Raw genomic sequence first — 144179 nt, 5'->3', positions numbered from 1 at the left:
TCAAAATGGTTCTCAAGCCCCTCAATCCACTTCATGACCACTTTTGGGTCCATTTTACCACTGAATGCCACTATGATAGGGAGGTAGTGCAAGTGGGTTGCCCAATAGGCTTGTAATGTTATTAAGTGATAGGTCCTTTACTAGTTTCAAGGTTTTGTTACTTAAATCAGAGTGCAAAAGGTTTATAGACAACCTAGCAACTCTCCTTGTTCCACCTCCCTAACACAAAAACTTCTTGGTTTCTCAAGGGCTTCAACTCCATAGTTGTTGGCTTAGTAATCTAACACCTTACTCACTAAATTGGGATTCATTCCCTCTATCCTTGATCTATTCTTTGACTGCACAAGGTCTCCTTTTATTTGATTGCAAGTTTGAGTCAAGTTATACCCCCATGGGTGTCTTTGGCCTTCTACGTTTTGGAGTGTAGTGATCCTTCTCAAGTGCTACAAACCAACTTATGGAGTCTACCTCACCAAATATGTTCAATGTACACAAGAACAACTTATCTCAATTGGATTTGATGGGTTTTAGGCTTTACATCCTCCATTTGTGTACCTGATTTGACAAAAACCCAAGTTTTAGGCCTAAAACGGCCTACTAGGAATTAGCCCTCCTTTTGGGGTTTTGTGCTCACCCTGCTCCAACGATGAACTTCCAGACTAAAAGAATCTCATATACGGATACCCTTTTGGGAGTTCTTGAAGATTATCTAAGTTTTGGGGTCCATTAGGCCTTCTCCATGACTGTCCCAAAAATGGGTGCAAAAAGGAGGGTTTGTAAGGGTTTTGGTGGCAAACATTGACTAACAAGTTACAGACCTTAAATGGAAACCATAAAAACTTGGTTCTACCATGTTACATGCAAATTAGGCCATGAAAAGACAATTTTTACACCTTCCAAGAGTTAGAGAAGAAGGTTTACAAAACTTGCTCATAAGGAATATGCAACGTTGACAACGTTTCCTTTCTTGCTTTCTACAAACACATCTTTAGTATGAAAACCAATTACATTCTAGAACATGAGAACATGTCTATCATTAGAGACACAAGAGAATCACATTAGCCCTGCACAAAAAGGCATTAGGCAATTATAAAACAATAAGTTGTTCACTGTCAAGTTAATTATGACTACATTTTGCCTTCTCACTGCTTTTTCACTTTGGACCTGCACTTTACACTATCAAAAATCTTTCCCAAAGGTCTGTTTTGTGCTCTTTAACAATTCTTTGTCTTTAGTTGCTTGTTGACCTTCATACCTTCCATTTTGAAGAGGAAAATCTCATATACAACTTCAACAAAAATGAAAAAATCAGTCATAGTTGACTGTGGCAGCTAGCTGGGCATTACAATTTTGCCTCAAGGATCATTAATTGATCTTTGCAACCTCAAACCCATGGACAAGACCAAAAAACCACTCCTTGTTCTTGTTTTCAAGCAATTAGAGGGAGGTACAAGGCTTTACCAACTCCAATAAATGGTGGAGAGTAAGCAAGTGAATGGAAATCAACTCCAAAACAATGACTCACTATTTTTTACATCATTTTCACAAATTGAAAGTGCAATCATCCTCATTATAGCTTAGAAAGACTCTTTACCCTTACATTCAACCTTAAGGATAAAAATAGGTCTAATTATCTAAAGAATGCATTTTCTATAGAAGAGCAAAGCATCAAACTTCCTCAAAGACCCTAGCCAAATGGCACACTTGCCTAGGGCTCCATGGCCACAAAACTTCTTGCACCTGCATTTTGGAAATAAAAACATGTATATACATATCTTACAAGTTGACCAACTAGTTCTTGAGAAGCCATGAATATTTAGGGCTTCAAGAAGCCAAGCTGGTCAAGCATCCTTGCCAATTTCCTAGACAAGGCAGTGAAACTATCAAAACTAGATAATTTTGCACAAAACTCAAAACTTAATGAAATTCAATGCCACCAAAGGGAAAAGCTTTAGGAAACATAAGAGAATTGAAAAATGCAAATACAGTATGGCCATGTATAGCAGGTGTATGGACTGCTACTCACATGGAGTCAAAACATAAGGAAAACAAGGTAAAAAGTAGTGCAAACTTGCAAAATGCTTGTTATACCCGAATGATCAACCCTTACAATGGTTCAAACAAGAGAATAAATACCACTACATGTCATTTATCCTCCTGTACAGATAGGTACATGTCCAAGAGCACTCAAATTTGACACTTTCATGTCTAAAATGACAACTTTCAATGCCTAGATGATGCAAGGTTGATCTCAAAGACAACAAATCACCTAAAAACACTATTCACACCTAAAAACCAACCACAAAACATGTCTAAGAACTTGTCACAACAAAAACACACTGAAAACTCACTTTTGACAACATTTTGCCAACCAAATTGGCAACTTTGAGCAAAAAGATGAAAACAGAAAACATGGCCACACAATGAGTTCAAAACTCATCCAAACAACTTAAGAACAACACAAAAACAACTTAGACAGTCTTTCCAACTCAAAACTAATAAAAATCAAATTTGCTCTGAAACTTGTGATGAAAGTGAGGCCTAGGTGCTCCTGCACCAAGATGTTCTATTCATTTCAAGGAATCCGAAGTCTAGGAAACCCTTCCCACATCATTCCTTCCACTCAATCTTATGCCAAGGTAGGTTTACACAAATTATTATGGTTAAATGTTTTAAATAAATAGAACTGATTTAAGGAATAAAATAAATGTTGTCCTGTCTTGAAATGGCCCAATTTTAATCTTCGCCCTCCTTTTATAGTTTTAATTTTGAATGATATGATTTATCTAAGCTTGGAAGTGTCAGGTTGTTTGTTTATTTTTGCATTCCAATTTAAATATCTTTTCAAAGAGAATAGAAATACATTGCAAAATAAAAATGAGTTTGAATAGAAATAAGAGACTTTAAATTTAGATTTCAATCCCAGTTATAATTCTTGTCTGATGTCAATGTAGTCAATCCCCCACCCCCAATCAAACCAATAGCCCAAATGTCATGGAGCTCTTGATGATGTGTTTTCCTCTAAGTAAGGAGCTCTCAATACTAATTTTGGAATCACCAAAACCATGAAACCACGAAACCAGAACCAAGAACAAATGATTCACTAGAAAATGAGATAAGCCAAACAACTCAAGATGTATTAAGTTCCTTCCCCTCTATCCATCAAAAGTATATTCATTTGATCAATTGGAATGACAACATATTCTTTGACTTGATCGACTACCTTTAGATAGTAGGGGGTTAAACTGATACCACTTAAACTCAATAGGTTCTTCTTATTGCTTTGCTAAGTAATATGTCGGGTCTTTCATGAGTGGAACAACAGGATCTGGATATAAACCCAATTGAAGAAGGAATGTCGCAAACTCTTTCACTATTGGTAGGAGTGCTTTGCGAGGTTATTCTTCAATGGTTTATGGTTCAATGGATGGAACTAGGTCTTCAACTAACTTTAGGAGGGTTTCTTCTTCTAAAGTGCTCCTTCATATATTTATAAAGAAGGATTCAACTAAAAACTATGAATCGTAAACATGGGAAAAAATCTCTAATTTATGGCTATGTATATGGTTCTACCAGGTAAACTCAACCTCTTTCTCTAGGTTATTAGATGCAACATCACAACTTCCCCTTACTCCCCTTACTACTACCTACTGATATACCTTGGCTTTGGTCGATGCGGGTATCCATAGAGACTACAGCAAAGCACATAATATCGTGTATGAGGCTTTAAAAGGTCTGATGTTGATGTTGGAAACTAATCTATAGAGAATGGGATTCCTAAACCAATCCTATTTGGTTTGGCCCCCTGAAGCTCATGTAGAGGGACCTTGGGCCTTTTTGCTATAAGTTCCTAGTGGTAGTTTCATGTGTTTTGATTGCTTGGTCCCTGCATACTTTATTTTGAGTGTCAGGTTGGTCAGTATAAGTCAATTTGTCTACCTTAAACCTTTCAAATACTAGGGGTAGGGGTGGCTTTGGTTTTGAGAGCCCAAAAATTGATGGAATTTCATGGTTGATAAGTGTCTGTCCTAGTGTTACTACTTGTTTCCCTGCCTATCTATGTAGTCCACTCCTAGTGCAAGGTATACCTATTGATGAGGATGTCTAACCCAGTGTAATTTTTTTGATGTTGCATTACTGATCCGGATAGATCGATGAAGATGGAGCTAGACTGGTCTCCATGCATTGATTTGTTCCTTTTACTTAGTGAGTTTACTTGGTTCTAGAGGCAGTCTTATCAAAAGGTAACCGCTACTACTTTCACACTTTCTCACTTCACTGCCTTACATGAGCCTTCTATATTTACACCTCTATTACTAGGCTCTGATTTTAATTAGGAATCGTGCAAAGAAATCATGTTGGTCACAATGTCTTTAGAGTCTGTATGCACCAAAAGTGTTCATTCAACCTAGCATAACTTATTTCAATTTCACCACCATCAGGAGCACTACTAGAAGTAGATGAACCAAAACCAAGTGACCACCAAACAAAAGAGTAGGATCCATAGCTAGTTGATTCAATTGATTCAATTGCCCAAGTTGCAGTTCTAAATCCACCAGCCATTGAATTATCATAGACAAGAGAAATGGGAAAGCCAACAAGATCCCTTCACCCAATTCCAAATCCAATCGATGATCTGGTCAAATAAGAACCTCACCCAGCACCTATTATTAGTTTTAGTTCCATAGCCTATTTAAGATCAAGACCCATGAACAAGAAACACTAAGAGAAAATGTATAAAAGGTAGAGCCTGCTTACTAAGTAGCAGATCCTGCAATTTGATAGTTAATAGGTAGATACACTTATGAAACTAGGACTAGATCATCTATAGGCAAAACCAGAGCTAGATTTGGAATTTATTCTAAGATGATATCAACTAATTATTCAACTGAATCAATTGGATCCTAGTTTGTTGACCTTGAACCAGAAGCAGTTTAAGAACCATTTATGTTTATCTAGATTGAGAGCCATGCCTTAGTGTTTAAGATCCTCCAGATACACCTTGATCAAAGGTAGGAGAGGCAGAGCTAGTTATTTCATCATTTATGCTTAGATATGCTTCTGCTAGGATCCAATATAGTGGGAGCAATGGTTTCCATGTGAGCTATAGCCGTGGGTAATGCTTTTTGCAGTTTATGATTGAGCAGTCTTGGCTTCACCTATCTCAGTGTCAGATTTAGCCATTTTGGCCTTAGTCATTGTTCTTTCCTTTACCCTTGCCCCTACTTCCTAAGGTGATGGCTTTTGGGTCAAAAAGAGGTTGAACCCCGCCCGAAGCATCCTACTAAGAGAATCTACCCATTAGAATTATTAGGGGTATGTGTTATGATCCATCAAGAATCAAGGTCCAACATATGTAAAATGATCTTTGGACTCATTTTTTCCATCCATTTCTTTTTGTAGCTAGAATTGGATCTACTAGTCACATTGAAAGCTCTAGGTCACTTGCATCTCCCCTACTATTCTATAGGCCAAGGGAGGAGGGAATTTATCGTACAGTGGTAGAGAAAAGACACACAGTGGAAGACACACCATTGGTAAGAGAATACATAGGGGCAAAGACACCTTAAGCAACAACATGAAGCACATTACTGGCTCTACTACTTCAACTTAGTAAACTGGAACTAGTTGATTCTTTAGTTAGTTTTGCTGTTGATGGAATTGTATACAAAACCTATCCCCTTTAGAATAGTATGGATTTTGTCAGTGGTTTAGTAGATTGAGTCTATTGAGTGTTTCAATAGAAGGAGCATCAATACTTAATTGGAGGGGAGGGGATTGGAGAAGCAGCAATTGATTATACAGTTGGCTCAGTTGGTCTAGTACCAGGAACCCCACTAGTAGTGGCTATTCCAGATTAGGACCCAAACCCTTCTCACTTTAGTTGTAGGAGAAGCGAGGCTAGAGTAGTGGATCCAATTGAAGGATTAGCAAGCCCTACAATTCTATGGGCAACACTAGTTACAAGAGAGGCATAGAAAGAGGTAATTATGAAATATCTAGGTTGTCAAGAGACCAACCCCAACTAGAATAGTAAGCCTATTGATTTAGATGTTTCAATAGATATTTTGTATGAAGAGCGAGGCCCTACTATGGCAAAGGGGATTCAGTTGTTTCAGCCAATGATGATGTCATTACCCAATTCAATAGGTTCTCTGCAACTACTATTCGTTAATCCCAAAACGCTCAAAACCATCCTGACTTGAGATAGAAAGGGACTCCTCCTATGAAAGGAATGTTCCAACGATAGGTGGGATGGGAAGAGAAAGGTAGATTATTGTGTTGGCATGTTACATATAGAATCTAATTAACACCATCCCAACCAAAGGATGAAGGGTGGATGGATGTCTAACGGGTATGGCCTAATCAGATAGATCATGATTGATAAAATATGGCATAAATGACACAAAAGCGAAAGAGTACCACCTACCAAATGATGAGGAACCCATTCCGATAGCTGTATCCTACACTGAGTGATTCGCATGCTGAATTATCTTGCCATACCCTTCGTGAATGCATAACTCAATATGTAGTTCATCCTAGTTTGCAAGATTTTGAAACCAGTGGCTATCAGGCTTGGAATGGAAAAATATTGTTGTCAGGAGCCCATGTGGTGAGCATGGTCTCCTCTCTCCTACACAAAAGGATGGGAACTTGAACAAGATAATACAATCTCCTGCCTGCCCTTGTCGGGGTTCAAGATTTTACCCATTCCTACTAAAAATACCCACTCCACCATAAATTATAGTGCTTGTGGAGGGAAGGTACAACTAACAATTGGATAAGATACCCCAGGCATGGACACCAGAAGGATGATAGCCCATAACTATCCTTTCAATGTGTTGGATATTAATGCTGCTAGGATATGTTGTTGTCAACATTTTTCTGAGTTACAGAGATTTGTTTGGTGTTCCAGTGATTTAATTGAGTTGATATGGATGGTTTATCTATCTGGGATGCTAGAATACTTTATTCTTTATTGGTTTCAATGATCTCGGAGATTGCATGATCATATTATTTGATCCGGTTTCTAGTTCAGTTTTTTTGTGCAGTGGTTGGAAGAGTTTGGTATTTGATCCAATGAGATCCGGTATGATCATGTCTTTGGATGCAGATTTGGGAGAATGTTTTTGATGTTCATGTGTATCTTTAGTTCAGATGGTTCTTGATTTGGTGCTCTGCAAGTTGTATTTCTAGTCCAAATTGTTGTTGTTGAGTATTCCTGTGAGTTAGCATGTTGATCGATGAAGATTTGCATAAGTGGTGTTGGTGTAGCTATTGCAGATGGTTCTAATGTTCTTTTTAGTGTTTATTGGTCATTTCCTATTTATCTTGGTGGTCTGCATTGACTCTTTTGTACATTCTTGGTGATTTTGTTGATCTGATTATATTCTTTGTGCTATGCGGTATTCTTGGTGGTGTAGTGTGTTGTGGTTGATCTTGGCAAGGATTTCAATGGTGATGCATGTTTGGAGAATTGATTTAGGTCCATGTTATGCCATGTATATCATTATATTGGTCAGGTGTTTCACATATGTATCATATGATGTAATTTTGTAATTGAAAGTTGAGAGTTTGGTCGACCTTGTAGTCAAGGTTGATGATTTGTATAAATAGGTGGTATAGTCATGTAATTTGGGTATCAATGTTGGGTCTACATTATCAAAGAGTGGTGTATGTGGTTCTTAAGAGAATTTATCCTTTGGTGTGGTGTATTGAGAAGAGATTATTGCAGGGCAGACAAATGTTCTTAACTAGAACTGTCATCAAGCATAAGGAGATGTTATATTTGCAGTTCATGTAATCCGAATTGTAAGTCTAATCTTATTGTAAGGTAGTGAGCCTTCCCTAAGGGTTTATCCTTCTGGGCCATCTTATTTTGAGTAGTGAGCTCTAGATAGTGTTCCTGAATGCATGTGCATTCCCCATTGTAATATTTACACATACTACTACAGAGTATCATCTTATTGTGGGAAGATTCCCACCGTGGTTTTTCCCTTAACCGGATTTTCCATGTCAAAATATTGGTGTCATGTATATTGGTGATATTAAGTTTATCTTTACTCTTGTTGCAATTTTTTAGATCTGAGATTGTGCTTAAATTGTTTAATCTGGTGAAAATTGATTCCCCCCCCCCTCTCTCAATTTTCCTTCTTGGTTGTTCTAACAATTGGTATCAAAGCTAGATCCTTCGAAAGAAGCTTGACCACTGGAGGAGATCCAAGATGATAACTTATGTGTTCAAGAAGGAGAGTCTTAGATTTGATAGAAGCAATTATACTATTTGGAAGGACAGGATGGAAGTTCACTTGAAATTTCTTGGAGATGAGTATTGGAAGATCACAAAGAATGTTTATAATGTTCCTTAGAATGGACATGGTAAATCTGAAACTGCATTCAAAGCCTCTATATCTAGGAAGCAGAAGTATGATCCAGGTGAAAGTTATTGTTGGGTATCCAAATTTGAAAGAGATAAGAGAGAGATGGAAGAGCAAGAAAGAGAACTGGATGAGCTTGAAGCACTTATTGCTTGGAGATTGCCTAAAGGTGCTAGTAAGTATGATGAAAAGTTACCTTTGAAATGTTCTCTTGTAATAAGATAGGACATTTTGCTTCTAGGTGCCTTGATAGATTGTCTAGATATGATAAGCATGATAAATTTGAAAGGCATGATAGATCTGATAAGAATGATAGATTTGATAGGCCTATCGGTGCTGCAATAAGAGACGGAAGAATATAGTTGAGTGCAAATGTGAAGGTAGATGAATGTATTGGAAAGTATATTAGAGCATGTAGTTATGATCTTGATGATGAAGATGTTCCTAAGCCTATGCAGACAAAGATCTTGAAGTAGATTGATCTGATGGAGACAAGTAATCCAGATATTCCTGTTGTCAGTGAAGAAGTGCAAGAGCTTGAAAATCAGAACAATCAGAAGACTCTAAGGTATGTGAGATTGAATCATTCAGAAAATTAAATTATTGGTGATAAGAATAAAGGTGTGATGACTAGGAGAAGGATTGTTGCTAAAGAGATATGCTTGATTTCAAATATTGAATCTAAGGATGTTGCAAAAGCATGTAAAAATGAAAATTGGTTAAAAGCAATGGAAGAAGAGCTGAATCAGATTGAAAAAAACAACACTTGGGAGCTTGTTCTGAGACCTAAAGACAAGAATGTGATTGGTACTAAATGGGTGTTCCAGAATAAACTAAATGAAGTCGGTGAAGTTGTTAGAAATAAAGCAAGATTGGTATGTAAATGATGTTCTCATATGGAAGGTATTGAATATGAAGAAACTTTTGTCCCTGTAGCTAGAATTGAATTTGTTAGATTGTTGCTTACAAAAATTTTAAGGTATATCAGATGGATGTCAAGTCAGCATTTTTGAATGGTGATTTGGAAGAGGAAGTTTACATTGAGAAACCAGATGGATTTTCTTTATCTGATGAAGGAGATATGGTATGCAAATTGAAAAATTATTTGTATGGACTAAAGCAAGTCCCTAGAGCCTAGTATGCAAGACTGGATAAGTATTTGTTGAAGTTGGGATTCTATAAAGGTACTGCTGATAGTAATTTATATTTCAAAGTTGAGAATGATAACATTTTGATTGTTGAAGCCTTTGTTGATGATATCATTTTTGGTGGTGATGATGATTTGAGTATGAATTTTGCTGATGATATGAAAAAGGAATTTGAGATCTCTATGATAGGTGAAATGAAATTCTTCTTAGGATTGCAAATTACTCAAACCAGTAAAGGTATTTTAATTTCTCAATTTAAGTATGTGAAAGAATTGTTGAAGAAATTTGGATTAACTAATTCTAAGCCTGTTGGAACTCCTATTGTGACTGGATGCAAATTATCTAAGAAAGATGAATCTTAGAAAGTTAATCAGACCCTGTATAGATCTATGGTTGGTGGATTATTGTACTTAACTCAGACTAGACCAGATATTATGCATGGTGTTTGTCGTTGTGCTAGATTTCAATCAAATCCTAAAGAGACTCATGTTACTGTTGTGAATAGGATTTTTAGATACTTGAAGGGGACTGTTGACTATGGTTTGTGGTATCTGAAGAATGATGATTTCATGTTGTGTGCCTATACTGATGTTGATTGGGCAGGTGATGTTGATGACTAGAAGAGAACTACCGATGGAGCATTCTTTTTGGGAAAGAAATTGATTTCATGGTCCAGTAAGAAACAAGATATTGTATCTTTATCTATTGTTGAAGCTGAATACATTGTTGCTGCTAGTAACTGTACTTAGGTAGTTTGGATGAAGCAGATGTTAAAGGGTATTAGGGTAATTTATGATGAGCCTATTGTTATATATTTTGACAATTCAAGTTCTATCAATATTTCAAAGAATCTAGTGTTGCATTCTAAAACAAAGCATGTGTCCATAAAGTATCATTTCTTGAGGGAGAAGGTCAGTGATGAAGAAGTCATATTGGAATATGTATCTACAAAGGATCAGATTGAAGATATTTTCACTAAGAATTTGCTTGCAGATACATTTGCTTATTTGAGAGACAAGTTAGGGATCTTTGCCCCTCCTATTGACAACTAGATGCATGGCGTTTCATTAATCCACTGAATGTCAGAGCATTATCTTTTTATTCAAGTTGATGAGTTGGTGCTGCTACTTAGCCAGATTAGTTAGTGTGTGGTTCAGATTTTTAGTTGTCAGTTTATCCTCAGGGGGAGATTATCCTTCTTAGAGGATGAATTTTGGGGGAGAGAGCATAATTTGTAATCTGTCTTTGGAATTGTTGTCAAAAGGGGAGAGTGTCATGTGAAAAACTGCTTTATTTTTTAGCTTTGTGTGTATGGTCTTAGGGGGAGTTTGTTGCAAATTGCTGATGATTTATTTCCTTTGCATTGATTGTTTTTCACATTCATATGTTGCCATCAATGACAAAGGGGGAGATTGTTGGATATTATTGTTGCTAGGATATGTTGTTGTCAATGATGTCAACATTGATATCATTGGAGAGATCTATTTGGTGTTCTAGTGATTGCATTGAGCTGATATGGATGGTTTATCTATTTGGAAAGTTGCAATACTTTATTCTTTATCAGTTTCAGGGGAGATTGCATGATCATATTATTTGATCTAGTTTGTAGTTTAGTTTTTCTGTGCAGTGGTTGGTAGAGTTTGGTATTTGATCCAGTGAACTTCGGTATGATCATATCTTTGGATGCAGATTTGGGAGAATTTTTTTGATGTTCATGTGTATCTTTAGTTCATATGGTTCATGATTTGGTGCTTCGTAAGTTGTCTTTCTAGTTTGAATTGTTGTTGTTGAGTATTCCTGTGAGTTAACATGTTGATTAATGAAGATTTGCATAAGTGGTGTTGGTGCAGCTATTGCAGATGGTTCTAATGTGCTTGATGGTGTTTCTTGGTCATGTCCTATTTGTATTGGTGGTATGCATTGAATCTTGTGTGCATTCTTGGTGATTTTTTTGATCCGATGATATTCTTCATGTTATGTGGTATTCTTGGTGGTGTAGTGTGTTGTGGACATTGATCTTGGAGAGGTTTCCGATGGTGCTGCATGTTTGGAGATTTGATTTAGGTCCATGTTATTTCATGTATATCATTATATTGGTCTGGTGGTTCACATATGCATTGTGTGATTTAATTTTGTAATTGAAAGTTGAGGGTTTGGTTGACCTTGTAGTCAAGGTTGATGATTTGTATAGATAGGTGGTATAGTCATGTAATTTGGGTATCAATGTTGTGTCTACATTATCAGAGAGTGGTGTATGTGGTTATAAAGAAAATTTATCCTTTGGTGTGGTGTATTGAGCATAGATTGTTGTAGGGCAGATAAATGTGCTTAACTAGAAATGTCATGAGGCATAAGGAGATGTTATATTTGTAGTTCATGTTATCCAGATTGTAATCTTAATCTTATTGTAAGGTAGTGAGCCTTCCCTGAGGGTTGCAGCCTTCTGGGCCATCTTATTTTGAGCAGTGAGCTCTAGGCAGTGTGCCTGAATGCATGTGCATTCCCCATTGTAATATTTACACATACTACTACAGAGTATCATATTATTGTGGGTAGGTTCCCACCATGGTTTTTTCCTTAATCGTGTTTTCCACATCAAAATCTTGGTGTCATGTGTGTTGGTGCTATTAAGTTTATCTTTATTCTTGTTGTAGTTGTTTAGATCTGATATTGTGCTTAAATTGTTTAATCCAGTGAAAACGTATTCACCCCCCCCCCTCTTAGTTTTCCTTCTTGGTTGCTGAGCTAATTCCTGACCACTCATAATGTCTTCATAGCATGGGTTGTGGGTTTAGTTGGAGTCCTAGTATTCCTACATCCTTAAAGCATTATGGTGTCAAGATTCAATACTCTAAATATAGGTGAACCCTACCAATAAATAGAGAGGGATGGGCCAATTTTATGATTAGAGGTGAATGCCAACCCTTCCCACCCTAACGAATTGATGGGACGGGAGAGGAAAAATTCCCTGCTCAGATGTTTTGAGGTATGAAGCTTTAACTACAATTTGACTTTGAAACAAGTTACTAACCTACCACATTGATCTGCAATCACCAACGATCAAATCAAGAGACACATTCTAGCAATTATGAGAGAAAAGATGTTGTTGAGTTGAGAGAGCGTGGTAGGTTGGGGAGCTTGGAAGATACAATCCATTTCACAATATTAGTATTTCCCCTCTCCAATTTTAATAGGTTGGTCCAATAGCAGTATGAGGGGGTGAGTTCAACCTTTCCCTTGTACTACTAGGTTGCCATCTATCTGGAGTTCTATTATAGTGGATGGGTGGAGATGGTACTAGCTCTACTTCTCTAGTTGTTCGAGGAAGTAGACTCTTCGGGGAGTAGTGAATCAAGTGAATAGAGAAAGTAGTAGGGGTGGATGGGTTCGAGTTGGAACATATATGGGGAGAGAGCTATCTTTTTAGCTATAGGTTTGATTGTTCAATCTGACTATTTCTTCGAGGAGATATCTCTTTGAGATCATGCCGGATACAACACTATATCATTGGGGAACCTAATCTATTCAAGATGCACAAATCAATTCACGTGGCATACAAAGATATTCTAAAGTACATACTATTTATTTGCAGTCTTTAGTTTGAATCCTTGCCACAGATAATCATGATCTACAAACATCTTCTTTCCAGATCAGAGCATAAACCCTCATGCCCTACGTTCCTTCCTCCTACACAATTTTGCATATTATCTATGTACCCTAATTCATGTCTTTTTGTCTAATATCTCTTCCCTTCCCATAGTTACAACTCTTCACATTCATTTACACAACCTTTTTTCCTCTTGTAATGTGCGCAAATACTTTGTCGCTTCCCCCAACTATATTATGTGTTTTCCTCCTTGTTTGGTGTTGGGATGAACTTACCCACATTTTGTGAGGACTAGGAATTCATTCATAACAACATGGTCTCTTCACCTATGTCCTCACTACTTGCATTGGATGGGGATTTTGAAACATTATTGTTGCAATAGCCTTGGTAGAGTTGTACGCAAAAATGTGGATGTATAGACTAGGCACGTGAACTATTTAACGTGGGCTTTCAAAAATAATTTTAATAAAATGTAATGGATAGGTTTCCCCAAAATTTCCATCGCAGGCTATGCAAAAGATAGATTTATTTAAAAGGCTAGGAAATTTTCAAACAAATTCAATTGATGATTATTAATGTTGATTCCACAACCTTTTACCTACATCCTCTATGCATTCTTGGTGACAACATTTTATGGTTTCTCCTCAATCATGGTTTGGGTCTTCCACACCAATTGTACCATCCACTTACCAATTTTTTTTACTCTAGAGATGGTTGTCATGCCATCCTTATGGAAAAAATGTATATTCATGTTGTTATACCTTTTTCTTTTGCACACCTACAACATACCATCTTACCTAAACAACCACTCCTCCATATGCAGGTCATTCATATTAACTTCAGATGTCTCATTTTGCCTACTTCCATGTTTGATAGTCCTTTTAGTGTGCTTTATTTTATTTATTTAAGACCCCATTAAATGGGATTGACCTAGAGATGTGATAGAGTGCAAAAGGAATCATTAGTATGACCACCTTGAACCATAAATAGAGGCTTGTTAAGAGGTTGAGAAGTTTCATGATAACTAGCACCTTGAACCACAAAAAGAGGTTTATTGGGTGTTTGAAAATTATGTTCATAGGTAGTCACATTTATCATATTAGTCAATCTCTTGGATTTTTTTAGACTAATTGAAGAAGTTTTAGTAGAAATGAAATCATAAAGAGAATCATCAAGCATAGCATAGTCATGACTACTAAATGGTTGATTATGGGATTGAATGGGAGGTAAATCATTATAAAGAGGATTGTCATACACCACCATGTTACTAGGTTTGGAGGATGACTTGATAGGGATGACTTCATGAGGAGAGTCATCCAACTTATCTACCTCATCAACACAAAATGGCATAGTAGCTATGTTGATGAGTTTTTGGCAAAATGTTTTTTTAGAAGGATTAGGATAAAGAAACCCATCAAGAGCCTCAACAAGTTCTTCCTTACTAAAAGTGTAATTGTCATAAGCAAATGAATTATCATATTTGAATGAGAATATTTCAAATAAATATTTGATATGATTGGAAAACTAACTTTTGAAATGAAAAGTGCATACAAAACTTAAAGACATACAATGCATTCAACAATATTTTATATATTTTTATGTTTTTGATATAAAAGAAACATGCAACAACAATATCTAGTCAGAAAATGCAATGCAAGAAGGTCAGGTTCACCAAAATGTTTAGGGTGAAAATGGAATTGGGTAACTTATTAGGACCTAACTCCACTTTCATCAAACATTGGAATATGAAAGCACCTAGAGGAGTGATCCTTCTTGACTAACTCTTGTGAAAGAGATTCAAGGGATACTTCTAGGGTTTCTATTCCTTTTCTAATATGAAAGGGAATGTGTAAAATATAAAGGTGATGTAAAGCTACAATGAGAATGTAAACAAATTTGACTAAACAACAATAATAAACAACTGAATGATAATAGAATGGAGACAACAAGTATAGATCTTAAAATGGAATTCTGGTGTGCACTTGTAAGAAAAAAATTAGGTTGCTCTGAAAGGACCATGGCATTGTATGCCTTGGTCTCAGAAATAGTGAAGAGGTGCAAACTAGAAACTTAAATTTTGAGATTGTTTGAGAAATGCCAATGAAGCCTGAAGCAAAACCAAGAGGACTAGGGCATGAAGCACCCTGGTCCTAGAGGACTAGGGCATGAGGCACCTTGGTCATTGATATCTAGGATGAATTATTAATACAAAACTTGTGCTTGTTTGTTGAGACTTCCCTAAAATTTCCCACTGCAATGAAAACCTATAACTGTACATATAATCTGAAAAATGGTTTGTTTGTGGCTATATAGGGTTTTTCTTTAGTCAAAACTCTTGTTTTGGTGATTTCCACCTCCACAAATAGCTAATAATGTAACTAAAAATGTGTGTGCACTCTTGAATCTTATGTGTTTGTAAGATTGCTTCAAGTTAAATGAAAACTAGAGTTCTACCCTTTGGTTTTTAGCAAACCCTAAATGCATATAATGAAAATGCTTTAAATCACAATTCTAATGTAAAACTAAAAATTAATATGATGTAGATTTGAAGCTCAACATAGAGACATGAAAACAACATGAAATCATACCAAATCCCAAGGAAGAGGTGCAAGCTTCCATAATTGATGAATATGTTGATGAAGACTTAATTAATGGATGAATTTGCAGATCTGAGATTTCACACAAAGCAATCATTTCACTTCACAATATTCTCTTTCAAAACACTAGATTAGGGATCCTCAAATGAGGGAAATAAACGCCATACATATAAAACCCTAAATTTAAATTTGATAAAAGGCCAATTTAGAATTAATAAATTTGACACATAGTGCGATTTGAATAGGGTAAGACCACCAAATTAAGCTCCCAAAATTTGGGGAAATGTTTTTGGGACCAAGTAGTATACTACCTGGTCCGACCAAATTTTTTCTAATTTTCTAGGGATGCGAGCTAGCATGATTCTAATGCTAAATATACCTTGATGGCTCAAACCAAGATGTGTAGATGTGTGAAGTATATCTTGAAGATTGAAATTAAGGTAAGATTAGGAAATTATGATTAAATACAAAGGGGTGCACCTAGTATCAAGAGCCCAATTTTATGATATGTAAATTGATGAGAGATGACTTAAGTTTTGTAAGGAAGTTAAGTAGAGGAACAACTTCCTACACTATCCTTGAGAGGAGAATAATGCAAAAACTTTTACAGATTTTACAACCATTATAAAAACTTAATAGAAATAAATATAATAACATTCATACCACAACACAATGATTTACACAGGGAAAACCCTTTTGGGAGAAAAACCCCACACTCCAAAAGTAGCTCAATATATTATTCAATAATAAATAATATATTACAATATACTTGTAGAGAAAGCTCCTCATAGGAATACCACTAATTAGAGATTCAAAGGTAACTCAATAGCCATAAGACTCTCTTACACACAACCTCTATCTCATGCTCCTCATATATAGGAGATACAATACAAGAAACTATCAAACGATATTACAAAACCATGGACTAAAACCACCCAATAAAGTATAGCCAACCTTATCTCCAATCTATATGCTCTATGACGTGTCAAAAAACACATCAACACATTTCCCTCCCTTTTTATTGCTCATTTAAATATGTTCAATGCTTTTTATATTTCCTATTTCAAGAGTCCAAACTTTTGGAGGCCATAACTTATGAATTGTGTGTCCAATTGACGAACCGTTTGTAGCAGCAAAAAGCTCACGAAGTGCTCTATCACCTTGTAAATCTCTATACCATTTACACCCACTTTTTAGGGAATTTTGGAGGGTCTAAAGTACTCAAAATTAAATTTAAAACTTTCATTGCACCCCTCCAAAATAAAAAAACTTTAATATCTTTAAAACTAATTGTGATCTTGTGATGAAACTTTACCAGTATGCTTATCTAGCCAACCAGAAGCTTTGAGTAAAATTTCACACCATTTTATGCTCAAATAAAAATTTACTGTTGTATAAGGTGAAAATATGATGATGAAAACCTATTGTAAAACCATAAAGATCCAACCACAAACAATCTAAATCATACAATGAAACATCCACCATACACCAATAGAGATACCTAAGATCATGCAAATGCACAAAATATAGCAATATTACCATTCACATGTCAAGTAGGGTTTCAATCTCCATTAATCGCGTTTGATATATTTGCTCTCAGATTTTATATGTGCACAAGAGCTCAACAAAGAACAGATTGTGGTTGATAGCTTGATCGCAAGAAGGCTTGATTGCATAAGATTGATTAGGATTAGAAAAGTAAGGGGTAGGTAGAGAAAATAATAAAATAATGAGAGGGTAGGTGGTGTAGGAATTAAGAGATGAATGACATGTGTCGTGGGTAGAAAAGGCTAATGAATTAATTAAATAAATAAAGATCCATTTAATTAGTAGGAGAAGTGGGACCAATTAAATAAATAAAAATATTTATTTAATTTAGGAAAAATATTATTTAAATAAATAAAAGTATTTATTTAAATTAGAAAAGGGCTAGAAGAGGCTAAATGAATTAATTAAAGAAATAAAGATTTATTTAATTAACATAAGACTTAGGGTAAAATAATTAAATAAATAAATATTTAATTAATTAAGGACAATTTTAGGTGTCTACATTTTGCCCCTCTTTGAGACAATGCAGCTTGTCGCATTGGCTCAAAGAAGAAAAACTAATACATGCCCCAAGATGGGAAGGATATGCCCCCTCGAGAGATTGGATAAAAATAGTGAAAAGGGGTTGCAGACAATCTCTTGATAAGAGAGAAAGGATAGAAAGAACAAATAGGATACAGACTGACATGAGAAAAGAAAGACAATGAGGAGAAACTAGTGCGAAGCAGCCTATATGTACAGGCCACAAGGAAAACATCCTCATTGCATCCACACACTTAAGAGATCAGAGGACTAGAGAGCTTAGAGAGGAGTCAACAGAGAAGGAGAGATGGTAGATAGGCTACATAGGTTTGATAGCATTCTCTAGTTCTAGAGGCCAAATAACATGGGTGAGCCGATAAGTACCTCAAACTCATCCTGTAAGATTTTGCATTTATTGTTGCATTTAATGAATTTTAAGCTAGTTTTGCAAAAATGCGGAAGCGATAGCTAGGGTAGAAATGCATTTGTGTTAGGTTTGCACGTGTTTGTGTAAGACAAGTGTGTCTAGGTAGGTTTAGGTCGCATCTAGGAATGTAATTGCATCTAGGTATAGAAATGGGCACGTCTGTGATGAGCAGGTGCATTTCCATCGGCAAACTGCGTATAGGTAGAGCAGTCTCGCGTTTGTGGTGAACAGGTGCATCTAGGTTGAAAAAGTGTGTTTAAGGTAGCTAAAACCGCTTCTGCATAGCCAAAATGTGTCTATGTCTGATTAGGAAAGAATCAACAATTCTGTGATGAACATACGTTGTCGATTGGATAAGCTTCCGAGAGGATACACTCAAATAGGTGCCCCAGGGAAACAAACTGAAAGATAGACTAAAATTGATAATTATTTGATAAACATACATTGCCAATTGGATAAGTTTTTGAGAGGATTCACTCAACAAGTACCCTAAAATAGGTAGGTTTACTAAGTTGAGTATAGGATAAGCCATCAAATTGATAAAATCTAGCGAGTTCTCTAGAAAATCAAGGATCAAGTACAATGTGATAAACATATACACTAGGATAGGATGCAAAACCATGTGATAAACATTAGCACTAGGATAGGAGTAGCACTATGTGATAAACATGAGTACCACTAGGATTGAAACGATTGATTTGATTGGATGTAGGAGTATTTACCCTAGATTGAGTCTAGAGAGTGATTCCCTGTGGCTCAAAGATTGCACATAGAGTTGACCTTTGAGGAGCGTGTTGCTATTGAGGGTATGGGTTCGAGACACATCCTATACATGCCAAAGATTAGGACGAACATTGGATTGCTGACTACTCTTGCAGAGAGATGGCACTCTAAGGCGTGCACATTTCATTTGTTGATTGGTGAGATGTCAGTCACATTAGAGGATGCATACAAGATACTGTGGGTTCTGATCCATGGGGATCTTGTAGTTTATGATAGAGAGGGAGATAGGGATGCACTGTGATGAGCCTTTGCAGACCTAGAGTTGGAGCTGATACCAGGACACTTGAGATGGGATTTTATGCATTCTAGCAGACAGAGGTTAGCAGTTGTGGTAGGTGGGATGATTAACGAGTTTCTATGTCTTGACAAGGCCACATGAGGGTTGGCTATTGGCTGGGGTAGGACTTTGGAGATCCTCATGATTGAGCACCGAAGATTCACATGGGGGCCATGCATTTTGTCACACTTATACCATGAGTTGCACCAATTTGTTTACCTCGGTGGCTGTAGATTGGGGTGTGGAGTTACACTACTATAGGTATGGGCATATGAGCATATTTTTGTGACTAGGCCTATTCACTTCACGTTTAGAGGGCACGAGAACTCTTATGCACATGTATATAGCATGTTTACTTCCCAGCCACAGATTGGGAAGGTAAATTACTAGCAGCGGGTTATTGATGACATTGGCAGTGTTATATGGAGGTCATACTTAGACTGCGAGGCCTGGGAGGAGGATGCAATAGAGCTTCCATTTCGCTTCAAGAGCAGATATATGATTGGGTGGACTTCCTATATTTTAAAAAGACATCTTATTGACAAAGTATGTAGGCAATTTGGCTATCAACAGAGGATGTCATGAGGCTCTGGTGAGTTTGCATAGATGGTTAGAGAGTAGAGCCATTGGGGACCCATTTTGTCATATGATGCGATAGTGTCACAGTTTGAGAAAATGGTACCTATGTCATGGGATATTTTTCCAGATGTTATTGATGCAAGTATGGATGATGAGTATGTGGCCTATTTTGCAGCTCATCCTTTCCCTAGATTAATATCCAACAGAGCCCATTCCTACAAAAGAGGAGGATGATGATGAGGATGGGGGTTGAGGTTGACGAAGGAGGTGGAGACGGGGAGCTAAGAGAATGGTGAGAGGTAGAGGTGGAACTAGGGATGGAGGGAGGGAAAAGGGTGTTTAGGGAGGTGGAGAGGTAGGGCATGAAGGCAGACCATCGAGACCATACATGGGCAAAGGGGGACAGGTGGTACATGTACCAACCCAAATATAGGTATAGGAATAGAGGCAGGTATAGGGATAGGTACTACCCTAGGTATAGGGACAATAGAGTATACAGGAGGAGGGTTCATAGGGAGGGGATGAGGAGGAGGATGAACTATTCATGCTTCAGGATCTCAGAGTAGGATAGGCCGATGAGATCAAGGATCTCGAGAGAGACATCATTCGATTGAGGTGACAACTAGCTGATATGTAGTGAGAGAGAGACGAGGCCATACAAAGATATACAGTCATGGAGAAGACCATACGGGTTGTGAGGGCTACAACTGAAGGTGATACTGCATCAGGTTTTTCTTTTTCCCTCCAAGAAGGTGATGAGATAGCCTACTGGAGGAACCTCTACTATGTAGTAGTACAACTAGAGATGCGAGCAGGGAGCTATAGGAGAGATTCATGCTCTACGACTATAGGGAGAGATAGGAGAGAAAAATCTTGTGGCGAGGTCAAGGGTCCACCCACACCAATAGGAGGAGGAGGGGCTAGACAAGGAGATCCAAGGGCTGGATCTTCTGGAGCTCAGATTCCTTCAAGGCTTGTTGGCTCCAAGGGAGGGTCTTTATCATAGCTCTCTTGGATCCATTTTGTATCATTTTTTGTATGATGATATAGACACCTACGCGTGATTTTGTAGCCATATAATATTTTTGATATCATTGTATCATGACACTTTATTATTTTGATATATATATGAGATGACTCATTCCTTGCAACAACTATATGCATGTGTTCCTATGTGATCAACGTGATGTTCTTACATGGTGTATATAACTATTATGATGATGCAATCTTATGTATGCATGTGTTATTATGATGCTTATGAAGATTATGATGTGTAGATGGATATATGTACATGACGAGATGGATTATTATTTTTGTTATTTTTTATGTTTTTTATATGAGAATGTAGATGTTAATGTGAATGTATGAAATGCAGATGGATGTATGATAATGATATGCTATGATTATTTATAGAAGGAGATGCATGATGTCTATATTTTTGTCATTTTTAATGTTTCTAAATGAGAATGTAAATTCTTATGTGATATGCTAACGAGTGGTGTGTGTAGGATGTGATTTCATTAGGATTTCTATATGTTTGCATGAAATGAGATGTGCTAACATGTTATGATGCAGAAATGCAGATCTTTTTGGTGCATCATTATACTCAGTCATGTAATAGCGGGCTACACAGACTCAAGAAAGGACGATAGAGGAAAATCAAGAAAGGGGGATGGAAGGTAGGAGATATGGAAGTGAAAGAGCTTCTTGTGCTTTATCATCATTGAGATTTATTATGGAAAATAGGTTATGACAATCTTGGTATATGTTTGACCTAGAAAGTCATTGTAACCATTTGCATGGAGATCAAACAGTCATGAACAAGGAATGCCCTAGTTCATACTAGACTCACAACGTCCTCATATGCTTGGAAAAGCCTAAGCATTACTAAGAGACAATCCATAGACAATAAAATAGGTGAACATATCCCATCCTTGCCTTTATAGTCAAAGACATCCTGGAGATAGAATCTCTAGTTAGAGACATCCCAGAAAAGATAAAAGACATGTCACAAAAAAGATAAGATCAAAAGAAAACCAAGACTTTACACCAACACATTATGAAATCCTCAAGTTATTTGTGTTTCTTGCCACATAGTTTAACATGTTTGATTTGGTCACAATATTGTTATCATGATAAAGGATAGATTATGCTAAAAACCATGTTGTTGTTAAAGTCTCCTGAAAGATTTGAATTGTTGAATCCCATTGCTACTTGTGTCTCATCTGAAACTAACTGAATCCATGAAACTAATACTTTATTATGAAGAAGAACGAGACTTTATTGTGGATTGGTGATGCAAGTGATATTTTATTGCAAATTGTGTGCGAAAAGAGGGAGGAATGAAAAGATGATGCTCCTCAAAACATGTGATGCTCAGTGTACCACGTCCATCACTAGATTTAGGATTTTTCCCCAAATGTAGATTGGACCTGATTTATTATGGAAGGAAAGGGTGAAAAGGGAGGTTTATTATGAATGGCTAACCAATCTTAGTTAGATCAATAACAAGCCATGATGGGAATGGGTAAATTTATTATGGATGGATAGGCTATGAGTGTGTGCAAGGTGAAAGGATGAGAATGAATCCTAAAGGAGGAAGGAGCAAATGTCTCTACACATGGCGTCGGTAACCCGATTTTCACCATGGCACTTGCCCAAGGCGCCACTGAAGTGGTTTTTACCATTGGATGGATTTATTTCTCTTTACTTTTTTTGATTTTTTAGTTTTTTTGTGTCACAAGGAACCTATTTGTCAGGTTTTCACCAAGTAACGATTTTTTTATTTTTATGTTTTTTTTGTATTTTTGATAATGGGATATTCTAAAAAACTATGTGTAAAACCTACAAGGGTTCATGTTGTTAAATGGATCTTCCAAAGGAACCATCTAGTGTTGAGAGCTAATATGCACCTAATCCATAAACTACTGTGATGACATAAGGACCAAGCCAATTTGGTTCGAACTTGCCCTTTTTCTCTCTGTCCTGCTGATTTTTAGTATTTTCTCTGAGAACTAAGTCACCCACCTCAAATGTGAGAGGCCTTACCTTATGATTGTAGTTGTGACTCATTAGTTGTTGATATGCTTTGAGATTATTAAAAGCAGTTTGTCTATGCTCATCCAATAATTCTAGATCTTGTAAGCAGGAGACCCTGTAATCTTCATCATTGATTAGATTGCGCAAAGAGACTCTCAGGGATGGTAACTCGACCTCAATAGAAAAGATAACTTCGGCACCATATATAAGTGTAATGTCCTGCCAGGAAACCCCAAAGGGATAAAGCTAAAACACTCCAATGGAGTGTAAATATTTTTTTTTATAATAAGACACATCATTAAGATACATTGGAGTTATCTAACGCTTAGATAACACAGCGGAAGACTAAACGAACCTAAAGAGTTTCCCAACGTGATTACGTAACTTAACACCTAACTCAACTCACAACATTTGATCCAATCAAACATGATATCTTAATTACATATTATTACTTAAGACATGGATATAATTTGTTCGGTGAATTAAAATAATAAATGATAGGACATGTTCATCCATTTGGGGTGAAGATTAGGTTAACAAGAGTAAATTTACCCAATGAAGTTAAAACATAGATAACTTGTAAGTTCATCCATTTTAGATACATTATAGCTAATATATCAAAGTTCATTTATAAAGGTTAAGATGTGCATAACCAAATGGGTTCATCCGTTATAGTTAAAATATAGTTGATGAGGTGAAGATCATTCATTTACATTGAAATGTAAATAATAAATGAGTTCACCCATTATAGTTAAAGTATTGCTAAGAAGATTAAGTTCATTTATTTAGAATAAAACATAAATAACTAAATGAGTTCCTACATTGTAATTAAAATATTTCTAAGAAGATGAAGCTCATTTATTAAGGTTAAAATGTAAATACCTAAATGAGTTCAGCCATTATAGTTAGAATGAAGCTAATATGATGAAGTTCATTCATTAGAATTACAATTTAGGAATTATGACAAGTTCATCCAATAATTGTTATCCATTCATTACGTTCAAACTTCTCCTTAACCCTATACCATGCATCTACTTTCATTTCATGCTTTAATTCCATCATAACTTAGTGAGTTCTTTCCATGCTTACTTATTTTCATTAACATTAACAGAATACATTCCTTCATGATCCATTTATTGCATTAAAAGATGACTACATACATGCATTACGATAAATCTCATCCAATCCACTTATACATTCTATCAAATTATTGTCCATACATGCTAGCACTATCCATGAAACATGAGAGACAAAAGCATCACATAACACAGAAATGATCTCAGAGTTCACCCCTAGAGGGCTACATCTCTGGGTTTGCTCAACTGCAAGACCCCTCTAGCAATTAATTAAGTTATAGTTACATAGTTTCTCGTCATTTACATTCCTTCCTTTTAGGTGAGCACAACCAATATACAAACAACCACTTCAGACAATAAATCCTAAATGATCCCTACATAGAAACGGGTCCAGCTGAGCATATTAAAAGCAATTACATAGGTCTCTTGTCTGATGGTACCCTAACTAGGGATTTGACCCACTATGGCCAACCACAAACCAACCAGACGATAGGGTCCAAACAAGCATATCAAGGCCTTGCCATTCATTAAACAAAAGCGAATACATAATTTAAACTTGCCATAGGCAACAACCAAAAAATACAATCTTTTCCAAATGGATTTAAACATTAAATGTCGATCAAGTCTTCTAAATGTTCTAAGTTTGATTGCAGTTATCTACCTCATCTAGGTACATGTCGTTTTTGGTTTTCTAACTCACTAAGTTCATATGCATCATAACATAACATAATTACTACGTCAGGAGTTTTAAACCAAATTCACATTAACATAAATATTCTTTACGTAGAACACCCAATGATATAAAATCAAATATTCAGATTAATCAACTAACATATGATATTCATTTTCAAAATAAATCATCATTCTTATTCTTTTTCGAAATAAATAAACCACTCTCATATCTCCCAAAACCAGCATATACTTTCCAAAAAAAATGGAAATATACATATAAAGGAATGAAAGAAATAGATAAACTTTTCCCATTGAATTATAATTTCTCTTGCTTATATTAAAACAATTACACTATCTAAAGATATTAATTAATATATCTATCTCTCTCTCTCTCTCTCTCTATACCCAAATTAATAAATTAATGACTAAACAATAATTATTATGCATTTGAAAGTATACACAATCATAAATCAGCAATTAATATATTCTTATTAATATATATTAATATAAAATTATCATAATTAACATATATTTAAAACTATACATTAATTAATAATTAATAATTAATATATAACTAATACAATGTATTAATTAAATTTTAATAACATTAAAACATTTTTTTTATTTATTTATTTTTTAAAAATCAAAATTTAAATTTAATAAAAAAAATAAAATTTGTTAAAAAAAAAAAAAAATTACTAAAAAAAATAAAATTTGTTTTCACAACCACACGGTTTCTGTCATTTCTCAAAAACCCAAAACTTTATTTTTATGAAATTTATACAAAAGTTATAATGCAAAGTCACGAAGAAGCCCAAAAAAAATTGTAGAAACCCAGTTTGTAAATATGGAGATATTATTGACATTCTAAAACAACATTTTCTGTCATTTCTCAAAAACCCAGAACTTTATTTTTACGAAATTTATAAAGAAGTTATAATGCAAAGTCACAAAGAATCCCAAAAAAAATTGTAGAAACCGACTTTATAAATTTGGAGATATTGTTGACATTCTAAAACAGCATAATAAAAACTTCTACAAGGGTTTCATTCTGGAACAAAATTTGGCAGCATAACAACATGCCAGGAAAGAATTTTTATACCAAAATAACTAAATTTTGACAGCATATCCATACTAAAAATAAATTTACTCACAAATTGAAACAAAAATTTAAGAAGGAAAATGAAGATTTCATTTGAGAAACTAACTATCAAACCAGAGAGAATTTAGAGAGTTTCAAAATTCAACAATACCAAATCAAAATCAAAATCAACCAACCTACAAATACTTTCCTGGAAGACAAATTGTAGAAGAGCCATCCCAAATTCTTCAAGCAAATCAAACCCCCCCAAAATTTGTATGCAAATTTCTCCTCCAAAAATCCAAACTTTTTCCATTCCAAAAAAAAAAAACTCTCTAAACAAAATCCCCCCAATCTTTTTCTAAAACCTAGGTTAAACGCAAAGTTTTTTCTTTTGACCAAAAAATCTCATTTCTAAAATAAAAATACTTTTACACAATTTATTTCTAATTTCGAAAAATCAAAATGCCTCTTCCTCATTTAATTTCTAATTTTCTCCATTTTAACAAAATTAACCTTTATATTCCAAAATATAATGAGAGTAAAATATTTTTAATTAAAATAAAATCCCCAAATTAATCTTTCACACTTTATCAAATATATATTAACTTGTTTTTCTAATTAAAATTGATTTTCTTTAAATAACTAAAATCAACCTTTCTATTTTTAAAAGGCAAGAGATTAAATTAATTCTATTTCAAATTAATTTAAATCTTTCCTTTCCAAAAGCATAACTAACTAAATTAATTCATTAAAATTTACCATTTAATTTAAACTTGCCACTAATTTGCATTGAACAATTCTAAATAACAATTAATCGCATAAAGGAAACCAATTTAATTTAGTCCCTTAATTTTTAATGCATAAACATAACTTAATCAAATAAAATAAAAATAAAAAGGATTAATCACTCAATTTAACCACCCACACAAAACACGCAATCCAAGAAAGCCAACCAAACAGATGACCTGCATACCCAAACGAAAAAGGAACCTGACGGACCACACACAACACTCACTTGATCATGGCTAAGGCAAGACGAGGGTTTTACGACCACCTAATCCAAATTCTAAAGATGAAAAAGGTATACTCAACCCTGCGAATCGTGATGGAGACGAACTTCACACCTAGGCGGTATTGTACCTGCAATTCTCCTGGAACCATGAGTCACACAAGCATACATATATATACATATTCAATGAAGGTGTTAGCTCAAGATTTATAGCAAGAATCAGGGAAACACTTAAACTTACACAAGAATCGATGTGAAAGCACAATAACAGGTATGCACAATATTCATATATCTAATCTACAACATTACATAATGGTAATTTAACCATTCGAGAATGCCTCATAGGATAAGTAAACCAAAGTCAAACTGGTTGTACAAGGCTGACTAGGGTAGGGCACTACAATAAGTGAATAAGGTGTAGCTTTAGTAGGTGTGCAAACACTTGTGAGGTAAGCCCAAAGTGCGGGGTTAAGCTGGATATGCCAGTTACGATCGACATCATCGACTGTCTTTTTAAGGATTTTGAGAATGGTTTTATTAGACACCTCAGCTTGACCATTACCTTGGGGATAGTATGGGGTAGAAAAGCGACGATGGATATGGAAATGATCACAAAGATCACAAACATCTTGGTTCTTGAAAGGATGCCCATTATCTGTGACAATGGAATGGGGAACACCGTAGTGGCAAATGATATAATTAAGGATAAAAGTTCCAATCTTCTTTCCAATGACTTGGGTGAGAGGAATGGCTTCAATCCAATTTTTCTAAATATTATCTGGCTATGATAATGAATTTATGGCCATTAGAAGGAGGGTGAATCTAACCTATGAGGTCGAGTCCCCACTAGCAAAAGGGGCATGGAGTAGCAATTGGCTGAAGTTCCTGCGCTGGTGCATGAATAAGGTCTCCATGAATTTGACATTGCATACATTTTCTAACAAACTAATATGAGTCTTTTTCCATAGTAGGCTAGTAGTATCCAGTCCTCATCAATTTCTTGGCTAAGGTTGGACCACTAGATTGAGCACCACATGTACCTGTGTGAACCTCACATAATGCAATTTGAGCTTCGTCACTCTCTAAGCATCTAATAAGAGTACCATCTAGACCTCAATGATAAAGGGTATCATCTAGAATGACATATCGGGAGGATTGATGAATGAATGTTATGTTGATGATTATTGGAAAGATCAGGTGGAAGGATATTGTCATGGAGGTAAGTGAAAATGGGACCGTACCAAGGGGAATCAGGACCAACAACACATATCATCTCAGTAGAAGTAATTTCATATGAGGGAACCAAAAGATTATCCACCAAGAACTCATAGTGGGTCTCATTTTGATGCATATCGATTAATGAAGCTATGGTAGCCATGGCATCTGTAACTCAATTGTTATCCCTTGGAATTTTCTCAAAGACTATCTGCATGAAATATTGCTTGAAGTCGTCTACCATTTTATTTTAAGGCATTAACTTTTCATCTTTAGTCTAATAATCATCATTTGCTTGACGAATTACCAATTGAGAGTCCCCAAAAAACATGAAGTTCCTAGATCTTCCATTGAACTGCAACTCATAGTCTTGTTGTTAACACTTTGTATTCTGCTATGTTGTTGGTGCAAGGGGAGGACAATCAGTATGATTTAGGAATGGATTCCCTTTGAGGTGTGATAAAGAGGATAGCAACTCTTGCGCCATGCTGTATGTATGAACCATCAAAGTATAATTGCCAAGGCTTTGTCTTTGTCACTGTGAGAATGGATTCATCCAGGATTTTAGAGATAATAGGTGTGTCATCAATCATAGGTGCATCTACTAGTTGATCTGCAATAGCTTGTCTTTTAATTGCTTTTCTATCCACATTTTTGATGTCAAACTTGCTCAAAATCATAACCCATTTAGCTAATCTGCCAGTGAGTGTTTCCCTATTAAAAATATATTTTAGTGGATGTATCCTTGCAATGAGCTTTGTTTTATGAGCTAGCATGTAATGTCGTAATTTCTATGAGGAAAAAACCACAGAAAGACATGCACAATCAATCGGTGTGTAGTTAAGCTCATAACCAACCAATGTGCGACCGATATAGTATACTGCTCTTTCTTTGCCTTCATTATCTTGTTGCACCAAGAGTTCCCCCAGTGCTATTTGTGTAGCTGATATGTATAATAGTAGGGGTTTTCCTAGAATAGGTTGCATCAATACTAGTGGATTCAAAATATAGTCCTTGAGAGTTTGAAAAGCATGCTAACACTTATCATCCCATTTAAACTTGATATTCTTATGAAGGAGATGCTAAAAAGGATGACATTTATCTACAAGTTGTGTGATGAATTTGTGTATCAATTGAAGTCTTCCCTGTAGAGACCAAAGTTGACTAATATTCTTTGGTGGTGACATCTCTAATATAGCTTTGACTTTGGCTGGATATGCTTTTATTCCTCCTTGCAAGACAATGTATCCAAGGAGTTTCCCGGAAGTCACCCCGAAGACACACTTCTCAGGATTTATCCTGACTTTGTATTTTTCTAAATTTTCAAAAACCATTGATAAGATATCTATATGTGTTTCTCTTTTTATTGACTTTCCTAGGAGATCATCAACATAATCTTCCATAGTGATGTGCATGAGATAATGAAAGATTATTGTATTCTCTTTGATATGTATCACCTGCATTCTTTAATCCGAAGGGAATAACATTCCAACAGAAAGTACCCCAATGACAAGTAAATATTGTTTTGTATTGGTCTTCAGGTGCTATTTTGATTTGGTTATACTCAGAGAATCCATCCATCAATGATAACATAGCATGACCAACTGTAAGATCCACTATCAAATCAATGTTAGGCAACGAGAAATCGTCTTTAAGACAAGCTTTATTGATGTCTCTGAAATCTATGCATATTCTGATGTTGCGATCCGGTTTACTGATAAGTATCAAATTAGAGATCCATTCGGAGTAGTCAATTGGTCTAATGAATCCCACATCCAATAATTTCTCCAGCTCTACCCTGACCAATAGTGCCCCCTATGGATGCATCTTTCTCAATTTTTGTTTTACAAGCTTAGCTCCTGGAGTAACTATCAAATGATGCATTACTAAATAAAGGTCCAATCCAGGCATATCTGCATATTCCCATGCAAAATTGATTTGTCATTCTATGAAGAAACTTATGAACTTCGGTCTTTCTTTTTTTGTAAGAGATTGTGCTAAAAATATGTTGTGTGGAATCTATTCTATGCCAATGTTTTTCTTGATAGTCTCTTCCACTGGAATTGATCATTCCTCTTCATATGATGTCATAAGGAGAGTTTCAAACCTTCCATCCTCGGGCACCTCAGAGAAGTTTTCACCCTTGGATACATCCTTTCTTTTTACTTTTTTAAGGTTGGACATACCACAATGTGGTTTTCACCATAAGACCAGTGATTTGTCTTTATTTTTTATATTTTTATGAGTAGAAGGTTTGACATTCTCTCCACAATATGCCATGCTATCAAGTTCTATGATGTATTCTTCTTTGTGGTCCCTGATAGGTAGATCATCTCTTATGCCATGACAATCAATAAAGCCTCATAATTTTGAAAAGTGTCTAATTGTGGAGGCTCTTATTGGTCCCAATCAATGAGTTATGGATGAATGAGAGGTAGGACATCAATGTTCTCAATTTCAATGGGAGTACAAGTAAAGACACAAGAGTCTTCAGGTGTCTCAATGAAATCGTCAGTGTCATTGTTATAACTCTCCTCATCAACCTTGATTGTGGATGAATCCAAATTAACCTCACTAGAGGGACACTTAGCAATGGGAGTCTTCACTCTTCGTGGTTTTGACCTAGAACCTTGAAATGTTGAGGGTTTGGGATCCCAAAATATTTTTATCCACGGATCTCCACTATCATTATTTGTTTGTGATGTAGACTCTGATAAAGTTAATTGACCAACTCTAAATTTTTTATTAAACTCTTCTTCTTCTATGGGTTCACTTGGTTCTATGAATGTTTCAGTGAGCTCATAATCACTAGATGACTTATTTTAACCCCATTCCCATTCGTTATAATTCGTGGAGTAGCATTTTTTTTCTAGCTAGTCATTAGAGTATCTGATTTGCAATGCTTCTATAGGATTATGAGTGCCTAATCTAAGAGGTATGAAGCCAAGTCCTTTGGAGCGTTGATTTCTGAATGTTAATTCTGGTTGCAATGGTTCAACAATTCCTTTCTTTTGTAACCCAAGAGGGCTCTTTCCATCATATCCAAATTTTTGCAAGAATTTGAATCCTTTGCCATACTTTTCATGTGATATTTTGATGTGATCTTGTGTAGATTCCTCTTCAGGTTTCTTATAAAGAATTTTATAGAGATCTTCTTCTTCCATCTCACCCCATCTGTAGAATATAGTGGGATCCCATTTTATGGTAATGGTGGATACATTTTTAAAGGGATGTGGTCATCCATAATCTTTAAGAGAATCTGTGTATTTTGCCAAGATCTAGAGGCAATGGAAAGAACAAAATAGAGAGACAAAATATAGGACAAGAATAAACTGTATTCTCATCAATAGATCAATAGTTGTTGTATATAATGCATATGAGACTGCTTTTATAGGCAAGGCTATATGGATATGTGAGCACACAAACATGACATGTTGCTCAATAAGAAACAAGGGTAGGTAGGAAATAGGTGTGGTAGGAAGGAGAAACAATAAAATATTCCACATGAGGTGGATCACCCACCGAAGGTGGAATTATCACTCCATAATAAGTAGATATGATATCTAGTAGTAACAAGATCAACACCATAAAAGGTGGAATTTATCCTACACACACTATCCCAATGTGGCACAAACACCCAAGTGTCTCATACCCAAACTAATATGAAATGTATTTCCTAAGTAAACTTAAGTATAGTGTAATAATATCCAAGATGATAATTATTTACACCAACACCCCACCTTAAGTGCAACTTAGGGGAATGCACTTAAGTCTACAATGCAACTAAGCAATACAATATGGGTCTCGACTATGAGGCCATTTTAGGTACCCATGTATAAATGCAAATGCATGCAAACCAGTGCGTTGAAATCTCTCACAAAGAAGGGAAAGAAAGAAAAACCCAATGGGAAAATACCCTCCCCCAAAAGAGAGATGAAAGCTATACAAGGAACTCTCATAGAATTATGTGAAAAACAAAACCCCATGTAAGGAAAAAGTCCCCCCCATATGAGAGAAGAAGAGAAGCTAGGAATCCCCCCCTCATTATGGAATTTGTACCAATGATAGAAGCTCGATGATGTATGAAGAAACTTCTCCATGAACATCGAACAACATTCCTCCTCTTAGGAAGAAACAAAATGAAAGGTGTATCCATGAAGTCTCCCCAATCATGAAGGGAAGATGTATGAAAAAAACTCATGATGAAAGGAATCTCTGAAAACTACTCAAGTGTCCCCATGTCGATGCTGAAAGATACCCCCTCCAAAGGTGGTGAACTGCTCCACACTACTGAAAAAGGAACTCCAAGATCTAGTGGAGATGAATGTAGAACAAGTCCCAAAGACTCACATGTCTCCTCAAAGGATAAATAGACCTCCTCCAATTGTTGTACATAAGTATCCACAATTATGTCAACCTTGAAAGAATGATCATGTAGAGAATGAAAAAGAGGGTCAGAGTGTTCCCTCGCAACAATCGAAGAAGGATCATTTTCATCAAAGAGAAGATGAATGTCATCAATGATGTCTCCCAAATCTGCAATGTAGGATTCCACAAACAAGCTTGCAATGTCTGTCAAGTACTCATCTCATGAAACTGAAGCTGGAAGACAATGAATATCTTGTTGCACTGAATCACATGAAGGAAAAAATATCTCACTATCTACATCATCGGGTGCAATAGGTGATGTGATATCAATAGGAGGAGATGAAATGCAAGGATCAAGAATGGGGTCACATGTGAGAATCCCCAAGTTCAAGTACCCAAAGTTCTCCTCAAAATATGAACCATCACAAGAAGTGTGATCATCATGTGAAGAATCATCATATGTGAAATCATCATCATCAACAAAATCTGAAAAGGAGTATAATCGAGATGCATGATCAACCACCCTAGTCGCAATGATAGCTCTAGTCTCCAAGTCTCTAATGAAAAATGACTCAGGTGTGAACTCCACAATTCTCTTAGTTGCACCATGTGTGATTTGATAGATGGAAAGGAGATTGTTTGTCAAATGGGATACACACAACACATTATTGAAGGAGTTATCCTCAATGGCAATAGATCCTTTCCCAATCACATCCATGTATGTATGATTTCCCATCAAAATCTGTGGCATGGTGCAAGGCTCAAATGTAGAGAACATGGACTGCGAAGATGCCATATGATGAGAAGCCCCTGGATCTAGAAGCCACCTCCTTGAATCATGACTTGTAGTAGCACAAAGAGCTTTTCCTTTTCTTGTCTAAAAAGAATGAGTCTTCCCACTTGTAGAATCCATGAATTCTTGCCCTTTTCTTTTTGATTGTGAGGAAGTGGAAGTTGATGAATCATCCTTCTTATAGACATTAGGCAAATCAATGTTATGCTTTTTGAGGATATGTGTGAGTTCATCAATCTTCTTAGAATGGCAATGATGCTCCTCATGATCGAAATTTTTACTATAGGAACAAGTAGGTCTCTCCCTCTTTGGTGAATTATCCCTCTTGGAAGAGGATGAATCTCCTTGTTGTGGAGAAGGTGATGCTTTGCCCTTAGGCTTTTATTTCCATTTCTTCTTGTTTGAGTTGCCCTTTCCTTGATTTCCTTTGTTCCCTTGATTTGCCACTAATTCTTGAGACTTAGAAGTCTTAAGAATGCCCATTCTTATCAACTTAGTTTGTTCCATCATTAACATTTCAGTGAAAGAATCAAATGCAGGCATTGTGTAGCTTGAACCCATTGTCATCCTATGGGTTTGGAAACTAGCAACAAATGTTGCATATTCTTGTGGAAGTTTGCCCATCTAATTGAAGATCAATTTAGTATCCTTCTTATCAATGCCACAATCCTTGAGTTGTGCCCTCAACTCTTTTGTCTTAGTGACATAATCTTGTATAGTATCAAAGCCCTTGGGATCTAACACGGTGAGATCAATATCAATCTAATATCCCCTAATCTCATCAACTTGACCATACAAGTATTGAAACTTTTGCCAAGCATCCTTGATTAAAGTACATTTATCAATATAAAAAATGAGATCCTTTGATACATACTTTCTTAAGGACCAATTGCCATGATATTTTTAGTGATCCAATCCAAGTGACCAGCAGGATCAACCTTAGGATCAACGGGATCAACAATAGTTCCATCAATATAATGAGTTAGTACTTTTTCCATAAGTTTACTCCATGCATCAATTTTCCAAGTAGCATAATTATGAGTGGTTAAAAGTGGAACTTTAGAAGAACCCATAGCACCAAAATGAAAAAACACAAGATAGAGAGAGGCACAATCACACAAGACACCCCCCCAAATTACTCAATCAAGAAACCCCCCCCCAAAAAATCATGATTTGGCATTTATACTTAGTGCATGTACAATGGGCCACTTGCAAAATAAGGCAAGGTGGACTTCTGATTTAAATTTTACAACTTCTCAAAATGAGATATAAGAGACTTCAACAAATACTGCTAATGATCTAAACTGAGATCCAAGCAAAATACAAGTACCAAATAGGCCAAAAAATGACCAAATACTGAAAGTACAATTTCTACTCAAAATCACTGCAAAAAAATGGTAGATTATGAAAGTAGACAAAAAATTATGCACTTTCAAAAAAAACGGCACCTGAAAAGGAGTCCATATGAGCCCAAACGAAGCCTCCAAAGTTGTAAAAATAGGGATTTCACGATTTTCGAAAAACCAAATACAAAAATCAGAAAACTCCTACACCACTATACCGATCATGAAATTCTACCCCCCCAAAAAAAATTTGCTCGAAAAACGGAGTCTGGATGAGTGAGATATCACTATTTGAAAATTGCCTGCAAAATTATAATTTCTAGAAAATTTCCGTCACAGCTTCAAACTTCAAATGCCTCTAGATTTGGCCTTCGAAGTCCGATTTGGATGAAACAAAAGGCAAAATTGACTTTCTTGGACCTCCTCAATCCAATGGTGACCTCAAATTTGATCCATCAAGATTAAATAATAACCTGCAATAGAAAGCTCCAAAATGCAAACCCCAAATAGCATTAAATTTCTCTCAATTGGCAAACCAATGACACTCTAATGGCTCTGATACCATGTGAGATTTTTCCAAGATCTAGAGGCAATGGAAAGCACAAAATAGAGAGACAAAATATAGGACAATAATAAATTATATTCTCATCAATAGATAAATGATCAAAACATCAATAGTTGTTGTATACAATGTATATGAGCCTACTTTTATAGGCAAGGCTATATGGATATGTGAGCACACAAACATGACATGTGGGTCAATAAGAAACAAGGGTAGGTAGGAATAGGTGTGGTAGGTAGGAGAAACAATAAAATATTCCACATGAGGTGGATCACCCACCGAAGGTGGAATTATCACTCCACAATAAGTGGATATGATAGAGTAGTAACAAGATCAACACCATAAAAGGTGGAAATTCTCTTACACACACTATCCCAATGTGGCACAAACACCCAAGTGTCTCAAACCCAAACTACTATGAAATGCATTTCCTAAGTAAACTTCAGTATAGTGTAATAATATCCAAGATGAATAATTATTTACACCAACAGAATCCACTATTTGTCTTAAATACATGGTTTGATTCAAAGTATATTCTCCCATACCTTTGTCCTTGTATTTTCCTTTTAGCTCACCTTGTTTTGATGTGGAAGGTTTTAATGATTCTGGATCCACATATTCTAATGATGGAGTTGCTTCTCTGTTGATTGGAATTATTATTTATGATCCTGGTTGTAGGTTATTACAATACATGAATGGATTTGGATCACCTCTTATTATTACTTCAAATCCATTGTAAGGGAATTTGATACATTGATGGCATGTTGATGGTACCGCTCTCATATCATGAATCCACAGATGTCCCAAAAGTATGTTGTATATGAGATCTAGATCAAGGACTTGGAAAACCACATCCCTCGTGACTATCCCAATTCTTAAAGGTAAGGTGACTGTTCCCTTGGATGAGTGTTCTTCATCATCATATGCTTTAATGGTGATCTTGTTCTTTGAATTCACAATTTGTTCTGAATATCCCAATTGTTTAGTAGTGTTCAATGTACAAATGTTCAGACCCGCTCCTCCATCTATCAAGACTCATTCAATATGGTTTTTGTGGAGAAAGGCTTCGATGTAGAGAGGTGCATTGTGTGGCTTGCATATGGAGACATCATCAACTTCTATGAATGTTAGGAAATACAGAGTGGAAAGGTATCCCACCATGACTTGAAACCGGTCTATGTTCAAATCAATGGGTACAAAGGTCTCTCTCAATGTTTTGTCAAGGATGACCTTATGTGAAGAGGATATGCATAAGAGATCAAGAATGGAAATGAGAGCAGGTGTCTTCCCTAACTGATCTTCAAGGTCATTTTTCGTAGATGATGAGGTTGTAGTCTTAGATGGAACAGCTTGCAAGGTGACTTTACCTCGATGGGTTGTGACATTACATTCAGAGGTTTCATCTTTAGAGTATGAGGAAGATGGTCCAATGCCCTTCAAAACAACTTTACTCCTTTGGGTAGAACCTTTGGGAGTTTTTTCTTTTATAATAATGGTAGAAACATAATTGTCCACTGAAATGTGATTAACGGTAGAATCATAATCATAGGACATCTTAGCATAGTTGGCTTGATTATTTGTTTTGGCTTTTCCTTTATCATATTTAGGGAATGGCTCCTTAAAAATGGCATGTTCTTCATTGGAGGTATGACCATCAACTTCTATGTCGCCCTTGTCAATAAGATCTTGTATAACATCCTTCAATATGTGACAATTACCTGTTGTGTGTCCTTTGTTCTTGTGATACTCACAATACTCATCATCATTCCACCTCCGCAAGTTTTACTATTGGTTCATAAGGTGGATTATCTGGTAGTTCTATGAGCTTGTTTGCAACCAAATTCTTGAATGTTGTCTTAAGTGATTCTCCCAATGGAGTGTATTTTCTTTGAGGCTTTGATGGCCTTTGAGTGTTCAATTGATTGTTCACATTGGATGAGCTTGCACCGGGAAAAGTCACTTTTGGTTTTACAAAATTTGCATCTACTACCCCATCATTAACTATGTTCTTATTCTTGTTCCAAAAGCGAGGTTTGTCTTTCCCATTTGAGTCCTCTTTGTTTTCTTTGAATAGCTTTATAACACCTTGCTCAATAAGGATTTTTTTTTGTTTCCAATCCCTTCTCAATGACCTCTTTGAAATTAGATAAACAAGATTTTCTTAATTCACATCCAATGTCCTTGTTGATATTTTGAGTGAACATTTCTACCATTTTTTTTTGTGGTATATCACAAGAGGATCAACTAGAAAGACCTCTCCATCATTGCAAGAATGAAGCAAAAGGTTTGCCATTTTTCTATTTAGTATTGCACAAGGTAGTTACTGACACATATGTTTCAATGTTATATGAGGTGATGTATGAAATCTTCTGCTAAATCACTCCATGACTTAGTTCTAGGTGGAAGTTGGGAGAACCATTCTATAGCTTGTCCACCTAAACTTTGTAGGAACAGTCTTATCAAGTATGTTTCTTCTCCTGCTACCTCAATGCAAGCTGTGAAAAATTCTCTTATGTGTGCCTTGGGATACCCTTTGCCTCTATATTTGTCAAACTTTGGTGTCACAAAATGTGGAGGAAACAGAGGCATTGGAATGCTTCTATCAAATGGGTAAGGACATATGTCTTTCATTGTGTACTGTTTCTTCGGTGTATTCATGTCCACCATTTACTTATGTAAATCCCTGATTTGTTGTTGCAATTCATTCTTGGGTGGTATCTTTTCTCTTTGAGCTAGTCCCATGCCTAATCCACCAGGTGGAGGAGGAGGGATATAATTCATATATGGAAGGTATTGATCATAAATGTGTTCATATGGAGAAGGAAAATAGTTATAGCTTGGATATGGACCACTTGGCATGGTATTGTAATGAGGAGCACTAGGTCTAGGTTGATACATATCATGACCATGAGGATAAGAGGTATCATAAGAGTGATCTTGGATATTTCCCCCAAATCTGACACGGGGTCTCCTCATCTCATGATTTTGAATGTTTGCTTGGGTGTAATTGTATGCATTGGTATGATCTTGGGTATCATTGTGAGCATGTGTAGTGGTAGTTCTGTGAGGTTATTCATGAGAGTTCCTAGTGAAATTGGCATGAGCATATGTATTGGGAACTTCTAGTTTTTTAAATAAGGATGAAGGTGACTCGGGCACAAAACACTCTCTCCTATTACCACCATTAGATCCTCTAGGATTTGCATTTGTTTGATTTCCTTGATTAGGGTCCTCTTCTATAATTTATGACACATCAAAATCATGAGGTAGCTTCTTCCCACTTTGCACCATGACTTGAAAAGAGTATTGTCTATCTCTTCTTATGATTTCCTCAACCAATCTATTAAACCTTGGATCTATGATATTCTCTTCAATGTTTGCGGAAGTGAGATGCATTTTCATTATCATTATTGTTCTTGTATATGGTGAAAATGGATAACAACAATAACGATATTTAAAGGCTAAATGAATTCAACCACAAAACCCTAGCCTAACAACAACAAAGATCCACCATAACATATGAAGATTACCTAAGACAATGCAAATCAAATGAAATCACAAAGATTATACCATCACATGTCCAATAGGGTTTTGATCTCCATTCTTCCTATCTCCATTGATCTTGCTTGATATATTTGCTCTCAGATTTTATGTGCACAAGAGCTCAACAAAGAATGGAATGTGGTTGCAAGTAGGATCGTAGTGTAGTCAAGTCATTAAGATCATTGATTAGAATCTATAGAATGATTAGGGTTTGATAATGAAGGAAGCATCTCCTTATATAGAAGACACTATATGAAATGGAGGGATAAGATTGAGAGGTGTAAAAGGAGGTCGGCTATGATTAGAGGGTAGGTAAAAGAAATAATAAAATAATGAAAGGGGTAGGTAGTGTATGAATTAAGAGATGAATGACATGTGTCATGGGTAGAAAAGGTTAATGAATTAATTAAATAAATAAAGATTTATTTAATTAATAGAAGAAGTGGGATAATTAAATAAATAAGATATTTATTTAATTTAGGAAAAGGATAATTTAAATAAATAAATGTATTTATTTAAATGAGAAATAAGGCTAGAAGAGGATAAATGAATTAATTAAATAAATAAAAATTTATTTAATTAATAGAAGAATTAAGCTTAGATAATTAAATAAATAAAATATTTATTTAATTAGACATGACAATTTTGGGTGTCTACAGTTCTCATTGTCATTGTTCGGTATATTACTGTGATTGTCAAATGGATTGTAAAATTCGTCTCCATCAAACCCATAGGTACTCATGTTGAGAGATCTTACAGCTTCTTCAGATTCTCTTCTATACCTTTGGGTACAGGTTTCAACCATGAAATTGACCTTAGCCAAAATGAAAGAAGGAAGGAAATGATAAGACTATGGAAGACCAAGAAAGGATATGAGATGAAATGAATCTAGGGTTGTTTTGCAATGTCCAAAAATGTAAGTCCAAGATATGTGTGATCTAAATTAAGGTGTGGCTTCCAAAGAGATGATAGATCCATTGATGAGGTAAGTTGACCTTGACTAAAGATGACCAAATGAGACCCTAAGATGATAGATCTGATGTTGGAACCACTTAGTGATATGTTGTATCAAGTTTGCAAGATAGATGAGGACAACAAAGCAACCTTTTGACTCTAGTTTGGAAAATATGTATGAGGGATTGCAAATGAAGGGAAATATGTGACCAAGACTGGTTGACTGAAAATGAGGAAGCCCTATAGGAAATGCTTTAGAATCTCTTTGAATCTTAAAACTTAAGCCCATTTTTCTCTTTTCAAGTTTTTTCAAAATGTTGTTATGAAACATAGACGCGAAATTGTCTTGCATAGATGTGGTTTCTGGTCAAAGATGCTATTTGAAATGACACTGACACAGTTTTAACTATTGTTCTAACAATGTTTTTGCTTTCTAATGAAAACACGATTCTGCCCTGCGCGGACACAATTTCCCAACCTAGATGTGATTTCAAGGAACAAAGACACGGTTTTAATCTGTTTCATTGATAACGCTGATTCTCTAAGATAAAAACATGATTCTGCCCTACGCAGACGTGATTTCCCAACCCAGATGCGGTTTAAACTACCACAAACGTTGTTTTTGATAAAATGTCTAATTTTGTCTAAATGTGAAGTTGTTGAATGTGACCAAATATCAATGTTGAATGTTTTTGTGGCAAGAAAACACAACAAACAATGAAGACACAATGTCTGAAGGTGTGTTTGTCCAAAATGTTTTGTGTATGTTCAAAATATTTTCACTGGTATAACACAAATTGAAGACACTTGAAAACATGCACAACCTAGGCTGGAAAGAGAAACCATTCAATGTGGCTCCCGTGACATAGAAATACCTCAAACAAGCAGACAACTAGAGAATCTTGTAGCACTAGCTCCCCCACCATGATACTCACTTCTCGGGCATACCAGATTCTCTTACCACAAAAGATCATGGATCAAATGAGGGATTCCTATCCCAACATGAAATTATACATGAGGGGTATCTACGAGGTAGGATCCACACTCCTTGAGCCATCAAATGTAAGGATTTTTAGCCTTTACAACAAAGGTGTTTAGTGGGGGAACTTCTGTGGTACTTGGTGTCTACCCATGTAGTGGAAGCTCATTTAAGAACCCACTCCTCGTTCTCCACACAAGTGCCTACACATAGTACAAATAGTAGGGAGTACCGTCAGTGTAGATACACATCACCAAGGCGTCGCGACTTTTGCCTAATGTATTAATTTATATAATGGTCAAAAGAAGTACCACTTGGGTCGTGCTCTCTCACTTGGCCTTATGGGCTACCCGAGAGATAGACCCTCCTACCTAAATAGAAGATTATAACAATTTCTCTTACACCGAAGATCAAATGGAAGGTGAGGGGAGAGGATACTTTTGTTATCAACTCTAGGGTTATAAACATAAAATGTGCAAAGCGTACCAAACACTTCAAACAAGTTCTTTAAGCCCAATGAAAAAGATGTGACCATAATTAGACTAAAAATCCAAAGACACACACCTAGATTACCCCTGCAATAAATGATTAGTAGTTTTGATAGATTACCCCCACCTACAAGCACACTAGTTAGGTAAATTTAAGAAAACCAAATCCAAATGTGAAAAGGGGGCCTTTGATAATACGGTATTTGGTCTTTTTCAAAACAACTGCACCACTTAGCCGAAAGTAAGGGGTTAGGTCAAAACTAAAATCGAAAACTCTAAAAAAATGAAAGAGATGTCAAAAGATCAAAACAAAAATGCGATTATATCGAACTCAAATGCAACTTCTCATCACAAATGTAGAAATTGAAGGTGTAGACGCGAAAACAAAGATCTGGAACCTTCATAAAGAGAAAAATAGAAACACGAAAATATCCAGTGCAGACACGATTTAAAATCGCAGACGCAAAAAAATATAATACATAGATGTTGTTTCAGGATCTGAGACTTGTAAAACTGATAGAAAAATAGAAACACAAAAATATAAAGCGTAGACATAGAAACAAAATGCAGATGCGGTAAAACGAGTCGCAGATGCAGAATAAATCAGAATCGTCACAAATCCGACCTGCAACTTCACAAAAAAGCTAGATCTGGAAACAAATGTTATAAATAAAAGGGACAAGAGTCCCACCATGTGTGCCAAAATATATACGATAAAAATATGATGATGAAAACCTATTGTAAAACCATAAAGATCCAACCACAAACAATCTAAATCCTACAATTAAACATCCACCATACACCAATAGAGATACCTAAGATCATGCAAACGCACAAAATAAAGCAACATTACTATTCACATGTCAAGTAGGGTTTCAATCTCCATTGTCTCTTATGTCCATTGATCTTGTTTGATATATTTGCTCTTAGATTTTATATGTGACAAGAGCTCAACAAAGAATGGATTGTGGTTGATAGCTTGATCGCAAGAAGGCTTGATTGCATAAGATTGATTAGGATTAGGAAAGGAAGAGGGAATCCTCTTATATAGAAAATACTATAGGAAATGGAAGGATAAGATTAAAAGATGTAAAGATAAATGGTCAACTAGGATTAAAAGGGGCTAGGTAGAGAAAATAATAAAATAATGAGAGGGTAGGTGGTGTAGGAATTAAGAGATGAATGACACGTGTCATGGGTAGAAAAGTCCAATGAATTAATTAAATAAATAAAGATCCATTTAATTAATAAGAGAAGTGGGACCAACTAAATAAATAAAAATATTTAATTAATTTAGGAGAAAGATTATTTAAATAAATAAAAGTATTTATTTAAATTAGAAAAGGGATAGAAGAGGCTAAATGAATGAATTAAATTAAATAAAGATTTATTTAATTAATAGAAGACTTAGGGTAAAATAATTAAATAAATAAAATATTTATTTAATTAAGCAGGACAATTTTAGGTGTCTACAACTATAAATAGTAACCCTATGTAAATGCAAGGTTGAGACACCATTTTCCATTCTCCCACTTGTCAAGCACCTTGCAAGAACAAAGGGAGTATCAACACAATAAATTAATTGCTAGGGGCCATGAGGCCCACAGACTCAAAACACCATATGAACTTCTTTGTGCTCACATCCTTAGTTAAAGAATCTACAATATTCATCAAAATTTATACCTTAAGCATCTTCACCCTGCCATCTTCGACCATATCTCTGACAGAATGATACTGAACATCAATGTGTTTGGTTCGAGCATGAAATATCGGATTCTTAGCTAGGTAGATCGTACTCTCATTGTCACAATAAATTGTCATTGCTCCTTGTTTTATTCCCATATCTGAACATAGTCTCTTAATCCAAATGGCTTATTTACAAGCATGAGTAGCTGCCATATACTTTGCTTCAATAGTGGTCAAAGCAACCACAACCTGTCGCTTACTCATCTAACTAATTGCATCACCAAATAAAGTAAACACATAAGCACTAGTGGATCTTCTGCTATCAATATCACTTGCCTAGTATGAATCCACATAACCATGAATATAAAGGGAAATCACGTCTCCAACTAAATTACCATGATAGCACAAAGAATACTCTAAGGTACCCTTCAAATATCTGAAGACTATTTTGATTGCATCCCAATGAACTCTACTAGGATTAGACATATATCTGGAAAGAACTCCCACCACATGGGAAATGTATGGTCTATTACATAGACCATAGCATACATCAAACTTCCAACTGCACTCTGGTAAGGAACTCTTCTCATGTCTTCCATCTCTGATGGGGATGTAGGACAATCTATAATAGATAATTTCATTTCAATTGTAAAAGGAACACACAATGGTCTACAATCATGCATGTTGAACCTTTATAACATTGAATTTACATACTTACTCTAACCCAACCATAAATTTATGTTGACTCTATCTCTTCTAATTTTTATCCCAAAAATGTGCTTTGTTGCACCAAGATCTTTCATTTCAAATTTAGCAGCGAGCTAAGACTTTAGTTTTGAAATCATAGCTTTCCCTTTACCAATGAATAACATATCATCAACCTACAATACAATGTATAGGAAATGATCACCATCAGATTTATAATAAACACAGTGATCTAATTTAGAATGCTCAAATTCCAAACTCAACACATATGTATCAAATTTTTGGTACCACATCCTAGGACTTTGTTTGAGGCCATACAAATATTTCTTTAATTTACAAACCAAATTAATTTTACTTTTCACCACATAGTGCTTTGGCTGTGTCATATAAATATGCTCCTCCAAATCACCATGAAGGAAAGTAGTTTTCACATCCATTTTCTCAACCTCTAAATCATAAGCAACAACAATATAAAGAAAAAATCTAATGGATGTCATTTTTGCAACAAAATAAAATATCTCACCATAATCAACACCCTCAACCTGAGAGTAGCCTTTTGCACCCAACATTTCTTTATACTTCTCAATGCCTCCATTTGAACCAATGTTTTTCTTCAACACCCATTAACAACCAATAGGTTTTTGTCCTTCATGTAATGGTACAAGATCCCATGCATCATTCTTTTTCAAAACTATCATTTCTTCTTCCATAACAATCTTTTGGGATTCTGCATCATTAACACCTAATGCCTCTTCTATAGATCTAGGTTCATCCACATTAGTATTCAAAGAAAAAATGCATCTCCAATCATCATGTGAATACCTTTCATGTGGTTCTCTATATCTTGTAGACCTTAGAACAAGCTGAGTTGGAGGTTCTTCCTCCTCTTCTAAAGATTCAGAGCTGGATGAGCTGCTCTCCTCAACTTCTTGCCTATCTAGAGATCTCAATTCAACTCTTTCAAGCATAGCAAGAAATTTAATCATATCTTCCTGTTTAGTTTTTTCTAGTTGCAATGTAATAGAAGGAGACTTTATTTCTCTAAAAGTAACACTCCTACAATGTAAAACCTTATGTGCAATAGGGTCTCAAAGCTTCTCCTTTGGCACATGTGCATATGCCTCACAACCAAAAAATTTAAGATGTTTCAATGAAAGCTTATGACCTAACCATGCTTCCATAGGAATTTTTTCAACAAGAGTTGATGCAGGAGACCTGTTAACTAGGTAGAAAGCAGTGGCAACAACTTCATCCTAAAATTTTTGTTCTAGACCATCATCACTCACCATACTCCTAGCCTTCTCCATCAATGTCCTATTCATTCTTTCTGCAACTACATTCTACTATGGAGAATATGGAGTTGACTTTTGTCTATTAATGGCGTAGTCTTTACAGAATCTATCAAAATAATTAGAGAAAAATTCACCACCATTATCAATCCTCAAACATATAATTTTATTTCTAGTCTGCAACTCAACCATTGCTTTAAATTCTCTAATTCAACTAAAAACTTCAGATTTACTCTTTGAAAATCATACTCATGTTCTACTAAAATCTTAAAATAATGAAACATTACATGTGGATTTTCTAATCAAAGTAACATCTATAGGACCAAACACATTAGAATGAATAAGATCCAAAATACAACAAGATTTATGAGAACTCTTGAGTAAAATTGAACACAATTTTGTTTTGCATAATTGCAATGCTCACAGAAATCAAAGTCAAGATTACTATTATTCAAAACTTCAAATAGGTTTTTATTTTTCAAGGTCCTTAGACCCTTTTCTCCAATGTGGCCTAGTATTTGGTGCCATAACATAGTCTTCTCTGGAGATAACTTTGCTTTAGAACAAAGAGCACCCTTAGGTACCCAAAATCCATGTCCATCCGGTGAAGGTGAAACCCTCAAATCTTTCGACAAAGTATCCACAAATTTATTTTTTACAAAAGTGGTATTACACTCAACAATGTACATGCCTCTAACTTATAAAATGTGTCAAACCTAACACCTCTATTAATCACCATAGAACCCTTAATCATCTTGCATCTTGCATCAGAAAAGACTACCCTCACACCTGCATCTATCAATTTGCTCACAGATAATAAATTTCATTTTAATCCAGGGATATGCAACACACCGTAAATCCTTTTTTTTCTGCCATCAGGAAACCTAATCCTAAATTTACTACAACCAACAATATCTATTTGTGAATAATCACCCAAGTACACCTTACCACCATTAAATTCTTCATATTTAGAAAACCAATCTCTATTGAAAGTCATATGAAAAGATGCACCCGAGTCAATTAACCATGCATATTACCTGCATGAGTAGCCAAAGTTGCAATGAATGCATCACCATCCTCCTTCTCAAACTCAAAATCAAAATTGTACATCTTCTTTTTCTTCTTCTTTTCTTCTTTGTAGTCCTTATATATGTGTCCTGGTTTACTGCAATTCTGACAAATGACTTTGGACTTTCTAGGAGATTTTGATCTCCCTTTGGACTTGGATTAATTACACTTCTCATTCTTGTTGCCTTTTTCCTTAAGTCTTCCATGAACAGTTAGGGATTCCTTTGAATTGATGGATACCTTTCTCCACATATCTTCACCAAGTAGGGCACCTACCATATCTTCAAACTTCAAAACAATAGAAGTACTTTCGATAGTCATAACAAGAGAATCCCACGAATCAAGCAAAGAACAAAGCAATATTTGGCATTTCTCCACTTTGTCCATCTTAACACCAACAGATACCAATTGAGCCACCAATATATTAAATGCTTCCAGGTGATCTGCAATTTGTCCACCCTATTCCATCTTCAAGGAATACAATTTCTTCCTCACGCAAATCTGATTTAATAAGGATTTTGCTTGATACATCTCACCAAGCTTAGTCCATAGCTTCTCTGTAGAGTTTTCTTCGTGAACATTGATCAAAATAGAGCCTGCCAAGCATAGTCTTATTAGACCCTTGGTTTTATGGTCTGTAACATTATATTGAGTAGACACAATAGGATCTGAGGGTCTTGGGACATTCGTATCAACAACATCCCACAGATCTTGATCTATTAGCAGATCTTCCATCTTCAACTTCCACATCTCAAAATTCCTTCCATTAAATTTTCCCACCTTTATTCTCCCTGATGAACTTTCCATCTAAAAATTCTTGCAACAAGATCAAAAAGTGTCTTCTGCACAAGCTCCCACTCAAATCTGGAATAGTTCAAAAAACCCAACAACCCACTACTGAAACCAAAGATGATCAAGTTTTGATACCACTTGTAAGGAAGTCAAGTAGAGGAACAACTTCCTATACTAACCTTGAGAGGAGAATAATGCAAAAAAAATTATATATTGTTACAACCATTATAGAACATTAATAGAAATAAACATAATAATAATCATACCACAACATAGTTATTTACGTGGGGAAAACCCTTTCAAGAGAAAAAACCCACACTCCAAAAGAAGCTCAATATATTATTCAACAATAAATAACAAATTACAATATACTTGTAGAGAAATCTCTTTGTAGGAGTACCACTAATTAGAGATTTAGAGATAACTCAATAGCCATAAGACTCTCTTACACACACCCTCTATCTCATGCACCTCATATATAGGAGATACAATACAAGAAATCATCAAACAGTATTACAAAACCATGGGCTAAAACCATCCAATAAAGTATAGCCGACCTTATCTCCAATATAGATGCCCTATGACATATCAAAACACACACCAACATGTGTCCCTCCCTTTTAAAACTCATTTGTGTGTCTGATGCATTTTATATTTCCTATTTCGAGAGTCCAAACTTCTAGAGGCCATAATTCGTGAATCGTGTGTCCAATTGGCGAAGTGTTTGAAGCGCTAAAAATCTTGCAAAGTTCTCTATCACCTCGTAAAATGATACACTATTTACACCCACTTTTTAGGGAATTTCAAATGGTCTAAAGTCCTCAAATTCAAATTTAAACCTTTCATTGGACCCCTTCCAAAACGTAAACTTTAATATCTTCAAAACTAGCTGTGATCTTGTGACAAAACTTTACTGGTATGCTTATCTAGCCAACTAGAAGCTTTGGGGAGAATTTCGCACCATTTTATGCTCAAAGAAAAACTTACTATAAATAGTACCCTCATGTAAATGCAAGGTTGAGACACCATTTTCCCAACAAGTTTAATTAAATTAATAATTAAATTCCTAAAGAAGTCTTATAATGCAAAATGCAAAGGGACACACTGAGGTGGGTGCTAACCTAAGCGTGGAATTGGAAAACCTAATTAAAGGTGTACAATTTATGATGCTACATAGATGAAGGTGGAACAATCTCTTTTGGAGGAGAAGGTTCTTTTTTTATTGGAAGTGTGGTATCATTGGTGGTGGAGAAGGTTGTCTCTATTTTTGGGGACATGAATTACTTTGAATGGGAGAAGGAGAAGGGGATGGAAACCTGTGTCTTGTTGGGCTTGCCCCAAAGTCCTTATCCTTCTTTTCCTTTATAGTGGAACATTTTCTTCCAAATCCTCTTCTTCTCTTGAAGATTGTTGTAATATGAATTTTTTTATTTCCCTCTTCCTTTTATAAGTTTGTGGTTGACGTTCCATCGACCTTTTCTGTAGTGTCCCTCCTCAGTTTATCTTTTAATTTTTGCATGGATAAGACTTATTTAGACATATTGATGATGCTTTGATAATTGCTTATGACTTTATTCATATTGTAAATTCTATTTTATGATGTTTTAGATTGCGATCATGACTCTATTTATATTTCAGATACTCATTATGATGCTAGACATTATTGGGACATATGATACTCTGATGACTTATGTGGATATATGCTATTTTCATGGTTTATGTGGATGATGGTACTATCATTATTGATCATGTGATTTGATGAGTATAGGTGTTGATGGATCTCATATGTATTCATATTCTTGATGGATTTTACATGCCTTATTATATTGATGGATTATGTTGATCATGCACTTGATGATGTTCTAGATGTACTAGTCCTATTTCATGGTTACCTATGATGAGTTGATCTTATGGTGTGTTTGATTGTTGTATGACTATCTTTGTGGTAGAGACAATGTCACATCACTCATTGCGAGTGGGATGTGTCATTGCGATTCTCTATCACTCTCCTATTATTATATATGTATATGTTGTATCATTGCTTTGTGGATGCAGAATTTGCAGGTACTAGACACCAAATCCACCTGGCTCCATAGGTTTGAGCATGTCTTTAAATCCCAATGGCATGTGGTTTGAAGTTGACACAACTTCCCCTCACATAGTCTAGGTCTAAGTTGTTCATTGTGAGTCGTCAGCGTCTGGCGTAATTTGTCATGTCAGTTAGTAAGCTTGGTCTTCTTGGTGATGTGAGTGTGTGTATTGATTTATGTATTTGTGTGAGATGTTGTGATTATTAATGTTGAGACTAATTATTTGATTATCGATGCAAGATTAAATAGTTAATAATGCTTTTTTTAATTATTTGATTAATATCGATTTGATTATTTAATGTTTAATTTAATTTATTGGATTATTGGCCTTTAGAGTATTTAATTATTTGATATTTGATATTTATTTATTTAATGTTGATTTATGATTTATTTAATATTTATTGTTTAATTTAAATTTGTGGTTTATTTATTTATGTTTATTTAATTGTTGATAGCTTTATTTATTTATCCAAGTTTTTGATATTTTATTTGGTCATTCAATTGTCTATTGAGCTTTGATATATTTATTTATTATTTTCCCCTTTGTATTATTTAATTAAATATTTCTAGCCTGTGGTATATTATTTGATAAAGTTGATTATTATTTGCATTGGGTGTATAAATACCTTAGCTTATAATAATATTATTATATCCCACTTATATATATATATATATATATATATATATATATATATATATATATATATATATATATATATATATATATATATATATATATAGTCATAGGTTCTATATTAATCCCACCTACCACTTATTCCCATTGGTTGGATTTGAAATGGGAAATAAAATTATAACCTAAGAGGGGTAGGTAAAATATATTCCAAAATGAAATATTTTGATTGGCTGGAATTGTGGCTAGGGTTTTGATTTTTATGGCTTTTTATTTTAGAGTCTATGAGTGTTGTCAGGTTACTTTCTCTTGGCTTCCTCTACAATTTTCATTTTTGGCTTTTGGATTTTGGGGTTTTGGCTTCTGGAGTTTGTTGGAGTGTGTGTGGGCTCTCCTTCAACTTGCTTCCATCACACAAGGTGCAAGTTGGAGCTCCCTTTTTCTCTGCATTTAATTTTTTGTTTCATATCTGTATTCTCTATGTCTGCATATTGTTTTGGGAGGTTGGGATTGAAATGTATTTCCTATTACATAGTTTGATATAGTTTATTCAATGAATATCAGGGTAAAGATGTGTATTATTCAACATTCTATATAGTTTGGGTTTTGAAATTTGCATCTATGGATGGCTATTGTCGTGAATGCCCGGTTTGCACCTTTTCTTCTATGTATTGCCTATTACATGGTGTTTTTGAACCTTCCTTTTGATTTTATTATCTTCTGGGATTGTTTTGTGTAAGCTATATGAGTTGTATTGGTTGTTTTTTTGTGTTCTGGGTGAAATTTTGGTCCCTTGGCTGAGTAATGTTGTTGGAAAGATATCTTGCTTTGTCTTATGTTATTTCAATTTGTTTATGCCTTTTTAAAAGTATTTTCTGGGTGCCTTCAGTGTAGTTGGTTTTAGGATTTATCTCTACTTGTGCAAATTTTAACTTGTATTTGTAACTTAGACTATTTTCTACAACGTCTCTGTGACAAATGCGCCACAAAATGTGACATATGTGCCACTTCAGGGAACACATGCACCACAAAACTATGTGTATGCATTACAAGATTGGACATATGCGCCACAGGACTGGGTATATGCGCCAATCTGCACTTTCTTCGTGTTTGTCAAGTTTGGTCAACTATATTGTACTTTTCTGGGTTTGACCTTGTACCTAAGGCATTTGTGTTGGTCTTTTGATGTTTTCCAATATTGGTATTGATCTAATTTGGGAACTTTATGTGATTTTTTCATCTTGGTAAGTTGATGTTCCTTACTTATTAGTTTTTTTGAGGTTTCTCCTTTCATGTTGACAAGCCATGATTGTGAGGATTGTTCTATTGCTTTTGGACCAGCAAGTTGATGTGCCTTGCTTCTATCTTTTATTTCATGTTGATGTAGTTTTGTTTTCCTTATTATGGCTTGATGTTTATTTTGGGTATGAGGCTCAAGGTTTCTTTACTTGCTATTATGTCTTTTTGGATATTCATGTTTTATGTGTATGTTTATGGATGGATAATGATGACTATGGTTTCAGATTTGTATATGATTTAGGGCCTCTCATTATTTCTATTTTTGTTTTTGGAACATGCTAGGGGGAGTGGGATTACATGTGATGATCGAGATCATGAGAGATAGGTGGTGAGTTGATAAGCCTCCTATCTAGATCACCAAGGCACATTGGAAGTTTTTCTATTATTAAATAAGTGATAACATTGATAATGAATTAGATGGGTTGGGTAATTAGGACTCACCTAAACAAGATAATTAATTATTTGAGCCCCATGTCTTGATCTTAGGGAGGATGTTTTAGGATAAGCTTGGGAAGACCACTGTAGTGGTAAGTCAAATCTCCCTTGATTCTCTCATGGGTAGAGATAGCTCCACATGTCTATCAGGGTCATGTTATGCCTTGAAGAGTTGTGTTGGTAGTATTATGGGAGGATATCATGTGATGACACTCCACTCCTACATGTGTCCATGCTTGAGATATATTGATGCCTTGTTGATTTGCATGCATCTAGGAGTTTCTACTTGTGTTTTATTGTGAATGATTCTTGCTTGAGAGTCCTTGTATTGTTAGTCTTTTTGGTTTTAAGTGTCAGCCTATGTGTGTGTTGGGACCTTGTGTCATCTCCTAGCACGGGGGGTGGTTCCTTTGGTTCCACATGGTTGGGTGGTTGGTTCTTTTAACCATTGGGATAAACCTATCTTTGGATTCTTCTTGTGTGGATGTGGATACCTCTCCAATATAGCCTATGGATGATTATTGCAGCAAGAATGTAAATGATGTCATGGTGTATGTAATGAAATTATCTTATAATGGTGGTTAATGAAATCATGTAATAAGAGAACCTTGATCATGGAAAAAGGATTATGTTGTTCTAATAACAGTGTTAGCACATGATGTAGCATATGATGTTAATGATAAAACATTGAGTTGTATTATTTTGCATTTATAGTTAAATAAAATGGATGTATGAGATGTAGATATGTGTTATGGATTGGAATTTGATGATGCAATTGGTATTCACGATGAGTCATGCTAAAAGAAAGTATGCAAATGTAAGTTGATTGTATGTATGTATATTGGTAGAAGATATCTTAGGACATGTTTATGATTTGCGATTGAAGATTTGGACTTGTTGTGTTGTACTTTGTAGCTTGTGATCTAATGATGGATTGAAATCTTGTAATGCTTGGGTTGTAAATGGAGGTTTCACATGAATGTGTTGTATGAATGTTCTTAATGGAAGAATTACTATTCTTATTAATGAATATCACTAGTACATGGAATTAGATGGTTGAATGGATGATTATCCTAAAGGAAAATAATTAGATTGTGTTAGTTGATGTGGACTAAGATTATATCTGTAATTGGATGACAAATGAGAGCATATCCTATCATATCTTAAGTTTGTATTGAATTGAATTCATGTAGCTAATAGATTTGTAAGGAGCTTTTATTTAAATGGAATAGATTATGCGTTGGTTAATTAATATAGTTTAGAGAGAGCCTATGAGTTTTTAAACGAGTCATGGATTATAATGTTTAAGAATTTCAAGTGTATGAATTTTCTCTAATGTAGGGATTGTGGTAGCTAAATGGCATCATGTATGGCTAGTGGAATTCACTACTTATGGTTGAGTTGGAAAGTCAAGAAGACATGTATAAGTATATAAAATAAGTAATTGAGGAATACCTTATTATAATTGCATTATGCACTTGGGGATCATAATAAGGAAATGAACATGCTAGGAACATTTGGACTTGGTGCGCAAAATGAACCTAAGTAAAAGGGGGAATAATTCTGCATGGAAAGGTAGAATCTCATATTGAATGAATGATTAATTAGGTTGCATATCATGAACCACTTTGATCATGTCAGCGATTTTTCTATTCTGTGAACTCAGACATTACTTTTTTAGTTTGGCTAACTTCTCCTTCGTTGCTTCAAAGGCTTGTTAGCAATTTCCTCACTTTGCGAACCAAGTTGGTACTTTATGAAGTTTTCAAACTCTTCTTTTTACTGCTTTTCCCTTTTACGTCGATGATTTGTAAGTTCTTCAAACTAAGATTTAACCGACAACTAACCTTTGTCAGAGGTTCAAAGGTTTTGATAACCTCTGATATTGGCGATTGTCAAATTTTCAAAACTGTCCACTTGCCTGAAAAATGACTAAGTATGGAATGAGACGAAGGTTAAGGGTTTTCACTTGGTCTTTTGGAGCATATAGGAGAATGCACTAAAATTTGAAAATTTTGAAGTTCAAATTTGGGGTAATAGGTACATGGATGATGTGTGCTTTTCTCTTTTATGTGATCACTTGTGTTATTGAGATGCCATTTTTCAAGAATGATAATAGTTGTTGAGATATTTTGATTATCGAGGCATCTTTGGCTAGCCGATTTGAGGTCTTGTTTTTAGTATTAACCCCTTGTGTTATGTGTCCTTGATTATGATTGTGTGAGTTAAGATCCTAAGATTGGAGGCTTGGTTCTTCGAAATCAATGAAGTCTTATCTCCTTGTGATTGCATTCCTATTTGCTCCTCTCTCTCATCTTTCTACTTTACCAAGAGTATGATCGTAATCTCATACTTCGCTAAAGTGGGGGCTAAATGTAGCATTGTAAAGTGTACTCCCTTAATTGGGTGGTACAATTTCACACTTAGGTTAGCACCCACCTTAAAGTGAGTTGCATTCTGCATTTTAAATTCCCTTTAAGAATTTAATTAAATCTAAAGTCATTTTTTATCACTCCACATATCATAAAATTGGGCCCTTAACCCTAAGTGTGCCCCTTTTCATTTTATCCTTTTAATCAATTAATTCATTAAATCCCTAATTAGGTCCTATTTGACTTTCAAGGCCTAATTTTGCATATCTAAACACCTTGAATTGTCACACCAAGTTGGGAATCACCTTATAATCACGATACTTTGCATCCCTAAAAATTTGAAAAAAAGTTGGCCAAGCTAGGATGCTCCATCCTAGTCTCGACTTTTTCTCCCCAAATTTTGGAATCATGTTTTGGCGGTATTATAATCTTTAAATCTAGCTTTGTGCAAAAATATATCAATTCTAGGTCGGCCTAAAAGTGATTTAAATAATGAAATCGCTATATAAGGCATTCTTCTTAACTTATTCTCGGTTAAGCAATCAATCTCTCCAAGCAATCAAATATTCTTGCATCTGTGAAGTATTATCAAGCATTTCTAGAGATTTCCAAGGCTGCATTTCCTTCATTCAACCATTGTGGAGCAAATTACAACATTCATATATGCAAGCATGTGTGAGTGATTAGGTTTTTGTCGTGTTAATGTCATTTCATACACATATGTGATTACATTCAAGAAGCAAAGCATCATTATCGGTCATTGCAGATCTGAGATATATCCTTCCATTATTTATTTCAATATTTGCAATATTTCAATCAAAGTTAATTCCTAAACCGGGGTTTGGCTTAGGCAAATCCCTATTCCCAACCTATTTCCCTTTCTTTCTGTCTGCAGGAAATAGGTACAAAGTTGCGATCTTCAGAATCAACATTATTTGCAGAGATGAATCAACCTCTTTTGGTTTGCAAAAAGTTAGGAGGACCAAAGCGATGGGCACTTTGGTCTCGACATTTTTGGAGCTTTTCAGGGATCAGGTCTGAATCTACTTATATTTCTCAAATCCAGGTGTGTGCTTCAATCTGACGACTATAGCTCACTATTTTCATGTTTATACCTTCATTTTCAGTACTTTACCCTAATTTCAGCATTTCCACTCACAAAAGAGGGTAAACAAATTTACCCCTTTCATCCAATTAGTATTCAATCCTCATCATTACTGGTTTGTGACTGAATCTATTAGATTTTATCCCTCTTTTGAATGTAATGGTAAATTAGTGGTTTTCATACATCTTTAATGGTGGAAACCCTAATTTTTCACCATTACAATGGCTTGTGCCCTGTTCAAACTTAATTTTTTGCAAACAGTACTAATTTTCTAGGAACAAAATCAAAAACCTTGAATTTTTTTATGCTGGGAAGAAAACTCAGAAATATTTTCCCTGCAAATGAGTGGAAATTGGAATTATAAAGCAGAAATGAAAACAGCTCCAATAAAAATATTTCACTCTAGTTTTTTCCCCATAACCTGCAAACTCTGATTTTGGTGAAAGAAAAGTCACTTTTGACTTTCTCAAGCCTTTTGAACACTTTGAAAATACTAAAGAAGCCTCCAATATTACCTAAATGCTACAATCACCCATATCTCAAAGGAACACATATATAATAAACTAGATTAATCTAGAAGCTTATTTTCCTTTAAACAGTTCTGATTCTCCAAGTCACATGAGAATGTAGGAGAGTCTAGCATACTTGGTTTTTAAGGAAATATTAGCTATCTAATAGTCTCAAATCTCTCAAGTAAATCAGAGAAGCAATGAGCTATACTAGACAACATTGCTCTGATACCATGTTAGATTCTATTAGATGCGAGAACCAAGCCAGAATCTGATGTCGGTCATAGATCACATGCAACTTGAAGCAATGGATGATCAAAGATCAAGATAACTGAATGAAGATAAATCTGATATGAGAGAAAAAATTAGAGACAAAAGAGAATTTGGAGTAGACTCTCACCGAGCTATCATTGAACTAGTGAAGGTGAGAGTATAGTGCTTATTATATAGAAAATAAATGGTATATACATCCAAGGGGTGCGTTAACTCCTATTCCCCATAAAAGGTGGGAGGTTTTACCTTCTTGGTAAATGTCAAAACACGTGACATAACATCATTACATGAAGACAAGAAAGGAGTTAAGAAAAGTTTGTACATAAGGCCAAAAGAGGGTGAGAAACCCAACTACCCAATAACCCACTTAGGAAATGACAAAATAGAGGTTATGAAAGATGGCACAAGAAGCCAAAAGAAGGTGTGTAACTCAAATATCCATGTGAGGTGGAGAGTTACACATGTAGTTGAAGTATTTCACCACGTGTCCTCAAATTAACTATTCCTAATAACAATAGCAAGCTTAAATAATAGGTGTAAGAAAAATAAATACCCCCTAACATAAGGAAAAAAAAACCTACACAAACAATTTGTGAGATTTTTCATAAAGATTTTAAATATATATTTTTTAAAATAATTAGAAATCAATTGTCCATGTATTGTTATGTAACTTTTAATTTAACTCAATGTTTATAGTAATCAACATTTTTCAGAAGTGACATTTATTTGGTAATGCATAACATTTTTTATAGAGAGAAGGAAATTCTAATTTTTGAAATATAGAATTGTCAAACCAATATCTAGTGAATGGATATTATTTTTTTGTTACATATGTTTTTCTTAGAACTTCATTTTTTTTATGACAGAGTAATTGTAATTTGGACAGAGGTGTATTCCATAAAGCATAACTTATTTATATGCATTTGAATTAATTTCTTCTTTTTGTGTTGAAATGAGGATATCAAAAACCTAGAGAAAGGATACTTTGTACTCTCTATTTTTTAATTTTTCCACGTGTGAAACACAATCCTTAATGTTTGATGAAAAAACTACATTCATAATAAATAAAACATAAATATTTTAAAAACTATACTATTTGGAAACTATACTATATAAAAAAACTTCTAAATGAATTCATTTGACCCCCAAAAAGATAATGTAAAAGTGGTTTTTTATCAGCATTTTGATAGGTGTGAAGGAGACTCCGTTGCAAGTATGATTTAGAAGTAGAGAGGTTATATCCAATAAATTTTGATCTAAGAGCCTTTGATCTAACTCTCCTCAATTAATTCCTTCAAATGGGACCTCTTCAAGCTTAAATCATTATATTTTCTAAAAAATGTATGATTTCAACAAAAATCGGGATGTACCAAAAGGTGTAACCTAGTATTGCGGGATTACCCCAATATGAATGCACGCGATATAATATTGCCTAGTCATTGAAGCTCCCATGTCTTATCTCTTCTAACACTAGTCCCTCATTTCTTGTAACTAGATTCTTCTACTTTGGTAACTTTGGCTTTCTCTCTTGGTAAGTCCAACATTGGGAATGGCTGGGCATCCATCTTTTACTCCTTTAAAGGACTTCTCGTTCTTGAATATCAGGGTCTTCTAGTCCATTTGTGTTATATCAATATTAAAAATGGCCAAATTATATATATTCATCTCCTCGTAGGAGAGGTTAATCCTTCTACCATCTTCTTTTAGGTTATTTACAATTCACAACTATGCAACCATGTAGACCAACTTGAGATCCATTCTACAAAAATCTTTGACCCTAACTTCACAATCCTTTGTTTTATTGGCCCAATGATCTTCAATCTTCATTGTATGTCTAACATAGGCTCTTATAATAATATTGATTTTCCTAATTGGGTCAAAGTGCCCTAAATTACATCATCATAAGGAGTCCTTACATCATAGGTAGCCAAATCAATCTTTATTTTAGTTGTTGTCTTCATATCAAGATATGTATGTGCATCAATTTTAATGGAAAAGTGAATAAAGGCTTGTGTTTAGTTACAATGATTTTATGATCTTCGCCTATTTGTCTGCATATATAGCTCTGCCAAACCTCTGAATTTTTGTAGCTACATCTACTAGCATTCTCTTGAAAAAATCTCCTTCTAGGTGTCTGGTTATAGAAAATACAAAGATATCATTTACCACATAGTAGTATTCTTGACTCCTTATTAGATTCAACTGCACAAGTAATACCTATAGATCCTTATCTTTGGATCCCTTCTTGATCCCATTATGGTCATCCATAGAAATGTTTCTTGAGCAACAAGAAAATAAACCAAATAAGATGTCATGTAAAATCTTGGTTCATTCTTGATCACTATCAACTATTCATGCAATTGGTCACAAATAATGGTACCCCAAACAATGTGCTCCTTCTAAGAAAGGATTATCTTAATGAAGAGAAGAATTGAACAATGAGAATATTTGGCATTTGGAAATCCCATGACCTTACTTAGAAGAGTCACTTGATCCTTAGCATCTTCGTGAAGCACAATCCCGTGAATGACATTTGCCAACTTGGTGAGCACCTTTCTTGGACTATCTATCATATTCTTATTAATCCAGATTGTTGGTTCACTAGGCTCTTTGTAGTATTCAATTAATATCTCTATAACTTCATGAATGAGTAGTTTATATAGGTGGGTATATGAAATACTCTCTCAATGTTATTTGGAGAATTGTTAAGGACTACTCCATTTGGTTCAAACACCTTCAAATATACAACATTATAGTGTTTTACAAGTTACCTCAGATCCTCGACATATGATAGATCATCGAATCCTTTATTTTCAAAGTTTAAGTGTTGGGGGTTCCAAGGAACTTTACAATTCCAAAATTTGAACAAGGAACTTAATACCCTCGATCCCTAGCATATGTTTGCTTTAGTCAATTTTTTACTTTGATATTTGAAGGTTGAGTATTTAGGTAACTTAATGTCAATTTTGAACATAGTAGAGACTATGTCTAATTCCCAATCTCATTAGTTTTTCTATCTCAAAGTTTTGGGTCCAAATTTTCAATGGTTTCATGGGTCTTTACATAGGTTTCATCGATCAAATTTTCAAGAGCATAACAGTTGATTCATCTTAGAGTCATCAATTTCAAACATCAATATTGAAATTGTTTGTATCATTAATTGCCTTCACCCTGGTTTGACTCAATATTTTCCACATGCGAGAACTTTTAGGGTTTTTTGAATGAATAGTTACACTCATGGGATTCTTCAATTTTTATTCCACCCTACCTACAATCAACTATTGTTTATTCTTTTACAAGACAAGGTCTTTAACACCTTAATGCAGATTCATTATGTGATCTAGGGAATGCTTGACAAACATACTCTTTACCCAATCCAACAAAGATGACCTAATGATAAAGAGGTGCTAATTGAGGGAGGATATAGGTAGGAGAGGGGCAAAAACATGAACATGGAAGAAAACAAAAGACAACATTGAAAACCCTAACTTAACCTCAAGTACAAACAAAACAAAACAAAATGAGAAAAATGACAAAACTAACTTGCAAAGACAAGCTCGATCCCCACACCAAATGTCAAGAATGATCACTCCAAGCTCTAAAAACCCTCCTCACCATCACTGATCTCCGACGGTCAAGGATAGGTTCAACATAAAATTTCAAATGAAATAGTACAAATGAAAGTAGTACCTAGAGCCCTATTTATAGCTAAATTGGCTGACATAGGTTGGGTCCTTTGGGATAGTAAGTTGGTGTTTAGAGGTTTACTTGTTGCTAAGGGAATCTTTGACCCCTTATCCTTGAAGCCCAACTAGGCAAGTGATTGGGGATTGGGGGTGATACATACCTTATCTTCCTAGAAAGGGGAGAAATAAAGGAAGCTTGAAGGCTAATTCCCAAAAGGGAGGAAAAAGGGAAAAAAGACAACCGGAAAAAAAATGAGAGAAAGAGAGCCAAGAAGAGGAGAAAAGCAAAAACAAAAAAAATAGGGTCCCAATTTGGCCAAGTTATCAAGCAAGGTGTGAGTTGTAGAGCATAATAGGTATGTAGCTAATCATTAGGGAGGTGTATAAAAAATAGTTTGATGGTTTGAAGTTGTTCCTAAACTTGATTAATCCTCCCTGTTTAGTTTACACAAAGAAAATAAAATGAGAAAAATGACCAAACTAAATTTTGCAAAGATAATCCCAACCCCCACACCAGACACCAAGAATGATCACTCCAAGATCTAAAAACTCTCCTCACCAACACCAATCTTTGAGGGTCAAGGATAGGCTCAACACAAATTTGCAAGTAAAATAGTGCAAATGAAACTTGGTAGAGCAGGCTATTTATAGCTAAATCGGTTGACGTAGGTATCAACTACCACATTAAATGTATGCAAGTTGGGTTCTTTGGGATAGTAATTGGGGTTTAGGGTTTTCAGGTTTAATTGTTACCAAGTGAACCTCAGATCTTTGATCCTTGAAGCCTAACTAGACAAACGATTGGGCATCAAGGGTCAAGCATCCCTCATCTTCCTAACAGAAAGAAAAATGAAGGAATCTTGACGGATAATCCCAAAAGGGGAAGAAAAAAGTTAAAAAGACAAGCAAAAAAAAAAAATGAGAGAGAAAGAGAGAGCCAAGAAGAGGAGAAAACCAAAAATAAAAAATTGGGGGCCCCAAGTTGGCCAACTAGTCAAGTGAGGTGTGACTTTTAGAGCACAATAGGTATATATAGGTAATCATTGAGCGAATGATGCCCCTATTACCCAGGTCAAAAGGGGAGCTGTATTAAAAATAGCTCCATGGTTTGGGGTTGTTCCCAAACTTTACCCTCTCTCTTTAGTCTACTTCAAGTTGAGGTTGACATTTGTATCAATTGGTTCTTAACTCCCTATTCCAATTTATGTTTCCCTCCTATCTAGGTCTAAGGCGAAAAATAATAATTTATGATCATTAAGATTATCTAGTCCAGGTTTGTTGTGTTTGAGTTTCCAAATCAATTTCAATCTTGGAGAACTTTAAAAGCCATTTCCATTATTGTCTATCTCGAATGTCATCATAGATAGGGCTAAGAAAGAGACATTAAGAATACATGTGTAGAAGATAATGAATCTCTTAGACATAGCTTGTCCTACTCATTATGAGGTGATTACCTAAAACATAAAACCTAAGACCCACTCAAAAATAAATTTATCATTGATTTGTCATGATAAAAGTCTAGGAGCATGCTCTACTAAAAAGAAGTGTCTTGTCATATCATATGGAAATCCATCTTTCACTAGTACTTATGTAGTTAATAGATGCTAATAGCTAGCCAATATCATAGTTTATATAGATTTTTGCTAGTGGCATGCAAATGATGGTACTATAGTCTATCTATCTCAAGAGTTCAATATAAGAATTTTGATATATTAAAAGAAATGTATGGGCTTCTATTGTTATATTTTGCTTAAGGTATGGTTCTTTTGGTTCCCATTATTAAATTGGTCTAGGATTTTAATACCACAAACTACAATCTTTGGAGAGGTAAAACCATAAATCATCTTGATTATGTTTGTCCAATTCTAATGACTCAAATTTTTAGTGGGCTATGGAATCTTATTAATGTTTGTATAGGTTGTGTTGTTACTTGATATACCCTTTTTGGTGATTGAGGATGAACCCATAATGTAGTATGGGATGCACTTGTTTTCTTTTTCATGTTCTCATCTTATTATAAAGGCTTAGGTGTTAGTTAAATGGGTTATGAGATGACACTTACAACAAAGACAAATCTGTTTTTTGGCCAAAAGATCACTATGTGTGCATATGGTGTATGCATGAGCTAGTCATTATGTGTACATGTGTTGTATGGATGAGCTTATAATTGCATGTACATGTAATGCACATATGCAATGGACATTATTTTTGAGTATTTAAATGAAATTATGTCAAAAGCTATGCATATTGGTATATAAATATTGGAGTTCGAATTCAATTTAAATACTCGAAAATAAGTAATATATAATACATTTTATATTAACACTGATACATTTTACAATGAGAGGCTCTGCCAATGATGTAATAGGCATGGAAAAAATTGTGTGATTTGAGATTAAAATCTCAGGATTGTTACAAGTGATAATGCCACAAAAAATTAAATGTGCTTCATATCCTCCCCCAAGATACAGGGGTCTACAAGTACAATAGATTGCAGGTTATATATATTCTACATAAAATAAAATAGTTCATTCTTTTGTCTTGAGCCTCCTTCACCGTAAAGCTCGTTCCATCGATGTAGCTCAGTCATACTTGTTGAGTCTGAAGAAATACTAGCACATACTTGCAAAAAACTGAGCCTATAAGGATACTTTTTTATGATGGGGGCATGGCTTCAATAATTAAACTGGTTTGTTCATTAAAAATCTCTCTACTCTTTGGAATCTTACCTGTTTATGGGCATATCACATGTCATCCATATTTAAAGGATGAACATCAACACATCCACTCAAAGATGGTAGCTCCTTCCCCTTTGCTATTGCTAGTGGTTTTTCCTGATAAAGTTTTCAATGGTAATAACATAATAAAATATGTGAAAAACAAAATAATGACATGTGATTCTAACCACTAAAATAACAAGAAAAAAATCGCATTCCATTATATAATCAAACACACTAATTTGAATGCAACAATTCACCAAATGCGTAATGCACTCTCCTCTAGACCGGATCAAATCAAAGGGAAATGTTGAACACAATGAACACTTACGCTTTAGATAATCTAGCTGCTAAATTTTTAGATCTTAATTTTCTCAAACATTCTGTTTCTATATTGGCAGAATGATAATGACATGAAGTTTGAAACCATTATCCTTGTTTGCAATTTCTAACAATATAGATGTAATCCAACTTGAACCCAAGTACAACATGTGTAACCTCTAAAGTGTAATATGCAAAATAACCAGCAAGCATAACCTATGTCCCTTTCTAATAATTAATCCATCCAACAAAAGAGAAATACCTTCTTTTCTTTTTCCAAAACTTCTCGGATTGGGCAGAATGCAGCTGTAATACATAAGTTCTACAACACAACCCATTGGCATTAGAAGACCAGCAAATTTTTAACACATGCTTGAAAAAAAAGAGAAAACGAACCCACCTTAAGGTCAGATCCAGAATATCCCTCAGTCATATTGGCAATTGCATCGAAATCAAAATCTGGGGTCAATTCTTCTTTGGCAAGCATAACCTTCAAGATTTTAGCTCTGGTTGATGCATTTGGCAAGTTTACAAATAACTTGTCCAGTAATGTAAAACTTGAAATTACTATTAATGTCCACAAATATTCAAAAAGGATAATAGGACTAAAAAATATATATTGAAATTGAAAATGAAAATCACATTAGTTGCGAAAAAATATGTAGCATGAGTATTTCTACCAAAAGAATATGTTATACTATAAAGAATATCAGAGAAATTCAAATGCTCACCTCCTTGCCATTCTTCGAATGACAGCGTCATCAAGATCAAAAGGCCTATTAGTGGCAGTGAGAACTAATACTCTCTCTTTTTCTTTAGTGAGCAATCCATCCCAGTTTGTCATAAACTCATTCTTCATACTATGCGAAGCCTCATGCTCTCCAGAACTGTCCCTTCTTCCCAACAGACTATCAACCTGCCAGGGGATTTGTAGTAAGAACTTCTAATACAAACTGAAAATTTTGAATGGAAGAGTAGACAAAAAATAGTTTCAGCTCACCTCGTTAATAAAGATCACACATGGGGAAATTTTACTTGCTAAGGAGAAAATAGCTCTAATTGACTTCTCATTTTCCCCAAACATCTACAACGATAAAGTAATGATCTACATCAACTAAAAATTCAAAATAACCACAGTTAAAAGAAATCAACTATTATTGATCATATTTAACTATACCATTGATGTAATGCTTGACATCGAAATATTTAGAAAATTTGCACCAGTTCTGTTGCAACAGCTTTAGCAAGCATTGTTTTTCCGGTTCCTGGAGGACCAAAGAGTAGGACACCTTTACAGGGCTGCGACAAAACATGGCATCAATTTTTGCATCGTGCTAAAAGTTAGAGCATTAGTTAAGAATGCCTATTTAGTTAATGCCAATGATTTTGAAATCGTAATGACATCCCATTAGATGAGCAAAATTAGTTGTAATCTTGACACTTGATAAAATTGACATATTTTAAAAACGTAAGGATTCTTTCATTGATTTTAGTAAATAAATTTAGTTTTTAAAATTATGTGTAATGTGGTTCATCATATTTTTTAACTTGATAGAAGGAGAATTGAAACCAACCTTTGTTAGTTGTCCTTTACAAAAAAGCTCAGGCCTTTGTAATGGAAGCATGACTAGCTCTTTAAGGGTATCCTTCACATTTTCCAAAGCTCGAACATCTTCAAAGGTCACCCCAATTTCACTTGGTGGAATTACATTGTCAAGAAGCTTCTTTTCATGGCGGTTCTCAGTAGCAACATTCTGAAAAAGTACATTGCATTTTATATTACAATATTGTAAAGTATATCACTATTTTATAATAGAAGCATAGCATTGCACTCAAATTTAAACATCACCTTATGTGTCTTCTTTGAGCTCTCATTCTTTTTATTTTCTTCCAGTATGCTCAACCCATGCCCAACACTAAAATAACATGATGATATCAAGAAACTTTGGTAATAATTCCTTACATTGTAATTTGTATTATCAATGAAAATTACCTTCCTCTGTTCAATATTGGTGAGAACAAACACAATAAGTTTACCTTTCACTAGAGATAATTAGTTTTCCATCCTTAGTAATGGGCTCAAATTCATTCATAAGATGGTGGCTCAAAGCCCATCCAACAATATTCTCTACACCTAAAAAGACAAATTAATATTATTATTCATATGATTATGAATCCGTGAGTCACATTTGAATGCTGCAAATGTTTAAGAAAGATAAAACATTTGCTCTGGTGTTTGAATGTGATTTGTATACTTTCCATGTTCAATAGTTGATATGGGGTTCATCACTAAAAATTTTAGTTGTTATTTTGGAGTTTTTAAATTTTGAATCATATTTTAAAAAACTCATATTTAACTTTTTCATGATTTATGCAATATGTAAAATTTATGGGCTTTAGACCTGCAATCTGAATTGCATCTGCTCGATAAATAACTTTTACCATCATAGGAATAAAATTTATGACACCATGTAACTATGATCATAGATACCATATTAAATGCAAAATAAACATTGATCAACGTATGACATATGAATCAAAATAAGCAAAAAACCTTGAGAAACAAGCATCTCGAACTTACATTTATTTGTAAGTTTTTGGTCCTTAATGCAAATTTTGTCTATCCCATCACAATCCAGGTTATTAAGCGAAAGCACCTACAAAAGCAACAATAAAACATTAAAGAAAAGGTACAACAGTTTCTTTCTATTCATAATACATTTGAATTTATTAACAAACATTCGATTACATTGTTAATAATGAATGCCTCAACCTCAAATACCTTTTACATTGGAAAAGAAAGAGAAACGTAACTATTTGAAAAAGTAAAATAATCTGCACATACTTTCTATAAGATATTTCTGAAAGAAATCTAACAAAAATGTCAACCATGGGATCTAAAACAAAAGCTCACAGTTTTAATATGTTGTAGATTCATCTTCACTTTAAGCATTTCAACATCTCATTCTAGCTGAAGTTTCCAATTAACAAGAAGGGCTTCATCCTATATTTATTAATGAAAACTATCAACCATACCTTATAAAATATTTAAATAATATATGTGTCTAATATGTTTTAACACTTTTCAGTATCTGAGGCATCTCCACCATCACTTTGTTTGGAAAAAGATCCAAAAGCTGCTTCTCTGGGTCCTCTTTAAATTTTCTCCCATACTGTAGCATTCAAAAATAAAATTACGTACTCAATTATTAAATTAATTGAAGGCATCTGTTTAATCAAACATGTCCTAAAGAAATTTGCAGCAACAAGTGAGTAATAAACAAAAAGAAACAGTCGAATCCTTTCAAAGCAATTTTATGGAGAAATGAAATGAAATTTTAAAGACTGAAAGGTAAAATGTATTAATGACTGAAATTAAAAAACTCCCTGGTATAGGTTGTCCTTATTTTCATTTTTATGCAAAAAAATTTTAAATTGGCAAATTAAAGCTCGTAGATCACTTGTTCACCAATTAATCCAAATATACTTACTAGAAATTCAAAACCATGGTCTAATTTCAATGAAAGGTAGTAGATCCCCAGGAGCTGCCTGTTGCATAAAAACCACTAGAACTCAATGTACATCAAAATAAGAAGAAAAATCAAGCAACCATGTCTAAACAAGTTAAGTATATGTAAGAACTATATAACCTTTTACTTTCTTTTATCAACCTTTATGTATGATCCAATAACGATAATACTTTCAGGCATTTTTTTAAGTTTTCTTTGTAAGGCAGTGTAGATGCATGGGTTGTCTACGAACGATGTCTCAACATCTTTCATGAAAAGTATAAGAGGACTATTCTTACTCTCACTGGTCACAACCTGGAAAAGAGTTATAGATCAATTAGGAAAATTTAAATAGGATAATTCCATAATTGAGTTTCAGTGAATATAATAGAAATTTAGACTACCTTGAAAAGTGAAATTTAAATAGGATAATTCCAGAATTGAATTTCAGTGAATATAATATAAGTTTAGACTACCTCGAAAAGTTCATTTAGGAGTAGCTTGTCCATGTTTTCTTCAATAGTGTGATCTAAGAGAAGGTCGCTTGTTGCCAAAAGGACAAAAACCACATTCAATGAGCACATATTTAAAATACGTCCTTATTTGGAACTTAATATCACATTTGATGCCAAAGTATTACATTTATATGAATAAGACGACGAAGAACTAGTCTCAATCCAATGCTGACGACATCCTTGTTTTTAAGACACTTCCCATTGAGCACGACAAATCCAGAGCTCCCTAAAAAATCGATAAAAAGTGACCTTCAAATAGAGGTGAATATTGTTATTTTTCATTTATGGAAATTATCTTCGTTCAAAGGTTTTTTAAATATTTTAAAATCATGGACATGGTGAATGTTTGAATGAAGGTCCTTGAATATCATTGAACAAGGGCCCTAAAAATAACCTTGCCCTAAAAGTAACCTTTCCACTTTATACCTCTAATTTTTCTTAGATTTTCCTGAAATTTTTTCATCCTTGGTTTGGAAAAAAATAGAATGAATATGAAAAGCTAATGATTTGTAGAATCATAGCACCCGAAGTAAACTTTCCAAAAGGTATAATATTGAATATATTTAAATTGATTACTGTGTATAACTCTGCATCACTTTCAATGGGACTTTACATAGTTACATAATGTGTTCTATCCTTCTTGTTTCAAGATGTTGGTTATAAATTTGTATTGCAATATGTAGTGAGCCATTGATTACCTTTGATCAGAAGATGATTTGGAGATGGTGACATCTTGGTCTGCCATGAGGGACTTCAGTATTTAGTGAGTTGTTGGTTAAGATATGTAATTCAAAGCATATGATCTTCCTTTGAGGATATGTTAGATCATTATGTCATGCTTATGTTCTTGATTACATGATTAGAACTTTGATAATCAATAGGATAAATGATTGAATGAGAGACTTCATTTATCTCTCATTCAATCATTTATCTTACCATAGCTACCATGCATTAACATGAGAAAATGATGCCCCTATTACCCAAGTCAAAAGGGGAGGTGTATTAAAAATAGCTCCATGGTTTGGGCTTGTTCCCAAACTTGATCAACCCTCTCTCTTTAGTCTACTTCAACTTGAGGTTAAATTTTGTATCAATTGGTTATGGACTCCCTATTCCAATTTATGTTTGTTGTGTTTGAGTTTCCAAATCAATTTCAATCTTGGAGAATATTTAAAGTCATTGCCATTATTGTCTACCTCTAATATCATCATAGATAGGGCTAAGAAAGAGACATTAAGAATACATGGGTAGAAGATAATGAATCTCTTAGACATAGCTTGTCCTACTTATTATGAGGTGATTACTTAAAACATAAAACCTAAGTCCCACTCAAAAATAAATTTATCATTTATTTGTCATGATTAAATTCTAGGAGCATACTCTACTAAAAAGAAGTGTCTTGTCATATCATATGCAAATGATGGTACTATGGTCTACCTATCTCAAGAGTTCAATATAAGAATTGATATATTAAAAGAAATGCATGGGCTTCTATTGTTATATTTTGCTTAAGGCATGGTTCTTTTGGTTCCCATTATTAAATTGGTCTAGGATATTAATACCACAAACTACAATCTTTGGAGAGATAAAACCATAAATCATCTTGATTATGTTTGTCCAATTATAATGACTCAAATTTTTAGTGGGCTATGGAAAATTATCAATGTTTGTATAGGTTGTGTTGTTACTTGATATACCCTTTTTGGTGATTACATGTAGTATGAAATGCTTTTCTCATTTTCACAATTGACTTTGGAATGAGATAAGGATCAAACCATAATGTAGTATGGGATGCACTCATTTTCTTTTTCATGTTCTCATCTTATTATAAGGGCTTAGGTTTTAGTTAAATGGGTTATGAGATGACACTTACAACAAAGACAAATCTATTTTTTGTCCAAAAGATCGCTATGTGTGCATGTGGTGTATGCATGAGCTAGTCACTATGTGTATGTGTGATCTATGTTTGAGCTTATCATTGCATGTGCACGTAATTCACATATGCAATGGACATTATCGGGATTTATACTCCTACCAGGGATAACTTTAAGAAACCACCCCTCGGGCAATTGTGTAAAATCTTGGTGGATAGGACATTATTTTTGGAGGGGATTTTTCATAATTGATGGCGAATTTTTTTTTTTAAATAGGGAAAAAAATTATTTCTTATTGCCAATTTTTTTCTAGGGTACGAAAATTCCATAAATTTCTGGCGAATAATACCTTGTTCTATGGGAAAAATATTTATTGTGGGAGGCAAATATTTTTTGTTAAAAGGAACAAATATATAATTGTATGAGCGAAAATTTTTACTCCGAAGGAAAATTATTTAAATGTATTGGCGATTTTTATCCACCGCTTGAAAATTATTTAAATGTATTGGCAATTTTTATCCACCACTTGAAAATTATTGAATTTTTTTTGGCGAATATTTTGTTATATATGGAAAATATATATAATTTATTCACGATTTCATTAATCCATTGCCATTAATAGACAAGGTACATCACATCAGATCAGTACATCACATCACATAAATTCATAATACATTGAATCCGGACTCTGCATGATGTTTCAATAACCGCGGCCTCTTTGACACGTGAAGGGTGACTCATACCTAAAATCTATCAATGATTTTAAACCGTTCGATGCTCGTAGATCAATGGCTGAAGTTTTATTTTGGCCCAATTTTCTAAAGAGAACATAGCTCACCAAAAAGTGCCCGGAATGGAATTGGATTTAATAGACACGTATCAAATGTCATGAATCACGATCGATAATTTCGTTCATTTAATAAATATCTTTTCAGTAATTGCAATCCACTCTGTCCCCACGACTTCCAATGTGATACTTGCCAACTTCATACTGGTTTATAGATGTTTCCTTTTTCGCACAATAGTGCATTTATGGGAAAGATTTGCAGAGATAAGAAATATTTTAAAAATTTAAACCAATTAATACAGTTAAAGAAGTAATTATTACAATCAAGAGCTTCAACCATTTATATACGATCTCTGCTTCTTTCATCTTCAATTAGCCTTTGCCATTTGGTAGATAAATCATCAGAGTTGTATTTAAATTCTTCCTCTGTTTTAGGTTAATAGGCTCAGGTTGTTTAATTTGCTAATCTGAGGCTTTGCAGATGGTGCTGAGCAGAGAATTTCTGCGAAACAAAAATAGGTATCATGTTAACACATACATTACATCCTGTTTCTTATCGTCTCTTCTAGACCTCAGAGGAGACAAGGTGGATATGCTGATGCTGTTGAGGAAGGTTTTTAAGGAAGACTCCCTTGAGATGACATTACCGTTGTCATCCTTGCATAAGTAGGTGTGGGGATACCTTGGGCGAGTGAATTATAGAAGCTTCTCCTCCCTGACAAAACAGTGCCAGTAGCCAAGCAACCATTTCTTCTGAACCTGAATGCGGAGCAGTTGACGCGTCACAAGAAATGGGCGCGGATTTGCAAGGACTTCCTCCAGAAATGGTTGCTCCTGGATGACTTTCCAAACTACAATCAGCTTGAAGAATTCTCTCAGCTTATGTTGTCTGAAGAATTCTACATGGAAGGAGGGTCGGATTCTTAGTGCAAATTTGTAAACCATCCACTACATGTGACCTAGCCCCATCCCCTGAGCCCCTATTATTTTTTTTTTTCCTATGTCCTCGAAACCGAACAGGCTCAGTGACTCACTCAGTTTGGCTTTTAAGTTTTTGAGGGTCTCAAACTTGAGCCGAAAAAATTTTAAATTTCCAAAGCATAAATATTAATGATAATTTTTCAAATTCCAGTTTGTTTCAGTTTGCCTCTTATAGTCTTATGGATATAAAAATGCTTTCTATAATTCTATTTCATTTTTATTAATTAATTTCTTTCAAATGCTTTTTGTATATGAGCTACGCTATTTCAATTATTTGTTAAACAATGGAAATAAATTTAATACTGTGATCTTTTTTATGTAATGCTATAAAAAAAGTCTAGTTTGTTCCATTAATTATTTGTACATTGATTATGGTTGATTATAATTTTATAAATTGCAAAGCGGATAAATCAAACCCTAGTCGTTCTCCCCTCCCCAACTCCAAGGAGAGAGAAGGGAGAGTCACTAGGGTTGATGGTTTTCACTTAGGAGAGACTTTACATTCAAAAGAGGGGTTGAAACCCACAAGATCCAATCCCACACAATGCAAGATTGGATTCTAAATGAGTTTCAAGGGTTGTGACATCAAGGATACCCTCTTTTGTAAAGAATGTAGATAGAAAGATTGAACTAGGAATGCATGTAAAGTAGGAAATATTCACTTATAAACAGAGATAGGGATACGGGATGAAGCTGCGGACCTGGAATTAGCAGTAAAATGTCGAGACGGTGTTGTTCTGCAAATTTGAGCAAAATTTGACAGGACGATGGTGCCTGGCGTGCACACGGTCCTCCGAAAAATCTGCGAAATGAAGGGGGATCTGTTCGTCTCTGCACAAGGATTCCAGATCTTCAATTACAGCCGCGTACCTGCAACCTACACACAGAAAAGAGAGGACGATTGGGGGGTTAGGGATGAGGTGTTTGCCTTTAGGTCAAACCCCGGTTTTGGAATTAACCAAGAAATGAGAATGTTGCAAATGTAAATGTTTGTAATGTAAACAAGTACTGATACCTTGTTGTAAGAATGTTTGTATTCTTACATGCGAAGGTGTAATGTATGTAGTATGTTGTATGTTGTATGTGATCTCCACTTCAATGGTTGAATCCTTGTCTTGAATGCAACACTTAGCCTTGAATGGAGACTTAGAATGCTCAATTGCTTGAAGGAATGCTTGAATGCTTGAATGTTTGAATGTTTGAATGTTTGAATATCGCTTCCGCGTCTTATACACATATGTCCTTCCTTTTTTCTAACCTCCTCAAATGGGAGAGGAAATGTAGTTTATACACTTGTCAATTAGGGTTGATAGACTGATTTTCCCGACCTTAGGCCGACCAGGAAACATTATTTTCCAATTTGCAAACTTAAAGACCCGAAGCCCCATAAGAGACCGGGCCCAAAATAGGGCCAGGGACCAGGGCGCTAGGCACCCTAGTCCAGAAGGACCAGGGCACTGGGAGCCATGGTCCCACCTCCAAGGATAGCAAGGTGCAAGGAGGATCAGGCCAGGGTGCTGAAAAATGCAGTTTTTGATGTCATGAACAAGTTTCGGGGTCTCCATTCAGGTTCCTTGTTGCATCGCCATCGTGAAGACCCAAATGCAGTCGAAATTGCAAGTGTCGCAATTTTAGGATGCTACATTTAGCCCCCACTTTAGCAGGAGTATAAGCGTACGCTCATACTTCTGATAAAGTACAAGGAAACAACATTGAAAGACTTTCACCACGTCAAGGAGGCAAGATACACCAAGCCCCCAGTGGACTAAGGATCTTACGACTTTGATTGACAAAGTAAAAGGGAAGATCATGAGGGAGAACCATGACTGTCAGTAGTAAGGTTCCCTCACTATGAGTCATGCAAGAAAGATATCAAAAATTTTCAAGGCAAAGCTAAATTTGTCAAGAAATTTTCAAGTATCTTGAAAAGCTATGAACGGGATGTATGCCCCCCTACGTTAAAGCGATCGCACACGCCTCACCGGGGGTGATTGCTTTAAGGTAGTGATACATATAAGAAATGAGAAAGGAGCACGTTATCACAAGGATTTAGCCCCCAAGTGTGAGATAAGCCCAAGGATAATAGACACAAAACACAAAGCACAGGGTGACTTCGCTTTCCTCGGGGTCAGTCTGTTGGATGATAATTCATGTATATCATATGTATGTATGCATAATTGTTCTTCATTCCCCAATCAAGGAAGGTCACCTAGAAGAAGGGAACACATGTGTCTTTTGAGTCAACGTGAGAGAGACCAAAAGAGATCTCAATGTTTTGCATCGTCCTCAAGTAGACAACACTAAGGACAACAAATAGAAGAATGAGAATAACACATAGAAGAAGTAACAAAAGAGAGGAGGAGAGAGTCTGCTGTGCTAATGAACTAGTCTAGCACGTCATCTACCCCCTGATCTTGCTGATCAATATTTCGGGAAGGTAGGAAATACGCTAGAGGAGGAACATTCAACACAGCAGATGGAGCTATCACAAGATCCAAACAAGGGCTATGTTCATATCCCAAGCCACGGTGTTCTTGTCTAGGAGCTTGGATAAGTGCTTTAGAAAATTCGTTAGATAGATGGTTATCAACATCAACATATTCATATTCACTATCAGAATGAACAGGAGTAACATTTTCATCTATATCATCATCAAGATTTATAAAAATAGGATCTTTAACTCACACCAGATCAAGACCATCATGCACCTTATGTTTAGGAGATTTCAGCTCAATCGTCGGCTGAGGAGAAAATGGAATAATATTGGCTGAAGGTGTTTTTGGAGATTGCAAAGTTTGAGAAGTAGCTGCCTGAGCTCTAAGACGATGCTTTTGTCGGCGTTCACATGCAGAACAATTTTGTCTAGTCTTAGTAGGAAGTTGAGAAGATTGAGGAGGAGGAATGTTCTCATCCTTTTCACTTGGGTGTTTAGGTTGTGGTCTCTTAGGTTGAACAATAGGAGAAGAGGAAGGTCTCTTCTCTCCATAAGAGGAAGGAGGAGGAACTGCTCCATATAAGGGAGGAATATTTGGTTTAGGAAGGAGACCAAGTCCATCATGACGAGGAGGGATAGGTCTACTTTTAGGAAGTTTATTAATCATAGGCATAGTCACATCCATAGGGATGGGTTGGGAATCTTCTTGAGGAAAGACATTAGTTTTATCTTTCAAAGGAAGAACTTCCTTCTCAAGAACGATAGGAATGTCAAGTTTGGGTGTTCTAGGTTCACTTAGAGATAGGATCATATCTTTTTCCATTTTTGATAAGATTTGAAAAGATGATCACTTCGCGGATGAAGAGATTGGAATTGTTTAGGCCAAAAGTAATCAATAGGAACGCTAGAAGTTCTTTCAGCTGGTTTAAAGAGACTATGATTGACAGTAACAACTTCACCATTATGGGGAAATTTCAAACACTTGTGAATAGGAGAAGCAATAGCTTTCATGGAAGATAGCCAAGGATAGCCTAGCTTCACACGAAATTGTTCGGATGATGGAATAATAGCAAAGTCCACATCAAGGGATTTGTTATGGACCTCAATAGGTAATGTAATAGAACCAATTGCAGGAGAAGAAAATGCATCAAATAGTTTTACAACCACATTTGTTTCATCATAAATCACTTGATTCAATTGCAAAGTAAAAAGAAATTCTTCAATAATGATATTAACCATACAAGAAGGATCAATAAGCACTCCACGGAAAGGTGTATTCTTGACTTTTGCAACTATATATAAAGGACAATCAGGTGCCTTGATAGTTTCACTAGAATCAAAGGTGATGGAAGGTTCTTTAGGGATTTTCTGCTGCTCTACAAAGTTAATCACATTCAGAGTCATAGACACAAGATCATCAGGTGAGACAGAAGAATCAGTAGTATCAATCGCATTAGAGGTATGAGAAGGTAATGGATCAGTAAAAATCTGAAGATTTTGGTTAGGAGGAGCTACAGATGTGTTGCCTTTATCATTCACTCCAGAAACAGAGATAGTATTATTATCAATCAAATCTTGAATTTTACCCTTTAAAGCAAAACATTTTCAGTATCATGCCCAGGATGGCGATGAAATTGACAAAAAGATTTGTTATCAAAATAGGGTGAATTAATCTTTGCAGGGTCTATTTGCCTTATAGGAGGAAGAGTAAGCACATTTTGTTCCAATAACTTATTCATAATACTATGCAATGATTCATTCAAAGGAGTGAACTTTCTTTCTTTCTTGAAAAACATAGAAATAGGAGGCACACCTGATGCCGCATTCACATTGTTGTTGATGATGTTTTCATTGAATTTAATGGACTCTCTGTTCGGTTTAAACTTCCCAAATGGTTGTTGACTACTATCACCCTTATCACTCGGAGCCATAGGATTTGCTTGTTCCATTTGACTCACAGTCAGTTGATAATTGTGAAGAGTTGCACACAACTGTTGGAAAGAAGTAAACTCAGAAAACATAAGTTTTTCTCTAATATCTTTTTGTAAATTAGAAATAAAGATTCTTTGAATGTCATTGTCAGGTACTGAAAAAGAAATTTGAGCATACAAATGCTTATATCTACCAATGAAATCAGTCACTTTTTCTTTAACACCTTGTTTACAATGCATTAAATCAATCAAAGTAACTTTAGGACTTATATTGTTTTGAAATTGTTGAATAAAAGCATTTTCAAGTTGTTCGAAAGAAGTAATAGAATAAGAAGGCAACGAGAAATACCATTGTAGGGCTTTATCTCTTAATGTTCTAGTAAACAGTTTTGCAAGCAACCTTTGGTCATAAGCAAAATCAGTACATATTGTTTGAAAGGTCTTAACATGTGTTAAAGGATCACCCTTACCATTATAAAGCTCCAAATGCAGAATTTCAACATGTTTAGGGGGGATAGCTCGAACAATGTCAAGAGAAAGTGGGCTCGCAACATCAAATGTGGGCACACTAAACTTAGATTGATTCATAGAGGCAATTTGTTGTTGTAAAGAAGAGACAGTTTGTGCAAGATTGTTAATGGTCGCTTCAGTCGAAGAGTTCATATTGGACGTGTTAGATTGTGATGGAGGTGTTATGTTATTGAAAGAAGGTAGAGAGTAAGGTGGTGGGACACTATGATAGTTAGTCATAGGAGATGATTGGAAAGGAGGAACACTACAAGGAGGAATGGAAGGGTTAAATGAATTGCCCCCTTGTGTCATGTTCATTTGCGGAGATATAATAGGAACACTTATTGAAGGAATGAATGAAGAAGTCAGATTGAATGAAGGAAGGGGGTTGATTGAAGAAGAAGGATTGCCCCCATGATTGGTGATCATAGGAGGAATGTCTTGTATTGAAGTAGTCATTATGTTTGATGTGAAAGTAGGTATACTAGCAATAGGAGTTGTCAAAGGAATAGAATGATTAACTTGAGTAGGAGGTTGTGTATAACCTAAAGTTTCAGCACAACTTTTCATAGGCATCACATTCGAATCCACAATGTGTGCAATACCATGCAAAATATCAATTCCATTCTTATCACTTTGAACCATATGTTTTAGACCCTCAATTAATGAAAGAGCTTCACTATCGGGGTATTCTTGAGACATCCATTGTCGAAAATCATCAAATTGGTTATCCAATTTTGAAAGTTGTTCTACAGAAACCTCATGGAGAGCTTCTTCATCATTAAGAGGATTAGAGGAATTACCCATGTCCTCGTTAAAAAGGCCATTCAAATTAGGTTCCATCTCCTCGGTAATTACACCTTGGAAAGACTTAATTCTAAGGCTTCGTCTAACGGGAATAGTGTAAGTAGGACTTATTGTTGTAAAACTCATGCACTAAAGAAAGAGAGAAGATTTTGAATTTTAGAGGTAGCAAATTTCAATAAAATCAGCCAATCTCCTAGATTTAAGCTATTAAATGCAATCAGGACAATCTCCCGAAATTTCAAAAAAAATGTCCGGGACCGTGGCGAACGGAGTGCACACGGTCCTCGCAACTTTTTTCAAAATTTTCAGGGATGAAAGTTATGATGATTTTAAAGCTAATCTGAAAAAATTGAGTGATTTTACGATCTGTAGATAGGCCAAATTAAAGTTGCAATCTCAAAATTGAACCCTACCAAGATTGTTGAAAAATGCAAAATTTGAATTTTGAAAAAGAGAGAGAAACTGAAATTTTGAATTTTATGATTTTAGAGGGAATACTAAAAGCAATGCAAGCTTTGAAATTTAAAAATCAACTCAATTTCACGCAAAATTCAATTTTGAAAGTGGAAATCAAGGTTGCTGCAATTAAACACTTAATTTCAAAAGTCACAAACTGCAAAAATTTGAATAAAACATTGAAATTTCGAATGAATGCTAACACACTTTTCAGATTTAGGACTGTAAGAAACACAATTTTGATACAAATTTCAATTTCAACAATTTTTGAATGATTAGAAGCCTCAATCCAAGCAATCGCTAGACCAACTTTGACTTTAATTTTGAAAGTGTTAAAATTGATAAAATCAGCCAAAATTCTGGATTTTAGCAGAAAAATACAGTAAGATCTAGCTCCCGAAATTTTGGAAAAAATGTCGGGGACGATGGCGCTCGGGGTGCACACGGTCCTCGCAACTTTTTTCCAAATTTTCAGGGATGAAAGATATTGTGATTTTATTGCAGAATCCAAAGTTACAGCCGATTTGGAGGTGTTTTGATCAGTGAAATTATCAGTCAAAGGTTGAATCAAAAAGGTCTTAAAAATTAGGGTTTTGACATTTAACCACTTAATTTTCAGAATTAAAGCACAAATATGAATTGACAATTTGCAATAGAAGGGTAGATCTAAAACAAGCATTAACAATTAAACATTTCACAAGTTTAATTACTAAAAAGAAAATTTTAGGGTTTTTATGCAATTAGCCTCTAAAATTTGCAAAAGATCAAACATGGAAATATAATTAGGAAAGCAAAATTTTCAGATCTAACCATGAATAATCAGAATGAGGATGTTCACGTAGGGTTCACCAAAATGTAAAACAGAAAAATCGAACCCTAGTCGTTCTCCCCTCCCCAACTCCAAGGAGAGAGAAGGGAGAGTCACTAGGGTTGATGGTTTTCACTTAGGAGAGACTTTACATTCAAAAGAGGGGTTGAAACCCACAAGATCCAATCCCACACAATGCAAGATTGGATTCTAAATGAGTCTCAAGGGTTGTGACATCAAGGATACCCTCTTTTGTAAAGAATGTAGATAGAAAGATTGAACTAGGAATGCATGTAAAGTAGGAAAGATTCACTTATAAACAGAGATAGGGATACGAGATGAAGCTGCGGACCTGGAATTAGCAGTAAAATGTCGAAACGGTGCTGTTCTGCAAATTTGAGCAAAAGTTGACGGGATGATGGCGCCCGACATGCACACAGTCCTCCAAAAAATCTGCGAAACGAAGGGAGATCTGTTCGTCTCTGCACAAGGATTCCAGATCTTCAATTATAGCCGCGTACCTGCAACCTACACATAGAAAAGAGAGGATGATTGGGGGGTTAGGGATGAGGGGTTTGCCTTTAGGTCAAAGCCCAGTTTTGGAATTAACCAAGAAATGAGAATGCTGCAAATGTAAATGTTTGTAATGTAAACAAGTACTGATACCTTGTTGTAAGAATGTTTGTATTCTTACATGCGAAGGTGTAATGTATGTAGTATGTTGTATGTTGTATGTGATCTCCTCTTCAATGGTTGAATCCTTGTCTGGAATGCAACACTTAGCCTTGAATGGAGACTTAGAATGCTCAATTGCTTGAAGGAATGCTTGAATGCTTGAATGTTTGAATGTTTGAATGTTTGAATATCGCTTCCGCGTCTTGTACACATATGTCCTTCCTTTTTTCTGACCTCCTCAAATGGGAGAGGAAATGTAGTTTATACACTTGTCAATTAGGGTTGATAGATTGATTTTCCCGACCTTAGGCCGACCAGGAAACATTATTTTCCAATTTGCAAACTTAAAGACCCGAAGCCCCATAAGAGACCGAGCCCAAAATAGGGCCAGGGACCAGGGCACTGGGCGCCATGGTCCTGGGGGACCAGGGCACTGGGCGCCCTAGTCCAGAAGGACCAGGGCGCTAGGCGCCATGGTCCCACCTCCAGGGACAGCAGGGTGCAAGGAGGATCAAGCCAGGGTGCTAAAAAATGCAGTTTTTGATGTCATGAACAAGTTTCGGGGTCTCCATTCAGGTTCTATGTTGCATCGCCACAGTGAAGACCCAAATGCAGTCGAAATTGCAAGTGTCACAATTTTAGGATGCTACATAAATATATAGTCATTCAGAATATTAAATTTCAAAAGTTTCAAGATACAAAAGTTTATCGGTAAAGGTTTTTTCATTCTATTAATTTAAAAGTTTCAAGATACAAAATTTGTAGTCATTCATGCATAAACACAGACAGAGAGAAAACCATACTGCCCACAACTTATAGCAAGCAGAGAAAAAATCTAGTTCATTGCTGGATATCCATAACAAATGTTCTACTAGTAATAAATCATTTGGAAGCAAATTAAAAAACATTGGCCGATACGATAGTCCACTCACTCACTATCCCCCTGGGTCGCCTCCTCCTAGTCCCTTCCCTCCTTGGATGTCGATGCTTTCCCTTTTTCCACTTCAGCTTTCATTTTTGGAATGCAGTTTAGGCACCCGAAGTCAGGTTCACCCTCCAAGATGGCCAGTAGCTATATGGCCCTTCCTTCTTCAGCCCTATCTCTCAATTCCCTACCAACCTCCATCCTTGCCACCACATGAAAAGCCTTCAGGACTTCATCCACCTTGGTTAATTTCACAAAGAGTTTCATCGCTTTCCACCCCACTTGGGCACGTTCATGATACTAGTATTTGATTTCATCCTTTGGGCCATGAATAAAAGGAAGCAAATCCTCCTACTCGTCCCCTTCCTTAATTCGAATGCCAACTCCCGACACCACCCACTCCAAGATTGAATCCAGGTTAATCAAAAAATCCCCATCAATCAATTTGACCAATGTGAGTTTTACCTTTCCACGTCCAGTTCGAATTCATAGGCCCACGCCAGTATTAGAGAGTAAACATCCATGTTAGTTCGATACCGGTGATTGATATGTACCACCTCCTCTGCAAGCATCAGTCGAGCTGCCGCCCACAACTTCTCCTCCTTAAACCTAAACAGTCCTTGCATTCGTTTATCGGATACTTTTCCCAAAAAGGGCACCAACTTCTTGTCTGTTCCAGTGTGAAATTGGCCTCGATGGTCACCTACAATTTAAAAAGTACTTTGTGCAAAAAATGTCTTACAGAAGCTACGAACTATAGATTTGTTCTTCCTCAAAGAAAAAACTTGCACACAGATCAAAAGGTAATAAATTTTGCCTCTGTCATATAGGTCAGGTAATGAATGTGTACGATAAGGAATTAATGCCATGAGATCAAGAAAAAGATTTCATGCCATCATCCCCTTCCTCCGTTCATGCGACCTACCACAAACAACTCCTTCTGCAACAATTAATCGCCACCTTGGCATTTGTACTTTCCAAATTTGCTCGCCTTAACAGGTTGATGACTGCATGTTTTTTAAAACTAATACACTAAATTTATGTTGAACTTTTATATATATATATATATATATATATATATATATATATATATATATATATATATATATATATATATATATATATATATATATATATATATATATATATATATATTTTAAACTATTTTTCAAAATTATATATCGTAAACATATTTTGAATGTTTTCTTTTTTATATTAAACTTTTACCTTTCAAATTGTATATCAAAATTTATATTTTTATTTAGTTATTTGTTTTATTCTAGAAACTAAGTTTCATGTTTTATACTATTTTTGAATTTCAAATTTTTACAAATAATATTAACATTATATTTAATAGTTATCTCAAACTATAGTCTATTGCACATCTTTAAAATTTAAATGTCTCTTATTATGGGACTTGCGACATCTGACAACACTCAAGTTCTCAATAGGTATCATCGTCCGTCGGATGAGTAGAGATCAACAACTTAGGGTGGATTTCAGCCCAAATATGGGCAGTGAACACATTGGTGAGAAATTCGCTCAGAATTGAACATTTTAAATTTAATTAAATATAATTAAGTCTATAGTCTATAGACTATAAATCTCTTTTTCGGGCGGAAGTTTAAAATGATTAAATAGACTTTAAAAACAGACCCGAAAAGTGAGTCGTGACACGAGTATGGTGACAAGCCAGAAAAATGGCAGAAGTCATGGGACCCACTACATCTGTAAATAGGTACCATCATCTGTTGGATGAACAAAGATCAACGACTTAGAGTGGATTTCGGCCCGAATGTGGAAAGTGAACACATTGGTGAGAAATTCGCTCGGAATTGAAAATTTTTAATTTAGTTAAATATAATTAAGTCTATAGTCTATAGACTATAAATCTCTTTTTCCGGTGAAAGTTTGAAATGATTAAATAGATTTAAAAAACAGAACCGAAAAGTGACATGAGTATGGTGACGCGCCAAAAAAATGGCAGAAGTCATGGGACCCACTACATCTGTAAATAGGTACCATCATCCGTTGGATGAACAAAGATCAATGGCTTAGGGTGGATTTCGGCCCGAATGTGGAAAGTGAACACATTGGTGAGTACTTCACCCGAAATTGTTATTGAACATTTTAAATTTAATTAAATATAATTAAGTCTATAAAGCTCTTTTTCGGGCGGAAGTTTAAAATGATTAAACAGACTTAAAAAAACAAACCCGAAAAGTGACACGAGTATGGTGACGTGCTTGAAAACTGGCAGAAGTCATGGGACCCACGACAACAAACAACAGGTATCATCGTCCATTGGATGAGAAAAGATCAACGACTTAGGGTGAATTTCGACCCGAATGTGGGAAGTGAACACATTTGTGAGAACTTTGTCTAGAATTGAAACATTTTAAATTTAATTAAATATAATTAAGTCTATAAATCTCTTTTCGGGCGGAAGTTTAAAATTATCAAACAAACTTAAAAAACAAATCCATTAAGTCACAACATCGACGACAAGCGTAAAATTTGAGAGCATCAACGAGGATGCAGAGTTTAGCAAATTGTGGGATATGGAGCATGGCAGGACTGAAGGTGATGATGATGAGCATGAGGTTCCCATTGAGCCCCCTCCAACAACTACTACAGTCTTGAAAATATCAGGTGGAGTCAGTGAGTCCATGAAAGAAAAATATAGCAAAGGGGCAAACCTTGTGGAAAAAGTGGGTTTTGATGGTGGTGGTCTAGGTGCCAGAGGAGATGGCATTTGGTATCCATTTCAGGTACAACTTCCATCATAGTCAAAATCAAAAGGTCCTTATAAACTAGTCATTGGACTTGATTCTTCAGATTCATCACAGATAGGTACTACTCATTACCCTTAGGGTCCACCTTCATTTGTTTCAGGTTCAAATCCACAACCACCACCACAACATGGTATTCCCATTGGTGGTGAATCAAGTGGCACTGCCACTTGTGGGGAATCTAGGGATAGTATTCCTATTATTGTTCAGTCAAGTGCCGCTATGATTGGTGGGGTTGGCATGGGGTCTACTACTAATACTAGTTGTCTTGGTGTTGGACAAGGGCAACAATAAAATATCTCTTGAAAGAGGCCACTAGAGGTAGATACTCAATATCATACTATTGAGAATCCTATAGCAAGTGCCACTGATACTACAAATAAATCATTTGCAGCTTCAGATCACACACCTCAAAAGACTATGAAAACTACACATGAAAGTGTCAGTGGGAGTGGGACAACATCAGGAACTGTTGTTGGTAATCCTGGTCAAGCATTAGTTAAAACCATAGGAATAAGTGGAACTGGAGCCTATGGTATTCCTATGCCACCTTTCAAACATTCAATTGCTTCAGCAAGCCCAGATTTTCAATTTCGTGATTACTATGAAAAATATGAACACACAACAAAAGCAAATAAAGAAAAAAAAAAAAGAAAGCATTTCATAGGAATTCCTTGTCTGAAGTTGTAAACGAACAACCTGCAAGGAACAGGGTGTTTCCAACATATGACCCATAGAAAGATATGATGGAGTTCATGGTTGTTATGCCCCCAGACACATCTAAAGATAAAAATCCACCACACAGTCAGATAGATCCCTCTCAATTTCAAGTTAGCACCCTCCAAATGGATTTTTCCAAAGTACATAATATGGACAAAATTAGTGTGTCAAAAAGGACTAACGAAGTCGTCTACACTTCACTGCTAAAGGTGGAGAGAGAAAAAAATAAACTGGAGAAACAAACAGAAAAGTTACAGGAAGATGTGGAAAATAAAAATTCAAGGAGGAAAGCAGTAGATAGCAAGTGCAATGATTTACAGAAATGGATTAAAAATTTAGGCTCTGCAGTAGAAATTGCAGAGCAGGAGAAGAAGGATGTAGAATTGAAGGACCTGACTGAAAAACTGGCTAAACGCAGTAAAAAAAGTTGTTGAGGAAAAAGCCAGTATTCAAAAATTGTACAAAAGTTACGAGTCTGCTGCTGTAGAAATGAGAAAGTTACAGGACCTATTGGATCATGGGAAGGAAAAAGAAAAACATTTGCAAGAGGAAGTAGAGGAAGTGCACAAATGAAAGAAGACCTGCACAATGCAAATGATAAAATAAAAACTTTGGAGGATAGATTGAAAGATAATATGAAAAATACAATGAAGTATATACAAGAAAACATTTGGCGGTGAATAATGCTGAGTAGTGAGAATTTGTGTGAATGGTTTCAATTGACTGAAAGTATGAGACAAATTTTTATAAAAATTAAAGGGCACTATGAGAAGAGCACACATGTTTATTCAAAAGAGGAAATGGCAAAAACGATTTTGAAAGTAGTCTACAGTTCCAGTGACAACTACTTGGCATCCAAGGGAATTAAGAGCCGCATTGATGCCACAGTTAAGACATCATCTATCATTCAAAAATCCCAGAAGCTAAGGGAAACATCAGAAGTTATGGACAGTTGTGGAAAAAAGATAGTGAAGCTGCAAGAAATGAAAAAAAATTTGATTAAACTTGGTCTGCCTAAGCCTATTGACACATCAAATAAATTCATTGGAGAAGAAGCTTACAAAAAAATCATGGAGATAAAAATGAAGTCTGATTTAGACTTGCTTCCAAAGGACACAACTCCCAAAAGCTTTCTGGAATTCATCCAACCATTTACAACTCTAAATATGGTATTGGATGAAGCAGTGATGTCAAGTAAATCTTATAAATATGGAATGTTGATAAAGTTGGAGTTGACTTTCCATAGTTTACAAAATATTGACCTTCCATCAGACGAAGAGTGGAGCACCCTACAAAAACTGCCACATAATTCTTAAGAATCATAGTATGTATTGCACAATTTTCTTCTTTTATTCTTAATTTCAAGGTTTTATGTTTTTTCTGTTTGCTATTTTGCTAATCTATCCTATGAATCTATTTTATGAATAGGGAAAAAATAGCACTCGCTATTGCTATTTTGCTAATCTAGCCTATGAATCTATGATGCACAGTATAAAACTTCAGCCAGTAAATTTTTATTCTCAAATTCTCCCTTGCTTTAACATTTATGTATTTCTCTATTTCTGATTAGTAGGTTTTAGGCACTGCTATTATCTATGTTTAATTTGTCATGGCATGAATTAATATTTAATTTTCAACTTTGTTTTTTGAACAAGAGACATCAAACATGTAGCAGATGTTAAATTGCTAATATGGCCTGTGATGGACATATAAATATGTGCTGAGTTTGTGATTTTGATGTTCAGTGTTCACATGTTGCAAACTTGCAATTCAACTTGAAGCTGTTGTTGCTCCCTTGTTTCTATAAAAGGGAATTCAAGGTCATTTGCAATTTTGCAAAAAGTTCTACTTCTAAAACTTTTTATTCACTTTTGCATGGACATTGGAGAATGACACAGGAGTTGTTTTTCCTCTCTTGTTTTTATAAAAGGGAATTCAAGTTCATTTGCAAAGGGTTCTGAAAAAATTGGTTAAACCAAGCCCCCTCGACTACTTTGGGCTACACACCGAACTTGGTAATTGGTTCTGTTCCCCTAAGGTTATTTTAGATAAGTGTCAATTTTAATGATTAATTTTTAAATTAAATTAATTGAGTTGATGGAGACAAATGGAGTTCAAGTTAACAAGAAATAATGAAATGATTAAGATGGATTAGGAATGACTTGGAATTGGCATAATAATGACTTTGAGTGTTAACATGTCATACAGACATAGAAACTAAAATTTGGAATTGAATTGTGATTTGAGGTATGTGATGGTTAGAGATTGTGAGATCTCGGATGTTAGGATGAGATTGTGCATATGATATGGAATAAATAGAACAATTGTGTCTTGGGTGGCACAATTTTGTGTGATTTGAAATTTCAATTTCACAACTTGTTTAGCAATTGATTTAGGGTGAATCCATAATAGTGAGGCTCACTTGTGGGACATCACATTTTTGAACTCAAATGAAGGTGAAAAGTAAAAACATCTTCATTCAAAGGTACATCAAAAAGTACCTTCGTTTGAAGGTTTAAAACATTAAAAAAAACCTTCAAGTGAAGGTAATATTAAAAAATGGATTAAAAGCGACTTTCAAATAGAGGTGAATATCGTTATTTTTCATTTATGGAAATTATCTTCGTTCAAATGTTTTTTTTTTGTTTTTTTAATTGTGGACATGGTGAATATTCGAATGAAGGTCCTTGAATATCGTCGAACAAGGGCCCTAAAAATAACCTTGCCCTAAAAGTAACCTTTCCACTTTATACCTCAAATTTTTCTCAGATTTTCCTCAATTTTTTTCATCCTTGGTTTGGAAAAAAATAGAATGAATATGAAAAGATAATGATTTGTAGAGTCATAGCACTCGAAGTAAGCTTTCCAACAAGTATAATATTGAATATATTTAAATTGATTACTGTGTATAACTCTGCATCACTTTCAATGGGACTTTACATAGTTACATAATGTGTTCTATCCTCCTTGTTTCAAGATGTTGATTCTAAATTTGTATTGCAATATGTAGTGAGTCGTTGATAATCTTTGATCAGAAGATGAGTGATCTTTTGCGATGGGTGTTGGTTTCATGTAGAACTCTTGGATTCTACCATTAAGTTGTATTGATAGTTTGACATCTTTGGTTTTGTTGACAAAGGATGCGCAATTGTATGTTGTTGGTTTCATGATCATGGTTTGACTTTTCCCTTTGAGAGCTCCTAGTGTTGAGTTTTGTGATCATGTTAGGCCTAAGGAGGGTCTTCAGTCTGGAGATGGTTATCATGATGCTTAAAGAGCTTGGTTTTGTGGTTTACTGGGAGCTTTGGTAGTGATATGGATTCATCATTTGATGATGGATAGGTATCTTCATGTCATTTGGAGATGGTGACATCTTGGTCTGCCATGAGGGACTCTTGAGTATTTAGTGAGTTGTTGGTTAAGATATGTATTTCAAAGCATATGATCTTCCTTTGAGGACATGTTAGATCATTATGTCATTCTTATGTTCTTAATTACATGATTAGAACTTTGATAATGGTCTTGTTCTTTCTCTTTGGTTTTGCATATTAATCATTTGCTTGGAGCTTCATGATTTTGTAGGGTTGCATTTTAAATTAGCACGGATCGATTGATTGGTATTCATGGATATGAGAGTGACTTGGGTGAGGAATAATCATCAAATAGAATAGCTTGAAGTTTTTCTTAATGGTTCAATCGATAGGATAAATGATTGAATGAGAGACTTCATTTATCTTCATTCAATCATTTATCTTACCATAGCTACCATGCATTAACATGAGAAAATGATGCCCCTATTACCCAAGTCAAAAGGCGATGTGTATTAAAAATAGCTCCATGGTTTGGGCTTGTTCCCAAACTTGATCAACCCTCTCTCTTTAGTCTACTTCAACTTGAGGTTGAAATTTGTATCAATTGGTGCTTAACTCCCTATTCCAATTTATGTTTGTTGTGTTTGTGTTTCCAAATCAATTTCAATCTTGGAGAATATTTAAAGCCATTGCCATTATTGTCTATCTCTAATATCATCATAGATAGGGCTAAGAAAGAGACATTAAGAATACATGGGTAGAAGATAATGAATCTCTTAGACATAGCTTGTCCTACTCATTATGAGGTGAATACCTAGAACATAAAACCTAAGACCCACTCAAAAATAAATTTATCATTGATTTGTTATGATAAAATTCTAGAAGCATGCTCTACTAAAAAGAAGTGTCTTGTCATATCATATGCAAATGATGGTACTATGGTCTACCTATCTCAAGAGTTCAATATAAGAATTGATATATTAAAAGAAATGCATGGGCTTCTATTGTTATATTTTGCTTAAGGCATGGTTCTTTTGGTTCCCATTATTAAATTGGTCTAGGATATTAATACCACAAACTACAATCTTTGGAGAGGTAAAACCATAAGTCATCTTGATTATGTTTGTCCAATTATAATGACTCAAATTTTTAGTGGGCTATGGAAAATTATCAATTTTTGTATAGGTTGTGTTGTTACTTGATATACCCTTTTTGGTGATTACATGTAGTATGAAATGCTTTTCTCATTTTCACAATTGACTTTGGAATGAGATAAGGATGAACCCATAATGTAGTATGGGATGCACTTGTTTTCTTTTTCATGTTCTCATCTTATTATAAGGGCTTAGGTTTTAGTTAAATGGGTTATGAGATGACACTTACAACAAAGGCAAATCTATTTTTTGTCCAAAAGATCACTATGTGTGCATGTGGTGTATGCATGAGCTAGTCACTATGTGTATGTGTGATCTATGTTTGAGCTTATCATTGTATGTACACGTAATTCACATATGCAATGGACATTATTGGGATTTATACTCCTACCAACGATAACTTTAAGAAACCACCCCCTGGGCAACTGTGTAAAATCTTGGCGAATCAGACATTATTTTTGGGGGGGATTTTTCACAATTTATAGTGAATTTTTTTTTTTAAATAGGGAGAAAAATTATTTCTTATTGGCGATATTTTTCTAGGGTACGAAAATTCCATAAATTTCTGGCGAATAATACTTTGTTCTATGGGAAAAATATTTATTGTGGGAGGCGAATATTTTTTGTTAAAAGGAACAAATATATAATTGTATGAGCGAAAATGTTTACTCCGAAGGAAAATTATTTAAATGTATTGGCGATTTTTATCCACTGCTTGAAAATTTTTGAATTTGTTTTGGTGAATATTTTGTTATTTATGAAAAAATATATAATTTATTAGCGATTTAATGAATTCATTGTCATTAATAGACAAGGTACATCACATCACATAAATTCATAATACATTGAGTCCACACTCTGCACGATGTATCAATAACCGCAGCCTCTTTGACATGTGAAGGGTGACACATACCTAAAATCTATCTATGATTTTAAACCGTTCGATGATAGTAGATCAATGGCTGAAGTTTTATTTCGGCCCAATTTTTTGAAGAGAACATAGCTCACCAAAAAGTGCCTGGAATGGAATTGGATTTAATAGATGCATATCAAATGTCATGAATCACGAATGATAATTTCGTTCATTTAATAAATATCTTTTCCGTAATTGCAATCCACTCTGTCCCCACGAGTTCCAATGTGATACTTGCCAACTTGGTACTAGTTTATAGCTGTTTCCTTTTTCACACAATAGTGCATTTATGGGAAAGATTTGCAAAGATAAGAAAGATTTTAAAAATTTAAAGCAATTAATACGGTTAAAGAAGTAATTATTACAATCAAGAGCTTCAACTATTTATATACGATCTCTGCTTCTTTCATCTTCAATTAGCATTTGCCATTTGGTAGATAAATCGTCGGAGCTGTATTTAAATTCTTCCTCTAGTTTAGGTTTATAGGCTCAGGTTGTTTAATTTGCTAATCTGTTTTCTCAAGATGGACATTGCCATCCGCTTGATAAGCATTTCTGCAGAGAACTAGAGGGCCTTTCTAGGCTCCGTTAGAGACCCAATCCTCCAATCAGTCTGCAAGGAGGTTGGGTCATTCACCAATGAGGCTTTGCGGATGGTGCTGGGTAGAGAGTTTCTGCGAAACGAAAATAGGTATCATGTTAACACAGACATTACATCCCGTTTCTTAGTGTGTCTTCTAGACCTCAGAGGAGACAAGGTGGATATGCTGATGTCATTGAGGAAGGTTTTTAAGGAAGACTCCCTTGGAGACGACATTACTGTTGTCGTCCTTGCACAAGTAGGGGTGGGGATACCTTGAGCGAGTGAATTATTCGAGCTTCTTCTCCCTGACCAAACAGTGCCCGTGGCCAGGCAACCGTTTCTTCTGAACTTGAATGCGGAGCAGTTGATGCGTCACAGGAAATGGGCGTGGATTGGCAGGGACTTCCTACAGAAATGGTTGCTCCTGGATGACTTTCCAAACTACAATCGGCTTGAAGAATTCTCTCAGCTTATGTTGTCTGAAGAATTCTCTCAGCTTATGTGTGTCGGATTCTTAGTGCAATGTTGTAAACCATCCACTACATGTGACCTAGCCCCACCCCCTGAGCCCCTAGTAGTTTTTTTTTTCCTATGTCCTCGATACCTAACAGGCTTAGTGGCTCACTCAGTTTCACTTTTAAGTTTTTGAGGGTCTCAGACTTGAGACGAAAAAATTGTAAATTTCCAAAGCATAAATATTAATGATAATTTTTCAAATTCTAGTTTGTTTTAGTTTGCCTCTTATAGTCTTATGGATATAAAAATGCTTTCTATAATTCTATTTCATTTTTATTAATTAATTTCTTTCAAATGCTTTTTTTATATGAGCTACGTTATTTCAATTATTTGTTAAACAATGGAAATAAATTTAATACTATGATCTTTTTTATGTAATGCTATAAAAAAAATCCAGTTCGTTCCACTAATTATTTGTACATTGATTATGGTTGATTATAATTTTATAAATATATAGTCGTTCAAAATATAAAATTTCAAAACTTTCAAGATACAAAAGTTTATCCATAAAGGTTTTTTCATTCTATTAATTTAAAAGTTTCAAGATTCAAAATTTGCAGTCATCCATGCATAAACACAGATAGAGAGAAAACCATACTGCCCACAACTTATAGCAAGCAAACAAAAAAACCAGTTCATTGCTAGATATCCATAACAAATGTTCCAGTAGTAATAAATCATTTGGAAGCAAATTAAAAAACACTAGCCAATACAATAGGCCACTCACTCACTATCCCCCTGGGTCGCCTCCTCCCAGTCCCTTCCCTCCTTGGATGTCGATGCTTTCCCTTTTTCCGCTTCAGCTTTAATTTTTGGAATGCAATTTAGGCACCCGAAGTCAAGTTCACCCTCCAAGATTGCCAGTAGCTATATGGCCCTTCCTTCTTCAGCCCTATCTCTCAATTCCCTACTAACCTCCATCCTTGCCACCACATGCAAAGCCTTCAGGACTTCATCCACCTTGGTTAATTTCACAAAGAGTTTCATCGCTTCCCACCCCACTCGGGCACATTCACAACACTGGTATTTGATTTCATCCTTTGGGCCACGAATAAAAGGAAGCAACTCCTCCTACTCGTCCCCTTCCTTAATTCAAATGCCAACTCCCGAGACCACCCACTCCAAGATTGAATCTAGGTTAATCAAAAAATCCCCATCAATCAATTTGACCAATGTGAGTTTTACCTTTTCCACATCCGGTTCGAATTCATAGGCCAATGCCAGTATCAGAGAGTAAACATCCATGTTAGTTCGATACCGGTGATTGATATGTGCCACCTCCTCCGCAAGCATCAGTCAAGCTGCCGCCCACAACTTCTCCTCCTTAAACCTGAACAGTCCTTGCATTTGTTTATCAAATACTTTGCCCAAAAAGGGCACCAACTTCTTGTCTGTTCCAGTGTGAAATTGGCCTCGATGGTCACTTGCAATTTCGAAAGTACTTCGTGCAAAAAATGTCTTATAGAAGCTACGAACTACAGATATGTTTTTCCTCAAAGAAAAAACTTGCACATAGATCAAAAGGTAATAAATTTTACCTCTGTCGTATAGGTCAGGTAATGAATGTGTATGATAAGGTATTAATGCCATGAGATCAAGAAAAAGATTTCAGGCCATCCTCCCCCTCCTCCGTTCGTGCGACCTGCCGTAGACAACTCCTCCTGCAACAATTAATCGCCACCTTGGCATTTGTACTTTCCAAATTTGTTCACCTTAACAGGTTGACGAGTACACATTTTTTTAAATTAATACATTAAATTTATGTTGAACTTTTATATATATATATATATATATATATATATTTTAAAATATTTTTTAAAATTATATATCGTAAACATATTTTGAATGTTTTCTTTTTTATATTAAACTTTGACCTTTCAAATTGTATATCAAAATTTATATTTTTATTTAGTTATTTGTTTTATTCTAGAAACTAAGTTTCATGTTTTATACTATTTTGGAATTTCAAATTTTTACAAATAATATTAACATTATATTTAATAGTTATCTCAAACTATAGTCTATTGCACATCTTTAAAATTTAAATGTCTCTTATTATGGGACCGGCGACATCTGACAACACTCAAGTTCTCGACAGGTATCATTGTCCGTCGGATGAGCAAAGATCAACGGCTTAGGGTGGATTTCGTCCCAAATGTGGGCAGTGAACACATTGGTGAGAAATTCGCTCGGAATTGAACATTTTAAATTTAATTAAATATAATTAAGTCTATAGTCTATAGACTATAAATCTCTTTTTCGGGCGGAAGTTTAAAATGATTAAATAGACTTAAAAAACAGACCCGAAAAGTGAGTCGTGACACGAGTATGGTGATGTGCCAAAAAAAGGGCAGAAGTCGTGGGACCACTACATTTGTAAACAGGTACCATCATTTGTTGGATGAAATAAGATCAACGGCTTAGGGTGGATTTCGGCCCGAATGCGGAAAGTGAACACATTGGTGAGAAATTCGCTTGGAATTGAACATTTTAAATTTAGTTAAATATAATTAAGTCTATAGTCTATAGACTATAAATCTGTTTTTCCGACGAAAGTTTTAAATGATTAAATAGACTTAAAAAATAGACTCGAAAAGTGACACGAGTATGGTGACGCGCCAAAAAAATGGCAGAAGTCGTGGGACCCACTACATCTGTAAACAGGTACCATGGTCTGTTGGATGAACAAAGATCAATGGCTTAGGGTGGATTTCAGCACGAATGTGGAAAAAGAACACATTAGTGAGAACTTCACTCGGAATTGTTATTGAACATTTTAAATTTAATTAAATATAATTAAGTCTATAAAGCTCTTTTTCGAGGGGAAGTTTAAAATGATTAAACAAACTTAAAATAACAGACCCAAAAAGTGACACGAGTATGGTGACGTGCTCGAAAACTGGCAAAAGTCATGGGACCCACGACAACTGACAATAGGTACCATCGTCTGTTGGATGAGCAAAGATCAACGACTTAGGGTGGATTTCGGCCCGAATGTTGGAAGTGAACACATTTGTGAGAACTTTGTCCACAATTGAAATATTTTAAATTTAATTATATATAATTAAGTCTATAAATCTCTTTTCGGGCGGAAGTTTAAAATTATTAAACAGACTTAAAAAACAGACCCGTAAACTCACAACATCAATGACAAGTGCAGAATTTGAGAGCATCAACGAGGATGCAAAGTTTAGCAAATTGTGGGATATGGAGCATGGCGGGACTGAAGGTGATGATGATGAGCATGAGGTTGCCATTGAGCCCCCTCCAACAACTACTACAGTCCTAAAAATATCAGGTGGAGTTAGTGAGTCCATGAAAGAAAAATATAGCAAAGGGGCAAACCTTGTGGAAAAAATGGGTTTTGAAGGTGGTGGTCTAGGTGCCAGAGGAGATGGCATTTGGTATCTGTATATGGTGAAAATGGATAAAAATAATAACAATATTGAAAGGCTAAATGAATTCAACCACAAAACCCTAGCCTAACAACAACAAAGATCCACCATAACATATGAAGATTACCTAAGACAATGCAAATCAAATGAAATCACAAAGATTATACCATCACATGTCCAATAGGGTTTGGATCTCCATTCTTCCTACCTCCATTGATCTTGTTTGATATATTTGCTCTCAGATTTTATGTGCACAAGAGCTCAACAAAGAACGGAATGTGGTTGCAAGTAGGATCATAGTGTAGTCAAGTGCATAAAATTCATTAGGGTTTGATAATTAAGAAAGTATCCTCTTATATAGAAGACACTATATGAAATGGAGGGATAAGATTGAGAGGTGTAAAAGGAGGTCGGCTATGATTAGAGGGTAGGTAAAAGAAATAATAAAATAATGAAAGGGGTAGGTAGTGTATGAATTAAGAGATGAATGACATGTGTCATGGGTAGAAAAGGCTAATGAATTAATTAAATAAATAAAGCTTTATTTAATTAATAGAAGAAGTGAGATCAATTAAATAAATATAATATTTATTTAATTTAGGAAAAGGATAATTTAAATAAATAAATGTATTTATTTAAATGAGAAATAAGGCTAGAAGAGGATAAATGAATTAATTAAATAAATAAAGATTTATTTAATTAATAGAAGAATTAAGCTAAGATAATTAAATAAATAAAATATTTATTTAATTAGACTGGACAATTTTGGGTGTCTACATTTTGCCCCTCTTTGAGACAATGCGGCTTGTCGCGTTGTTTCAAAGAAGATAAGATGAACTGATACAAAGTTGCCCCAAGGTGGGAATGATATGCCCCCTCGAGAGATTGGATGAAAATGTGTGAAAAGATCGCAGACAATCTCTCGATAAAAAAGAAAGGCTAGAATGGACTGACCGGATAGGATGGAGTGATAGATTCACAGGATAATGAAGACTGACTCGAGAAATGAGGGCTAGGACTAGGGATAGGGTAGTCTATAAGATAGACCACGAGGGAAATACATCCTCATTGTCATCTACACATCCATGAGAGCAGAGTGCAGAGCGAAATAGAGCAGCAGCAGTCAGCAGCGATGGCCTTGGTTCACAGATTCGACCACATTCACCGATTCCAGAGGCTAGCAGAGGTAGGAGAGCCGGTAAGTACCACAAAACCTTCTTATACTTTGATGCATTTATTGTTGTCATTAATGCATACTAGGTAATGTAATAAATGCGCGTTTATGTCAGGAAAGCACGTTTGTTTCCAAAAATGTGAATTTTTGTCTTCTAGGTCAAATCGGCAATTCTGTGATGAACATACGCTGTTGATTGGATAAGCTGCTGAGAGGATACACTCAAGCAGGTCCTCTCGGGAAGACTAGGATAGCTCAAGGCACTTTGTGATGAACAGTGAGTACCAAGATAGAGTACTTTGTGATGAACAGGGAGTACTAAAATATGAGCAGCACTTTGTGATGAACAGTGAGTGCAAATGTGAGCAGCACTTTGTGATGAATAGTGAGTGCAAATGTGAGCAACACTTTGTGATGAACAGTGAGTACAAATGTGAGCAGCACTTTGTGATGAATAGAGAGTGCCAAACATGTAGTACTTTGTGATGAACAGGGAGTACCACTAGGATAAATAGCAACACTTTGTGATGAACAGGGAGTACCACTAGGATAAATAGCAACACTTTGTGATGAACAAGGAGTGTCACTAGGATAGATAACCATATGTACTTAGATAAAAAGTAGAATTTTGTGATGAACATTGAATGCCACAATGACTGACATGATTGATTTGCTTGACTACAGGAGTATTTGCCTATGTTGGAGTCACGGGAGAGATTCCCGTCGATGCAGAGATTGCGACCTAAGCTGACCATCGAGGAGCGAGCTGCGATTAAGGCTATGGGTCTGAGACATATTCTGTATGTGCCTAAGTTTCGAGTGAACATGGGACTGCTGACTACGCTGGCAGAGAGGTGGCACTCCGAGACTTGTACATTTCATTTGCCGATGGGTGAGATGATAGTCACCCTTGAGGATGTATATAGGATCCTGAGGATACCGATCAATGGGGAGCTGATTCTGTACGATCGAGATGGAGACAGGGAGGCCCTGAGATGAGTGTTCCAGGACCCAGGACTGGAGATGAGGGCTGGACATGTGGCTTGGGACACCATGACTACTACAGGATTGGCACTGCTAGCAGTGATAGGAGGAGCGATCAGTGGATTCTTGTGTCTTGATAGAGTGACACGAGGGTTGGCTGTGGGCTGGGGAGGTGCATTGGAGACACTGGTGACACAGCACACCAGATATGCTTGGGGACCGTATGTGCTAGCACACCTGTATTACGAGCTGCATCAGTTTGTGTACCACAGGTCAGTGGGATTGGGCTGCAGGGTCACATTGTTACAGGTGTGGGCCTATGAGCATCTGCCAATGATGAGACCGATACATTTCAGAGGCAGAGGTCACAGGCGCAGTTTTGTACACTTGTATGACATGATCACTTCGCAGCCACGGATTGGCAGGTTAGAGCACTGGCGGCGGGTGATTGATGATATTGACATGGTCATATGGAGGCCATACCTGGGATGTGAGCAGTGGGAGGATGATATAGTAGAGCTGCCCTACGCCTTCCAGAGTAGGTACCTAATTGGGCAGACCCCCTATGTGCTAGAGAGGCAGCTAGTGGACAGGGTGGGCAGGTAGTTCAGTAGGATTCAGTGGATGCCACATGGTTCAGGCATGTATGCATGGACCATCAGGGATCAAGTGCAGTTTGGGCCCCTATTATCATATGATCAAACTATGACACAGCTAGTAGAGATGATGCCCCTACCCTGGGACATGTGGCCAGAGATTGAGGATGCCAGCATGGATGCTGAGTACATAGCATACTGGGCCGAGCATCCATTCCCATGCCTGACGGATCCCGGAGAGCTACTAGATGGAGATGGTGGTGGGGATGGGGATGGGGATGATGATGGATATGATGGGGGCAGAGGCCAACGGAGGAGGAGGGGGGCAGTTGGAGAGAGGAGGGTGGCACCACAGAGGGAGGGTGGAGAGGACAGGTAGACTCGGGTGGTGAGAGGTCGCGGTGGATTACCGCTACAGGTTCCAGTAGCACAGGGTCCCAGACAAGTGTAGGTACAGGGACAGATACAGGGACAGATACAAGGATAGGTACCAGTACAGGCACAGGCATAGGGCAGGCACCCATACAGGGGGAGCCACAGGGGGCTAAGGTAGAGGAGGATGAGCTGACGGAGCTAAGGGAGATCTGCCAGGGATAGGCAGATAAGATCTAGGAGTTGGAGAGAGAGAGGGATAGGCTTAGGAGGTGGCTCAGAGATACTGAGCGAGAGCAGGATCAGGCCATTCAGTGCTACATAGAGGCTGAGACAGCACTGAGGGCTGGGAGGCAGGTGGCAGAGGACACAAGGGCCAGATATGCCTATGTTCTGTGGGCAGGGGAGGAGATCGATTATTGGCGGGATCTCTATTATGGTGCGGTGTCAGCTGATTAGCGAGCAAGGAGCTTCCATAGACCATCGCGGACAGTGACAGCTACGGGAGGGAGTTGGAGGAGACAGGCATCTAGTGGTGGGGTTATGGGTCCTCCACCACCACTAGATAGAGGGGACAGGAGGGATGATCCTGGGGCGGGTCCTTCGAGGGCTCAGATTCCGTCAAGGCCAGGCGGCTCCGAGGGAGGGAGTTCATCATAGCCGTAGAGGGCCCCCTATGTATTAGTATTGTACCATTCTTGTATGATGATGTAGACACCTTCGGGTGCTTTGTAGCCATATGATTTTGACATCATTGTATCATGACACTTTATATATATATATGAGATGATTCATCTTTACGGTAGCTATATGCATGTGTACCTACGTGATGAGATGTTTCATGATGTATGTTTCTATGTGATGCTTATGATATGGATGCAAATATGTATATGAGGAAATGCAATATATTTTTTTGTTCTTTTATGTTTTTAATATGTTATGCCAATGTGAATGTATGAAATGCAAATGAATATGATAATGCAAATGTAAATTGTGCTAATATGTGTTGTGTGTAGGATGTGATGCAGTTGTGATATCTTTATGTATGTATGGAATGCTAACATGTGATAATGCAGGTGCAACTACATGAAATGAAAATGTTTTTGGTGTGTCATTATACTCAGTCATGTGATAGCAGGTGACATGAACTCGAGAGGACGATGGAAGTCAATCAAGAAAGGGGGATGAAAGATAAAAGATATGAAAGTGAAAGAGCTTCTTGTGCGTTATCATCATTGAGCTTTATTATGGCAAGTAGGTTATGACAATCGAAGCATATGTTTGACCCAGAAAGTCATTGTACCTATTTGCATGGAGATAAGATAGTCACAAACAAAGAATGCCCTAGTTCATACTAGACTCACAGTGTCCTCATATCCTTGGACAAGTCATAGCATTACTAAGAGACAATCCACAGACAACAAATAAAAATAGGTGACGATACCCCATCCTCGCCTTTCTAGTCAAAGACATCCTGGACATAGAATCTCTAGTCAGAGACATCCCGGAAATGCTAAAAGACATGTCACCAAAAGATAAAATCAAAAGAAAACCAAGACTCGACACCAACATCCATTGTAGTCCTCAAGTTCAGTGTCTCTTGTCACTTGTATAAGTCTTATTTGATTGTGGTCACAATGTTTACTTTCACAGAAAGGATAGATAGCATTGAACCATATGTTGTCTGAGTATGTTGAAAGATTTGATTTGTTGAAGCCCATTGTTGCTGTTGTGTCTCATCTGAAACTGACTGAATCCATGAAAATGATACTTTATTGCGGAGAAGATGAAACTTTATTGCGGATCTGTGATGCAAATGTTTCTTTATTGCGGATTGTGCGCAGACAAACTGAAGGAAGCTGGAAGAAATTGTACTCCTTGAAACATGTGATGTTCTCAGTTCCACACCCATCACTAGATGTAGGATTTGCCTTAGCCATAGATAGGATCTGATTTATTATGAATGGAAAGGGAGATTTATTATGAATGGTTAACCAATCTTGGGTAGATCAATAACAAGCCATGATGGGAATGGGTAAGTTTATTGTGGATGAATAGGTTGTAAGTGTGTGCAAAGTGAAGTGATGAAAGTGAATCCTGAAGGAGGGAGGAGCAATGTCTCTATGCATGGCACTAGTGACCCAGTTTTCACCATGGTACTTGCCCAAGGCGCCACCGAAGTGGTTTTCACCATTGGACGAAATTATTTCTTTTTACTTTTTTTGATTTTTCAATGTTTTTTTGTGTCACAAGGCGCCTGTTTGCCAGGTTTTCACCAAGTAACAATTTTTATGTTTTTATAATTTTTTTTATATTTTTGAATTTTTTTGATTTTTTTTTTGTATTTTTTGAATTAGGATACTCTGAAGAGCTATGTGTAAAACCTGCGAAGGTGCATGCTATTGATAGGATCCTCCAAAGGTTCACCTTCTATAGTTGAGAGCTGATATGCACCAGATCCATATGTTGTTGTAATGATGTAAGGACCAAGCCAGTTTGGTTCGAATTTGCCCTTCTTCTCTCTGTCTTGCTGATTTTTGGGGTTTTCTCTGAGAACTAAGTCACCTACCTCAAATGTGCAAGGCTTGACCTTGTGATTGTAGCTATGACGTTCCTTGACTGAATGATGTGTATCTCAAGTGACTGTCTTCCTTGATGAAGAAACTGAGATAGAATTACTAGTGTGTGGACTACATAGGCCCATATGCATGTCACCTAAAGAAGTTTGGGCATCACTGATAGCAAAGTCCTTTGAGGAAGCTCCATTAAAGGTCCATGATGTATCGCCAGAAGGGAAAGGATGTGTGGAACAAGTGGAAGATTGATAAAGGCTTATGATTATGAAAAGAAATGAAAGTAGGATAGCATGATGGAGACTTAGGATCAACAAGTATGTTTTTTATTTAAAATTGTAGAACTTTTGCCCCCAGTTATTTTGATATTAGGGGAGATCAACTCTTTTTGTTTTTTCTTCATAGGATTTTTATCCTTGACTTTGATTTTTTGCAGAGTCCAATAGCTTTTGATTTTGATTTGGACTAAAGGAATTTTCTTTATTATTGACTTTTAGATTTTTCTTTTCAAAGCATGATTTTTGATCCCCAGTGAGTAAGGGATTTTGTAATTCTTGTTGATCCAAGTCCGGAAGTGGAGTGGAAATGGTATGAGCAGATGATATGGTAAAGCTATGTGAGTTCTCAAGAGGGATGGAAATATGCTCAATAGATTCTTTGCTAGAACCACTCTTAAGACTATTGATATCATGTGATGCTTGCACCACTAGAGGAGATTTGCATTCAGACTTAGTAGCCACAACACTAGGTGGTTCACACCCAATTCCTTGGCATTGCAAATTGTTTGTACATTGTTCCTATCGACTAAATACCTTAGGAGATAGTGGGAGTTGATCAACATGAAAGATATACTCACCACATCCCAGGGCTTTAAACTTGAACTTTTCTTTGATCTCTGTTTGTTTTGATGTAGAAGCTTTCAAGGATTCTGGATCCACATATGTCAAAGATGGAACAACTTCTTGATTGACTAGGATTGTTATTTCTGACCAAGGTTGCAAATTGTTACAATATATGAATGGATTTGGGTCAGCTTTGATAGTCACTTCAACTCCATTGTGTGGAAACTTGATACATCGATGATATGTAGATGGTACTGTGCTCATCTCATGAATCCAAGGACGTCCCAAGAGTATATTGTATGTGAGATCTAGGTCTAGGACTTGACAAACCACATCCTTTTTAACTGGCCCAACTCTGAGAGGTAAGGTTATTGTGCCCTTGGATGAAGGCTCTTCATCATCATATGCCTTGATAGTGATTTGATTTCTAGAATTCATAGCTTAATTAGAATATCTCAATTGTTTAATAGTGCTCAATGTACAAATGTTTAGACCAGCTCCTCCATCTATCAAGAATCATTTTTTTTTCGATGTTTGTGTATGAAGGCTTCAATGTGTAAAGGTGCATTATGTGGCTGACTTACGGAGGTGTCATCCGCTTCTATGAATGTGAGGGAGTTTGGAATGGAAAGGTATCCCACCATGGCTTGAAACTGGTCCACGTTCAGATCAATAGGAACGGCGGTGTCTCTCAAGATTTTTTCAAGAATGGATTTATGTGTGGGGGATATGCGTAGGAGCTCAAGAAAGGAGATGAGCGTGGGTGTCTTCCCAAACTGTTCTACAAGATCATACTCAAATTTGGTTGATGAGGAAGCGGTGTTCTTAGCAGGAGCACCTTGCAAAGTGATTTTACCTCGACGGGTTGTAACATGACATTCAGAGGTAGGTTTGGAAGAAGATCCAATGCCTTTCAGAATGATCTTGGGTCTCTGGGTAGAATTCTCAGGGGTTTTGTCCTTGATGATAATGGTAGAGACATAATTGTCCATCGAGATGTGATTGATGGTTGAATCATAGTTATAAGATGCTCTGGTATAGTTGGTTTGGTCATCTGTGGCTTTAGCTTTTCCCTTGTCATGCTTTGGGAATGGTTCCTTAAACATTTCATGTTCTTGATTGGATGAGTGTCCTTCAATCTCAATGTGACTCCTATCAATGAGATCTTGTATGATGTTCTTCAGTCGATGACAATTTCCTATTTTATGACCCTTGCTCTTATGAAATTCACAATATTCATCATCATTCCACAAATTTGGTTCAACCTTCGGTTCATATGGAGGAAAATCTGGAACTGTGATTACCTTGTTTGCCACTAGCTTTTTGAAAACTCACTCAAGTGGTTCTCCCAATGGAGTGTACTTCCTTCATGATTTAGAAGTTTTTTGAGTATTCACCTGATTGTTTATAGAGCTTGATCTAGAAAAAATGAACTTGGGTCACACTGTGTTGGCATCAACAACACTGTCATTGACTGTGTTCTTGTTTCTATTCCAAAATCTCGGCTTGTCTTTTCCCTTAAAGTCATCCTTGTTTTCCTTGAATATCTTAATGACTCCTTGTTCAATTAGGACCTTTTTTGTTGCTAAGCCTTTTTCAATGACGTCCTTGATGGTGGACAAACAAGCTTTCCTTAGATCATAGCCAATGTCTTTGTTAACATTTTGGGTGAAGATCTCTACCATTTGTTTTTGTGGAATTTCACAAGAGCATCTACTAGCTAGATTCCTCCATCTTTGTAAAAATGATGCAAAAGACTCTCCCTCTTTTTGCTTGGTGTTGCACAAAGTAGTGACTGATATGTCTGTCTCTATATTGTAGGAGAAATGTTGAATAAATGCCTCTGCTAGATCACCCCATAACTTAATACCAGGTGGGAGTTGGGAGAACCATTCCATAGCTTGATCACCTAGGCTTTGTGGGAATAATCTCATCAAATATGTCTCTTCTGCTGCTATCTCAATACAAGCTATGAAAAACTATCTTATGTGTGCCTTAGGATCCCCTTTTCCTCTATACTTATCAAACTTAGGTGTCACAAAGTGTGTAGGAAAAGGAGGCATTGGAATGCTCTTGTCAAATGGATAAGGACATATGTCTCTCATTGTGTATGTTGGCTTCAGTGTATTTATGTCCTCCATTTTCTTTTGTATGTCCCTGATTTGTTGCTCCAAATTGTTCTTAGGTGGAGATTGACTTCTTGGACCATACCCCATGCTTGAGGCACCAATAGGAGGAGGAGCATGTTGCATATATGGATGATATTGATCATACACATCTTCATATGGAGGAGGTCTATAATGATGCTGCGTATATGGACCACTTGGTATAGATTCATGTTGAGGAACGCCATATCTATTTTGTCCCTATATACCATACTCTACAGGCATGTCATGTTCTAATGTGTTGCCCCCAAATTTGACACGGGGTTTCCTTGTATCCAAATTTTGAGCATGCCTTTGAATATCCAATTGCTTTGGTGGTTGATTCTTAGCATTGATATGTGATTGAGCATATTTCTCTGCATAAGACTTCCATAATGGTCTGCGAAGGTGAGTATCATATGCTTGACCGTGTGTATGTGGGACCTCTGGTTTTTGAAACAAAGATGATGGTGATTTAGGTAGCATAGGTGGTCCTCTATTTCCTCCACTATTAGGCCTCCTTTGATCCATGTTGGAGTGAGTTTGTTGCAAACGTATATGTTCCATTATTTGAGACATGTCAAAATCATGAGGTATCTTGGCTACACTTTGTGCCATCATTTGTAAGAAGTATTGTCTATCCCTCCTCATTATTTCCTCAACCAATCGATTGAAATGGGGATTCATAATGGATTCTTCCACATCTGCTGAATGTACAAAAAAGTTGTCCATATTGTCATTATGTGTAGCATTGTTGTTTGTAGTGTCCATGTTCTCAACATTTGGAATGTTTCTATAGGCATCCATGTCAGCTAATGTAGTATGATCGGAATTGAAAAAGATATCATTGTCATACTCATAAGAACTCATGTTTGCAGACTTTTGAGCCTCTTTAGTTTCTCTCCTAGATTTTTGAAGACGGGTTTCAACCATGAACTAGGTATTGACTGAGATGTGTGAGACTAGATGAAAAATGGAAAAAGTATGGAAGACCAAGAAATGGATGGAATGTAAATGAATCTGAGGTGTACTTGCAATGTCCAAAGTGTAAGACCAAGTATGTATGTAGTAGAGTAGGTGTGACTTCCAAAGAGAGGATAGTTTCTCTTGATGAGGTAAGTTGACCTTGACTCTAAGTAAGACCAAATGAGACCCAAAGGTGAGAGACCTTGATGAGGGACCACTTAGCAAAGTGTTGTTGTTTGTAGTGTGTTGATAAAGTATGATGAGGACAAGCAAGTGACCTTTTGACTCAAGTTTAGACAAATGTGAATGTAATGTGAGGTGTGAAGCAATGATGGACTTTGTGAGACCCAAAGACAGGTTGAATGCTAAATGAAACCCTGGAGAAATGACCTAGGAAGCTCAAGAATTCTGAAATTGATTGCTCTTGTTTGCTGGACTGTAAAAAAATTTCAATTCTGAATGCAGACACGCTTGTATACTTCATAGATGCGACTTCCTAACACAGACATGGTTCTGTTTAACACAGACGCGCTTCTGATATTTTTGTAAAATGCACTGTTGATTATGGAAACACAGATGCATTTCTTCCCTTCATAGACGCGGTTACACAACACAAACGCTATTATGTCAAACACAGACGCATTTCTGCAAAATTTGTGCAATTTTTACCAATTTGTGAAGTCATTTTTGTTGTGACCAAATCTAACTGTTTGACTGTTTTTCGTGACAAGAGGACATAGTGTTGATGAAGACCCAATGTTTGCAAGTGTCTAGACTCAAAATGACTCCAAGAAAAGTGTGTTGTTTGATGTAAAATTGTTTTGCATACACTTGAAGACACAAAAGACATAATGTTTTGTTGTTTGGTCTTGAATGTTTCAATGTTTAAAATAAGTCAAGCACAATTCTTATGGCTGGCCAAGACAATAGTTGTTGATCCCACATGGGGTTTTACCCCCAAGGCTACGCTATTCAGAGCGGATACTTAGATGCTTGACCTCACTGGCTCCACCCTCGGCACTCATTTCTCAGGTCAGCCAAGCATCAGTCCCCACGAAAACTCCCCATGGCGAACTTTGTATCTCTACAAAGAACCATATGTGTGTGGGCCGCTACCAAAGCTCCAACCTCCTACCCCAACAACTAGAAGGATTTGGGCTTCTAAAACACAAAGGTGCTAGTAAGGGCATCCGCTCGTGTGGCCATACATGTAGCACTTTCAGCTCTGTAAATACAGAAGGCTCCCAGCCGGTAGGGGTTACGCCCTACAACTAATCAAATAAATTTGATCAAACGGGTTTTTGGGGAGACATAGTGTCGGTATGAACTAATCAGCACATGTCATCCATAGTTTTCACCATGAATACAGTTGCTTATAGTGGTTCGGAAGAGGTGGGTTTTCCTCGCTACCACTTGGGTCGTTCTCTTCTCACTAGTAGTCCTAATGACCACACGGGAAGACAGGCCCTCTAAAGATTAAACAAAAATAACCTATTGCTCAAGACACCAAAGACAATGATTCAATTTTAGTGCACCAATTGAAGTGTTTTCTAGTCTATGAAAACAAAGCACACAGTAAAAAATCCAAAAAACCCTTGCCAAGGACCTACAACAAAGAGTTGTTAGTAGTTTGGATTGTTTCAAATGATCACCCCTTCCTGCAAGCACACAAGTTAGGCAAATTTTAGATCCAAAAGACTTTGTGAAAATAGGGGCCTTCAACCAAACAATTTTGCTTTCAAGACAAGCTGCACCAGTTTCGTTAAATTTGAAAATGTTAGCTCGAAATAAACCAGATCTGAAACCCTAAATGCAAAAACCCAAAACTAAATCAATAACTCAAAATTTGAAATCGGTGCACACAGACGCGATTACCCTCGACACAGACGTGACTTCATGATGCAGACGCAGTTTTGTGAGACACAGACATGGTTCTGTGAGACATAGACGCGGCTCCAGAACGCAGACGTGACCTCTAGACACAGACGCGACTGAGGAACTCAAACATGATTTCTAGAACCTGCAAAAATAAAATACTGCTGATAAAACAGACGCGAGACCAGATGTCGCAGACATGCCAGAAAATCAAAAACACAATCTGAAAGTACGCAGACGCGAGAATATCAAAATGCTGTCAAAAACGTCAGATCTGCAACTTCAAAATACAAAATCTGCAACAAGGATGTTAAATGCAAAAAGGGACAAGGGTCCCACCGAGTGTGCCAAAATGTATATGGTGAAAATGGATAAAAATAATAATGATATTGAAAGGCTAAATGAATTCAACCACAAAACCCTAGCCTAACAACAACAAAGATCCACCATCACATATGAAGATTACCCAAGACAATGCAAATCAAATGAAATCACAAAGATTATACCATTACATGTCCAATAGGGTTTGGATCTCCATTCTTCCTATCTCCATTGATCTTGTTTGATATATTCGCTCTCAGATTTTATGTGCATAAGAGCTCAACAAAGAATGAAATGTGGTTGCAAGTAGGATCATAGTGTAGTCAAGTGCATAAAATTCATTAGGGTTTGATAATGAAGAAAGTGTCCTCTTATATAGAAGACACTATATGAAATGGAGGGATAAGATTGAGAGGTGTAAAAGGAGGTTGGCTATGATTAGAGGGTAGGTAAAAGAAATAATAAAATAATGAAAAGGGTAGGTAGTGTATGAATTAAGAGATGAATGACATGTGTCATGGGTAGAAAAGGCTAATGAATTAATTAAATAAATAAAGATTTATTTAATTAATAGAAGAAGTGGGATCAATTAAATAAATATAATATTTATTTAATTTAGGAAAAGGATAATTTAAATAAATAAATGTATTTATTTAAATGAGAAATAAGGCTAGAAGAGGATAAATGAATTAATTAAATAAATAAAGATTTATTTAATTAATAGAAGAATTAAGCTAAGATAATTAAATAAATAAAATATTTATTTAATTAGACTAGACAATTTTGGGTGTCTACAGTATCCATTTCAGGTACAACTTCCATCACAGTCAAACTCAAAAGGTCCTTATAAACCATTCATTGGACTTGATTCTTCAGATTCATCATGGATAGGTACTACTCATTACCCTCAGGGTCCACCTTCATTTGTTTCAGGTTCAAATCCACAACCACCACCACATCATGGTATTCCCAATGGTGGTGAATCAAGTGCCACTGCCACTAGCGGAGAATCTGGGGATAGTATTCCTATTATTGTTCAGTCAAGTGCCGCTATGATTGCTGTGGTTGGCATGAGGCCTACTACTGATACTAGTTGTCTTGGTGTTGGACAAGGGCAACAATAAAATATCTCTCGCAATAGGCCACTTGAGGTAGATACTCAATCTCATACTATTGAGAATCCTATATCAAGTGCCACTGATACTACAAATCAATCATTTGCAACTTCAGATCACACTCCTCAAAAGACTATGAAAACTACACATGAAAGTGTCTGTGGGAGTGGGACAGCATCAGGAATTATTGTTGGTAATCTTGGTCAAGCATTAGTTAAAACCATAAGAATAAGTGGAACTGGAGCCTATGGTATTCCTATGTCACCTTACAATCATTCAATTGCTTTAGCAAGCCCAGATTTTCAATTTCGTGATTACTATGAAAAATATGAACACACAACAAAAGCAAATAAAGAAAAAAAGAAAGAAAGCATTTCATAAGAATTCTTTGTCTGAAGTTGTAAACGAACAACCTACAAGGAACAAGGTATTTCCAACATATGACCCACAGAAAGATATGCCCCCGGACACATCTAAAGATAAAAATCAACCACACAGTCAAATAGATCCCTCTCAATTTCAAGTTAGCACCCTCCAAATGGATTTTTCCAATGTACATAATGTGGACAAAATTAGTGTGTCAAAAAGGACTAATGAAGTGGTGTACACTTCACTGCTAAAGGTGGAGAGAGAAAAAAAGAAACTGGAGAAACAAATAGAAAAGTTATAGGAAGACCTGGAAAATGAAAAATCAAGGAGGAAAGCAGCAGATAGCAAGTGCAATGATTTACAGAAACGGATTAAAAATTCAAGCTTTGCAGTAGAAATTGCAGAGCAGGAGAAGAAGGATGTAGAATTGAAGGACCTGACTGAAAAACTGGCTAAAAGCAGTAAAACAAATTGTTGAGGAAAAAGCCAGTTTTCAAAAATTGTACAAAAGTTATGAGTCTGCTGCTGCAGAAATGAGAAAGTTATAGGACCTATTGGATCATGGGAAGGAAAAAGAAAAACATTTGCAAGAGGAAGTAGAGGAAGAAAGAAAAAAATATGCACAAATGAAAGAAGACCTGCACAATGCAAATGATAAAATAAAAACTTTGGAGGATAGATTGAAAGATAATATGAAAAATACAACGAAGTATATAAAAGAATACATTTGGCGGCGAATAATGCTGAGTAGTGAGAAGTTGTGTGAATGGTTTCAATTGACTGAAAGTATGAGACAATTTTTTATAAAAAACAAAGGGCACTATGAGAAGAGCACACATGTTTATTCAAAAGAGGAAATGGCAAAATAGATTTTGAAAGTAGTCTACAGTTCCAATGACAGCTACTTGGCATCCAAGGGAATTAAGAGCCACATTGATGCCACAGTTAAGACATCATCTATCATTCAAAAATGCTAGAAGCTAAGGGAAACATCAAAAGTTATGGATAGTTGTGGAAAAAAGATAGTGAAGCTGCAAGAAATGAAAAATAATTTGATTAAACTTGGCTTGCCTAAGCCTGTTGAAACATCAAATAAATTCATTGGACAAGAAGCTTACAAAAAAATCATGGAGATAAAAATGAAGTCTAATTTAGACTTGCTTCCAAAGGACACAACTCCATAGTTTATAGAATATTGACCTTCCATCAGACGAAGAGTGGAGCAACCTACAAAAAATGACACAGAATTCTTAAGAATCATAGTATGTATTGTACAATTTTCTTCTTTTATTCTTAATTTCAAGGTTTTATGTTTTTTCTATTTGCTATTTTTCTAATCCAGCCTATGAATCTATGATGCACTGGCTAATGCTATTTTGCTAATCTAGCCAGTAAATTTTTACTCTCAAATTCCCCCTTGCTTTAACATTTATGTATTTCTCTATTTCTGATTAGTAGGTTTTAGGCACTACTATTATCTATGTTTAATTTGTCATGGCGTGAATTAATATTTAATTTTGAACTCTGTTTTTTGAATAGGAGACATCAAACATGTAGCAGATGTTAAATTGCTAATACGGCCTGTGATGGCCATATAAATATGTTCTGAGTTTGTGATTTTGATGTTCAGTGTTCACATGTTGCAAACTTGCAATTCGACCTGAAGCTGTTGTTGCTCCCTTGTTTCTATAAAACGGAATTCAGGGTCATTTGCAATTTTGCAAAGGGTTCTACTTCAGAAACTTTGTATTCACTTTTGCATGGACATTGGAGAATGACACAGGAGTTGTTTTTCCTCTCTTGTTTTTATAAAAGGGAATTCAAGGTCATTTGCAAAGGGTTCTGAATAAATTGGTTAAACCAAGCCCCCTCGACTACTTCGGGCTACACACCGAACTTGGTAATTGGTGCTCTTCCCCTAAGGTTATTTTAGATAAGTGTAAATTTTAATGATTAATTTTTAAATTAAATTAATTGAGTTGATGGAGACAAATTGAGTTCAAGTTAACAAGAAATAATGAAATGATTAAGATGGATTAGGAATGACTTGGAATTGGCATAATAATGACTTTGAGTGTTAAGATGTCATAGAGACATAGAAACTAAAATTTGGAATTGAATTGTGATTTGAGGTATGTGACGGTTAGAGATTGTGAGATCTCGGATGTTAGGATGACATTGTGCATATGATATGGAATAAATAGAACAATTGTGTCTTGGGTGGCACAATTTTGTGTAATTTGAAATTTCAATTTCAAAACTTGTTTAGCAATTGATTTAGGGTGAATCCATAATAGTGAGGCTCACTTGTGGGACATCACATTTTTGAACTCAAATGAAGGTGAAAAGTAAAAACATCTTCATTCAAAGATACATCAAAAAGTACCTTCGTTTGAAGGTTTAAAACATTAAAAAAAACCTTCACCTCTAGTGATATGGATTCATCATTTGATGATGGATAGGTATCTTCATGTGATTTGGAGATGGTGACATCTTGGTCTGCCATGAGGGACTCTTGAGTATTTAGTGAGTTGTTGGTTAAGCTATGTATTTCAAAGCATATGACCTTCCTTTGAGGACATGTTAGATCATTTTGTCATTCTTATGTTCGTTATTACATGATTAGAACTTTGATAATGGTCTTGTTCTTTCTCTTTGGTTTTGCATATTAATCATTTGCTTGGAGCTTCATGATTTTGTAGGGTTGCATTTGAAATTAGCACAGATCGATTGATTGGTATTCATGGATATGAGAGTGACTTGGGTGAGGAATAATCATCAAATAGAATAGCTTGAAGTTTTTCTTAACGGCTCAATCGATAGGATAAATGATTGAATGAGAGACTTCATTTATCGCTCATTCAATCATTTATCTTACCATAGATACCATGCATTAACATGAGAAAATGATGCCCCTATTACCCAAGTCAAAATGGGAGGTGTATTAGAAATAGCTCCATGGTTTGGGGTTTTTCCCAAACTTGATCAACCCTCTCTCTTTAGTCTAATTCAACTTGAGGTTGAAATTGGTATCAATTGGTTATGGACTCCCTATTCCAATTTATGTTTGTTTTGTTTGAGTTTCCAAACCAATTTCAATCTTGGAGAATATTTAAAGCCATTGCCATTATTGTCTATCTCTAATATCATCATAGATAGGGCTAAGAAAGAGACATTAAGAATACATGGGTAGAAGATAATGAATCTCTTAGACATAGCTTGTCCTACTCATTATGAGGTAATTACCTAGAACATAAAACCTAAGACCCACTCAAAAATAATTTTATCATTGATTTGTGATGATAAAATTCTAGGAGCATGCTCTACTAAAAAGAAGTGTCTTGTCATATCATATGCAAATGATGGTACTATGGTCTACCTATCTCAAGAGTTCAATATAAGAATTGATATATTAAAAGAAATGCATGGGCTTCTATTGTTATATTTTTCTTAAGGTATGGTTCTTTTGGTTCCCATTATTAAATTGGTCTAGGATATTAATACCACAAACTACAATCTTTGGAGAGGTAAAACCATAAATCATCTTGATTATGTTTGTCCAATTATAATGACTCAAATTTTTAGTGGGCTATGGAAAATTATCAATGTTTGTATAGGTTGTGTTGTTACTTGATATACCCTTTTTGGTGATTACATGTAGTATGAAATGCTTTTCTCATTTTCACAATTGACTTTGGAATGAGATAAGGATGAACCCATAATGTAGTATGGGATGCACTTGTTTTCTTTTTAATGTTCTCATCTTATTATAAGGGCTTAGGTTTTAGTTAAATGGGTTATGAGATGACACTTACAACAAAGACAAATCTATTTTTTGTCCAAAAGATCACTATGTGTGCATGTGGTGTATGCATGAGCTAGTCACTATGTGTATGTGTGATCTATGTTTGAGCTAATCATTGCATGTGCAGGTAATTCACATATCCAATGGACATTATTGGGATTTATACTCCTACTTGTTATTGACTTGGTATATACTAATGTCTATCTAGGATACATGACATCATAGTATTATATATGGATTGAATTGGAAGCATAAGCTCAATTAATGATTGTGATTTAAAAGACAAGATAATGATCTTATTCTAGTTTTTCTATTAATCATAAGATAAGTTTTTCTATTTTATCCCATGAACTACAAGCATCTAACTTTCATAAAATGGAACATAGATAAGATCACACAAATGCATGCTTAAGAAATAGATATAGGTCTAATGGTTGATATTGATATGTGAACTTACCCTATTTAGTTTAGATTGTATGATTGTAGCACAAAGTTCTTTTTATTGCAATTATTTGCAATATCATACTTATTTGATCATAATGTAATCTTCACACAAATATTTATAGTCAATTGTAAAATGGCCCATGGTAAAAGAAAAAGGTTTAATTGTATCTCAAAAGTATTTGATTATAATGTACCACTTCAAAGTGTAATTATATTTCTCAATAAAATCTCAAAACAATTTAAGTCTAAAAAAAAGCAAGCTCACACATACAAATTATATTTTTTGTTTATTATTGTTAGAAGTACTCAACAAATGATTGCCAATAGGTGCAACTATTGCTTTGGAAAACATCTACTCACCCAAATTTAAAAACTCATTTCTACAAATATGATATATGTTGGTTTCTTTGAGTCAATATCTCTAATAGATATTTTAAATATACTGGCATTCTATAAGTTACATGCAGAATATCCCATCACAAAATTTATATTCAATATTATATAACTAAAAGAAATTTTTTTTACATATATATCAAACTATGAAAACATAAAAATTAAAATAAAAAATTATTATATCAAACTACACAAAATAATTTATTTTTTACATCCATAGATGAATAGATATGAAATTATGTCCAAAGCTATGCATATTGGTATATAAATATTTCACTTGGAGTTCAATTTAAATACTTGAAAATAAGTAAATATATAATACATTTTATATTAACAGTGATACATTTTACAATGAGAGGCTCTGCCAATAATGTAACAGGCATGGAAAAAATTGTGTGATATGAGATTAAAATCTGACGATTGTTACAAGTGATAATGCCACAACAAATTAAATGTGCTTCATATCCTCCCCCAACATAAAGAGGTCTACATGTACAATAGATTGAAGGTTGTACATATTCTATATAAAATAATTTAGTTCATTCTTTTGTCTTGCGCCTCCTTCACTGTAAAGCTCCTTCCATCGATGTAGCTCAGTCATACTTGTTGAGTCTGAAGAAACACTAGCACATACCTGCAAAAAACTGAGGCTGTAAGGATGTTTTTTTTATGATGGGGGCATGGCTTCAATAATTAAACTGGTTTTTTCAGCAAAAATCTCTCTCCTCTTTGAAACCTTACCTGTTTATGGGCGTATCGCATGTCATCCATATTTAAAGGACGAACATCAGCACTTCCACTCAAATATGGCAACTCCTTCCCCTCTGCTATTGCTAGTGATTTTTCCTGATAAATTTTTCAATGGTAATAAAATAATAAAATATGTGAAAAAACAAAATAATGACATGGGATTCTAACCACTAAACTAACAGGAAAAAAATCGCATTTCATTATATAATCAAACATGCTAATTTGAATGCAACAATTCACCATATGCGTAATGCACTCTCCTCTAGACTAGATCAAATCAAAGGGATATGTTGAACACAAAGAAAAGTAACGCTTTAGATAATCTAGCTGCTAAATTTTTAGATCTTAATTTTCTCAAACATTTTATTTCTATATTGGCAGAATGATGATGGCATGAAGTTTGAACCCACTATCCTTGTTTACAATTTCTAACAATATAGATGATAACCTCTCAAGTGTAATATGCAAAACAACCAGCAAGCATAACCTCTATCCCTTAATAATAATTAATCCATCCAACAAAAGATAAATACCTTCTTTTCTTTTTCCAAAACTTCCCGGATTGGGCAGAATGGAGCTGTAATACATAAGTTCTACAACACAACTCGTTGACATTAGAAGACCAGTAAAATTTGAACATATGCTTAAAAAAATAAGTTGAAACGAACCCACCTTAATGTCAGATCCAGAAAATCCCTCAGTCATATTAGCAATTGCATCGAAATCAAAATCTGGGGTCAACTCTTCTTTGGCAAGCATAACCTGCAAGATTTTAGCTCTGTTTGATGCATCTGGCAAGTTTACAAATAACCTGTCCAGTAATGTAAAATTTGAAATTACTATTAAGGTCCACAAATATTCAGAAAGGATAATAGGACTAAAACTATATATTGAAATTGAAAATGAAAATAACATTAGTTGCGAAAAAATATGTAGCATGAGTATTTCTACCAAAAGAATATGTTATACTATAAAGAATATTAGAAAAAATCAAATGCTCACCTCCTTGGCATTCTTCGAATGACAGCGTCATCAAGATCAAAAGGCCTATTAGTGGTGGCAAGAACTAATACTCTCTCTATTTCTTTAGTGAGCAATCCATCCCAATTTGTCATAAACTCATTCTTCATACTACGCGAAGCCTCATGCTCTCCAGAACTATCCCTTCTTCCCAACAGACTATCAACCTGCCAAGGGATCCGTACTAAGAACATCTAATGCAAACTAAAAATTTTCAATGGAAGAGTAGACAAAAAATAGTTTCATCTCACCTCGTCAATAAAGATCACACATGGGGAAATTTTACTTGCTAAGGAGAAAATAGCTCTAATTGACTTCTCATTTTCCCTAAACATCTGCAACGATAAAGTAATGATCTACATCAACTAAAATTCAAAATACCCACAGTTAAAAATAAATCAACTGTTATTGATCGTATTAAACTATACCATTCATGTAATGCTTGACATCGAAATATTTAGAAAATTTGCGCCAGCTTCAGTTGCAACAGCTTTAGCAAGCATTGTTTTTCCGGTTCCTAGAGGACCAAAGAGCAGGACACCTTTACAGGGCTGCAACAAAACATGACATCAATTTTTGAATCGTGCAAAAAGTTATAGAATTAGTTAAGAATGACATCCCATTAGATGAGCAAAATTAGCTGTAATCTCGACACTTGATACATATTTTAAAAACGTAAGGATTCTTTAATCGAATTTTGTAAATAAATTTAGTTTTTAAAATTGTGTAATGTGGTTCATCACATCTTTTACTTGATAGAAGGAGAATTCAAGCCAACCTTTGTTAGTTGTCCTTTACAAAAAACCTCAGGCCTTTGTAATGGAAGCATGACTAGCTCTTTAAGTGTATCCTTCACATTTTCCAAAGCTCCAACATCCTCAAAGGTCACCCCAATTTCACTTGGTGGAATTACATTGTCAAGAAGCTTCTTTTCATGGCGGTTCTTTGTAGCAACATTCTGAAAAAGTACATTGCATTTTATATTACAATATTGTAAAGTATATCACTATTTTATAATAGAAGCATAACATTGCACTCAAATTTAAACTTCACCTTATGTGTCTTCTTTGAGCTCTCATTCTTTTTATTTTCTACCAGTATGCTCAACCCATGCCCAACACTAAAATAACATGATGATATCAAGAAACTTTGGTAATAATTCCTTACATTGTAATTTGTATTATCAATGAAAATTACCTTCCTCTGTTCAATATTGATGAGAACAAACACAATAAGTTTACCTTTCAATAGAGATAATTAGTTTTCCATCCTTAGTAATGGGCTCAAATTCATTCATAAGATGGTGGCTCAAAGCCCATCCAACAATATTCTCTGCACCTGAAAAGACAAATTAATATTATTATTCATATGATTATGAATCTGTGAATCACATTTGAATGTTACAAAATTTAAGAAAGATAAAACATTTGCTCAGGTGTTTGAATGTGATTTGTATACTTTCCATGTTCAATAGTTGGTATGGGGTTCATCGCTAAGAACTTAAGTTGTTATTTTGGAGTTTTTAAATTTTGAATCATATTTTGAAAAACTCATATTTAACTTTTTCATGATTTATGCAATATGTAAAATTTATGGGCTTTAGACCTGCAGCCTGAATTGCATCTACAAACAGTACAAGTGCTTATGATTGTTAGTGAGAGATTAGCAAACATAGATTTACAAACACCTGTGCAAGCACTACATTGAAAATATGCTTATGGAATTTGTATCATGGTAAGATTGACAAGATGTCAAATGCTTCATCTATTTGATAAATAACTTTTACCATCACAGGAATAAAATTTATGACAACATATAACTATGATCATAGATACCATATTAAATACAAAATAAACATTGATCAACATATGACATATGAATCAAAATAAGTAGAAAACCTTGAGAAACAAACATATCGAACTTACATTTGTTTGTAAGTTTTTGGTCCTTTATGCAAATTGTGTCTATCCCATCACAATCAAGGTTATTAAGAGAAAGCACCTACAAAAGCAACAATAAAACATTAAATAAAAGGTACAACAGTTTCTTTCTATTCATAATACATTTGAAGTTATTAACAAACATTTGACTACACTGTTAATAATGAATGCCTCAACCTCAAATACCTTGTACATTGAAAAAGAAAGAGAAACGTACCTATTTGAAAAAGTAAAATAATCTACGCATACTTTCTATAAGATATTTCTAAAAGAAATCTAACAAAAATGTCAACAATGGGATCTAAAACAGAAGCTCACAGTTTTAATATGTTGTAGATTCTTCTTCACTTTAAGCATTTCAACATCTCGTTCTAACTGAAGTTTCCAATTAACAAGAAGGGCTTCATCCTGTATTTATTAAAGAAAACTATCAACCATAACTTTTAAAATATTTAAATAATATAAGTGTCTAATATGTTTTAACACTTTTCAATACCTGAGGCATCTCCACCATCACTTTGTTTGGAAAAATATCCGAAAGCTGCTTCTCTGGGTCCTCTTTAAATTTTCTCCCATACTGTAGCATTCAAAAATAAAATTACATACTCAATTATTAAATTAATTGAAGGCATATATTTAATCAAACATGTCCTAAATAAATTTTCTGCAACAAGTGAGTAATAAACAAAAAGAAACAGCCTAATCCTTTCAAAGCGATTTTATGGAGAAATGAAATTAAATTTTAAAGACTGAAAGGTAAAATGTATTAATGACTGAAATTAAAAAACTCCCCAGTATAGGTTGTCCTTATTTTCATTTTTATGTAAAACATTTTTAAATTGGCAAATTAAAGCTGATAGATTACTTGTTCACCAATTGATCCAAATATACTTACTGGTAATTCAAAAACATGGTCTTCAAATTCATTAATTTGAATGAAGGGTAGTAGATCCCGGGGAGCTGCCTGTTGCATAAAAACCACTAGAACTCAATGTACATCAAAATAAGAAGAAAAAACAAGTAACCATTTCTAAACAAGTTAAGTATATGTAAGAACTATATTACCTTTTCCTTTCTTTTATCAACCTTTATGTATGATCCAATAACGATAATACTTTCGGGCATTTTTTTAAGTTTTCTTTGTAAGGCAGTGTAGATGCATGGGTTGTCTACGAATGATGTCTCGACATCTTTCATGAAAAGTATAAGAGGACTATTTTTACTCTCACTAGTCACAACCTGGAAAAGAGTTACAGATCACTTACGAAAATTTAAATGGGATAATTCCAGAATTGAATTTCAGTGAATATAATAGAAATTTAGACTACCTCGAAAAATGAAATTTAAATAGGATAATTCGAGAATTGAATTTCAGTGAATATAATAGAAGTTTAGACTACCTCAAATAGTGCATTTAGGAGTAGCTTGTCCATGTTTTCTTCAATAGTGTGATCTAAGAGAAGGTCGCTTGTTGCCAAAAGGACAAAAACCACATTCAATGAGCACATATTTAAAATACGTCCTTATTTGGAACTTAATATCACATTTGATGCCAAAGTATTACCGCTACAGAAAAACCCGTGAACTTGTTCGCAGAGACCCCCGAGGTCAACACCCCCTTGAATTGCCTTATCAAAACGTACTCCAAATTTAGATGAACCGTTCTCGCCCAAAGACAAAAGTACTTCCCCTCGATCACCATGAGATGGACCCCTGAAAACATTGAGAAACGAGATGTAGGCTAAGTACAGAGGGATTACTACCAAAAATTCACAGGTGATGGTCCCATAAATAGTTAGAAACTAGCACATGCCAAACACAAAGAAAATCAATTTCTAAACTTCATGCCAATCTCTTCGATAAAACAGATCAGAGTTGAACATAATGAGTATAGCACCAGCTTTAACTTAACCAATAGAAAGTATTCATAATGAGCATGCCAAATAATGCTATCATGATATAACTGCACTTATGGATTAGAATATTGACAATTGGAGTGCAGAAATATTTGTAAAACATACCTCAAAGGAACTTTGGATGGCAGATTTTCTGACTTTGGGGATTTAATAATGAATTTCACTCGAACACCTGAAAAAAAATGTAGTCAAGAAAAACCCAAAAATGTCCTTTGGTTCTCAAAAAGGCATGCTTATAAAATGTTTTAGTTGTAATAACTGAGTTGAACTTTTGATCAAGCCTAGAAACTACCACTCTTGATGGAATATTCGTTTGAAGTGTGCAAGTTTGATGCAGTGCCTTGGAGATGCCATGCTTTGACTTGAAACCTACCCAATTTTGACCGTAAACTAGGACATTTTTCTCTTCTTTGTTCTCCATCCTTCATCGATGAGGCCTGTCATATTAATACAGAGAACATCACTACAAAATGCAAACATATCCAAGAGTGGAAATACAAAAAATGAATATTGCATTTAAGGATCGAACTGCAGAGTTAAGAAGAATCATATTCCCCTCGAAAAAGAGAATAGCACATCTGGATGAATTTTGGCCCATCATAAAATGGATCGGCCCAATGAAGCCTTTATGCTCATATATCAATTTGAAATAAAGCTTCCACATCAAAAGGAATATTCCAATGAGATCATAAAATGTTGCAGAGTTTGATATACTATAACTTACCGTGAGTTTTGAACTTCTATCAAATATAAGTAATTTTGCATCAAAGTGATTTGCTAGTGCCTTCACCAACGTTTCTTGATATATCTCAGACCCTATGTAAGTGACAAAACATAGATTGAATCAGATTAAAAACATTTTTAATCACAATCATATTCCACGCAACCATTCAGGCTTGTACAGAAGAAGGGGTAACAAACCTTGCGGACCAGACATCAATATTTTGGAGCTCACATTGGGAAGCTTCCTTGTAAATTGTGCAACTTCATTCCGTTTCAAATGTGCGAACGTTAATGCAATCAGAAGACTTTTTGTCTTCTTACTGTAAACAAAAGAAGAAATCTTACTCAATCTTCCAATGAAACTAGCAAAGAAAGACTAAAATGACACAGAACTAGTCTCAATCCACATGTCGTTTTAAATTTATATGAATAAGACGACGAAGAACTTGTATGATTACCTCTAATACATCAAAACCAATATATGCAAGTTTGAAAGAAAGGACAATACTTTATAAAGCATTTCAATAAACTTTCATAACAGCATAAGTCGAACATAAAAATCTAAAGTACTGATCATAAAGCTAACAATATAAACCACGGCAGTCAAAATGGAAGTTAAAATAGGTCTTACAAAAGTTTCAATTTCATACCTCAGGTAATAACGAAAATCATCAAATGATACACGAGTCTCTCTTCCATCAACTATTCCTTTTCTTAACTGTTCCTTCAAAGTTTGGCATTTAGCATGTGCTTCAGATGGGTCAATACCTCTTACAGATTCCTTTCTCTCTTCACAAACTTGTATAGGTGATTTATGATCGATTTCATTGTGAATGTAACCGTTCTCATGACGTTCTCTTGAACGTTTCAACACAGTAAGCATGGGCGAAACCCCAGTCTCAAGTTCAATCACTTCAGTATCTGAGGCAGACTCATCTGACATATTACAAGCAGTCTGTGACTCGTATGCATTGATTCCTTGGTCACATTCTTCACTGTCATTGCAACAAGGATGACGAATTTTGTGATTGGGTAACACTTGTCCAAAGGGAAAGGGTAAGGGAAAGGGTAAGGGTGGCAAAGAACCCGCAAGAGGTCCTTGCAAGGGGCCAAACAAGGCTGCTAAAGCTTCAGATATTCCTGCTTCCGCACCTGCAATGTTCTCTTCTGCATCACCTGTTACCACCTGATCTACCGTCTTTCCTACTGGAGTAGGCAATACAGGGGCTGAGATATCTTCATTTCCGAGGAGCTGAAAAATCTGCATTGAAAAACCATTAAGGAAAATATTTGTTGACTGGAAATATACGAGAACATGATGCTTGAACTAGAGAAAATTTTATGGCCAACTGTCAATAAACAGATCCTAGAGGATACATAAGTGTGCTGACTCAGAGAAGAGCTGAAAACAAGTTCATCTCCTCCTCCAATGCTGACGACATCCTTGTTTTTAAGACACTTTCCATTGAGCACGACAAATCCAGAGCTCCCTAAAACAAGCACTTCGGCACCATTCTGCTGCACCTGAAAATATACAGACAGCTCAACTTTAAAACAGGTATTAAACAATCAGATTCAAAACCCACAAGAAGCAACAGGAAATTCCCCTCCTAGGAAACCTAAATGAGAAACTTCAACATGCACAAAACTCCACTAATTGTGGAATCATCAATGCACAAATTGCAACTTTTGATTCGTCGAATCATGAAACTTTGGTCACACAGGTCCACATCCGGATTCTGAAATCATTGATCAACATTTAAAAATCTTCAATACACATTAAATACAAAACTAATATATAGATAGAAAAAGGTTAACAAAACTCCTTTCAAAGAAAATAGTTAACAATTACCTGAGAATCCTGTGATAAGAGCCTGGCCCAAGGACCCTTCACTGTCACTTCTTTCATCTTCTCTGAATCTAAGGCTGTTTCAATTTTACAGCAATAACAGCCATATTAATATAGATGAATACAAACTTATAGCAGAAATGGTTACTTGCGTACTAAAACCTACACAGTTTAAAATAATTTCACATTACAAAAATCCGACGAGTTAGAATGAAAATTAATAACAATTACAAGAAGCGAAAATAAAATAATAGTTTGTAGTTCACTTCTAAATGAATCAACAAAGAGGCCATCATGACGATGATCCAAGACTCTAGGTTTTGTGCACATTGTCTGTGAATTGATGACTACTATATAGCAGTTTGCATTGTTTTTGCACAGCGAATTGCTATTTTAGTTATGATGGGAAAATTTACGCCGCCATTTAATTAGGATGGGAAAAATTCTCTCAACTTTGCTATCGAAATAAGTTCAATATTTTTTAAAAATATCTATTACCCTAGGTTCGAATCCTTGCCAGTCTATTTTGACAATATATTAAACGTCATAATTCAAAGATAGATAAATTAATTGATTTGGTTGTATTAAGTTTACGAAATTAAAATGCTAATTTTAGAAAATGTTAAATTTAAAATTTTGAAGCTAAACCGAACTGAAAGCAAGCGATTCCATTGTTAAAAGAGAAGAACTTAGATGTTCAAGCCTTATTGTGTCACATAATACACACAATTATAATGTTAAATCAATAAGTAATGACATATTTCAAATACATTGTTGCAATTTAATGGCTTCCGCCTCGTGTAAACAGGGCCCTGTAAACAGCGATGGTAAAAGCGATCATTTTTATCAACATACAAACCAGATAATAGGAAAAAATTAGGGCAAAAATATAGGGCTACTCAGCAGACGTGAAAATCTAAAGGTAAACTTAAAAAGCAACCTGCAAATTATATGCTATAAATTCATCTACTGAACAAATCAATCATGCCGGTAATGGACTACATAAAATGGTCCAAAACATGGAATTTTTTGAACTATTTTCTGCACAATTTATCTGTGGTAGATCTCAATTCGAATTCTGTAAAATTAACTGATGACTAAAATTTGGAACTTACTTGTGTTTGAAGCGAAATGCGCCTCAGATGAAAACAATTAGCGACCACCTTTTTGTTGATACTCTTGACCACTGGTGACTGTTATTTTGACAGAATAATTCCAGGTGCAGATGGAAATTTAATTCAAAGCAATAAATGTATCGTCGAAGTTCTTTAAGATGAATGCATATAAATAAATAAATAAATCGTTTCTTGAAAAGTCTCTACAAAAGGACTTGTCGTTTGGCTGGTTTTCTGTTTTTATTGATGTTTTATAAGCCTAATTAAGTTTAATTTCTCTCCTTGTATATAAGTCGACACTTCTCTATCTATTAATTTAAGAATTCGTACAACAATATTAATGACTAGGTTGGGTAGATTTAAAAAACACTTGGTTTTTATTATTCAATTTTTCTTGAATTTCAGATATTAATGAAATTTTTAAAATGTTTTGAATTTTGAATTTTTTACGCAAATTGCTAACGTTAGAGAGGATGAATTTTAAAAATAAACAAGTTAATTATATGAATTTTATCACTCTAGGGGAAGCGTGACACAGATTCTAAACGGTATATCGGATTTTGATGATTAATTTTTGGTTGTCTCCGCATGCGAATTAACTGTTTATAGCCATTGATTTGGCTTCTGGGTAGTAACGATGCATGTTGTGGAATACCTATTCAAAGATGAAAGATGCCCCAATAACCGTGCACTCAAAATCACCAATACTTATGTAGAAATGCCCCAATAGTTGTGTGCTATGGGTACCAATAAAAATGCACAAATGGGCTAATTATGGCTCAAAAAAGCTAAAAAATGAGCAGCTATTGTTACATGTGTAATTTATTGAGTTTTGGTTGGCGAATCATTTTGGATAAGTATTTCATCTTACAGATTTCAAAGGAAGTTTGTTGATGTGTATCAAGTCTTATTCTAGGATTTTGGCCTCTGGTGATGAGTTTCATGCAAGTTAGAAGATCTGGTAATCATGATTTTTGGTATGAACAGTTGTAGCATGTGGTAATCCAATTCGTGGATCTTGCAAATTAATTTTTATGGTTGAATACATGTTCAAGGATGATGAGATGTCATGTGGAAAGCATGTGGACATTTTGTTTTGGTCTGCATATGCTTTGAAGGTATATTTGTGCTAACTCATTTACATGTTTCATCTCTTGTGATGTGTTCTTGAAGCCGACATGAGGTGGTGTCTTAATTTTTGATGCAGATATATAAGAAAGATGTAATTGATCAATTTGGATGTATGTGATTATATGCAAATCAGATATGAGCACTTGTGCATATTTTCACGTACGCAAGTGTTAGATTGGTGCTCTGGATTATAGCAGAATATCATAATAGAGCAATATTACAGAGTTGAGGTGGATACAGAATTTTGTGCTTAACTAGAACTATATCCAAGTATTTGTTGATGCTAACTCATAGTTAAAACTTCATTGTAATTTCCTACAGATACTTTTAAGGCAATGAGCCTTCTAGGTTGTAGCCCTTATCTATAATTTGAGCAATGAGCTCTAGGTAGTGTGTCTAAATGCATGTGCATTCCCCTTATGTAATATTTGTATACTTCTAACAGAGTATACTAATATTGTGGGTTTGAATCCCACCATGATTTTTCCCTTAACTGGGTTTCCACGTAAAAAATCTTGGTGTTATGGTGTTGTTGTTCTTTGCTTTGTCTTTCTACACTTTAATTTCTTTTATATGCATTACGTGGTGTAAAGATCTGGTTGTTAAAGCTAAAAATTGCAGAATGCTGATTCATCCCCCCTCTCAGTGTTCATTGATTCCAACAAAGAAATCTATCTAGAATAGGAAGCATTAAAACTGATCGAGAAACTAAGTTTCCTTGAGTTTTTCAAGTATCTTATGGCATAAACGATCCCATTGCAACTTTGTATCCTTATAGAGTAGATGAGAAAATAGATGGCATTTGTCAGTGAGCTGGGAAATGAAATGCCAGATAGATTGTGATGGTATGATGAATCAATAAGGATCCAGACAACTACTGAGAGGGGGGGTGAATCAGTAGATGGAAAACTGACTAAAATTTCACAAATCTCAAAAACAATCTCTCAAGTCAAACTGAGAACTGAACTTCATGCAAAAAATGTCTTACAAAAGCTACGAACTACAGATTTCTTTTGCCTCAAAGAAAAAACTTGCACATAGATCAAAAGGTAATAAATTTTGCCTCCGTTGTATAGGCTGGGTAATGAATGTGTACGATAAGGCATTAATGCCATGAGATCAAGAAAAAGATTTCATGCCATCCTCCCCTTCCTCCATTCGTGTGACCTACTGCAGACAACTCCTTCTGCAACAATTAATCGCCACCTTGGCATTTGTACTTTCCAAATTTGCTCACCTTAACAGGTTGACGACTACACATTTTTTTAAATTAATACACACACACACACACATATATATATATATATATATATATATAAAACTATTTTTTAAAATTATATATCGTAAACATATTTTGAATGTTTTCTTTTTTATATTAAACTTTGACCTTTCAAATTGTATATCAAAATTTATATTTTTATTTAGTTATTTGTTTTATTCTAGAAACTAAGTTTCATGTTTTATACTATTTTTGAATTTCAAATTTTTACAAATAATATTAACATTATATTTAATAGTTATCTCAAACTATAGTCTATTGCACATCTTTAAAATTTAAATGTCTCTTATTATGGGACCGGCGACATCTGACAACACTCAAGTTCTCGATAGGTATCATCGTCCGTCGGATGAGCAAAGATCAACGGCTTAGGGTGGATTTCCGCCCAAATGTTGGTAGTGAACACATTGGTGAGAAATTCGCTCAGAATTGAACATTTTCAATTTAATTAAATATAATTAAGTCTATAGTCTATAGACTATAAAACTCTTTTTCGGGCGGAAGTTTAAAATGATTAAATAGACTTAAAAAACAGACCCGAAAAGTGAGTCGTGACATGAGTATGGTGACGTGCCAGAAAAATGGCAGAAGTCGTGGGACCCACTACATCTGTAAATAGGTACCATCATTTGTTGGATGAACAAAGATCAATGGCTTAGGGTGGATTTCGGCCCGAATGTGGAAAGTGAACACATTGGTGAGAAATTCGCTCGAAATTGAACATTTTAAATTTAGCTAAATATAATTAAGTCTATAATCTATAGACTATAAATCTCTTTTTCTGGCGAAAGTTTAAAATGATTAAATAGACTTAAAAAACAGACCCGAAAAGTGACACGAGTATGGTGACGCGCCAAAAAAATGGCCGAAGTCATGGGACCCACTACATCTGTAAACAGGTACCATCGTCTATTGCATGAACAAAGATCAATGGCTTAGGGTGGATTTCGGCCCGAATGTGGAAAGTGAACACATTGGTGAGAACTTCACCCGGAATTGTTATTGAACATTTTAAATTTAATTAAATATAATTAAGTCTATAAAGCTCTTTTTCGAGCAGAAGTTTGAAATGATTAAACAGACATAAAAAAAGAGACCCAAAAAGTGACACGATTATGGTGACGTGCTCGAAAACTGGCAGAAGACATAGGACCCACGACAACTGACAATAGGTACCATCGTCCGTTGGATGAGCAAAGATCAACGACTTAGGGTGGATTTCGGCCCGAATGTGGAAAGTGAACACATTTGTGAGAACTTTGTCCAGAATTGAAACATTTTAAATTTAATTAAATATAATTAAGTTTATAAATCTCTTTTCGGGCAGAAGTTTAAAATTATTAAATAGACTTAAAAAACAGACCCGTAAAGTCACAACATCGACGACAAGTGCAGAATTTGAGAGCATCAACGAGGATGCAGAGTTTAGCAAATTGTGGGATATGGAGCATGGCGGGACTGAAGGTGATGATGATGAGCATGAGGTTGCCGTTGAGTCCCCTCCAACAACTACTACAGTCCCAAAAATATCAGGTGGATTCAGTGAGTCCATGAAAGAAAAATATAGCAAAGGGGCAAACCTTGTTAAAAAAATGGGTTTTGAAGGTGGTGGTCTAGGTGCCAAAGGAGATGGCATTTGGTATCCATTTCAGGTACAACTTCCATCACAGTCAAAATCAAAAGGTCCTTATAAACCATTCATTGGACTTGATTCTTCATATTCATCACAGATAGGTACTACTCATTACCCTCAGGGTCCACCTTCATTTGTTTCAGCTTCAAATCCACAACCACCACCACATCATGGTATTCCCATTGGTGGTGAATCAAGTGCCACTGCCACTTGCGGGGAATCTGGGGATAGTATTCCTATTATTGTTCAGTCAAGTGCCGCTATGATTGGTGGGGTTGGCATGGGGTCTACTACTGATACTAGTTGTCTTGGTGTTGGACAAGGGCAACAATAAAATATCTCTCGCAAGAGGTCACTAGAGGTAGATACTCAATCTCATACTATTGAGAATCCTATATCAAGTGCCACTGATACTACAAATCAATCATTTGCAGCTTCAGATCACACACCTCAAAAGACTATGAAAACTACACATGAAAGTGTCTGTGGGAGTGGGACAGCATTAGGAACTATTGTTGGTAATCCTGGTTGGTCAAGCATTAGTTAAAACCATAGGAATAAGTGGAACTAGAGCCTATGGTATTCCTATGTCACCTTTCAAACATTCAATTGCTTTAGCAAGCCCAGATTTTCAATTTCATGATTACTATGAAAAATATGAACACACAACAAAAGCAAATAAAGAAAAAAAAAAGAAAGCATTTCATAGGAACTCCTTGTCTGAAGTTGTAAACGAACAGCCTGCAAGGAACAGGGTATTTCCAACATATGACCCATAGAAAGATATGATGGAGTTCATGGTTGTTATGCTCCCGAACACATCTAAAGATAAAAATCCACCACACAGTCAGATAGATCCCTCTCAATTTCAAGTTATCACCCTCCAAATGGATTTTTCCAAAGTACATAATGTGGACAAAATTAGTGTGTCAAAAAGGACTAACGAAGTGGTCTACACTTCACTGCTAAAGGTGGAGAGAGAAAAAAATAAACTGGAGAAACAAATAGAAAAGTTACAGGAAGACTTGGAAAATGAAAAATCAAGGAGGAAAGCAGCAGATAGCAAGTGCAATGATTTACAGAAATGGATTAAAAATTCAGGCTCTGCAGTAGAAATTGCAGAGCAGGAGAAGAAGGATGCAGAATTGAAGGACCTGACTGAAAAACTGGCTAAAACCAGTAAAAACAATTGTTGAGGAAAAAGCCAGTTTTCAAAAATTGTACAAAAGTTATGAGTCTGCTGCTGTAGAAATGAGAAAGTTGCAGGACCTATTGGATCATGGGAAGGAAAAAGAAAAACATTTGCAAGAGGAAGTAGAGGAAGAAAGAAAAAAATGTGCACAAATGAAAGAAGACCTGGACAATGCAAATGATAAAATAAAAACTTTGGAGGATAGATTAAAAGATAATATGAAAAATACAACGAAGCATATACAAGAAAACATTTGGTGGCAAATAATGCTGAGTAGTGAGAAGTTGTGTCAATGGTTTCAATTGACTGAAAGTATGAGACAAATTTTTATAAAAATCAAAGGGCACTATGAGAAGAGCACACATGTTTATTCAAAAGAGGAAATGGCAAAAAAGATTTTGAAAGTAGTCTCCAGTTCTAGTGACAACTACTTGGCATCCAAGGGAATTAAGAGCCACATTGATGCCATAGTTAAGACATCATCTATCATTCAAAAATGCCAGAAGCTAAGGGAAACATCAAAAGTTATGGACAGTTGTGGAAAAAAGATAGTGAAGCTTGAAGAAATGAAAAATAATTTGATTAAACTTGGCTTGCCTAAGCCTGTTGACACATCAAATAAATTCATTGGAGAAGAAGCTTACAAAAAAATCATGGAGACAAAAATGAAGTCTGATTTAGACTTGCTTCCAAAGGACACAACTCCCAAAAGCTTTCTGGAATTCATCCAACCATTTATAACTCTAAATATGGTATTGGATGAAACAGTGATGTCAAGTAAATCTTATAAATATAGAATGTTCATGAAGTTGGAGTTGACTTTCCATAGTTTACAGAATATTGACCTTCCATCAGACAAAGAGTGGAGCAACCTACAAAAACTAGCACAGAATTCTTAAGAATCATAGTATGTATTGTACAATTTTCTTCTTTTATTCTTAATTTCAAGGGTTTATGTTTTTTCTGTTTGTTATTTTTCTAATCCAGCCTACGAATCTATGATGCACTGGCTAATGCTATTTTGTTAATCTAGCTTTGAATCTATTTTATGAATAGGGGAAAAACAGCACTCGCTATTGCTATTTTGCTAATCCAGCCTATGAATCTATGATGCACAGTGCAAAACTTTAGCCAGTAAATTTTTACTCTCAAATTCCCCCTTGCTTTAACATTTATGTATTTCTCTATTTCTGATTAGTAGGTTTTAGGCACTACTATTATCTATATTTAATTTGTCATGGCGTGAATTAATATTTAATTTTGAACTCTATTTTTTGAACAGGAGACATCAAACATGTAGTAGATGTCAAATTGCTAATACGGCCTGTGATGGCCATATAAATATGTGTTGAGTTTGTGGTTTTGATGTTCAGTGTTCACATGTTGCAAACTTGCAATTCGACCTGAAGCTATTGTTGCTCCCTTGTTTCTATAAAACAGAATTCAGGGTCATTTGCAATTTTGCAAAGGGTTCTACTTTAGAAACTTTGTATTCACTTTTGCATGGACATTGGAGAATCACACAGGAGTTGTTGTTCCTCTCTTGTTTTTATAAAAGGGAATTCAAGGTCATTTGCAAAGGGTTCTGAATAAATTGGTTAAACCACCCCCGACTACTTCGGGCTACACACCGAACTTGGTAATTGGTTCTCTTCCCCTAAGGTTATTTTAGATAAGTGTAAATTTTAATGATTAATTTTTAAATTAAATTAATTGAGTTGATGGAGACAAATTGAGTTCAAGTTAACAAGAAATAATGAAATGATTAAGATGGATTAGGAATGACTTGGAATTGGCATAATAATGACTTTGAGTGTTAAGATGTCATAGAGACATAGACACTGAAATTAGGAATTGAATTGTGATTTGAGGTATGTGATGGTTAGAGATTATGAGATCTCGGATGTTAGGATGAGATTGTGCATATGATATGGAATAAATAGAACAATTGTGTCTTGGGTGGCACAATTTTGTATAATTTGAAATTTCAATTTCAAAACTTGTTTAGCAATTGATTTAGGGTGAATTCATAATAGTGAGGCTCACTTGTGGGACATCACATTTTTGAACTCAAATGAAGGTGAAAAGTAAAAACATCTTCATTCAAAGATACATCAAAAAGTACCTTCGTTTGAAGGTTTAAAACATTAAAAAAAACCTTCAAGTGAAGGTAATATTAAAAAATGGATTAAAAGGGACCTTCAAATAGAGGTGAATATCATTATTTTTCATTTATGGAAATTATCTTCGTTCAAAGGTTTTTTTTAAATTTTTTTAATTGTGGACATGGTGAATATTCGAATGAAGGTCCTTGAATATCATCAAACAGGGGCCCTAAAAATAACCTTTCCCTAAAAGTAACCTTTCCACTTTATACCTCTAATTTTTCTCAGATTTTTCTCAATTTTTTTCATCCTTGGTTTGGAAAAAAATAGAATGAATATGAAAAGATAATGATTTGTAGAATCATAGCACCTGAAGTAAGTTTTCCAAAAACTATAATATTGAATATATTTAAATTGATTATTGTGTATAACTCTGCATCACTTTCAATGGGACTTTACATAGTTACATAATGTGTTCTATCCTCCTTGTTTCAAGATGTTGGTTCTAAATTTGGTTTACTGGGAGCTTTGGTAGTGATATGCGTTCATCATTTGATGATGGACAGGTATCTTCATGTGATTTGGAGATGGTGACATCTTGGTTTTCCATGAGGGACTCTTGAGTATTTAGTGAGTTGTTGGTTAAGCTATCTATTTCAAAGCATATGATCTTCCTTTGAGGACATGTTAGATCATTATGTCATTCTTATGTTCTTGATTACATGATTAGAACTTTGATAATGGTCTTGGTCTTTCTCTTTGGTTTTGCATATTAATCATTTGCTTGGAGCTTCATGATTTTGTAGGGTTGCATTTGAAATTAGCACGGATCGATTGATTGGTATTCATGGATATGAGAGTGACTTGGGTGAGGAATAATCATCAAATAGAATAGCTTGAAGTTTTTCTTAATGGTTCAATCGATAGGATAAATGATTGAATTAGAGACTTCATTTATGTCTCATTCAATCATTTATCTTACCATAGCTACCATGCATTAACATGAGAAAATGATGCCCCTATTTCCCAAGTCAGAAGGGGAGGTGTATTAAAAATAGCTCCATGGTTTGGGGTTTCTCCCAAACTTGATCAACCCTCTCTCTTTAGTCTACTTCAACTTGAGGTTGAAATTTGTATCAATTGGTGCTTAACTCCCTATTCCAATTTATGTTTGTTGTGTTTGAGTTTCCAAATCAATTTCAATCTTGGAGAATATTTAAAGCCATTGCCATTATTGTCTATCTCTATTATCATCATAGATAGGGCTAAGAAAGAGACATTAAGAATACATGGGTAGAAGATAATGAATCTCTTAGACATAGCTTGTCCTACTCATTATGAGGTGATTACCTAGAACATAAAACCTAAGACCCACTCAAAAATAAATTTATCATTGATTTGTCATGATAAAATTCTAGGAGCATGCTCTACTAAAAAGAAGTGTCTTGTCATATCATATGCAAATGATGGTACTATGGTCTACCTATCTCAAGAGTTCAACATAAGAATTGATATATTAAAAGAAATGCATGGGCTTCTATTTTTATATTTTGCTTAAGGCATGGTTCTTTAGGTTCCCATTTTTAAATTGGTCTAGGATATTAATACCACAAACTACAATCTTTGGAGAGGTAAAACCATAAATCATCTTGATTATGTTTGTCCAATTATAAGACTCAAATTTTTAGTGGGCTATGGAAAATTATCAATGTTTGTATAGGTTGTGTTGTTACTTGATATACCCTTTTTGGTGATTACATGTAGTATGAAATGCTTTTCTCATTTTCACAATTGACTTTGGAATGAGATAAGGATGAACCCATAATGTAGTATGGGATGCACTCGTTTTCATTTTAATGTTCTCATCTTATTATAAGGGCTTAGGTTTTAGTTAAATGGGTTATGAGATGACACTTACAACAAAGACAAATCTATTTTTTGTCCAAAAGATCACTATGTGTGCATGTGGTGTATGCATGAGCTAGTCACTATGTGTATGTGTGATCTATGTTTGAGCATATCATTGCATGTACACGTAATTCACATATGCAATGGACATTATTGGGATTTATACTCCTACTAGGGATAACTTTAAGAAACCACCCCCTGGGCAACTGTGTAAAATCTTGGCAAATCGAACATTATTTTCGGGGGGAATTTTTCATAATTTATGCTGAATTTTTTTTTTTAAATAGGGAAAATAATTATTTCTTATTGGCGATTTTTTTCTAGGATACGAAAATTCCATAAATTTCTGGCGAATAATACCTTGTTCTATGGGAAAAATATTTATTGTGGGAGGCGAATATTTTCTATTAAAAGGAACAAATATATAATTGTATGAGCAAAAAGTTTTACTCCGAAGGAAAATTATTTAAATGTATTGGCGATTTTTATCCACTGCTTGAAAATTATTGAATTTGTTTTGGCAAATATTTTGTCATTTATTGAAAAATATATAATTTATTGGTAATTTAATGAATTCATTGCCATTAATAGACAAGGTACATCACATCACATAAATTCATAATACATTGAGTCCAGACTCTGCACAATGTATCAATAATTGCGGCCTCATTGACACGTGAAGGTTGACACATACCTAAAATCTATCAATGATTTTAAACCGTTCGATGATCGTAGATCAATGGCTGAAGTTTTATTTCGGCCCAATTTTCTGAAGAGAACATAGCTCACCAGAAAGTGCTCGGAATGGAATTGGATTTAATAGATGCGTATCAAATGTCATTAATCACGAATGATAATTTTGTTCATTTAATAAATAGCTTTTCCATAATTGCAATCCACTCTGTCCCCACGAGTTCCAATGTGATACTTGCCAACTTGGTACTGGTTTATAGTTGTTTCCTTTTTCACACAATAGTGCATTTATGGGAAAGATTTGCAAAGATAAGAAAGATTTTAAAATTTTAAAGCAATTAATACGGTTGAAGAAGTAATTGTAGCGTCCTAAAATTGCGACACTTGCAATTTCGACTGCATTTCGGTCTTCACAATGGTGATGCAACACGCAACCTGAATGGAGACCCTGAAACCTGATTATGACACTGAAAACTGCATTTTTCAAGCACCCTGGCCTGAACCTCCTTGCACCCTGCTATCCTGGGAGGTGGGACCAGAGCGCCCAGCGCCCTGGTCCCCCAGGACCATGGCGCCCAGCACCCTGGTCCCTGGGCCTATTTTGGGCCCGGTCTCCTAAGGGGTCTCGGGTCTTTTTGTTTGCAAATTGGAAATTACATTCCCTGGTCGGCCTAAGGTCGGGAAAATCAGTCTTTTAACCCTAATTGACAAGTATATAAACTACATTTTTCTCTCTCATTTAGGAGGAGGAGGACATGTGTAAAAGCGTGGAAATTATACTCAAGCATTCAAGCATTCAAGCATTCCTTCAAGCAATTGATCATTTCAAGTCTCCATTCAAGGCTAAGTGTTGCATTCAAGACAAGGATTCAACCATTGAAGAGGAGATCACTTACTACATACTACTACAACATACAACATACAACATCTATACCTTCGCACATAAGGATACAAACATCCTTACAACAAGGTATTAGTACTTGTTTTACATTACAGACATTTACATTTATAGCACTTGCTCATTTCTTGGTTAATTCCAAAACCAGGGTTTGACCTAAAGGCAAACCCCTAATCCCTAACCCCCCAATCATCTTCTCTTTTCTGTGTGTAGGTTGCAGGTACGCGGCTGAAATTGAAGATCTAGAATCCTTGTGCAGAGACGAACAGATCCCCCTTCGTTTCGCGGATTTTTCGGAGGACCGTGGCACTCAGGCGCCATCGTCCCGACAACTTTTGCTCAAATTTGCAGGACAGCGCCATATCGACATTTTACTGCTAATTCCAGGTCCGCAGCTTCATACTGTATCCCTATCTCAGTTTATAAGCGAATCTTTGTCACTTTCTATGCATTCCTAGCTTAATTCTTCTATGCACATTCTTTACAAAAGAGGGTAGCCTTGCTTTCTTAACCCTTGAAACACATTTAGCATCCAATCTTGCATTGTGTGGGATTGGATCTTGTGGGTTTCAACCCCTCTTTTGAATGTAAAGTCTCTCCCCTAAGTGAAAACCATCAACCCTAGTGAATCTCCCTTCTCTCTCCTTGGAGTTGGAAGAGGGGAGAGCAACTAGGGTTCGATCGCGATTTTCCGCTTTACATTTTGGTGAACCCGACGTGAACATCCTTTCTGATTATTCATAGTTAGATCTGAAAATTGGATTCCTTGATTACATTTCCATGTTTGATCTTTGGCAAAATTTTAGAGGTTAATTGCATAAAAACCCTAAATTTTCTTTTTAAGTAATTAAACTTGTGAAATGTTTAATTATTAATGCTTGTTTCAGATCTGCCCTTCTATTACAAATTATCAATTCATATTTGTGCTTTAATTTTGAAAATTAAGTGGTTAAGTGTCAAAACCCTAATTTTTGAAACTCTCTTGATTCAACCTTTGACTGATAATTTCACTGATCAAAACATCTCCAAATCAGCTGTAACTTTGGATTCCGCAATAAAATCACAATATCTTTCATCCCTGAAAATTTGGAAAAAAGTTGCGAGGATCGTGTGCACTCCGAGCGCCATCGTCCTCGACATTTTTTCCGAAATTTCGGGAGCGAGATCTTACTGTATTTTTCTGCTAAAATCCAGAATTTTGGCTGATTTTATCAATTATAACACTTTCAAAATTACAGTCAAAGTTGGTCTTGTGATTGCTTGGATTAAGGCTTCTAAACATTCAAAAATCATCGAAATTGAAATTTTGTGTCAAAATTGCGTTCTTACTGTCCTAAATCTCAAAAGTGTGTTTGCATTCATTCAAAATTTCAGTGCTTTATTCAAATTCTTGCAATTTGTGACTTTTGAAATTAAGTGCTTAATTACAACAACTTCAATTTCCGCTTTCAAAATTGAATTTTGCGTGAAATTGAGTCAATTTTTAAAATTCAAAATTTGCATTGCTCTTGACATTCCCTCTAAAATCATAACATTCAAAATTTCAGTTTCCCTCTCTTTTTCAAAATTCAAATTTTTGCATTTTTCGACAATATTGGTAGGGTTCAATTTCGAGATTGCAACTTTAATTTGGCCTATCTACAGATCATATAATCTCTCAATTTTTTCAGATTAGCTCTAAAATCATCATACCTTTCATCCCTGCAAATTTCGAAAAAAGTTGCAAGGACCGTGTTGCACTCCGAGCGCCACGGTCCCGGACATTTTTTCCGAAATTTCGGGAGATTGTCCTGATTGTATTTAACAGCTTAAATCTGGAAGATTGGCTGATTTTACTGAAAATTGCTACCTCTAAATTCAAAATCTTCTCTTTCTTTCTAGTGCATGAGTTTTACAACAATAAGCCCTACTTCCACTATTCCCGTTAGACGAAGCTGTAGAATTAAGTCTTTCCGAGGTTTAACTACCGAGGAGATGGAACCTAATTTGAGTAGCCTTTTTAACGAGGACATGGGTAATTCCTCTAATCCTCCTAATGATGAAGAAGCTCTCCATGAGGTTTCTGTAGAACAACTTTCGAAATTGGATAACCAATTTGACGATTTTCACCAATGGATGTCTCATGAGTATCCTGATAGTCAAGCTCTTCCTTTAATTGAGGGTCTAAAACGTATGCTTCAAAGTGATAAGAATGGAATTGATATTTTGCGTGGTATTGCACACATTGTGGATTCAAATGTGATGCCTATGAAGAGTTGTGCTGAAACCTTAGGTTATACACAACCTCCTACTCAAGTCAATCATTCTATTCCTTTGATGACTTCTATTGCTAGCATACCTACCTTTACATCAAACATAATGGCTACTTCTATACAAGACATTCCCCCTATGATCACTAGTCATGGGGGCAATCCCTCTTCTTCAATTAACCCTCTTCCTTCATTCAATCCAACTTCTTCATACATTCCTTCAATGAGTGTTCCTATTACATCTTCACAAATGAACATGACGCAAGGGGGCAATTCATTTAACCATTCTATTCCTCCTTGTAGTGTTCCTCCTGTCCAATCATCTCCTATGAATAATTATCATAGAGTCCCACCACCTTACTCTTTACCTTCTTTCAATAACATAACACCTCCATCTCAATCTAACACATCTAATATGAATTCTTCGACTGAAGCGACCATTAACAATCTTGCACAAACTGTCTCTTCTTTACAGCAACAAATTGCCTCTATGAATCAATCTAAGTTTAGTGTGCCCACATTTGATGTTGTGAGCCCACTTTCTCTTGACATGTTCGAGCTATCCCTCCTAAACATGTTGAAATCCCGCATTTGGAGCTGTATAATGGTAAAGGTGATCCTCTAACACATGTTAAGACTTTTCAAACAATTTGTACTGATTTTGCTTATGACCAAAGGTTGCTTGCAAAACTGTTCACTAGAACATTAAGAGACAAAGTGCTACAATGGTATTGCTCGTTGCCCTCTTATTCTATTACTTCTTTCGAAAAACTTGCAAATGCTTTCATTCAACAATTTCAAAACAATATAAGTCCTAAAATTACTTTGATTGATTTAATGCATTGTAAACAAGGTGTTAAAGAAAAAGTGACTGATTTCATTGGTAGATATAAGCATTTGTATGCTCAAATTTCTTTTCTAGTGCCTGACAATGATATTCAAAGAATCTTTATTTCTAATTTACAAAAACATATTCGAGACAAACTTCTGTTTTCTGAGTTTACTTCTTTCCAACAGTTGTGTGCCACTCTTCACAATTATCAACTGACTGTGAGTCAAATGGAACAATCACATCCTATGGCTCCGAGTGATAAGGGTGATAGCAGTCAACAACCATTTGGAAAGTTTAAACCGAACAAAGATTCCATCAAATTCAATGAAAACATCATCAACAACAATGTGAATGTAGCATCAGGTGTGCCTCCTATTTCTAAATTTTTCAAGAAAGAAAGAAAGTATACTCCTTTGAATGAATCATTGCATAGTATTATGAATAAGTTATTGGAACAAAATGTGCTTACTCTTCCTCCTATAAGGCAAATTGATCCTGCAAAGATTACTTCACCTTATTTTGATAACAAAGCTTTTTGTCAATTTCATCGTCAGCCTGGGCATGATACTGAAAAATGTTTTTCTTTAAAGGGTAAAATTCAAGATTTGATTGATAATAATACTATTTCTGTTTCTGGAGTGAATGATAAAGGCAACACATCTGTAGCTCCTCCTAATCAAAATCTTCAGATTTTCACTGATCCATTACCTTCTCATACCTCTAATGCGATTGATACTACTGATTCCTCTGTCTCACCTGATGATCTTGTGTCTATGACTCCGAATGTGATTAACTTTGTAGAGCAGCAAGAAAACCCTAAAGAACCTTCCATCACATTTGATTCTAGTGAAACCATTAGGGCACCTGATGGTCCTTTATACATAGTTGCAAAAGTCAAGAATACACCTTGTCGTGGAGTGCTTATTGATCCTTCGTGCATGGTTAATGTTATTACTGAAGAATTTCTTTTTACTTTGCAATTGAATCAAGTGATTTATGACAAAACAGATGTGATTGTGAAACTATTTGATGCATTTTCTTCTCCTGCAATTGGTTCTATTACATTGCCTATTGAGGTCCATAACAAATCCCTTGATGTGAACTTTGCTATTATTCCATCTTCCGAACAATTTTGTGTGAAGCTTGGCTATCCTTGGCTATCTTCCATGAAAGCTATTGCTTCTCCTATTCATAAGTGTTTGAAATTTCCCCATAATGGTGAAGTTGTTACTGTCAATCATAGTCTCTTTAAACCAGCTGAAAGAACTTCTAGCATTCCTATTGATTACTTTTGGCCTAAACAATTCCAATCTCTTCCTCCGCGAAGTGATCATCTTTTCAAATCTTATCAAAAGTGGAAAACAGATATGATCCTATCTCTAAGTGAACCTAGAACACCTAAACTTGATATTCCTATCATTCTTGAGAAGGAAGTTCTTCCTCTGAAAGATAAAACTAATGTCTTTCCTCAAGAAGGTTCCCAACCCATCCCCATGGATGTAACTATGTCTATGCCTAATAAACCTTCTAAGAGTAGACCTATACCTCCTCGTCATGATGGACTTGGTCTTCTCCCTAAACCAAATATTCCTCCCTTATATGGAGCAGTTCCTCCTCCTTCTTTTTATAGAGAGAAGAGACCTTCTTCTTCTCCTATTATCCAGCCTAAGAGACCACAACCTAAACACCCAAGTGATAAGGATGAGAACATTCCTCCTCCTCAATCTTCTCAACTTCCTACTAAGACTAGACGAAATCGTTCTGCACATGAACGCCGACGAAAGCGTCGTCTTAGAGCTCAAGCAGCTGCTTTTCAAACTTTGCAATCTCCAAAAACACCTTCAACAAGCATTATTCCATTTTCTCCTCAGCCGACAATTGAGCTGAAATCTCCTAAACATAAGATGCATGATGGTCTTGATCCTGTGCGAGTTAAAGATCCTATTTTTATAAATTTGATGATGATATAGATGAAAATATTATTCATGATGAAAATGCTACTTCTCCTGTTCATTCTGATAGTGAATATGAACTTGTTGATATTGATAACCATTTATCTAATGAATTTTCTAAAGCACTTATCCTAGCTCCTAGACAAGAACAACGTGGCTTGGAACATGAACATAGCCCTTGTTTGGATCTTGTGATAGCTCCATCTGCTGTGTTGGATGTTCCTCCTCTAGCGTGTTCCCTGCCTTCCCGAAACATTGATCAGCAAGATCGGGGGGTAGATGACGTGCTAGACTAGTTACATTAGCATAGCAGATTCTCTCCCCCTCTCTTTTGTTACTTCTTCTATATGTTATTCTCATTCTTCTATTTGTCGTCCTTGGTGTTGTCTACTTGAGGACGATGCAAAGCATTGAGATCTCTCGATCTCTCTCATGTTGACTCAAAAGACACATGTGTTCCCTTCTTCTAGGTGACCTTCCTTGATTGGGGAATGAAGAACAATTATGCATACATACATATGATATACATGAATTATCATACAGCATACTGACCTCGAGGAAAGCGAAGTCACCTTGTGCTTTGTGTTTTGTGTCTATTATCCTTGGGTTTATCTCACACTTGGGGGCTAAATCTTTGTGATAACGTGCTCCTTTCCTTTCTCATTTCTTATGTGTATCACTACATTAAAACAATCACCCCTGTTGAGGCGTGTGCGATCGCTTTAACGTAGGGGGGCATACACCCTATCTATCTCTTCAGGATACTTGAAAATTTCTTGGCGAACTTATCTTTGCCTTGAAAATTTTTGGTATTTCTTTTACATGACTCATAGTGAGGGAACCTTACTACTGACAGTCATGGTTCTCCCTCGTGATCTTCCCTTTTACTTTGTCAATCGAAGTTGTAAGATCCTTAGTCCACTGGGGGCTTGGAGTGTCTTGCCTCCTTGACGTGGTGAAAGTCTTTCAATATTGTTTCCTTGTACTTTACCGGAAGTATGAGCATACATACTCCCGCTAAAGTGGGGGCTAAATGTAGCATCCTAAAATTGTGACACTTGCAATTTCGACTGTATTTCGGTCTTCACGATGGCGACGCAACACGCAACCTGAATGGAGACCCCGAAACCTGATTATGACACTGAAAACTGCATTTTTCAAGCACCCTGGCCTGAACCTCCTTGCACCCTGCTGTCCTGGGAGGTGGGACCAGAGTGCCCAGCGCCCTGGTCCCTCAGGACCAGGGTGCCCAGCGCCCTGGTCCCCCAGGACCATGGCGCCCAGCGCCCTAGTCCCTGGGCCTATTTTGGGCCCGGTCTCCTAAGGGGTCTCGAGTCTTTTTGTTTGCAAATTGGAAATTACATTCCCTGGTCGGCCTAAGGTCGGGAAAATCAGTCTTTTAACCCTAATTGACAAGTATATAAACTACATTTTTCTCTCTCATTAGGAGGAGGAGGACATATGTGTAAAAGCATGGAAATTATACTCAAGCATTCAAGCATTCAAGCATTCCTTCAAGCAATTGATCATTTCAAGTCTCCATTCAAGGCTAAGTGTTGCATTCAAGACAAGGATTCAACCATTGAAGAGGAGATCACTTACTACATACTACTACAACATACAACATACAACATCTATACCTTCGCACATAAGGATACAAACATCCTTACAACAAGGTATTAGTACTTGTTTTATATTACAGACATTTACATTTACAACACTTGCTCATTTCTTGGTTAATTCCAAAACCGGGGTTTGACCTAAAGGCAAACCCCTAATCCCTAACCCCCCAATCATCTTCACTTTACTGTGTGTAGGTTGCAGGTACGCGGCTGAAATTGAAGATCTGGAATCCTTGTGCAGAGACGAACAGATCCCCCTTCGTTTCGCGGATTTTTCGGAGGACCGTGGCGCTCAGGTGCCATCGTCCCGACAACTTTTGCTCAAATTTGCAAGACAGCGCCGTATCGACATTTTACTACTAATTCCAGGTCCGCAGCTTCATACTGTATCCCTATCTCAATTTATAAGCGAATCTTTGTCACTTTCTATGCATTCCTAGCTTAATTCTTCTATGCACATTCTTTACAAAAGAGGGTAGCCTTGCTTTCTTAACCCTTGAAACACATTTAGCATCCAATCTTGCATTGCGTGGGATTGGATCTTGTGGGTTTCAACCCCTCTTTTGAATGTAAAGTCTCTCCCCTAAGTGAAAACCATCAACCCTAGTGAATCTCCCTTCTCTCTCCTTGGAGTTGGAAGAGGGGAGAGCAACTAGGGTTCGATCGCGATTTTTCGCTTTACAGTAATTATTACAATCAAGAGCTTCAACTATTTATATACGATCTCTGCTTCTTTTATCTTCAATTAGCCTTTGCCATTTGGTAGATAAATCGTCGGAGCTGTATTTAAATTCTTCCTCTAGTTTAGGTTTATAGGCTCAGGTGTTTAATTTGCTAATCTTTTTTCTCAAGATGGACACTCCCATCCGCTTGAGAAGCACTTCTGCAGAGGACCAATGGCCTTTCTAGGCTCCGTTAGAGACCCAATCCTCCAATCAGTCTGCAAGGAGGTTGGGTCATTCACCAATGAGGCTTCGTGGATGGTGCTAGGCAGAGAGTTTCTGCGAAACGAAAATAGGTATCGTGTTAACACAGACATTACATCCTATTTCTTAGTGTCTCTTCTAGACCACAGAGGAGACAAGGTGGATATGGTGATGCTGTTGAGGAAGGTTTTTAGGTAAGACTCCCTTGGAGATGACATTACTGTTGTCGTCCTTGCACAAGTAGGGGTGGGGATACCTTGGGCTAGTGAATTATCCAAGCTTCTCATCCCTGACCAAATAGTGCCAGTGGCCAGGCAACCATTTCTTCTAATCCTGAATGTGGAGTAGTTGACGCATCATAGGAAATGAGCGCAGATTGGCAGGGACTTCCTCCAGAAATGGTTGCTCCTGGACGATTTTCCAAACTACAATCGGCTTGAAGAATTCTCTCAGCTTATGTTGTCTAAATAATTCTACATGGAAGGAGGGTCGGCTTCTTAGTGCAAAGTTGTAAACCATCCACTACATGTGACCTAGCCCCACCCCCTGGGCCCCTAGTAGTTTTTTTTTTCCTATGTCCTTGAAACCTAACAAGCTCAGTGGCTCACTCAGTTTGGCTTTTATGTTTTTGAGGGTCTCAGACTTGAGATGAAAAAATTGTAAATTTCCAAAGCATAAATATTAATGATAATTTTTCAAATTCTAGTTTGTTTCAGTTTGCCTCTTACAGTCTTATGGATATAAAAATACTTTCTATAATTCTATTTCATTTTTATTAATTAATTTCTTTCAAATGCTTTTTGTATATGAGCTGCGTTATTTCAATTATTTGTTAAACAATGAAAATAAATTTAATACTATGATCTTTTTTATGTAATGCTATAAAAAAAATCCAATTCGTTCCATTAATTATTTGTACATTGATTTTGGTTGATTATAATTTTATAAATATATAGTCATTCAAAACATAAAATTTCAAAATTTTCAAGATACAAAAGTTTATCGGTAAAGGTATTTTCATTCTATTAATTTAAAAGTTTCAAGATAAAAAATTTGCAGTCATTCATGCATAAATGCAGACAGAGAGAAAACCATATTGCCCACAACTTATAGCATGCAGACAAAAAAACCAGTTCATTGCTGGATATCCATAACAAATGTTCCAGTAGTAATAAATCATTTGGAAGCAAATTAAAAAACACTAGCCGATACGATAGGCCACTCACTCACTATCTCCCTGGGTCACCTCCTCCTAGTCCCTTCCCTCCTTGGAGGTCGATGCTTTCCCTTTTTCTGCTTCAGCTTTCATTTTTGGAATGCAGTTTAGGCACCCGAAGTCAGGTTCGCCCTCCAAGATTGCCAGTAGCTGTATGGCCCTTCCTTCTTCAGCCCTATCTCTCAATTCCCTACCAACCTCCATCCTTGCCACCACATGCAAAGCCTTCAAGACTTCATCCACCTTGGTTAATTTCACAAAGAGTTTCATCGCTTCCCACCCCACTCGGGCTCGTCCTACTCCTCCCCTTCCTTAATTAGAATGCCAACTCCCAACACCACCCACTCCAAGATTGAATCTAGGTTAATCAAAAAATCCCCATCAATCAATTTGACCAATGTGAGTTTTACCTTTTCCACCTCCGGTTCGAATTCACAGGCCCACGCCAGAATCAGAGAGTAAACATCCATGTTAGTTCGATACCGGTGATTGATATGTGATACCTCCTCTGTAAGCATCAATCAAGCTATCACCCACAACTTCTCCTCCTTAAACCTAAACAGTCCTTGCATTCATTTATCAGATACTTTGCCCAAAAAGTGCACCAACTTCTTGTCTATTCCAGTGTGAAATTGGCCTCCATGGTCACCTGCAATTTCAAAAGAACTTCATGCAAAAAATGTCTTACAGAAGCTACGAACTACAGATTTGTTTTGCCTCAAAGAAAAAACTTGCACATAGATCAAAAGGTAATAAATTTTGCCTCCGTCGTATAGCCTGGGTAATGAATGTTTACGATAAGGCATTAATGCCATGAGATCAATAAAAAGATTTCATGCCATCCTCCCCTTCCTCCATTCGTGCGACCTGCCGCAGACAACTCCTTCTGCAACAATTAATCGCCACCTTGGCATTTGTACTTTCCAAATTTGCTCGCCTTAACAGGTTGACGACTACACATTTTTTTAAATTAATACACTTAATTTATGTTGAACTTATATATATATATATATATTTTAAAATTATATATCCTAAACATATTTTGAATGTTTTCTCTTTTTCATTAAACTTTGACCTTTCAAATTGTATATCAAAATTTATATTTTTATTTAGTAATTTGTTTTATTCTAGAAACTAAGTTTCATGTTTTATACTATTTTTGAATTTCAAATTTTTACAAATAATATTAACATTATATTTAATAGTTATCTCAAACTATAGTCTATTGCACATATTTAAAATTTAAATGTCTCTTATTATGGGACCGGCGACATCTGACAACACTCAAGTTCTTGACAGGTATCATCGTCCGTCGAATGAGCAAAGATCAACGGCATAGGGTGGATTTCGGCCCAAATGTGGGTAGTGAACACATTGGTGAGAAATTCGCTCAGAATTGAACATTTTCAATTTAATTAAATATAATTAAGTCTATAGTCTATAGACTATAAATCTCTTTTTCGAGTGGAAGTTTAAAATGATTAAATAGACTTAAAAAACAGACCCGAAAAGTGAGTCGTGACACGAGTATGCTGACATGCCAGAAAAATGGCAGAAGTCATGGGACCCACTACATCTGTAAACAGGTACCATCATTTGTTGGATGAACAAAGATCAACGACATAGGGTGGATTTCGGCCCAAGTGTGGAAAGTGAACACATTGGTGAGAAATTCGCTTGGAATTGAACATTTTAAATTTAGTTAAATATAATTAAGTCTATAGTCTATAGACTATAACTCTCTTTTTCTAGTGAAAGTTTAAAATGATTAAATAGACTTTAAAAATAGACCCGAAAAGTGACACGAGTATGGTGACGCGCCAAAAAAATGGCCGAAGTCGTGGGACCCACTACATCTATAAACAGGTACCATCGTCTGTTGGATGAACAAAGATCAATGGCTTAGGGTGGATTTCGGCCCAAATGTGGAAAAAGAACACATTAGTGAGAACTTCACCCGGAATTGTTATTGAACATTTTATATTTAATTAAATATAATTAAGTCTATAAAGCTCTTTTTCGAGTGGAAGTTTAAAATGATTAAATAGACTCGAAAAGTGACACGAGTATGGTGACGTGCTCGAAAATTGGCAAAAGTCATGGGACCCACGACAACTGACAACAGGTACCATCGTCCATTGGATGAGCAAAGATCAACGACTTAGGGTGGATTTCGGCCCGAATGTGGGAAGTGAACACATTTGTAAGAACTTTGTCCACAATTGAAATATTTTAAATTTAATTAAATATAATTAAGTCTATAAATCTCTTTTTGGCGGAAGTTTAAAATTATTAAACAGACTTAAAAAACAGACCCGTAAAGTCACAACATCGACGGCAAGTGCAGAATTTGAGAGCATCAACGAGGATGCAGAGTTTAGCAAATTGTGGGATATGGAGCATGGCGGGACTGAAGGTGATGATGATGAGCATGAGGTTGCCATTAAGCCCCCTCCAACAACTACTACAGTCCCAAAAATATCAGGTGGAGTCAGTGAGTCCATGAAAGAAAAATATAGCAAAGGGGCAAACCTTGTGGAAAAAATGGGTTTTGAAGGTGGTGGTCTAGGTGCCAGAGGAGATGGCATTTGGTATCTGTATATGGTGAAAATGGATAAAAATAATAACGATATTGAAAGGCTAAATGAATTCAACCACAAAACCCTAGCCTAACAACAACAAAGATCCACCATAACATATGAAGATTACCTAAGACAATGCAAATCAAATGAAATCACAAAGATTATACCATCACATGTCCAATAGGGTTTGGATCTCCATTCTTCTTATCTCCATTGATCTTGTTTGATATATTTGCTCTCAGATTTTATGTGCACAAGAGCTCAACAAAGAACAGAATGTGCTTGCAAGTAGGATCATAGTGTAGTCAAGTGCATTAAATTCATTAGGGTTTGATAATGAAGAAAGTATCCTCTTATATAGAAGACACTGTATGAAATGGAGGAATAAGATTGAGAGGTGTAAAAGGAGGTCGGCTATGATTAGAGGGTAGGTAAAAGAAATAATAAAATAATGAAAGGGGTAGGTAGTGTATGAATTAAGAGATGAATGACATGTGTCATGGGTAGAAAAGGCTAATGAATTAATTAAATAAATAAAGATTTATTTAATTAATAGAAGAAGTGGGATCAATTAAATAAATATAATATTTATTTAATTTAGGAAAAGGATAATTTAAATAAATAAATGTATTTATTTAAATGAGAAATAAAGCTAGAAGAGGATAAATGAATTAATTAAATAAATAAAGATTTATTTAATTAATGGAATAATTAAGCTAAGATAATTAAATAAATAAAATATTTATTTAATTAGACTGGACAAATTGTTGAGGAAAAAGCCAGTTTTCAAAAATTGTACAAAAGTTATGAGTCTGCTGCTGCAGAAATGAGAAAGTTATAGGACCTATTGGATCATGGGAAGGAAAAAGAAAAACATTTGCAAGAGGAAGTAGAGGAAGAAAGAAAAAAATATGCACAAATGAAAGAAGACCTGCACAATGCAAATGATAAAATAAAAACTTTGGAGGATAGATTGAAAGATAATATGAAAAATACAACAAAGTATATAAAAGATTACATTTGGCGGCAAATAATGCTGAGTAGTGAGAAGTTGTGTGAATGGTTTCAATTGACTGAAAGTATGAGACAATTTTTTATAAAAAACAAAGGGCACTATGAGAAGAGCACACATGTTTATTCAAAAGAGGAAATGGCAAAATAGATTTTGAAAGTAGTCTACAGTTCCAATGACAGCTACTTGGCATCCAAGGGAATTAAGAGCCACATTGATGCCACAGTTAAGACATCATCTATCATTCAAAAATGCTAGAAGCTAAGGGAAACATCAAAAGTTATGGACAGTTGTGGAAAAAAGATAGTGAAGCTGCAAGAAATGAAAAATAATTTGATTAAACTTGGCTTGCCTAAGCCTGTTGAAACATCAAATAAATTCATTGGACAAGAAGCTTACAAAAAAATCATGGAGATAAAAATGAAGTCTAATTTAGACTTGCTTCCAAAGGACACAACTCCATAGTTTATAGAATATTGACCTTCCATCAGACGAAGAGTGGAGCAACCTACAAAAAATGACAAAGAATTCTTAAGAATCATAGTATGTATTGTACAATTTTCTTCTTTTATTCTTAATTTCAAGGTTTTTTGTTTTTTCTATTTGCTATTTTTCTAATCCAGCCTATGAATCTATGATGCACTGGCTAATGCTATTTTGCTAATCTAGCCAGTAAATTTTTACTCTCAAATTCCCCCTTACTTTAACATTTATGTATTTCTCTATTTCTGATTAGTAGGTTTTAGGCACTACTATTATCTATGTTTAATTTGTCATGGCGTGAATTAATATTTAATTTTGAACTTTGTTTTTTGAATAGGAGACATCAAACATGTAGCAGATGTTAAATTGCTAATACGGCCTGTGATGGCCATATAAATATGTTCTGAGTTTGTGATTTTGATGTTCAGTGTTCACATGTTGCAAACTTGCAATTCGACCTGAAGCTGTTGTTGCTCCCTTGTTTCTATAAAACGGAATTCAGGGTCATTTGCAATTTTGCAAAGGGTTCTACTTCAGAAACTTTGTATTCACTTTTGCATGGACATTGGAGAATCACACAGGAGTTGTTATTCCTCTCTTGTTTTTATAAAAGGGAATTCAAGGTCATTTGCAAAGGGTTCTGAAAAAATTGGTTAAACCAAGCCCCCTCGACTACTTCAGGCTACACACCGAACTTGGCAATTGGTGCTCTTCCCATAAGGTTATTTTAGATAAGTGTAAATTTTAATGATTAATTTTTAAATTAAATTAATTGAGTTAATGGAGACAAATTGAGTTCAAGTTAACAAGAAATAATGAAATGATTAAGATGGATTAGGAATGACTTGGAATTGGCATAATAATGACTTTGAGTGTTAAGATGTCATAGAGACATAGAAACTAAAATTTGGAATTGAATTGTGATTTGAGGTATGTGACAGATAGAGATTGTGAGATCTCGGATGTTAGGATGAGATTGTGCATATGATATGGAATAAATAGAACAATTGTGTCTTGGGTGGCACAATTTTGTGTAATTTGAAATTTCAATTTCAAAACTTGTTTAGCAATTGATTTAGGGTGAATCCATAATAGTGAGGCTCACTTGTGGGACATCACAGTTTTGAACTCAAATGAAGGTGAAAAGTAAAAACATCTTCATTCAAAGATACATCAAAAAGTACCTTCGTTTGAAGGTTTAAAACATTAAAAAAAACCTTCACCTCTAGTGATATGGATTCATCATTTGATGATGGATAGGTATCTTCATGTGATTTGGAGATGGTGACATCTTGGTCTGCCATGAGGGACTCTTGAGTATTTAGTGAGTTGTTGGTTAAGCTATGTATTTCAAAGGATATGACCTTCCTTTGAGGACATGTTAGATCATTTTGTCATTCTTATGTTCGTTATTACATGATTAGAACTTTGATAATGGTCTTATTCTTTCTCTTTGGTTTTGCATATTAATCATTTGCTTGGAGCTTCATGATTTTGTAGGGTTGCATTTGAAATTAGCACAGATCGATTGATTGGTATTCATGGATATGAGAGTGACTTGGGTGAGGAATAATCATCAAATAGAATAGCTTGAAGTTTTTCTTAACGGCTCAAT

At 35.4% G+C, this 144179-nt stretch overlaps 1 protein-coding gene and 2 pseudogenes across 1 annotated transcript; all 3 read right to left on the bottom strand.

The window, feature by feature from the left end:
* Positions 1–61440: 61440 nt before the first annotated feature.
* On the bottom strand, positions 61441–89415 carry LOC131030891 (uncharacterized; annotated as a pseudogene).
* A 20494-nt stretch (positions 89416–109909) lies between these two features.
* LOC131030912 (uncharacterized) lies at positions 109910–115337 on the bottom strand (annotated as a pseudogene).
* Positions 114772–117388, bottom strand: LOC131030892 (uncharacterized). The gene is made up of 7 exons (XM_057961847.1): positions 117265–117388; positions 116538–117148; positions 116086–116207; positions 115889–115980; positions 115457–115601; positions 115270–115336; positions 114772–114961 (listed from the first exon to the last, which is right to left on the bottom strand). Exons 2-7 carry the CDS (start codon positions 116828–116830, stop codon positions 114772–114774), a joined length of 909 nt encoding a protein of 302 aa, XP_057817830.1. The 5' UTR covers positions 116831–117148; positions 117265–117388.
* Between the last annotated feature and the right edge of the window lie 26791 nt (positions 117389–144179).

The sequence above is a fragment of the Cryptomeria japonica genome, chromosome 10 (assembly GCF_030272615.1).
Source record: "Cryptomeria japonica chromosome 10, Sugi_1.0, whole genome shotgun sequence".
Taxonomy (NCBI): domain Eukaryota; kingdom Viridiplantae; phylum Streptophyta; class Pinopsida; order Cupressales; family Cupressaceae; genus Cryptomeria; species Cryptomeria japonica.
This window is presented reverse-complemented; position numbering and strand designations above follow the sequence as displayed.

Coding starts and splice junctions, on each gene's coding strand:
- LOC131030892 (XM_057961847.1), bottom strand. CDS start 116,830: ATGTCAGATGAGTCTGCCTCAGATACTGAAGTGATTGAACTTGAGACT. Junction 116,208..116,537: donor GATTTTCGTTATTACCTGAG/GTATGAAATTGA, acceptor TTTTGTTTACAG/TAAGAAGACAAAAAGTCTTC. Junction 115,337..115,456: donor CGAATATTCCATCAAGAGTG/GTAGTTTCTAGG, acceptor ATTTTTTTTCAG/GTGTTCGAGTGAAATTCATT.